At 50.3% G+C, this 142,764-nt stretch overlaps 1 protein-coding gene and 1 pseudogene across 4 annotated transcripts; both read left to right on the forward strand.

Moving 5' to 3' along the window:
* The first annotated feature begins 10,595 nt into the window (after positions 1-10,595).
* On the forward strand, positions 10,596-90,160 carry PAX2 (paired box 2). 4 transcript variants are annotated; one of them, XM_020870635.2, is made up of 11 exons: positions 10,596-11,410; positions 12,465-12,575; positions 16,028-16,196; positions 16,922-17,119; positions 43,425-43,510; positions 45,022-45,141; positions 69,590-69,765; positions 71,998-72,124; positions 86,288-86,389; positions 88,647-88,733; positions 89,229-90,160. In XM_020870635.2, the coding sequence occupies exons 1-11, from the start codon at positions 11,212-11,214 to the stop codon at positions 89,348-89,350; spliced, it is 1,497 nt and encodes a 498-aa protein (XP_020726294.2). In that variant the 5' UTR covers positions 10,596-11,211; the 3' UTR covers positions 89,351-90,160. The 4 variants fall into 4 exon arrangements, with proteins under 4 accessions (XP_020726294.2, XP_070326135.1, XP_070326136.1 ...); XM_070470034.1 differs by having other exon boundaries at positions 89,210-89,368; XM_070470035.1 differs by having other exon boundaries at positions 16,031-16,196; positions 89,210-89,368.
* Positions 90,161-107,816: 17,656 nt separating this feature from the next.
* On the forward strand, positions 107,817-107,936 carry LOC139036114 (small nucleolar RNA SNORA70; annotated as a pseudogene).
* The last annotated feature ends 34,828 nt before the right edge of the window (positions 107,937-142,764 follow it).

Consider the following 142,764-nt stretch of genomic DNA (forward strand, 5'->3'; position numbering starts at 1 on the left):
AGAATGTACTGTGTGTGGGGTGGGGGAGAGACACTAGGGTTTCATTTATACACATTGCTCTCCCATCCTTCTCCTTGGGAATAGTGTTCTGTGTATAACAAAAAGCAAAAACTTTTTTTTTTCACTTCTAAGTTTCCATATGCTTATATTGGAAAATCATTGTTTGATTAAAAAAAAAAAGAAGAAGAAAAGAAACCCCAGCAAAGTCTGGTGTTTTAAATCACATATTGGTGGTAAGATGGTACCTCGGCCATGATTTGCCTGTAAGAGTAGAGATACATGGTCCTGGAGAATGGTTTTTTAAAATTTAATTTGGGGAGGGGAATTTCCTGGTGGTGCAGTAGTTAGGACTCCAAGCTTTCACTGTCAAGGTCCCTGGTTCAACCCCTGGTCAGGGAACTAAGATCCCACAGCCTGTGCCTGGCCGGAAAAAAAAAAAATAAGTTGGGGAGCCATTATATGGGTTTTGCCTTTGAGTGCCTGTGCCTCTTCAGTCCTGAGTTGCACAATCTTTTTGAAGGAACTTCAGCTGGAAGTATCTGGGACTTTCGCTAAAGAGCATCCATTGCTAAGCGGTCTCAGTAGGCCTTTTGGACCTGGGCCTTGGTCTTTGCTTTGGTGCCTTCTGCCTGGAGCCTGGAGGTGTTTGTGCAGGAGATGGGACCAGCTACAGACCTCTGCCTGCACACTGGGGCTCACCCAGCACTTACCTTGCCTGCTTCTCAGTGTTACTCAGCCTGTGTGAGCAAAGGCCGCATGAGAGTGGGAGGCCCAGAGCAAGTGAGTGGGAGTGTGAAATGGGGCAGATGAGAAAAGGGAACCTGGGGCAGATGAGAAAAGGGAACCTGGGGGGTAGAAGTGGGAGTAGTGGTGCTTGAGAAGTGTGTGAGTGTGTAAGCAGCAGGAGTATAAGAGGGTGTGTGTGGGCAAAGTGGTGTAGAAGTTTGAGGGAGAACTTGTGACCAAGATGTGAGAGGTGTAAATTCCAGGTTGGGAGAGCCTGAGAGGGGACAAAGCTCAAGTGAACCTTTGATCAGGGATGGAAAGCATGAGTGTGCTTGGAGAGGTGTGAATCTGAGGGTCCAAGAAACTTGGAGTGAGAAGACCAGAATAATGCTGAAGGGGGTGGTTCAGACGGGTGGGCCTCTGAGCACAGTCAGAGCCGTGGAGGGTTCCGGGCTTTCTCCCTTTCCTCTCCTGCTTCATCTCCTGAAGGCACGGAAGCCAGAACTTTTTCCTTTTATTCTGATTTTTTTTTTTTTAAGGAAAGAAATTTTGGAGCAGGAGAGGCTTGTAAGGGATTTATCGAGCAGTTCCACAATGTATTGGCGACAGGGAGTGATTATGTCGCCCAAGAAAGTTGGGGTGCATCTGTAGGAATCTTGGAAACATGTACTGAGACTACGGCGTGCGTGGCAGGCGGCGGAGCAAGTGCTGGTGGAGAAAGTGGCAGGGGGCGAGCACTGAGCGTCGTGGAGAAGGGGAACACACAAAGTTGGGGAGCGCATGAGAGTGAAGACGCCCCTGCGTGTAAGGCTGGAGACTGACGGGAGCGAGTGACAGCGAAGAAGAGGGGGGTGGGGTGAGAGGGTGTGCCGGCGTCTAGGCTGGGGATTCGGTCTCTGGGTGCCTGCGGCAGCGCGGCGGCGGCTTGCCTGCGGCGGGCTCGGGGCCGGGGTGCGTGTGCGCGCGTGTGCGCGGGGCGGAGAGCCTGGGGCTCCTGGGCGCGTGGCTGTGCCTCGGCTCGGCCGGCTGGGTGAACGTGGGCGCGAGCGGAACGCACAGCCGAGGCAGCGGGCAGCCCAGGTTATCTGAGCCGCTCGGTCTTGGGTGACTGCGCCCAGATCTCAAGGCGGCGGCGGCAAAGGCGAGACGCGCTGTCGGGCCGCAGAGAAGCCGAGAAGCGAGACCCAGGCCCAGACGGCTGCGGCGGGGAGCAGAGCATGGAACAGCGCGCGGGCCGGGCAGGTAAGAGCGAGGAGGACCCTGGGGCGCCACAGGCAAGGGGGTGACTGAAACGCATGGGGGTGGCCAACTGAGGGACTCCACTTCTCTTTATTTCTGGCTCTTGCCGGGCGGCATGGCTGGGGACCGGGGCCCCCGGGGCCTCTTCCCCACCGCTGAGGCCTCCCGCCTTCTGTCCCAATGTCCTCTAAACCGACGAAAAACTTTCCACCCGGAAAACGTGAGTTTTACAACTTCTCTTGGTCTCTTTGCAGAATCTGGCCTTTGCTCTCTTGCTGTGCGTTTAGGACTTGGTCTTTCCGCTTTGCTTTCCTTCGGTGTAGAAATATTTTACCCAACTTCCCCCGAGTTGGGAGCACTGGGAAGGCCTTAGTTTCTAGTGGGGATGGAGTGTGGGTGCATGTGCATGTGTGCTAGTGGTGGGGACAGGCTGTGTGCACATGTGTGAGGGTCTTGTGTATTTGAGTATGAACCAGAGTGTAAGCACTGGTGTAGATAACGTGTATGGAGAGAAGGTTGCTCCCAAAATAAACTCCAGGGAGGCCTGGGACAAGAAGAGGGATGGCAGGCCCCAGGGGACACGAGTAGGGAAGAGAATCTGAAGCTGCTTACCCAATGGGCTAAGGCAGTGGAAGGCTGTTCTCTCTCTCTCTTTTCCCTCCCCGAGGTGGGCCAACTCCGCTCTGTCTGCCCACTAGGTGTCCTGATGTAGCACAGGGGTGGGAAGCCAGGGACCCAAGTTTAGTTTCAGATTGTCGGGGAGGGAGAGGGTTGGATCAGATTTCCAAGAGTTTTTCAAATAATATCACAGAGGTCAAGGACTAACTCCAGACCTTTTTGCCTCACTCCTCTCCTCCAAATCACCTTCTTCGTCTCCCTCCTCCCCACATCTACCAGCTCAGGCTCTAGTTCTTTCAATTGATTATCCACCCTCAGCACTGCCCTTCCTGTAGCTTCTTGGCCTAGTCCCTCGCCCACCTCCATTCCCTCTTGGGGGCCTTGTCCTCATTGGGGGGAATCTGGGCCCCCAGAAGTGTCAACTGTGGCCTCTTGGGCTTTTAGGGATCTGGGCCACCCCTCCGCACCAGAGGTTTAAGTAGGGAGATCAATAGCAAACAGTTGTAATGATCTAATTAATTATGGCAAAATTAAAAGCGAGTACAAAATCAATCTCTGATGGTGTTGAAGATGGAATTCAATTGAGAGCCCATCTGTGCACCCCCTCGACCGTATAAATATGCAGCCCAAGGACAGACCTAATGGCTGGGCCTTCCTGGGAACCTCTCTCCCCCTTTCTTCCCCTCCTGCACAGAGCTTCTCTCTCCCTCTGTCTGAATCTATTTATTTTGCCTCCTACTGCCTCCTGCCCCCACCCCTCCTTCCTTCCCGGTCCTGTCTACTCAGGCTCACGACACTCCCACTTTGCCATTTTCCCTCTTGGAAGGCGGCTCTCACTGCCTCGCAGGCCTGGGGTGTGTGGACCTGGCTCCCAGTCCTTGCAAGTCTCCCGGAAGACACAGCCCGACCCACTCCCCAGCGCCTCGGGAAGGAGAAGGCAGAGCGGTGGGGGTATCCTTGGGCACCTCTCTGGGCCCTCATCTCAAGTTTCCTGGCGCTGGGGATACTCCACAAGAGGCGAGGGCGCTTACCCGAGGGCGCTTACCAAGGGCCGCCTGCGCCTACCTGCATCTGCCCGACGATCCGCTCTCCCGGCGCGGTCGGCCCGGCGGCCGGGGAAGACCAGCTGCGCACAGCACTCCAATTTTCCCTTCCCTCCTTTCCCCGCTTTGGCCGACGCGGGGATCACATTCCCGCCAGCCCAGCCGGGCCTCGGGGAAGGGTAGGAAGGAGCTGCGGAGCAGGGCAGGAGGCAGGGCTGGGTCTGAGCAAGGAAATGTTTCCCTTCCAAGGCGCCTTCACTCTTTTTTCACTGCCCCCCTGCAGTCCCTCCACCCTCCCCTCTTTTTTGAACACTTCTGGCCGGGACACAGCACAAACCAGGACTCTGCGTGCCCTAGAGGGCCCCCGGTCCCCTCTCAGACCCATACGGCTGGTTCAAAACGACGCGCAGGAGCGAGCGTGCCTGGCGGACGCCCTGGCTCAACCGCCGCAGACGGGTTTGCGAAGGATGCGGGTTTTATTTACTATCGCTGAGCCTGTCCGGAAACAGCGAAGACCACCAGAAAATAAGCGAGAGAAGGGGTAACTGGAAAGGATCGGCTACCAGGTCAATTGTGGTCTTTGGCCATCGACGCCTCTACTCTCAGAACCATAAAAATAAGTCCTTTATTTAATGACCTTCCTTTTACTCCACTGGCCTGACCCAGCAGGTTCTCTGCCTCCCTGTCGCTGGTCCCCTGCCTCTCCCTCCCGCGGCTCTGGGCTCATGCTGAGTTCTCAGGGGTCTTTACGCCCTCCGAGACCCCTCCTACTCCCGCCGCCGGGCCCTCGGGGCCTGGGGGAGACACAGCCTGATGCCTCCCGCCCTCTTTTGCCAGGCCTCCTCACCCCGTTATTAATTGCTGTGTTGACCTGCAGGATTGATTGGCGGCCCCGCTGGAAGAGGCTGAGGAGGCCTTGGCCTCGGTGCAGCCTCGGCTGAGGGCAGAGAGGGGAGGAGGAGGTGCTGGGTATGGGTCCTGAGCGCCTATCTCAGCCCCGCCTGGGACACAGCTGTTTGCCTAGACGCTCACTCCACCTGCCTCACACATCTTTCACACCCTCACAACACACACTCACAGGATCCCTTCACCAAGAGGCGTTCAGCCCTCAAGGAGACACATCAGAAATTCTCCATAGATTTAGAAATTGAAAGGGGCTTCCTCCCTGCATCAGTTTCTTCTCTATCTTCGTTATCCGCAGGTCTTAGACTTCCCGACCAGCCTATTCAGAGATAGCCGCAGTGAACTACTGGGACCTGAGCTTTTTTTCTGTCCGAGATTTATTTGCATCTCCCCCCCCTCCCCGCCCCTCCTCCCAGGAACAGTTGCAGAAAGTTAAGAAACAATCCTGGAGGCGGGTAACCCTTCAAGTCTCAGACCAAAGTACTTCCTCTAGGAAGAGTCCGTGCCCCGACTCCAGAGGGATTCGGTTGAACCTTTTTGCTTCAAGTTCGGTGGACGGACCTCTCTGGACCGCGCAGGATAGAGGGCGGAGGCTTGTGGCAGCCATGGGTAGGGGTCTGACCCAAAGGCGAAGGCCCTCCCCCTCTCCACCCCTCCCCCCTTCCCTAAGCCTTGTCGCGCGCGTGCACACGCGCGCGCACACACACAAACACACGACCCCACAGACACAGTAACACCCCGCTGCCCGATTCCAGGCCACAGGCCCTCCGGCTTGAAACCCAAGCGATAGTGAGCCCCCGGGACGTCCCACCTCCAGGGTGGGGTCGGCAGAGGCGACAGGGGCAGACGACCCTCGGCCAGTCCCCAGAGAGACCCCTTTTCCTTGGTACTCTCCCTGTCTCATCAGCCCTTCTCGCCCCACCGTGGTACCCTCTCCTCGCTCCAGTCCTTTGTCTCCGGCCACTTAGCGGCGCCGAGCAGCCGGGCCCCTGCCTGGGCGGCCCTGCCCCTGGCTTCCCTGTTTGGCTGGCGGGGCTCCCCCTGCCTTCCTTACCCGCTCTCGGCTCTGGCGCGTTCTCCGCCTGCTCCTCACGTCCGCACAGCTGCTGGAAGAGGAGGCAGGGAGGGCGGGCGCGCCGCGGACGGATCCGAGAGAGTAGATTTGGTGCTTGCTGCAACTCGGGGAAAACTCACCCGCCCCTCTTCAACTATTCCTCAGCGCCTCGGAGCCGCGCGCCCTCGCCCGCATTTGGCCCCTTTCTTTCCTTGTACGTTGGGGGTGGGCTATTTCACTGCCCTGGTCTGCCCAGCATCTGAAGTTGCATTCCCCCTGCCTGCACTCCGTTGCCTTTTGGCTTCCGCATGCTGCCTTCTGTTCCTTTCCTCCGCAGACCCCTTCTTGGCGGTGGCGGTGGAGGGTGTCGCTGGGGACGTCCGAGGTCCGCCGGCACAATCGCCCTTCACCAGCCAGGTCAGGCTCAGGGCTCAGGGCCTGGCTGAGAAGAGGGTTAATCATTACTCGCCACAGACCCTCAGCCTCACTGGGACTCTCTCACCCTGAGGGAGGAAGTGAAGAGGGCAGATGGCCAGGTGGGCACCTCGGCTTGGCCCCAACCAGCCTCCTCGGCCCTTCCAGAGACACGCGCCTTCTCTGGTCCCTCAGCACCTTTCACATCCCTTTCTTTTCCTCCTGTCTCCCTTCTTCCACTCCTCCCCTTGGCCAGGCCTCTCCCCACCAGCTTATCTCCGCTCTGGGTTTTGGCAGGTTGGCTGCAGGTCCTGGGAGGAACAACTTTCTTTGGAACCGAACTGGATGGAATTTCCTTACCCAAGTCTCCACCAGCGGGCCACTTCCTCCCAATCATTTTGGCCCAAAGGGGACCACGCCCGAGGCCACACTTAACCTGGGCTGTTGGAAGGAGGATGGTATTTAACTGATCCTCTGGCAGTTGCAGTGGGGAGAGGGGTGCAGGAAGAAGTGGGAATGGAAGAAAGGCAGAGGGGAAAAAGTAGAGTGATGAACATGGCCAAGGGTGCATTGTAACAACAAAAAGAAAAAGTCTGAAAGGGAGGAACACAGAAAGGAAAGCAATGAGGAATCCTCTTTACCTTTATAGGGTAAGAGTTGGATGAGAAACATCATGCCCTGCCTTACCTGAGTGCCTAAATCCCTCTCTTCCCTCTTTGTTCCGAAAGTTAGGCACTTATTCCTCAATCTACTGTAGACATGTTTGGTTTTTAAAATGCTTTCCTATTGGTTAGCTTCATGGAGAAGCAAGACAGGTGGAATTATCCCTATTTTACAGGCAAGAAAACTGAGGCTCAGAGAGGCAAAGGGACTGTGCACTGGAAGCTATTGCTCCTTCCCTGGGTGAGTGGCCCTTCAGCTGTGCAGAGGTCTAGAAGCAGGGGGCAGGGCAGGCTGTGTCCTGGAGTACTAGAGCCTCACTGGGCCTCCTGTGCCCCTCCTCACCGCCTTCTAGCTTGTTCTCTGTTGGACAGAGAATTCATTCTTACCTTCTACCCTATAGCCTTGCTGGCCCAGTTTCTCCTGGCTTGACAGTTTTTGTGTTTTTTTTTTTCCAGCTCCCTAGTCTGGTGGCCCACTGGCGGCAGCCACCTGGCAGGCCCGTGCCGCTAAGAGGCCGCTTTGGTGGCCAAGTGACTTGCATTGTCGTTTCTCGTCAAAGGGACTGTGAAGGGCCGGCAGGTCGCTAGGACCTCTTGTGAGGAGAAGCCGGGTTAAAGGAGGAGGAGCCGGGGAGGATAAAGGCGCAGCACGTGCGCGCCCGGCCTCCTCAGGACCAACAGACAGAGCGGGCGGGGCCAGCCGGGAGTCAGGCCCCCCGGGCTTCACGCAGGGAGCCCAAATATTGGGAACAAAAGCGGGGAAAGAAGAGTGAGAGCAGGAGGGAGGGAGAGAGCAAGGGAGGGAGCGAGGAAGCAGAAATTAGGGGGTCTTAGATGAAAAAAAAGAAAGTAGCTTTAGGGGGAATGTGCCGTGGAGTGTGAAATTGCAGCCCATGGTGCTCCATATTGTACCAGAAGCTCTTCCAAAAAAAAAAAAAAAAACCATCCTCCAACGTGACCAGAGGGCTAGGAAGGGGGAGGGGCGGGGAAAGAAGCGGGTGGAGGAGGAGAAAGGGTCGGGCCGGAGCCGGTCAGGGCGAGCTGGAGTGGGGCTCGAGTGCGTGAGCCGCGGCTTGGGACCTGGTCCCAGAGAGGATGAGCCCCAGGGGCACCCCGGGACCCTGGGGGCCAGTGGGCCTTGGCTGTCCAAGACTTAGATTGTCAGTCGAACTTTTTTTTTCTTTTCTTGTAATTTTTTTTCTGGTGGTGGTGACTTCCAAAACTAGGAATTATTCTGAAAAGGAGCTTGGCTGTGGAGCTGATGCTCTGCTCCACCCTTCTCTCTTCCCTCCTCTGCTTTCGCTTTTCTTCCCTTTGGACTCGTTTCCCCCCCCCCCCCCCTTGGTTCTAAACAGCTTTCCCCACCTTGAACTTTAATGCATTAATTTGGTCCACACTGTGGGGAGCATTTCCTAGGGAGATACATTTAATTTCGGAATTTCTAATCCCCTCACTCAGAGCCCCAGCCCTGGCTCCCCTTGCTGATCCCCGGGAGGTGGAAGGAGTGGAAGGAGGAAGGCTGGCCGAGGTGTCCAGGAGGGCCATGACTGAGACGCTGCCTGGGCCCCCACCAACCCCTCCCCTCAGAGGCCCAGCCACCTTCCCCAACTGCTCCAGGTCAGGCATCCCGGCCCTGGGTCAGGGCCCTGCCTGCAGAGGGTAGGCAGCCAAGCTTCAGCCTTTCTTCACCAGGGCAGAAAGCACTGGGCCAGACTAGGGAATTCAGTCCAAGAAATTACATGCGAAACGTGAAAAGGAGCCGAAGGATCGTGTAGGGAGAGGGTGCAACTAGGGGTAGTGGACAGGGTTTTGAGCACTTCAGCTCAAGCACAGTCTGCCCAGAAATGCATCTGGGAGCTCTGGGTGTTAGTTGCCCTTGGCTTGGGGTGACTTTGCGTGTGTATACAGTGAGGGAGGAGAGAGAAGCTCAATGGACACCGTAGCCTCGCGGACACCTACACCCAGCAGAGCAGGCAGGAGACAGCCGGAGAGCCAGGCGGCCAGTGCTTCTCAGCGAGGAAGGAGGCAAGGGCGGGGGCGCCAGGCACCAGGCGAGCCTGGCAGGGAAGGGAGCAGAGAAGGTGAAGGAGCGGAGATCCACAAGGAAGATTTATTGGGCAGATCAGATGCACAGAGGCGGCTAATGAAGCAAATCCCGAGATGGGTATCAGAGCAACTCCCCAAAAGTTTATTTGCCTTTAAATTTCCGCAGGGAGGCGGGTGCCTTGTTTGAAGTGTAAATGCCCCTAGGTTGGGGGTGGAAGGGCCGCTTTGAAAACACCAGAGAGAAAAGGTTCATTTAGAGGCAGACGGGAAAAGCAACCAACCCTGACAGGTCGGAGCCCGGGTTGTGTTTGGGGTTGGGTTGTTTTCTTTCTTTTTCTTTCTTTTCCTCTTCTTTCTTCTTTCCTTTTTTTCCTTTCTGACTCCCCCCCCCCCCCCAAGACTATAGAAGAAGAAAGGGAAGAACAGGAAAGAGAACATCAGAGAGAAAGAGACCAGCGCCTCTGGAGAGAAATCTGTGCCAGCCCCTCAGCCTGGAGCCCTGGGAGAAGTCCAGGGCTTGACTAAAAGGGTTTCTATAATCATCATGGAATATTGCTGTTTGGTTTTCTAGGCCCTTGAATGGGCTGGAGCCAAAAAGGAAGCTCCAGGGGCTGGCTTGGTAGGAGGGTGGATGTCCAGCTGGTGCAGTGCAGGGAAAAGTGTCTCAGGAGCAGGGCGAGTGGGGTTCTGGAGTCTCAGGGACTACCTGGGAACTGGACTGTCACGGAAGGGTCTTCACTTCTCAGGGGGTACGTGTCAAGTATAGGTGTGTGGGTGCAACTTCCAGCACACTTTGTGCACTGTCTCCGTCTTTACAAGAGAAGAAAATCCCTCTTCCTTGGTATGTAAAAAAAGCCTGTTGTCTGCACCCAGACTTCTTCATAGTCTGTGTAACCTAAGGATATGTCTGGCTGATTCTAGAAAAATCTGAGTCTCTGTGCAGACAGGGGTGCTGTCCACTGTCCAGTTTTTCCAAGAGTTCAGACTCCCTACAACAACTTCCTAGACCAACATAATGAGCAAAGGGGCAAAGGGCTCCTTTAGTATTAAGCTCCTTCTCAGTAAAGAAGACCCTTCCTCCATGCGGGGGCCCCCTCATCTCAATTGTGACTTAATTACCTCCCTGAAAGAAGCTCGAGGCTGTACCAGCTAACATCATCCGAGAGCCCCTTGCTCCCAGGCCCGAGAGCCATTCCCTTTAGGCTGCCCGGAACGGTTTTCCTTTCTCGCTCCCCACACCAAGTTAGTGCGTGTTCGTGGGGCTGTGAGGCCAAAGGAAACCCAGGAGCGCCATCTGCAGGTCTCGAGAGGAAGAGACTGACCTTCGGGACTGGACCCTGCGTCTTTCATCTCCCGCCCGAGGGAACCAGCTGGGCCGCCCAAGGGAAGTGGGGCTGAGGGCTGGGAAGGAGGGTGCAGGCGGGGAGGGGACTTTTCCTTCCAGGAGTTACTCCGCAAGTGTATTAAACGAACTGGGCTCCGGAGGATCCAGGAAGGAGAGGAAATGCCAGGATCCCAGCAGATCGACCTCCTAAAGAGTGGGGAGCTTGAAAGCCTGTCGGTCTGGACCTGGCCCGAACCGGCCCGAGGATGAAGGGAGCTCTGAAAACCCCCGTGCAAGAGGCCCTATAGGAGTTTCCTCCTACCTGAGTCGGAGCCAGGGGTGGGGGTGGGGGGGCGCCGCGTTCGGCCCGCGACCTAGCTGCAGCCTAGGTTTCCGGACAGAGGGACAGCGGCGCGAGTCCGCGGCTCTTCTGCAGGCACCAGGGTCAGCAGGCAGGGCCATAGTTGCCTCGAGTACCGGCTGCAAGATCGCATCGCGGCTTTCCTGAGCCGCCCTTTCGCAGACCCAGGAAGGTGGGGGGTGCGGAGGGAGAGAAGGAGGGAGAGAGTTAAAACATCAGCTGAAGTGCCAAGATGATTTATGAGAGGAGGGAAAATATTTCATAAAGATCTCCCGGATATTCTGTACTTAACCAGTTAGGAGACAAAGGGCTTCTCCTGCCTGGTGCGTGCGAGAGCTAACCTGAGCGAGCGAGCGAGGGAGCGAGTGCGGACGAGGGCTGCGGCGGCTGGGCCGGCGGCGCCGGCAGGAGCGGGGCTGGGTCGAGCGCGCAGCGCCTCCTGCGCTGGCTCTGGATCCGCCGAGCTGGCAGCGGGCGGCGCTCAGCCTCGTTCACAGCCACTTCTCCCCAGCCGGGGAGAGCGAGGCGAGCCTCGATCTCCCGCCTCCGCTGCCGCCAGCAACCGGTCGTTCTGCACTGCCTCCCCAAGTCCCCTCCCCGGTCACCCGAGGGTCCAGAAGCCAAGTCCCCGGGTTCTCGCACCGTCCGTTGGGTCCCACTGAGGCAGGTGCAGTTCCCCCCGCCCCCGGGAGGTCTTCAGCTCGATTCTACACCGAGCGTTCTGGACTGTCCAGACCCCTTTAGGCAAGGGAACGAGGGAAGCCTTGCACGCAGCCGCGTGTGGACGGGAGAGGACAAATTGCCGGACACTTTGCCCCGGAATGAGAATTGGGGGTGTGTGGGTGGGGAGGTACCTCAGGAGGGACAGGCGAAAGGGAAGGACCAGAGAGAGGAAGGAAGAACCAGGAGGAACGGAAGGGAACTCAGCTGAGAGTAGCGGGGGGAACAGGACTAGGGATGCGGACCGAGCTGGGGTCTCCGTGGTTCATGCAGGCACTGGCCGGTGGATGGCAGGGCTGGGTGAGTTGGGACTTCGAGCCGGATTCGGAGCGTGGCACGCTCTGCGGTCCTCTGTCGTTGCCTGAATATTCATTAGACTGGCCGCCCTTTATCCTTATCTAACGCTTATCTTATCGGCGAGTTTCGTTTCTCAGTGTAGTTTTAATCCCAGGCTCCCCTTCCCCCTCCCCCTGGCCCACTCCCCTCCCTCCCTCTTCCTTCGCCCGCTGCTCCCTCCCTCCCTCCTGTTTCCCCCTCCCCTGCCCTCCCCTCGCCGGCACCGGAGTGACAGGCGCGGGGCCCTCCTCGCCGAAGCTCCGGGCTCCGGCGCTGGCGAATCACAGAGTGGTGGAATCTATTGCCTTTGTCTGACAAGTCATCCATCTCCCAGCGCGGGGAGGGGGAGGGGGTCTGGAGGGGGCTTTGCAGCTTTTAGAGAGAGACACACCGGGAGCCCAGGCTCCAGTCTGCGGCCGAGTCTTCACGCAAACACAACCCACCTGGGGCCAGTCCAGTGCTGCCGGCGTCGTTCGGCTCCCTCCCTCCCTCCCGGCCCTTCGGCCGCGGCGGCGCGCGCCAGCCTTTTCCGGGGGCGGGGGCCCGGCTCGCGCTCTCCCCTCCCGAAGGCGCCGGCTCGGACATCCCGAGGATTGCTACTTCTTTGCCAACTTCTTCAACTCACCGGCACTTGGAGCGGCCCAGCTCCCCGCCCGGCGCCCTCGGGCCGCCCCTGCTCCTCGCCCACTCCCGACTGCCGCCTCTGGATGACCGGGTTCCAGGGGAGCTGAGCGAGCCATCTCCCCGCCCAGTCTCAGCCCCGGCCGCGGCTGCCGCGCGCGCCATGCGCCCCCAGGTCCCCCCGGCCCGGCCTGCAGCCCCGGGGCCGTTCTGCTGACCGCCCAGCCCCGCGCCCCGACGGTGGGAAGTTGCGGCCGCTGCGGTTGCGAGCTCCGATCGGCCCGGGAGGAGTCCCCGCGGGGAGCGCAGCGCAGCGCCCCCCGCTCTCGAGCGCCGGGTCGCAGCCGGGCGCCCACTCACCCTCCCTCCCCCACCGTCCCTCCCTTTTCTCCTCAAGTCCTGAAGTTGAGTTTGAGAGGCGACACGGCGGCGGCGGCCGCGCTGCTCCCGCTCCTCTGCCTCCCCATGGATATGCACTGCAAAGCAGACCCCTTCTCCGCGATGCACCGTGAGTACCGGCGCCCGGCTCCTGTCCCAGCTCGGGGCTCCCCGTCCCACCCTACTCCTTCCAGTCCTGTCCTGAGGCGGCTCTGGCCCCTTATGCTCAGATCCCATCTTGGAGGGCACCCTGGCTTCTCCTGGTCCCCCCTTTTCGTTCTTCCTCTTTCTCCCATTTCTCGGTATATCTGAAGACCCTTCTCTTCCTTCTGCCTTATGTCACTCATATTTCTCCTACTACCTGCCTTCCTACCTCCCTGGTGCCCATCCTTTCTTCTTTCCTTCCACCTGCTTCTTCTTAAATAGTGGGTCCACAGCCCATGACCCTGGCTCCAGCCACCGTTCCCCTGGCCACCCTCTTGCCTGGGGCTGGGAGACTAATGGGCAGGCAGTTTTTAGGGTTTTGTGTTATGTTTTTCTGTTTGCCTCCGCATCCTTCCTTCTCTCATCTGTATCTTTCTCGAACTTGGAGTGTGGTTGTCCAGGAGAAGACTCCCCACACAGGCAGCCTCAGTGTCAGGACAATCAGGCAGAAGAGCCTGGGGGTGGGGTGCCCCCTTCTGACCCTCAGCTCCCAGCTTCTCCTGGCCCTACCAGCCCAGGCAAGGCTTCATGTGGGCTGGTTTGAAATACTTCCTTCCTCTTTTCTTTCTTGCCTTCCATCCTACTTCCCCTCTGGTGTCCTGGAGTTGGGAGTCTGAGATTGGCTGAACGTGGTGGTCATCTTTCTCTGCCTTTCCTGGGGAGATGCTCTAAAAACAAAGAGGGGTTCCGAAGAGAAATCGAAGTCAGCGATATATCACACAGAAAAGCCTTCCAGGTGGTCCCAAAGCTTTGCTCTGCGTCTAGTTCTAGAGGCTCCTTGCCAGTCTCCCAATCACTAGTAAGGATGATCCAGCCAGTAACCTGGCCAAGGGATCAGAAAAGAGGGAGAAAAGGAGGTGGGAAGAACAAAAGGAAGGCAAATGCCAAAGCTGAGGAGAAAGGAGAGAGAAACCCAAACCAGGGCTAAGAAAGAAGAGCAAGAAAACAGAAAAAGAAATGTTACAGGGAAAAAAGAGAAGGGGAGAAAATAAATTTAAAATAGGAAAGGAGGACTATTTAAATTAAATTTGAATTTATCTAATTCTTGTCCTATGTCTTTAGCTTGGAAAACAATTCAGAGATTTTTTTTCTTGCAGGCTTTTTTTCCCCCCAAAGGTAGATTCTAAATAGAAAACTTTTCTGTAGATTAATAATCAAGGATGATTTGTAACTTTTCACACGGAAACTTTTTAGAGCTGGCTTGGATCTGTGCTTTGGACAAGAGAGCCCAGGAGGGAGGAAGAACTGCATTTTTCTCTAAACATTTATTTAGCATATATATGTATATATATGCTTTTAAAAAAAAAGTACTCCTGGGATAAAATATACTTCCCTAAATAATTTCCAAGCATACACAGGAAATCCGAGCCAGAGACCTCCGGCTGCCGCCGATTTGTGGGAGCCGAGCCTGAAACCCTGTCTCCTTTTTGGAGGGAGTGGAACCGGGTACCACACCGTCTTCGCCCAGCCAGCCGGCCTCCTGGCCCCGCAGCCTCTGCTCTTTCTCTCCTCTCTCGCTGATTCCGCGGGGGATCTGCCGAGTCCTGGCCGTCCACTGGGTACCACTTTGAAGCCCAAAGGAGAGCAAGGCGAGTCGAAGGTGGTCGAAGGAAGGGCGAGACCGCGGTGCGGGCTAGCCGGCCAGCTGCGGCAGCCAGAGTCGGCGCCGGCGGCGGCGATGGCGCAGTCTAGGCCCGACTCAGCACCGGCCCTCGGCCCCAGCCCTGGACTCCTGCCGTACCCCCTTTCTTTCCCGACCCCTTAGATTGGGGTCGAGGGGCTGGGCCCGGAGCCCGGGGAGGCTGAATTATTCATCTTTAATCTGCCAGCAGCTGCCGCCTTTTCATACCGGTAACGCGAGTTCTCCCGGGGCCTAAATTATTGATGGTCGGGTTTGGAGGGAGGGGAGGGTGAGGAGTGGGGCTAGAGGTAGGGAGCCTAGCATGGGTGAGGGGTAGGATAGGAGGCTTCGGCTTCCCCCAGCCTGGAGATCGGAGGCCTCTCCCCAGAGGTTTAGCCGGCCCCTATTCTCGGTCCCCCAAGAAGGGGACGAGAGAGCAGCGAACCGGGTGCAGGTGTCCCCGCTTTCTCCGAAAGTCACCCGAGGCTAGCAGGACAGGGCTGCAGGCTGTTGGTCCGGTCAGGTCGGACTCTGCCGCTACCACTCTCTGTGCTTGGATTTCTCAGTAACTGCGACTGCGTGTTGATGGCTCTGGGTGCAGGATTTCTAGACTGCTGTGAGTCAGGGAGAATGGGGCGCCAGGCAGCGCCTTCAGGCCTGGCATCCGGCGACCACTATGGCTCTGAGGTTGGGCGCCTGCAGCAGGAGTCAGGTTGGAGACCCAGCACCCTCCTCTTGCCCAGGAGAGCAAACGCCCTTGCTGTCCCCTTTCTTGAGTGGCCGCGGAGGTCTAAAAGGTCAGAGGGACGCGAGCTGGCTGAGGCTGGCTGCACAGGGTGCCCTATGAACCTTGAGCCCACCTAAGAGACCTGTACCATGCGTCCTGGGTGAAGCGGTGGGTCCCCAGCCTGGCGCAGCGCGGCAGGCGGGTGAACCCAAGCAGTTTGCATTCTGTGGTTGATAGCGGGCACCTCGCCGCTTTCCACTGCCTCCCTGTCTCGGAGCGCAGCAGACTCTGGGCCCTTGCCTCTTCAGCCTAACCCCTTACCTCCTTCAGTTGGCTTTCTTTGAACTTTAAACCCTAGGTGGGGGCGGGGGAATATGGCTCCCCAAATACCTAAAGATAGAAAACATAAAGGAAAGAAAAACTCCCCGTCCAAAAAAAAAAAAAAATCACAACAAAAACACGGGGAAAGATGTAAGAAGACTCCAATTCCAAATAAATACAAGGAAAGAGGTAGGGAGCAGAGGGGAGAATGTCAGGGACTTAGCTCCTCTCCTAACCAACACCCCAGAAACATCCACTTTCAAGCACGCTCGGACAACTCCCTCTTGCCTGCGGCTCAGGCGGGATTCCGCACCATCCTCCGCCCGGCCCTCCCTTGCCTACATTCTTTCCTGCCGGCGTTATTTCCCACTTGGCTGTTTTTCTCCCCTTCTTCCCCTTTTCCCCCCGCTCTCGCCCCGCTGCCCATCCCATCTTCACTTTCTCCCTGGTGTCGTACCGGTTTTCGAGTCGCGCGTCCTTTCCCAGCCCTCTGCCCAGCCTCTGCACTTCCTCTTCTCTCCAGCCCCGCGGCTCCCGGTCCCTAATCCTCTGCGTTGTGGTCGGCGGCCGCCGTTCGCCCGCGAGCCCAGGAACATGCCCTTCCGCCCTTCCTGCTCCCTTCACACATCCTGGGCCGCGCGCGGGCCCTGACTAATGGCCGGTCCCTGCTGTGTGTGGGGTGTTGTGTCTTTTTCTTGTCTCTCCCCAGCAGGGCACGGGGGTGTGAACCAGCTCGGGGGGGTGTTTGTGAACGGCAGGCCCCTGCCCGACGTGGTGAGGCAGCGCATCGTGGAGCTGGCCCACCAGGGCGTGCGGCCCTGCGACATCTCCCGGCAGCTGCGGGTCAGCCACGGCTGTGTCAGCAAAATCCTGGGCAGGTGAGGGTCGCGGAGCCGCCCCTGGGAGATGCCCCCGTCTGCTTCATGGGCTGGACAGCCCTGGGTCTCCAGCCGAGGGCTTGGCTAAAAGTGCAAGTCGCTAGCGGGCGTGGGAGATCCCTGACTGGGGCTATCTGGAGAGCGGCTCCTTTTGGCAAGGGCACGCAGGTGGTGACTGCGGACCCAGAAGCGCAGTCCAGCGGGCTTGCCAGGCTCCAGCGTCCTCTCTGGGAGAGAGCTGGATTTCTGTCTTCAGAAACGGAAGGACAGCTCTTCTCTTTGGAAGGGAGGGTTGGAGGAATAGGGTGAAGGTAAAGATGGGTGCCCGGAGAAGAGAAGAATCAGCTTGAGAGGTGCAAGGTTAGTCCTGGTTCCCATAGGGGCCCTGTGCTCAGTGGGAATGGGCAGGAGGCCTCCAAGTGCTCTTCCTCCCGCTCTTCTCAAATGAAAGGCCAGGCTTCCACACCCCGGTCGCCTATTGCAGCTGCTGTGTGCACAGCCTTTGGTACGACCACCTTCCGGGAGAGAGCGTCCCTGTTGTCCCTGCGCTCACCCTCTGATGTATCCCTGCCTTAGCCGAGTGGCTCTGGATGCCCGCTCAGACACGCTGGGTCTTTTCCCTCTCCGCCTCCGGCGGCAGAGTGGCTCAGCGGCTCCAGAGCCTACAGTCCCTGCTCTCGGCCACCGCCTGCTTCTCTCTGACCCTTCTGGCTTTCCCCGCGCAGGTACTATGAGACCGGCAGCATCAAACCTGGAGTGATCGGCGGCTCCAAGCCAAAAGTGGCAACACCCAAAGTTGTGGACAAGATTGCTGAATACAAGCGACAGAACCCAACTATGTTTGCCTGGGAGATCCGGGACCGGCTTCTGGCGGAGGGCATCTGTGACAACGACACAGTGCCCAGCGTCTCTTCCATCAACAGGTGAGTAAGCCATGCTGGGCTGCAGGGTGGGGCTCCAGCTCCCAGCTCCCGAGCACCAGAGTTTCTCCCAGCTCCAGCTCCGTTCTTCCTCCAGCCTCTGCCTGCCCTTGCTCCTAGGCCTCCAGGTCCTTTGGGCAGGGAGAGGGGACCTCGGAGGCAGAGAGACAGACAGACAGACAGGGCTGTCTCCAGCTCAGGACTGGGTATTCCCTGCCAGGCTTCTCCCTCTGGCGTCCTGGAAATGAATCCAAGTGTTTGTGGTAATTAAGACTCCAAGATTACGCGCCTCAGTCGGTATCTAGAGACAATCACAGCCCACAGCCGAAGCCTTTAAAATGACCAGTGTTCTATTCATCGCCTCTAAACAGACTTCCCTTTCTAAAGGCATGCTCCCTTCCCCAGGGGCAGCCACCTGTCCTGGCTCCCCGCCTCCCCACCCCCCACCCCATCATCTCTGCTGACTCCTATAAAGGTGGCCTTCCTGGGAGCCCAGGCCTTGCTAGCCAGCTCCACACAAATTTCTGGCCTACTAGCACCAGTATCCAGGCCTGTAGGGCAAACACCAACGACCAGCACCCACTGGCAGGGAGCAGAGAAGCTAGACAAGGAATGGGATGCCAAGTCAGGATGGAGAACTCTGGACCTGAGGCTGAACCTCAGGAGGTGCCTCCAACCACCTAGACTCCCTGTGTCCAGGCCTGAGGCTACACTGATGACAGGCTCAGGCACAGGGTGACAACTCAGGCTGGAGTCAGGTCAACATTCAGTAGCACAAGTTAGTCTCCCAATCTTCGAGCCACTCCAGGGTGCTCTCCAGGATACGTGCACACTCCACATATGTACCACCCCACCCAGGCCAGTGTATACATGTGGCAGGTATAGCACATAACAGGAGCGCTTGGAGATGGGGACCCAGGATGGCTTTCCCATCACAGAACTGCGCAACCTGACATCAGCAGAGACCCTGTGCAAATTCCAGACAGCCTTGGCGAGCTTTTCAACCCCTGCCCCTTGCATTTTAAGGCAAATCCCCAAATGAGAAGGCTGAGGGTTTCATACCTGTGTTTTTCTTTACACTCTTCATAGGCTCATTATCAGAGCAACTAATAATTCAGCTGGTGCCTTTTTCTGAAACTGGCATCACGTATCAAGGTTCTTTTTTTTTTAATATTTTGCAAATGATATGGAATTATCCCAAATCATCCTGAAAACAGCAGGTAAAATTAGCTGGTAGAATGTACCTTGGCTAAAGAAGATTCCCTCTGCCACACTCGTGCTGTAACGTACTGCGAGGCGACCCCAGAAATTATCCCACTGTGTGCCATCTGTATTAAAATGGTTATTCAGTTATGAACAGGGTAACATAATACTGATCAGCTAATTATACACCCTCCGAAAACTCTCCAGCTCCCTGGGCCTGGCTCAGCTAGGTATTGAGAGCATAGCGGTTTGACATTCAGACACCTTCCAAAGGAGCTGGAGAAAGAGTGGGCCCTCCCCCCTCCACCACCACCTGCATTGGGAGAGGAATGAGTCTTTTGCATTTAAAAGCCAGTGGAGGAGGCTGGGGAAGCTCTGGGGCTCTGGCAGGAGTGGGAAGGGGACAAAGCAATGTCTGCTCTCAACCTCTAGGCTGGTTGCTGGTCTGGGGAGTGGGTTTGAACTGGGGTCTTGGGAGGAGAGAAGCCCTGCTGAGGAGCAGCGTTGCTGGGACTGGGTGCTGGTGTTCTGGAACAATCTTGTGATAGGATTTGCAAGCCTTTGGAGGAGCTCAAGATATGTTTGATCAAAGCAATGCGCTTCGCTTTGGGGGCTTGGAAGATTGGGACAGTCAGTGCAGGTGTGGTGGCAGCACCCCTTGCCTAGCACCCCTTCTTCCCCCTGTCCCCACTATATACCCCTCACTGGCTGAGATGTTTTGGGAAGCTGGCTTATGCAAAAGTTTGGGAGTGCTCTCATCCTGAAAAGCCACGGAGAACAGGGGACGGGTGACCCCAGGACCAAGCTCCAGAGGCCTTGAGGTGCACTCACCAGAACTGGGAGAAAGTAGAAGAGTGAGCTGCTAGTGGGATGAGAGTGGGAGAATGACCTCGGTTTAACAGCTCTGACAGCAGCAGAATTTGCTCAAAACAGAGAGTGATCACCTGAGGGACACAGAGGCTACCTTTGGGTGTGGAACAATAGCCATCTGTGGGCAGGTGTTACTGGAATGGCAAGGGTGTGGGAGGAGAACGGGGAAGCCGCTGGCAGTATGGGCAGCCAGCCCTGGGTTTGCAGCGAGGCTTCCTGGCTATCAACAAGGCTTGGTTAGAGTTTTCTTGATTTTTGCATTGTGATTCATATGTGGGAAAGAATTCTGGGGGCTTCCTGGTATGCTGCTGAATCAGGGCTGGGGGGATGCATCTGGGCCCGACGCCCTTAGCATTATGCCTCCAGATGCTTTGCTCTGAAGGGGAAGGTTTATCTGAGATACATTGCTTCACCCTAAAGGCTGCTAAAAGTGGGATTTCTGCTGGTACTGCTGATGCCAGGAACTTTGCGAATTCTCACTCCCTGTAGGAAGAACATGGAGATGTTCTGTGTAGAAAGTATGGTGTGTTGGGAACTGGGTGGCTCTTGAGTTTAGACCTTTACTGTGGGTGAGGTGCCACTTGTGTTGGGCACTTTATAATACTCACAATCAAGGATGTGTCTGTACTGGCTGTTGGCAAGAAAGGAAGTCCACACGTGCTTATCCACGTGAGCCAAATCGCAAGGGTTTTCATCTTCTCCTCCCCCAAACAGATGCTGTCGCCGCACTTGAAATATGCTATTATGGTTATAAACTAAATTGGTTTTCCTGCTTTAAAAATGGTTTTGGCTTTTTCTGATCCTGTTGTGATAAAGACTTGGACATCCAACCTTCCTTCTCCATTGGCAGATCCTCATAGCAGTACCTCTCTGAGCCAATAGAGTAGATGAGGTAGGCCTCCCAATCTCACCCTCACTCCCTGAAACCACCATCAAAAATCCGGAGGCTGGACTGGATTGTTTAGCATGCGGAATTTATCTGAATGGCTCTCAATTTTGGGTTACTGATTGTTGGGTGTGGAGTTGCCAGCTCTTCAGCTTGTGCTTAAACACTGCTGCTGTCTGTGTGTGGGGGGGGGTTGTGTTTATAAACAGGTGACTTGAGACTGAAAGCTCATGTGTGAAATGGCCCAGAGGGGGAGGAGATGGAGGGGGACCCACCCTGCTAACAGTCATTTACCTAGTTACATTGCTGAGCAATTGGCTAGGCAGGAAGGATTTTCCTGATTATATGCCAACGTCTTCAGGTTTGGCCGTTGCTCTGGGAAGGGAATATAGCTCCTTTGAAGGCACAGGCGCAGACTCCAGCGGGAGTCAAGTGTTCCTGAAGATCCCCCTGAGGGTACTGTCTTGGACTGAGCTGACAAGGAGGCCATCGATCTTTTAGCTTTCTCAGCTGGTGCTATACTATGTGGGACCAGGGCACTCCCAGCTCCTAGATCTTTCAAGTGGACCTTCCCAGAGTCAATTTCCCACCAATCACCTGCTACCCACACCCTTCCTTAACCTGTTTGGCTTATAAGTGAGCATATGTACTCTCCTAGTGGTGGCAACACTGGCTTCAAGAAGGCACCAGCCCCAGGGCTGTTTAACAGTTCCATCTCATGTCATCTGCAGGTCTTCGTCAGAATCTGGCACTGGGGTGACAGGTGGTCTAGCTGTTCATTCAGAGGTCTTTCCAAGGAAGCTGGGAGCCACTTATCCCAGCCAAGGGAATGCTGAAGACACGTTCAGGGCTGGGGTCTGTGTCTCTCTTTCTGAGACTCAGGTTCTAGAATATCGCATATTTGACTCTTGGACAGACCTGGTTTGGCACAAAGCTGGACCAGAGAGGCTGCATTGCCCACTACATTTCCATACCCTTGCACTTGTTTGGTGGTCAGGGCTGTTGGTCTCATGGCCAAGAGCCAAGGCAAGATGGTAGGTTAAGAAGAAGGCCTCTCCCCACAGAGGAATGGGAAAAATAAGAATAAAGGACTTGCTTTGTGTGCCCCTTGGTCTTCTGGATCAGGCCACCTCTGGTGGACAGATGTGCCAGCTTCTGTCGGAAGACCCTTGCCCACCTGTCCTTCCCCAGAGAATGTCTCTTGCTTCTAACGAGACTTCCCCTCATTAGAATAACACGTGAAATAGTCACGACTGCTGGCACTCTTATTTCTTTAAATGAGCTGGAGTTGTCCCCCTGAAAAGCCATCTTTGTTCACTCAGTTATTTTAGATGTCTTGGCCAGCAGTTGTATTGGTCTAACTGTTTCCCTGTGGGCAGGCTTCGAGTGGGAGGTCAGGCCACAAGATGGCTTTCAGGTGAGACTGATGGCTGGTTGCCCTGAGTTCTTACTTCCACTGGCAACTCTAGGGAAGAGGGAGATAGGAGGGGTTGTCCGTAACAAAAGCTCCAGGTGCATATTGGAGGGTGATTCAAAGAGGAAACTAGAGGGGGGAACCCTAAATAAATAAAGTGTGTCCCAACTATTCTGAGAACTCAATAAAACAATCACATCAAATATGAAGAGGCATAAATCTTGTGTCTGCACAGGTAACCTACTCAATTGCTTTTATTATCGCTCAGGCTGCCTCCATTTATTACCGTCCACAGTCTGGGCAAAGGAGCTTGCGTGGAGGGTGGTCTCCAGTGCAATCCTACACCCTGAGAGGCAACAATCAGCCCATACAGCCAGGGATTTCGATGGGAGCTTGGAAGGGCCCATCTGTCTGCATGAAAACCAATCAATAACTCTGTAACCAGAGCCCTTGTCACAGGGAAATGGACAACACAACAGTTCAATACAGGGGCCACGGGGGGAATTAGCCAAGTGGAGATGGACCAGACAGGAGGAGCCCCTGGAGAAGGGAGACAGGGTGCCTAGTAAAGGGAATATTTGGGAGGGAGGGAGATGGAGCAATGGCTTTGTGTGCATATTGGAGGGAATTATTGTGCAAAAATAGACCCAGGGTACTGGAGGCACCATTGGAAGCTGGGGTGCTAGGGAACAGTTGGGAAGTGGGCTTGTTCCAGTATGTGGGACAGTGTGGTTGTATATGTGATGGTGTGTTTGTGGACAAGAACGCTATGCTTGCATAGAAAGAATAGCGATAGTAGTAACTGGTGTGGAAGATGAACCAACCTTCCCACTTCCCACCCTCCCTAGCCTGCACTCTCTCCCTCTGAGTCCACAGAGCAGTGCCTTAAACCAGGGGCTTCGTTTTCTGTCACCAGCTCCCTAGATCTCCAACTCCAGCTGCTCTGAAACTTCACCTCTTAAAGTTCAGGTCCGATCTTAGCCCTTCCTTGTTGCTACCTGGAGTTGGCGTTCTTATTTTAAGAGGAAACTATACTGGAAAGAATTCCTTTCTCACTTCCTGTTCTTTAAAAGAATGCAGTATAGGGTGTGAACCTGGCCTGCCACTTCCCTGAATCCCTGCTGTTTCACCTCACCCCCACTCCCTCCACCGGCCCTCCCCTAGGTCAGATTCTCCAAGGGGGAGTTTCTTGCATTCATGCTGGGGAAACAGGTACAGGTGCAGCCATGTCTAGTGCCACTCATCCAGCCACGTGGGTGAGCCTAGAGAAGAGAGAAGGGCCTCTGATAGATCTGAGGGGTGTGGGACAGTGTCTCACAACAGTGCCCAGTAACAGGTAAAGTATTGAATGGTTTTAAAATTAAATCACTGTGGGTTTATCTGTCTACCACTGAACTACTGGGTTGAAATGTTTTTCTCCCGTTGAGCAGGTTGTTGAAATGTTTTTCTTCCCGTTGTTTCGGTGCTCTGAAGGTGCAGCTTGAATACATTCATGATGGTTTATGGGCAACAGAGGTTGATATCTTCAGGGTGTGTGGATTTGTGTGTGTTTGTGCCTACTTGTGTCTCTTCCTTGGTAAATGGGCTCTGAGGTCAAGATCAGGAAACAGAGGAAGGCCCACACAGTGTGGCCTGCAGTCACAGACAGACTGGACACCCTGTCCCTGGGACCATCAGGCCAATCGTTGATGTGGTCATTGGGCCACTGGGCAACAGTTATAGGGCTGAGTTGAGGATTCCTCATTCCATAATTTGGAAAAACTGGGGCCAAGTTTTTCTTCAATTTTTATTTGTACTGTAGCACTGTATTTAGCCCTCAGTATGAGGGGCTTTGCTACAGTAATGCTCCTTTATGATAGAGAGCTGTATGATCCACTGTCCATCTCCACTTTGACACTTGAGTCCCAGCCCTGTTGGCAGAACTAGTTAAGGACCAATTGCATAAGCAGCTAAGAAGATGCCCTTCCTGTTGCACCCTCTTCCTGCAGAGTTATGGTGCAGTGGCCCATCAAGGCCCACCATGCCCCCAGCAGGAAGCACGGCAGCAACACTGGGACATGGTCATGGGCATAGCTTCCCAGTGCCAGGCCTCAGTTCCAGCCTCCAAATCCTGCCCCAGGAATCCAGGTGCCAGGGAAATAAGGAAGAAGCTGGGGCGGGGCGGGGCAGGGGAGGGGAGGGCAGAAACATAGAACTGGGAACCAGAGAGGGCTTGGACACCAAACCCTGCAGGGGCATGATGGCAGAGGCAGATTCTTGGGGTCTGGGCGCAGGGGAGCTGTGGAGAGGGTGGGAAACCAGAGGAGAATGACCTGGGACAGGCGAAGAAGAAGGAACATCCTGTGTAGGCCTGGGAGCTGTCTGCTAGGAGGGAGATGGGCGAGACTGCGGGGGTCATGAGGAGAAGTGCCTCCAGGACCCCGCGGGGAAGGTCGGCAGGAGAGTCGAGGAGGCTGGACAGAGGTGGTAAGAGCCACAGAATCAGGAGTTGGATTGCACAGGCCCAGCCTAGAGGTGCTGAGATTTCGCTTTTAAAAACTCTGTGTTGGTCAAATAAAATACATCTCCAGGCCTGATTCAGTTCATGGGCCACCGGTCTGCAGCCCCTGGTCTGTGTAACTGGACATAACTTACCTCTCAGCTTCAGACCAGAGCTGTCATCTCAGGGCGGTTATCGGGGATGTGACATTTCCGGAGCCCCTGAGTCCTGGAGCCCCTGAGGAAGGGAATGAGTTCTAAGTCTCCATAGCTAGAGGGGCGGAGGGGGTGATGCACATGGAAAAGGAAGGACAAAAGTAAGAATGAGGAGGAAGAGTGAGGAAGGAGGTGATGAGGTTGAGAGGTGAAAGGCAGAGGCCTGGGACCTGGCTTTGCTGGGAACAGAACGTGTGAGAAAGTTGCAGGGAGCCAGAGTTCTGGGCGGCTGGTAGAGCAGGCTGCTGGGGTGGCCTCCAGGAGAGGCTCGAAAAGTTGTTAAGGAGAAAAGGAGAGGCCAGCCTGGAGGAGAAAGGTGGCGGAGCAAAGGATGTGGTGTGGGAGCTAAAGTCTTAAGACCTGGAGCGCACGGTTGCCTGTACCAGGGAGCACACCTTAAGGCAGGCAGCGGCTGCAGCGGCTGCTGCAGTGCGGTCACTCCAGCCTGGTCCCTGGCAGAAGGAGAGTGGGAGGGAGGCCAGGAGGAAGGACGGGAGGGCCGGCTTCCTGGGTGTTCCAGGTTAGAGCCCCTCCACCTGGGAGCCCTGGCTACTTGGCTCTGGACTCCTCCTCTGCCTGCTTTCAGCCTGGCATGAACTCCCCTGCAGTGAACCCCTCCCAAAGCCATCCAGGAACAGAGGAAGCCAAAGCACGAGCTGGGCGGCTCCTGGCAGCAGGAGGAGAAAGGGCTATGAGACAGGCAGCAGGCTGCAAGGGGAGCTGTGCCCGCTGTAGGCACAGTCAGCTGGGGAAATGGAGAGGACTCAGGAGACTGGAGGAGGGCAGGAGGGAGAGCAGCAGGGGCCTCCGAGCGTGAACACATGGAAGCGAGCACTGGGGCAGCTGCCCCCGAGCCTCATGCTCCCTCGTGGCCCCAGGGTCTCTGCTGGGTCAGTGAAGGAAGCCCAGGGTGACCAGGAGCCTGTGGGCAGCCCCCAGCCTGACAGGCCCCAGAGATGGTTAGGGAGGAGGCCCTCATTCTGCCCTGTATCCTGTGACCTTTCATCCTAGTTCTAGAGGACAAGATGGTGCCCGCCTAGCGTGTGGTACTGAGAGGGGTTGGTGAGTTTGTGCTGGGGGTCTCCACGTGGCTCTGTTTTGGAAAGAGTGGGTGGGCTCGTGGCATCTGGCCAAGTCTTGCATTCATGCCCTGGGAAGCTGTGTCAAAGGGCCTGGCATCACCAGGAGCTCTTAAAAGGCTTTAGCTGCCCATCTTGTCCAATAAGCAACGGCAAACTCATTTACCTTTCAGAGGGTTTCCAGCTGAAGGTATTTTTGGGTTCCAGGACAAAAGTCTCCGCCTTCACCGGGATGGCCCACCTGTTTGGGATGTTACCTGAAAATCATGGGGTTGATGAGATGGTCAGCGTCACAGTGGGTGGATGAGGGGGACCCTGTTGGGTGCACAGAGGGTCCCAACACAGTTTAGTCTGTGTGCAGGCACCTGTGCTCTCGCTCTGCTGGAGCTGAGGGTGTGGAGTTGTGTGCAGTGTGGGGCTGGTGTGTGTCTGTGTGACACGCTACTGGGAATACTGGCAGCAGCAGCTTGGTTGGGGTCTGCTGAGGTCCTCAGAGGGAGTGTACCTTTAGATAGGGACAAAGGTCAAGCTATTTATCTCCTTTTATCATCTGTGGAGTGGGTACCTCCCCTCCCTCCCCACATCCCTCATCCCCTCCTTTCTTTCTCTCTTCCTCAACATTACTCAGGTTAGCTGGTTTGAGTTAGGCGGCGAATCTCAGAAGACTCTAAGTGAAGAGTAAAGAGAATTTGATAAGATCAGGAAGGCCATCCTTCCTCTAGGGACCAAAAGAGGTTTCGTGTTCCCCACACTCTGCTCTGCCTCCCTTGAGGAGCTGACACACAAGGACAGTCGCCTTCCTGTGGACTGTGACTGGGTGAGCTGGAGAAAAGGAGGTATCCCTGGGCTTGAGACTAGGGCTGCCTTTCCTACTCACCATGGGCCTGGGTAGGAAAGTCTAAGAGAGCCCAGGATGAGGGGAAAAAGGGGTGGAAGAGAGATGGCTGAGATGGAGAGAAGCGAGAGCCAAAGCCTGGTTTTTGACTGAGTATATGTGTTGGAAAGGGAGTGGGGGAAGTGTCTTTTTTGGGGGGGTGGGGGTGGGGGTAGAGACTTTGAGATCTTTTAGCCAGTCTGCTGGGCTGGCCACTCAGCTCACTGCAGAGGGTACAGCCCTCCTAGAAACCGTGTTCACGCTCACTCCCTGACCCTCTGCCCTCCCAATCCAGCACACGTATGCCTCTTTCCCGACCCTCTTCTCCCTTTAACTTGGCTTTGAAGACACAGTAATTCCTGACCCCAGGGAGACAGCTTGAAAGGCAGTACAGACTCCTCAAGAGATGGCTTCCCAGGTTGGATGCAAAAAAAAGTTGAGAGAAATTCATTTCATGGCCAGTGGCTGCTTAAAAAAGGCGATTCCAGCATGCGAATGTGATAAATGTTAACTGAGCATTAATCGCATTAAAGAGGGCCCTATAAACTTTTCATTTCTAATTAAATTCGTCCAGTGATGCTGCCCAAGCGAGTACTCTGGGCCTTTGTTTATGTGGAAAATTAAAATGCAAATACAATGGAATTTATTTCCAGGAGTGGAGTGACGGGCTGGCCCCTCTGGCTACTGGTCTCCCGGCCTGTCAGGCCAGGTGACTGCTCCTTTGGAGGTTCTGTCACCCTTGGGACACATTCTGGTGTGAAGGGAGAGGCCAGAGTTCAAGGTCAAATAGAGTTTTAGAAATAGAGGGGAAGGTGTGGAAAGAATTGAAAAGGAGAAAAAGACAATAAATAGCCCAGAAATAGAGAAAAAGGCATTGTCCCAATTTCCCACATTCCCCCTCCAACACCCACCTCTAGGAGAAGGGACCCCAGACATTGCTTGTGAGTAATGTCCTGACAAGCCTCCCCTGCAGTTCAGGGAAGAAGGGCGGACGTGGGAGGGAGAGTTTGGAGCAGCCTTGCCAGCAGATGTGGGCTTGCTCCTCAAAGAACCAAGTGGTCATCAGCAGACAAGGGTCCAGGGCTTGGATTTATCTCCAGCAGTGTGAGGGCCGGCTGCTGTCCACATAATGGTTGCACTGGGCTCTTCCTGCCAGTGCCAAGCGGCATTGACACAGGGCAGTGAAGCATAGAGGCTCTAACCGAGGACGCTGTGCATGCACGCCCGCACGCACGCAGCCTTCTCGAATGTAGGGAGAGCTGATCACTCATGAGAATAAACAAATGTCCCTTGCAGGGAGTCCTTTAGTGCCCTGATCCCTCTGATAAAAGTGGTAACTCTGAATGCTATTGAATGGAATGACCTAAAGTTCCTATTTACCAAAACATAAATTAAGTCAAATAGAAAACCTGGGCAAGAAACATCATTTGGGTTTATCAGTAGAGACACTGAAAGATTGCTGTGCTGCACTATGGCTAAGGAAGTTGTAAATAGCATTAAAAAGTAGAGAGGGAAAGAAAATGGAGGTAGGAGAGATGATAAAAGGCAGAGCACTAAATCACAAATGGGGACATGGACAAAGGCACAAACCAGATTTACGACAAGCTTTGTGTAAGTCTGTGGCTTGGACTGACAGTGCATAGACATACTACGTACACAGGCATGAGGTGTCCAGAGAGTGGCTGAGGCTGGGTTGGTATGAAGGTGGATTGACCACAACGTGAGCTCTCTGTGCCGATGCTGGGGCTGGTCCATCAGCCCTGCCACATGGCAATCTGGTGGGGTAGGGTTCGGTAGACAGTCAAGGATACAGTCTTATGAGGTTTTTGAAGGTCTTTGAGCACATAAGTCTCTGGTGAGCTGGATCCACATTCTAATGGATCTCCAGGGCAGCGACCCATTCCAGGAACGGAGTCTGCTTGACTAGTTTTGTCGAATGGCTGCTATTCCAGTCCTCTTTAGTCTGTTTTATTCTGGGTTATTCTTTCCCTCTTTAGTGTTCACTTATGTCTCTTAGAAATGCATGAGCACTGGCTGACAAACAGGTTAATGACTGTGGCAACTCCCAAACATCTGGAGGAAAACTCAAACCTTCAGTCAATCATCTATAAATGTTGTCAATATGATGCTAAATATCTGGGGATTTAGAGATGTTGGCATGATTGATTGAATTTCTTAGTTTTTATCCAGACACAGCACTAACACCCATTTTCATTTCACTGGTGTTTCATTGCATTGGGAAATACCCACTTTTGGAGGGAAATATTCTAGGAAACAATGTTAGGGTTAAAAAGCATCTTTGATGTATTTGGGTCTCATGTCTTGTTTGAAGGGAGTCTGGATTTGGCTTGAAAGTCAAGTGGAGAGCTGATGATCAGGAACATTTAATATCAGAGCAAGCATGGCTGCTGGACACTTTCCCCGGAAAATTGCTTGGGAGGGCAAATTACTTTGCCCAAATAAAGCTTAAGCTATCCATAGGCCTGTCTTCATAAGGGAACCCACTGCACCATCTTAGGGACATATCAAGGTTCTTAAGATATGATCGATCCTTCATTTGTTCTTTCATTCATCCATTCCGAAAGTCTTTGCTAAGCAAAGACTTAGATGCCAGACATAGACATGCGCGGTACAGAAAACACAAGAAAGTGGGTTCTGGGAAGTAATTGCCAGAGTTTGAATCTAGCTTCCCTTGTTGTTATGTTGTTCAGTTGCTAAGTCTTATCCAACTCTTTGCAACCCCATGGACTCTAGTGTGCCAGGCTTCCTGTCCTTCACTGTCTCCCAGAGTTTGCTCAAACTCGTGTCCATTGTGTTGATGATCTAGCTTCCCTACTCCTTGGCTCTGTGATTGTGGGAATGTCCTCTCTGGACCTCAGTTTCCTTACTCTGATCTAATATGGAAGGTAATCATGTAGTTATAGCGCTGTCATAGGTTCTTCTGAAGGTTGAATGCGTTATTCCACATAAACCTGCTTAGAATTGCACCTGGCAGATACCAAGTACTCAATAAATGTTAGTTATTATTACAGCAATAGTAATCATCAAGTTATGTGTCTGTCAGTGTACATGAGTTCTGGCTTGTGCATGCATAAACACTGAAATCTTTGAAATAAAAAAGCTTGAGGAGCCAAAAGGATATTCTGTGAACAGAATTGTGTATCATGAATGCCAGTAAGAATTATGGTTCACTGCAAGCCCAGCTGGATTTAAGAAGGGGACCTGCTCTGTGTACTTCCAGAAAAATAGAAACCCTTATGACTGTTATCTGACCATTGAACAGAGTTAGTCAGATAACTGCCCCCTTCATCCACTTAGTTTGAGAGCCCAGCCTGTGTGTGTGTGTGTGCGCATGTGTACTTAATGACTGCACACTCCTTCTCTGGGAGTTGAAGGTTGGCATTTTCTGGACTTCATGGCATTTTCATGGGTTGTGGTGCTTTGCATTTTGTAGTTTTTTTAAAAGACAAAATGAAATGGTTATGGGGGGGGTCCTTATTTGATGGGTTTGACAGGTTTCTCTGATTCTTAAATGTCATAGAGAGGAGAGGACAGGGAGATAAACAGAAGGAGGAGGGGCAAAGAGGAGAGAAAATGGAGATAAGGTAAAGGATGAAGAAAGGAGAGGAAGAACTGAGCAAACATCTGACAAATTCAAACCAAATCTATCTCCTGCGGCCCTGCGTACCTAGATATTCCAGGGAAGCATGGGAGGTTGATAATTATTGCAGTTATTCCACCACTAAGGGGTAAAAGAATTTTTAAAAATCAGGAGAGAAAATTCACTTTGGGCTTAAAATCCTCAGTGTAATGGCTCAAAATAACTGGACTCTGAATTCTCCTACTTAATCTGTGCCCATGAGCAAAGATGAAAACTGACATTTCCTAAACTCATGATATAGTCTGGCTTGCTATTTTTATGGGAAAGCCTGTGGAATAAGGTTGAGACCCCAAGTTCTCCCTGCCCCTTGGGCCTAGTTAGGTAAACAAGTCCAGCTCAATGGACTTCTGTAAAATCCATACCAAGTGCATTAATATTCACTCCTCTGATTCTTTTCTTATCTCTTAGTTCCCAATTTAATGCCAAATTCCGTTATTCCTCACTGACACCTATTAGCTGTTAGTCCTGATTTTTAAAATTAGAAAGTAAATATTTTAATGAGTTAATAATATTTTAACATGTAAATATCTTTAATCTTGAAAGAGCTCAATCATCCTGAATTTTTTTTTTATAATTGCAAATGTATAACGGCTGCCATCTGTCTTTCTGCCTATTCATCACCTGGGTACAGCCAGCCTTCAGTATGAGATGGGGAGTGGTGAACTCTTATCAATCCCCAACCCCTGCCACTGTCCACAAGGACAGAAAGCCAAATGCCTTCACACTGCAATTTTTGCACTTCTCTGCTTAAATCACACACACACACACACACCTTGACTTATCTTGGATTTTATTCACATTAACATATGTGGTTATACACATGATTAAGACAATCTTATGGCCACTTTACTTGGTAAGTCCTATGTTCTCAATAATAGTAGCTAACAAGTGCTTACTACAGTAGGAACTGTTATAACCATGTTGCATATATTAATTGATTTAAACCTCATAAACAACCCCATAGGGGCTTTCCTGGTGGCTCAGACTGTAAAGAATCTGCCTGCAATGCAGGAGACATGGGTTCAATCCCTGAGTCGGGAAGATCCCCTGGAGAAGGGAAGGGCAACCCACTGCAATATTGTTACCTGGAGAATCCCATGGACAGAGGAGCCTGGTGGGCTACAGTCCATGAAGTTGCAAAGAGTTGGACACAGCTGAGCAACTAACACTTTCACTTTCAAACAACCCCATAGGGCTTTATAGGATTGTCTATAGATGATGTAACTGGAGTCCAGAGAAGCTGAGTAACTAATTCAGGTCACATGCTAAGTACACAACTAGGATTTGAACTCCTATAATACTGGCTCTAAAACCTATGTGCTTTTCCACTACCCCATACTTCATATCAGCTTTGGATCAAAGGAAGTACAGGTGTTCCTTGGGCAGCTCTATATATTTTGCAGTCTCATGCCCAGGGATGTATTTATACTTCTACTTACAAGCTCAGAACAAAGACTCTGCACCTAATAGAAAGTCATACCTAGTATGAGTTTCTGTACTCTCCCCTGGTGTGTGTGTGTGTGTGTGTGTGTGTGTGTGTGTGTGTGTGTCCATGTAAATGTAAGCCATAGCTGAGCCACATCATCTGGGGATGCTGGGAAGGAAGAAGATGCTGATGGCCAGAGTCACAGAGTGGAGTGGACCGGGGATTCTCTGAACTAGAGTTTGTGTTGTTATTCCCATCAGGATTGGGATCCCATTCATCCTCCTCTAGTTCCACCGAGGATCTAGATTTTAGACAGGCATAGGGTTTGGCCCTGGGGTTTAACTCTCCAAATTAGACAGATATAGGGAGGTTGGCACCAGAACCTGTGTCACCGTGGTAAGATCAGATCTACTCCATAGAGCAGAGGCAGCGTGCTTCCAAGAATAATAGAACTGTGGAAATGGTCATCAAGAAGAGACTTGTCCTGCATCTCTAGAATCCTCCTTCTGGAAAGGAGCAGGGCAAATGACCAAGCCAGAGTGAACTAAAAAAGCTAAAGGATAGGTGTTCTCACCCACAGCCCCACCAAGAAAGTAATTACCAAATCATACACCACAACCCAGATCCAACATTGTTACTCTACCCACATCACTAAGGAGACACCCATTAACCTAAGCTCTGAGATATACATTATGAAAGAGAAAGATGCTGATATGATCAATGAATGCAATAATTCAAAGCAGAAATACAGACATTGCCACCAAACAATAATCAAATTCCTCCAACTCAGTGTTACACAAAGTGCAGTCACCTTAATACAATACCACAAAACATCAAGTAACAAACCTTAAGCCAACTGCCAGAATGTGTCAGCAATACACAGTAACACACACAATTCAAGCACTCCATCCCACCGGCACGCCCGTGCACAAAGGCTGCAATTATGTGGCCACCTGAGCGATAATAAACACTGGTCGGGCACACACGGAGATGGAGCCAGCAGTGCAACACCCAGCCCTCCTGCACACCCAGCAGAGAAGATCATCACCACCACTTCCCCAGACCCAGTGCTCTCTGGTCCCCAGCACAGTGCAGCCTGCCAGACAGCAGCTGCGCCCTCCCATCTCTCCAGCAGGTGGATGTGTCCAGACCATCACCTCCAATAAAGCCTCTGGGCTCTCGTTGCTAGTAAGAGAGTAAACTGTCCCCTGAGCCTGCTTCCCGAGACAGGACAAATCAGCGGTCTCCTGGTTGGGGTTTAATAAGACTTGGCCGTTACTGAAAATGACAGGGCTCCAGGGATGGAGGACAAGTGGGGGTGGCCCAGGAGGGGGCTCGCCAGGCTGGGTGCGGAAATTCCCCTTCCTCCACCAAGCCCTGCCTCCTGTGGCCATTCCAGAGCCGAAGCCCTCTTGCTGGGTGTTCACTGAGTATCGATTCAGTCTGCAAGCAATTTTAATATTTCTTCAGGGACTTTCCAGCAACAGCACAAGTCATTAATTCACCCTCCCAAATTGCTTATTCAATAGCAGGAACATGGCTCCTGAATAAAGTCCCAGAATTTATGTGACTTGCACGAGTCAGGAGGTCAAACAACTGTTATGGAGTGAAGTTAAAAATCCAAATAAAATATTGACACTTTTTTGGGGAGGGGGAGGGGGGAGTAAAGGTATTTAAAATAGGTTTTTGTTGTAATGCCCCCAGGATAAAGAATGGAAGGAGACTGAAGACAAGTAGGAGTTTATAAAATCAATGAAATTTATTGCACATCTACTTGGCATTTAATAATTCTCTCATTTCCACAGTCCCCCACCCCCACCCCATCCTGGCCATAGACAGAAAGATACACAGGTATACAAATGCACATTTATGCACATCAATATTGGTGCACAGACCAATATAAAAACGCAGTTGTGACGTGAGCATCTGAAACACCTTGGGAAGAGAACAGTGATGTGTGTGGAGTCATGTATGACTGTGGCTTACAGACTTGACAGAAAGGCATAACTGGGCAGAATTCATGAGGGGAGTTTTGATAAATATATCCAGTATTATAAATCTTGGATCAATGCATTAGAGCAGACATGAATATAAAGATACAGTAATCATAGAAATAGTTTCTAGAAACTGACAAACACATTTGTATTCAGCATCGCCACAGAATTGTGTACATGATTGGGAAAGTAGACAGATAAGATAGATAGATACAAAGAATTTAGAAAATCTATCCCTCCAACCTACCAATGTATTCATGTATAAAATACAGTGAAACCATAACCACTTAACCTGAAATTGAAGCTAACACAGACAGGATGCTTATCAAATATAACCGTGGCGCGTGCACAGGAGAGGGTAGGTATATTTAGAGTTACGGCTACCTTCAGTCTCTGTTTATTGTCTACACATGCATTTGCACAATTGTCCACATCATGGATTTGAAAAGACTGAAGGAAAAAAATTTGCTCATGTCCAAACAGCTAATAAAAAGAAGTATAATAATAGAAATTTCCAGAAGAGGTGATATGGTTCAGTCTATAGACATTGGAGTCACAGACCCAAAGTCTGGCTCCAGTGCTATTAAGCACATGACCTTGGGCGAGGTGCTTAGCCTCTCTGTTGTCTCCTTAGGAAGATAGAAAACATCCCCGTCTGATAGAGTTATAGTTAGGATTTGGATAAGAAAATGCATTTGTTATAATGCTTGTCACAGAATGAGTATTAAATAAATGATACTTATTGCTTTTACTATTTTTATATGCAACTCTTCTATCCAGGCCCAGTTTCTCATAGATTATACCATCTATTCTTGATCTGACTGACTTATTCTATCTAGTGTTTAACAACATGGGTTTTGGAGTCAGGCTCCCAAGTTCAAATATCCTGGCTCTGGTACTTAACAGCTGTGTGACCTTTGGCAAGTTATGCAACCTCTCAGAGCCTCCGCTTCCATTTCTGCAGAACAGGATAATAGTCTTCATAAGGAGTTGCGAAAAACAAAGAATCCATTTACTTAGCAGAGTGCGTTGGCACACAGCAAACATATATTAGTTCACTATGTCCCTTAAGATTATGTTATTGTTATTTTTAATAGTAATAACATTCACTTGCTATTCAACAAGTAGTTTTTAAGTACTTACACCATGCCAAGCACTGTTGCTAAGTGCGGGAAATACAATGGTGAGAAAAATAGGCGTCACATGTGACCTTACAGAGCTCAAAGTCCAGAGGGAGGACTCACTGTGGATTGAGTAAGCAAAAAAAATAGGTTTCAGCTCTGTGCTGGACCCTATGTGGAAGAGGGGATCAGAGAGAAATAGGTTGGAAAACCAGAGCGGAGCCAGATCGGGAAACATTCTGAAGGCCAGGCTGAGGAATTTTAAATTTATCCTATAGGTAATAGGAAGCAATAGTTGGGTTTAGCCACATCACATTCTTTCAGGAGCAGGCACAGAGAGACCAATGGATTGTTATTGAATATGGAGTAAGAAGGTGAGCGGTGGGAGGGGCCAGAGGCAGGCCAAGCAGCAGCTAGCAGGTCCCACGTTGGCTGCTGCTGCTGAAGACCTCTCCTCTCCAGGCTCCCTTCTGCTTGCCCGTGGAAAGCTGGGAAGGATGGATAGGGATGTCTTGTCCCTGCAACGAGTCTACAGGGACCCCTTTCACCATCACATTAGGCAGTCTTGTAGCCGCTGGACTGTGCGGTGGACAGCTGGTAGACCCGAACTCTAGCCCAGGGCAACCCTGACAGATGAGGGCATGGCCGGTGGTGAGAGGAGTTAGTCTGGTCACGCTCTGAGCTTGGCATGCACCGCAGACTGGTTTCCAAATGGTTAGTTAATCACATTGCCCCTTAATTTTTAAACCTATGCATATCTTGAAGTTAAATCAATCCATATGCTTACCATTCATCATATAAACCGTCACTATTGCCCCCTTGGGCCAGCCCCATGGCCCATCTAGCCTGGTAAATTGTATCTTGCCTGGGCTCCCGGGGACACGTGGTAGAAGGATTATCATCCTCAGTGCCAGTCTGAGGAAGCTAAACTGATGCAGAAAGTATGCCTTGCATCTAAGCAATCCACTGGGAACCCATCAGCCTGGGAAGGTACCAAAAACTATTTTGGAATTATATTTATTTGTGGCTTATTGTTTGTTTCCACAGAGGAACTGATAGCCTCTTGAGTTTTGTTTACTGTCAGATGGAGTCCGGATTAGCTGATGAGGGAGATGTGCATTGATAGAATATGAGTAAGAAACCTTCAGATCACTAAGATAGTCTCTCAGCTCTCAAGAATGGTTTCCTTACCCCTTGGCTTAAGCTGCTACTGCTAAGTCACTTCAGTCGTGTCCGACTCTGTGCGACCCCATCCCTGGGATTCTCCAGGCAAGAACACTGGAGTGGGTTGCCATTTCCTTCTCCGAGGCATAAAAGTAAAAAGTGAAAGTGAAGTCACTCAGTCATGTCTGACTCTTCGAGACCCCGTGGACTGCAGCCTACCAGGCTCCTCCGTCCGTGGGATTTTCCAGGCAAGAGTACTGGAGTGGGGTGCCATGACCCTCTCCGTGGCTTAAGCTAGGTTTCTCAAATATCAGAGAGTTTAAGAGTAATCTGGAGAATTTGCTCAAATACAGATTCCTGAGCCCACTCCCATCAGAAATTCTAGATGCTTAAGGCCTGAAGGAGGTTCCAGGGATGTGCATGTTAACATGCACCCCAGGGGATTCTAATGCCAGTGGCTCAAGGACAGTAGTTTGGGGACAACTTTCTGTAAGCATTTAGGTAGGATTGTCATCTCTTGGAGCTGAATTACGACCTCTGAGAAGTAGCAAAAGAGGCAGAAACTCTTGACACATTTAGGGGAAACCTGTGTATTCTAATTATATCCTGCTGCAGCCAGAATCGAAGGGCCTGCCCTTAGGTTCCACTCATCAGGGGCCATACTCATGCACAGAACCCTGCCTGCCATGTGGTCAGTTGTCCAAAATGAAACCTGAGGGGCATGCATGAAACCCACCCATGAGTGGGTGTGGGCAAACAACTCTAAACTCTGCACCAAATGTAGAGCCTGAGCCTAGGAAAAGAGAGTTCATGTGAAGGACTTCCCGGCTACCCATGGGGAGGGCTGGGTGGCTACTGTCTGCTTTCGGTGCCTGTGGGGAGGAGGGGATGAATTTCAGTTCTTCAGTTCCTGGGATGTACAGAGCGGAGAATGTCAGTTCCTTAGAGTTCTCAGGAGTAGGAAAAGGTAGGAACTGTTCTGGAGAAGGGCAAAATTTTCCTGAATAATCTATGAGATCTCAGTTGAGGTTCTGCCATGAAAAGTCTCCAGCTGTTTTTGTAGCTCTGATTTGCCTCAGGGCAGAGCCAGGGACTCCTGACTGCTGAAGGCAGCTCTCAAAGGCCTGAGTTAAAGCAATTACCTCCATTCGTTGGGCAAAATACCCTTTGCTGAAGCAAATATTTTGTCCTCTTGAATGATCCAGCCTGTAATACCCAGGCAGCTCAAAGTCACTGGTAGAGGCCCCTCCCACCATCATTTTCTTAATAATCAGTGGGGCCAGCTAGTCTGAAACATTCTCTACCTTGGAGTTCCTTTGATTTACTCAATCAGGAAAGACTTTCCCCATACCAGAGATGAAACATTTTCTGCAAACCTCTAGAAGTAGGCAACTGAAACTCATTTGTATATGTACACAACACATGCATGTTAATACTTGACTTCTTGCCCCAAAGACTCTTTCAGCAAATCAGCTATATGACCAGGCCATGGGCCAACCTGTGGTTCTACTAAGAAGTACTTTCAAAGTGGAGAAAGCAGTCTGTTCTAAGGTAGCCGGGCAGGATTTTGTGGGGACATGCTTGGAGGTCCCATGTGTGTATCATGCTGTCAGCAGCTGGTTCTAGCAGGTGTTGTACTCCCATTTTATAGAAAGGAATGCTGAATCCCAGGGAGTCCCTTATCCTTTGTTTCTCAAAACACAATAGAACAAGAGAATAGAACCATAGAATCCTGGAGTTTGGATTCTGGGCTTTGGGGTATCTCTTTTCTGGAGGCAGTATGGTTTCACGGTTAAGGGTAGGGGCCTTGGGGTTAGTCGGCCTGAATTAAAACCCCAGATTTTCCATTTCTTAAATAGGTAACTTTAGGCGAGTTATAATATGCCTTATATGCAAAATGTGTTGTTGTGAGGATTAAATGAACTGTTTGTTTTAAGCCCTTAGAACATTGTTTTTTGGTGTTTAGTCGCTCATTCGTGTCCAACTCTTTGTGACCACGTGGACTGTAGTCCTCTAGCTTTCTCTGTCCATGGGATTTTCCAGGGAAGAATACTGGAGTGGGTCACCATTTCCTTATCCAGGAGAACTTCCCGACCCAGGGATTGAACCCACGTCTCCTGCATTGGCAGACGGGTTCTTTACCACTGAGCCACCTGGATTTAGCTCGTAGTAAATACTCAGTAAACAGTAGGTTTTTATTACTGGAGTCTCTGCTAAGGAAGCACTGCTCCCAGAAATCCTGAGCAGCCCAGCCCTGTAAATGCTGCCACCTGACTCCCTCCAAGGTGAGCTGTCTGAGGTCACCTCAATGCTAATAGGGCCTCTTCTTGTCTCCACCTCAGGGGGAGTTTTTGCACACCATTTATTATCATATAATATAATGCAATATAATATCATACATAACATAACATAATATGATGGGTAGGTTAACTTGGAAACCCTGAGGCTGACCGTGGATGGATGGATAGATGAATAGATACATTTGTACTAAGTATACATACATTATATCATTCTATTGATTTGTAAAAAGTTCCCAGTCTGCCTGGCTGTAATGAGATTTTTGAACTTTGCGTGGCGATCAATGAGAGGAATATTATTGGCCTGGAGAATTGATATACCTGCTCTCAGTGGCTTGTTCTGCTCCCAGGCTGCCCCGGCCCCCCAGGTGTACGATTCCAGCAGACACTTAACCTTTTTTACAGTGTCATCAGGCTAAAAGGAATCTAATAGTGACACAGGACTTGTGCTCAGCACTCTGCCACTATTGCTTTCCTGTCACAAATAATTTATAGCCTTCCATTTCCATCCCCGAGCCTGCACCCCAGCCCTGCCTCCCACTTTCCCCCAGCTCCCAGGAATCAATAAGCTCACACAGCCACAGTGGGACTTCAGGGTGCGAAGAGACAGACGGACAGACATAGAGAAGGGGAGAGAGAGAATGAAATGCAGAGGAAGGAGGAGGAAGAAAATCAGGAGTGAAGAATCCCCCCTAGCGCTTTCTTAGAGTTGAGAGTGTCTTTCTTTCTTCATGAGTTTAACAAACTGTTAATGGGAGCCTCATTACCTGATTTCATGCTAACTCACAGAGCAGTTGAGATTGGAGTTTTTTTTATTTGGTTTGGTTTGGTTTTAAATTTGTTTGTTTATTTAGGCCGTAACTGCAGGGTATGCAGGATCTTAGTTCCCCAACCAGGGATTGAACCCATGCTCCCAACAGTGGAAGCACAGAGTCCTAATCATTGGACCACCAGGGAAGTTCCCCCTCATGAGACTCTGGATCTCCAGCATGGCCGGGAGTGGAGAACTCCTGGGAATTTAACCAAAGAGGGAGTGACTTCACCTGCCTTGTCCTCCTTTACTCCAAAGCTCTACCACAACCCCCTGGCATCTGTGGGTCCTGAGGGAACTGCTGCTCCTACTGGCGATGGCCCCTTCCCAGTGCTGCCAGGCAGGGCCCCCAGTCTGTCTTCCCAAGAGTCTCTGATGCATCTCTTGTTGGGTCAGGCTTGACACCTGCTGCTCCTGTTTCCTGTCTTCTCAGAGCACCTCCTGGGGTCCTGGAAGCAGCTGCGTTGACCAGGCTGGGGCAGATGGGCCTGAGTGGCCTCCTCGCCTACACCTGGTTTAGCCCCTCCATAGAGAGCAGCCTGGCTTGGGGGTCACCCACAGAAATAATAGTAGTAGTAGTTACAGTTATAGTTAGCATTTATTGAGCCTAGCATCACACTAATCATTTTACATGAATTATCCTATTTAACCCCCACAGCAGTCCTATGAGGTAGATAGTATTATCTTGTTTTACAGATGAGAGAATAAGAAACACCAGGGATTCATTCCACGGACAATAAGTAACAGAACTGGGACTCAGGCTCAGGCAGACTGAGCCCGGAGCCCACCCTCTACTCCCCTTTGCTTTGCTCACAGCCTCATGAGTGTGAGATGCTGGGTACTTGCAGGCCCTGAGTTAAGCCAAGGCAAAGTCCAGGAGGTTCCCTGGAAGGTGGGGGAGAAAGAACACACCTGTCAAGGAAAGTGTGCCTGGAGGAGAAGTGGAGAGCAGGTACCCTGGCAGGCAGGCTTTCTGTGGAAACAGGAAATGGCACCTCCGGGCCCCCAGTAAATGTGCTCAGGGCTCCTGACTGTATCCTCTAAGGATGCATGTGTGGGAACTTGACTTTTCAGGCCAACTCTGCCTGGAGCTGTGGGCGCTACAGATGTGTTTGGCTGTCTTATGGGGCCAAAAATGAAAAAGAATTGAAGGAACAGGAGGAGAAACAGAGGGAAATAGTGTCAGACAGTCACACAAAGCAACCTCTTTATCCATTTAACCCTTAGAGATATTCCCATGAGTCATTGGGTTGTGTATGGAATGCAGGAGGGCGATGGATGGCCATTGGGTTTCCACAGTCCTGGTTCTTAAATTCTGAGATTCAGCTTTGGGGACTGGTGAGTGTCCACTGCCTGGGGGGCATGGATAGACACCAAGAGCATTAGTAAGTCACAGCAGGCATCCTGCCCAGCACCTCTCCTGTGCCGCACCAAGCTGCTGTCAGGAAGTAGTGATTTTCCATCACTTGCTGCCTCAGCTAAATCTGTACCAGTGCCCCAGGGGTCAGAGGCTCTGGGTAACAAAGACAGCAGCTGCATGAGGCCACCCAGTTGTCTGTCTCACCCAGCCTCAGTCTGGGGGCTCCCTCTGTCCAGAGCTCATCAGCCCTCAAATCAGAGCCACTCACCGGCCCCCTGAGACCCCAGAAACTTTTTGCTGCAGTGAATTAGGAGCAGCTGCTCTGAGTTGCTCAGCCTTTAGACTTCTCCTGTAGACCAGACTACAGTGCCCTTAGCGATTGTCGGTCTTTCCCATCGTGATCATGCTCCAAACCCAGAAACTCTGGGCCACATCACCACATGCCTTTTCTTGCTGCCTCCTCCCTGTGCCCTCCATTCTGTTCTCTCCTTCTTCTACCTTGTCTGTGGTCATCCACATTCTCTCCAGCAACTTCAACCTCTCCCTCTTCATCAGTTCTTTCTCCTTGGCCTACAAACATGTCCAGGTCCTTCCTGCCCTGAACAGGCTTCCCTCCACTCACCTGCCTTCTTCAGCTTCCACACATCTCTCTCCTTTTCTACAAACTTCTGAATCTATGATCTGTTTCACTGCCTCCCTCTTCTCCTGTTCCACTCCCTAACCTCTTTCTGTCTGGCTTCTGCCTCCGTTGCTTTGTTGAGACCACTCTCACAAGGTCATTAGTGGTCATCCAAAATTCCCAAATCTGTGCCTCTTCTTATTTCCAGTTCCCTTCAAACTTTATGTCACCATGGATGGTGTCATCATGGATGCTGTGGGTTATGTTCTCCTTCTGGAAATGTTCTTCTCTGTTGACTTGGCTAACACTACCTGATCCTGGTTCTGCCATTTCCTATACGACCAATTCTGAGCACTGAGCAAGGTCAGGTTCTTTTTCTTAGCCTTTGTTAGATGTCCTCCAGGGTCTCCTCCTTAGGCCTCTCATCCCAACCAACACGCCCTTCTTTGACAGTCTCCTGAATCTGTATCTGCTGTGCTGGCTAGTGAACAATCTTCCACCTGGGCACTCATCTGCTTCCTCAAATGATGCGTGTCAAGGACCAGCCAGTCACCATGCTGTGTTCCTCTTCCTGAGAGCTGGACAAACCATCAGCCTTCCAGCTACACACCACTGTGGTTTTAGAGCCACAGACTAGTGGAGTCAAGGTTGACTCCAGTTAGTTGCCAAATCCTGGCCATTTTGCCTTCATTATGTCTTGAAAATTCTTCCTTCTCTCTGTCTCATTTTTTGGGGAGAGGGGCACCCTGAGTGGCTTGTGGGATCTTAGTTTCTTGACCAGGGATTGAACCCGAGCCCTCAGCAGTGGAAGCACTGAGTCCTAACCCCTGGACCACCAGCGAATTCCCTTCCCCACCCCCTTCCTTCTCTTGTCTGAGACCAGCCCCTTACGGCCTTGTGCCTGTCTGTTGCTTTACCTGCATTGGTTTGTACCTGTCTCCTTTAGTTTAGAAATCACTCATGGCTTAAGACTCTGTAAACCTGGTTCCTATATACTGGGGGAAGTCTGACAACGTAATGAAAAATACACATTTTAGAGACTGAATTCTACCTCTGCCCTAGCTGACAGTGTAATCTTCAGTAAGCTCCTTAACCTCTTTGAGTTTTGACTTTAAGTCTGCAAAATGAGGATAATAGTATTGCTTTAAAGATTGCTATGAGAATTAAAAATTTTATATGTACAGTAATAAGGGCACATAGTAGACACTCAGTAAATAGAAAAATCACTAGTATCATCATTACTTCCAGCTTTTCAGCCTTATTGCCTCTTAGTCCCTTACATCCCTCCAGCATTCCTGGATAGGCGTTACCCCCTCACCCCGTGCTCCCTCCTTTGCTTTTCTTTCACCCTCCTCCAGCTTATAACCTCCTCTCTCCTGCTTCTTTGTTCATGTTAAGAGCATGCTACTTTTTACTGGGGAAAGAGACTTAAAGAGCCTGTCATCTATCCTCTTTATTTATAACTGAAGAAACTGAGGCCTGGAAGGAGAATGATGAGGCCAAGGCTATGTGGCCAATTAATGGCAGAATCAAGACTTTAGACATGCGACCCAGGGACTTTTCTGCTATCCTCCGTGCCTTTGGCTCGTGTGTGTGTGTGTGTGTGTGTGTGTGTGTGTGTGTGTGTGTGTGTGTATTCAGCCTTACACTGCTTGGAGGCTCTACATCAAATTCCAAATTCCACCTCCTCAATGACTTTTTTCCCATTCCCCTTCCTCTGCCCCACACAAGGCAGGTGACTCCTCTCCTGCATCTTCCTGGTACTTACTGCCTGCTCCCTCCCTCGGGGTGACTTAGGTTTCTCAAGGTGTGACCTCCCTACCCAATTTCATTACCAGTCCTAGGAGGCAGAGACCTTATCTCGGCCACCTGCGAGTGTCCCAGTCCATGCACAGCTGTGACTCACCTGGCTGGTTGAGATGAACTTGGCTCACACACCTCTCTGCGGGGAGGGGGCCTTGCCTTCAGGAAAGTGGCTTCCATGGGCACCTGATGGACCAGTGGGTAGAGGGAAATGTTCCTCGATGCTGGCCCTAGGGTTGGTCTTTTGCATCCCTGAGCCCTGGGCCCTTGGATCACTGACAGTCCTCAGCCCTGCAATGTTTGATTTGGAGCCCTCTCCCCCACCCTCACCTAGAGTGCATGGGGAAGGCACCAGTCTCTTCACCCAGTCTGGTAAAGAAGCTGAGATTCAAGTAAGGCCTCTGGGAAGGAAGCCAGCGTGCCAGCGAGCTGGGCAGCAACAGGGCTTTGCAGGGTGTGAAAGCACTAAGTGGTTCAAGGAGTCGCTCAGGGCCTGACAGAGGGACTGTGTGCTGTACTGGAATCCTGGAGACGAAAGGGTTACTGTGACCCAGCACTTCCTTGACTCTGTCTTTAGCTCAGGAAATGGGGAGATCTCACCCCTCCCCGACTCTGGAGGACTGTGATACAGTCCCAATAGGAAAGCCAGCTCCAAAATGATCTCCAGAAGGGAAGGGTGGGCAGCGAGTCACCAGGCCAGCCCCTGCTCCCGGAAAAGGGAAGGATGCTGTGGTCTGCTCGCTCCTCTACCCTGATCTTTGCTACCAGAAGTCAAACGGCAATCTGGTCGATACACAGCAGGACAGAATGCAGACTGCCTCCGCCCAGGGATGCGCTGAACTTGGATCTGCAGAGCCAACGGGAGGGCAAGCTCCTGCCTTGCAGCAGTCAGGGAGGGCAGGGGTGCAGAGAGCAGCTGAGGGAGGAGGGAGCTAGGGAGCTTGGGGGAGCCGTCTCTGTAGGGCTTGGCTGGAGGTGGCCAGGGCATCAAAGGGCATGTGACATGTGATGCTGTTGGTGATGCTGTTGCAGGATCATCCGGACCAAAGTTCAGCAGCCTTTCCACCCAACGCCGGATGGAGCCGGGACTGGAGTGACTGCCCCTGGCCACACCATTGGTAAGAGGACTTAGGGAATGGGGGATGCTGGACCCCCTGAGAGCTGGGCAGTGCAGCTCTAGCCCTGGGGAATGCACACTGTCTGAGGTCGAAGGCCTGCGCTCTCTCTGGGTTCCTAGAGGTGCAGGATCTGCCTGAGAGACCAGCTCACAAGGACTGTGCTCTGCCTCCTGCCCACATCTTCTTGCCTTTATCAGTCTGTGCATCTGTCTCTCTCCCTCCTTTTCCTCTAACTTTCCTTCTCCTTCCCATTCTCCTCCTGCTCCTTCTCTCTTTCATATCTACTTACTTACTCCATTTTTGCTTTGTTAATTTTTAAGATTCTTCTCCTCTCCTCTCTCCTCCTCTGCCTTCTCTCCTCTTCCTTCCCCTTCTGCCTTTCCCTTTCCTCTCCTCTCTGTCCAGGTGGCCCTTACCTCTTCCTCTGTCTGTCTCCCTCCCTCCTCATGGCTTCTCTCCTCTCAGTTCATCTCTCTTGATGTCTTTATCTCTTTCTCTCATCTGCCATAACTCTCTGCCCCTCTCCAGCCCCCTCATTTATTGACCCTTGCTCACAGCCTTGCACAGACATGACCAGTCCCACCAGAGCACCTGCCAACACCCGCCTCCCTCCCTCCCACACACTGTCTTCCCTTTGACCCAAGGGCGCTCAGTGCTGCTGAAGCCATAGGTGAGATCTCGAGGGACTGGGTTGTGGCTAAACTTCTCCTGCTGTCCCTCTTGGCAGCTGTGCCCTATCTCTGGACCAGCAGAAAGTAGAAAGGGCTGGTCCCAGCCCTCCGGGAGTTGGCAGGAACCCTGTTTGCTAGACCTGGGTTACAGCGTGTGCTGGGGGGAGGGTTGGATCGACCTGTACCTGAGTTGATCACTGCAGAGTGAAAGTGTTCACTACTCTGTGCCCTGAAGGGGAAATTAGGAACTTCTCAGGTGATTTCAAAACCAGAAGCAACAGGTGGGAGTGAAGAGCTTCATACCTCTGGGGAATATCAGGCCCATTCATGTGTCTCTAAGAGAAGCAGAGAGATCTTAGAAAGCCACAGACTCTAAATCAGGACTGGGAAAGACTTTGCCTAGAAGACTAGAAACAATGGGCTGGGACTTGTTTAAACGAATTTGCCCAGCCCCAGGGATCTGGGGAAGAGCTGTGCAAGAAGGAGCTATGCAAGAAGGAGTTGTGCTCTCTCAGGACCCCTGAACCACTTTCTAGGTTGAGTCTGCTTTGCTGTTTCCATTCATCCTCAAGAGTTGGTTCAACCTACAGTGAGTGAGTGAAATCTTCAGGTCTGCAGAGAAGGCCTGGGTTGACTGGTCCCCACTAAGCCCAGGGTGGACAGCAGTGAAGAGCCTGAATTGTATGCAGCAACTTGTTCCCCCTTAAATCTCAGAGAAAGGAGACTATGGGCTCCCCATCCCCACTCATTCCCTCCCCCTCTCTCTGCCCCCAGCCTTGGGGCTTTGGCCTTCGATCACAACCACTATCCTGATGGTATTTCTTCCTTCTTCCCGTCCAGTTCCCAGCACGGCCTCCCCTCCTGTTTCCAGCGCCTCCAATGATCCAGTGGGATCCTACTCCATCAATGGGATCCTGGGGATCCCTCGCTCCAACGGCGAGAAGAGGAAACGTGATGAAGGTAGGGAGGAGGGAAGAGGCTTGGCTTCCGCTGTTATGCTTTGTCCTTGGACTCAGAGCTCCGGTTTCGGCCCGGCTTCACAGCTGCTCTGCTGTGAGATCACTTTTAGTAGCAAAGCCCAGGTCCCTCCACTACCCTGCTGGCTCCTGGAGAGAGGGAGGCAGGCTGTTGGTGGGGCCGTCAGCCTCACCATCTGCTCAGCAGCCCCGACTGCTTCACCTTCCACTGGGATTCACCCTAAACATCCCTGTGGGATGCCAGGAGGAAAAGCAGGGACCATGGACCATGGGAAGGTTTTGGAGGTTAGGGGACAGCTGGTTTCTGACCTGGGGATGAAAAGCTAAGCTGACTTGTTCTCCCCTGATCTCAACCCATCAGGAAATGGGGGAGTGATGTCACGTGCAGCTGACCCTACTGCCCTTTCTCTGTAACATGTTGACCCTGTGCCGATTCAAACCACTAGGGGAGCTGGGCATGGGCCCTCTCTGCTCTTTGCTGTGGGAGAAGACACCCCCAAGGCTCCTCTCTGGCCCTTCCCCTCATTCCCTGTAATTCCTTGGGGGTAGCTAGCTGTTGGGCAGGGAGTTATGGAGTGAGAGGGATGAAGAGGAGGAGAAACAGGGAAAGAAAATCAGAGGAGAGAGTGGTGGTGATGAGCTTGGGAGAAAGTGTTTTTCAAATGTGACATTAAGGGTCCCTTGGTGACCATCTGGTTCTCTTTTGATGCATGAGGCCAGGGCACAGGGCTGGCAGGCCCAGACAAAGGGAGACACCAGTGTCTGGAGCCTGCTTCCTGCCCTGATCTTACCATCCCTGCTGGGGAGGCAGTAACTTCCTGGTCTAGAGAGGGTGTACTTTTAAGGGTATCTCCCATGAAATAGAACCCTCTAAATGTGAATATAGGTGGGGGACCATATATCCCATTCGTCCAGACAGTCCCAATTTATGCCTTTGTCTCTGCATCTTGGCCAGTCAGCATCTCCTTTTTCTCTCAAAAATGTCCTATTTGGACAATAAATCTTGTGGTCATCCCAAGCATAGACAAGCCCTTGATTGGGACAGCTCTAGAGGGTGAGGAACAGAGAAAGGAGACAAAGCTGAGATCCCCTAGGCCCAGGCTAGGGGAAAAGAGAGTGTGAGAGCCCAGGACTCCAGCAGAAAGGGACAGCGTGTAGGAGAGGCCTGGGTCTGGCAAGACAGTGATGACCTGGGTCTGGCCTCCTTCCAGAAGCCCTAATGGCCTCGTTTCACAGGAAAACAGCTTGTCTGGCTCTATTTCTCCTTCTTCCAAAATATCCAAACACATTTGGCTGCCACGGCCTTTGCCACTCACTAAATTTCATTGTGGTTGTTTTGGCAATAGCCACTGATGGGCAGGGGGCGGCTGTGTGAAAGGGCCTGCATCTCAGTTCTCCCTGGGGGTTCCCCATACTCGGGTCTTTGCCAAGCTCCCCAGCACCCTGAGTAATCTGGAAGATTCTGCCTCAGACCCTGAGGATTTCTCCTTTAAACCCCTAGCACTTGTGAAACAACCAGGGGGCTGGGGGAGGCCACAGGACCCCCTTTGGACTCCTCCCCACTGGTCTGAAGTTGGGGTCAAGCATGTCCACTGCTTCCTGGACTCCTGTAGGTCAAGGAAGGAGGCTAGAGATAGAGAAACACTGGCCTGAGGCTGTGGCCACTGCAGGTCGGCAGAACAGAGTGCCCTCCTCTCTGAGCAATTGATCAGATTCATTGTTTCAAGTCAATTCAATTCAGTGAACCTTTTCTGGGCATCACTCATAAGAAAGGCTTGGTGCTCTAGGTTCCCAGAGCAGAACAAAATATGATTCTTGTCCTTAGGGAGCTTATAGTCTAGTGGGGCGTATAAAACACATGAGCCCAGAGAGCAGAAAGGCCCATCTGTGTTGTGATGGAGGTCTGGGCTGCAGGCCGTGGGAACTCAGAGAGAGGAAGGAGTGAACCCCCAGAAAGGGCTGCTCTCTGAGGAGGGGCCTGAGGGATGGACGAGGGGCATGGTTCAAAGACAATAGTAGTTGAAGTTCTATGGGACAGACTGGGCCTTGTGGCCAGAAGGTACTGTGTGGAAAAAACAGGGGTGCTTTGGCTGGGATGAAAGGGCCTGAGGGGAAGTCATGGAGGTAGGGCTAAGTGGAGGGGTTATGAGTCTAGGAGAGCCGGCCAAGACAGGACTTTTGCCTGCAGACATGAGAAGCCACCAAAAGTGTCTGATCAGAAAGGGCACAAGAGCAGGGCTGGGTTTGGGGAGGCCCTCCTCCAGCATGGTGGTAGCGATGGCAGTGGGGAGATACCTCAGGAAGCAGTTGAATTCTAGGTGAGAGGTAATGTCAATCTCTAAATTTACTCTTACTGCATAAATACTTACCCCGAGGCCTAGCTCAGTGGCAAGAAGGATCAGAGACCCTGCTTCTCTTTTGGGGAGGGGGGAGGTTCTTTTGCCTTGACTCACCCCTCCTTCTGACCAACCCCAGGCCAGATGGAGCTGACCATTCCCTTGTGGAGGCCAGAGCCTATGAGGAAAGCCAGTTCTCCCTGACCACCCTGTGCCAACACACACACACACACACACACACACACACACACACACCCCACACATGATCCATGCACTTGATCCATCGGACCAGGTGGGAAGGGAGAGGACAGGAAAGACAGACCCTCCACAGCCCGCCCCCTCCCCCAACTCAGGGCACCTCCAAGCAGCCAGGCCCAGTTTGCATTAGGGAGCAGCTCAGATGATTAAGAACAGGGGAGATAATTAAGTGTCAAGATGATGTAGCCCAACTCTGCAGTCAGGCCAAGGTAGCACAGCGGCTGGCAGGCCGGGCGCAGGAGGCAGCCTCGGGCATGGGCTGCATAGACACCCAGGTGTGTCCTTCAGCTCCCGGGCCGACGGCACTGCAGGCGAAAGAGAGAGCTGTCCCAGGGACCTGAGGGGGGCTGGGATGGGAACAAGGGTGCACATCAAGGCACTAGACCTTGAGGGAGTGGAGGGGCAGGTCTCCTACTGGAGGGCCCTGTGCCCCCTGCCAGGCCAGCTTGATTTTGGCCCCACACATGGGGGGCATCTCCCTGGCAGTGTCATAGCCCAGGGGCCAGCTGTGAGTGTCTCTGTCCTCAAGGAAGCCACTCCTGCTCCTGCCTATGGGTACAGTGTGGCTTATTCTTTAGCTCTAACAATGTCACAGTGGTGGGCATTAGCGAGGACAATGGCTGCAGCGTGTGCTGGCATTATTGGAGACAATCTCAGCAGTAGTTATTGGTGTTCACAGTGATAATACCCAGAACATTATTGGCATTGGCACTCCGAATATGGACAGTGTTATTAGTATCTGCAGCAATCAGATCTGTGGGGACATTAGTAAAGGACCGATCAGCTGTGACTCTGGGGAGAAAGGAAACCAACAGTGACTGTGAGCCTGCCTGAGACGCCCTCTCATGCCCTGGCCTTTGGAAGAACGGAAAAATCTCCAGACTTTTCCTTTGAAAAAGGTGCTAGTCAAGAAACTTTGACCCTCCCCCCTCCCCCCAAGAGTCCAGAAGATCCTGGAATGAGACAGGTAGACAGACCAGCGATAGATGGGGAAGTTATGTCATAAAGCACCTGGCAGACAGGCCGTCCATCCGTCTGAGAAGGTAGATCCCCATTCAGTATCTTCCTGAAATCTTCTTGGCTCTCATTATGGGTGGGTATGTTAGAGTCCTTTTTCGGGACACAGCGTCACCAAACGTTGCATGAGCTGGCCGATGTGACTGCAGGATAGGGACTCTTGTATTTTTTCAGGACTAAAGTCCTTTGCCTTCACCCAGTTGCTTTTGGCCATGGTTTAAAGCATTGCCATCCATCAGTGGTGTTGAAGCCCAGAACAATTACATAACTTGTCCAAAAATCCAAATGAAGTCATATGGTGTGAGTCTTTAGATCTGTGCGAGGGGAAGTGTGTTGGTATCATCCTTTGATGCATGGGATTGCAGGGGGCTGTGATTCTGCCTTCCATTAATTAGGTGCACAATGAATTGTGCAGTTGATGAGTGCCAAGGCAGTGCAGTTGTACGTTTGCAGGCAAGGCAGGTTGCATGGCTGCAAACAGCCAAACCCTGTCACTGCCTTTAATAGCTCCCTTCCACTTTGGCTGAAGCCATAGCTGTGAGAAGCGATTTCCTTAGTTTCCCTCCTTGAAGTCCCTCATGTGTTGCTGGGGTTTGACTTGGAGCAGATGAGGGGATTACGCTGTAGGAAGGAGCAGCTCCTGCCCCATCTAGGATCCCAGGCTTCAAGCAAGAGAAGGCTACAAAGGCCTCCATGCAGAAGGAGGATTCGGTGGAGAGGCCAGCAGGCAGTCCCGGGCTGGGCTGGGCTGGGCAATGTGACTCAGTAGGGAAGGGCTCTGGAGGGAAGCGCAGCTGGGTTTGCCATCATAGTGCCTTGGACAAGCCTCTTAACCTTCATCAGCTCAGTCTTCTCCTCTGTAAAATGGAGATAGTGACAACACTGACTTCACAGAGACCGTGGAGAGGACTACACAAGATCACGGACATGGAGCTGAGCCAACTCCATCTTCGAAGATGGCTCACTGTGTGTCTGGGGAGGAAGGCATCATTGGCAGGTTTATGTTTCAAGGGGAAATGAAGTTGTGTCAGAAGGAAACTTTGTGGGTACCAGCACCCTCATTTTGGTGTGGTTCCTTTTAAACAGAGCAGCCTAGGAAAGCTGATACTGGATAAGCCGACCTGGATGGGACCAGGGCAGCCAAGGAAAGATGTCAGCCTCCTTGTGTAACCGGGAGGACCTCTGTCCATCTCTGTTTTCACATTTGCTCTGTGGCCATCCACTTGGGCCACATGTCATCTCTTATTAACCTCCAAAGGCATTTCAGATGTGTGTAAATAAACCCAGGACCTCCTCTTCTCCAACATGGAGTCTTCCATCCCTCCATCCATTGCTGTGTATTTCTGCCCCCACATACACATTTATTTATTTACCTTGGGAAATGTGTGTTTGATTTGTGGACATATAGGTGCTTTCTCACATGGTTTATGCAAATGTGGGTATTGTGTGTTTTCTACCTTTCTGATACCTTTGGGTGAAAGGGGACATGGAATGCCATGCATTGGGCAGGCACACAGTTTTATGGGTAGTGCATACCGGCAGAGAGATGATCAGATGTGAGCAGGCGCACAACCGTGTCCGTGTCACCAGCGCCGGGGGTAGGGAGAGTCCTGAACCAGGCCTGGGTGTGCTCGGCTGCCTGGTCTTGAGATACAGATGTGCATGTAGAGTTTTGCCCAAAGGCCCATGTCAGCATTAACCTGTTGGCAAAAGGATAGTCTGTCCTGGTCCTGCCTCCAGGGGGGCCTGGGCCCCACCACAAGGGAGACTGAGGCTGGAGACCCTCACAGAAGAGCCTGGTCTCCCAGTCTCTGGATTTACCTCTGGTCTTCGACCTGCCTGCCTTTCGCGATCTCTCAGTGTCTGTCTGTCTCTTATTTGCTCTAGTCGAGGTATACACTGATCCTGCCCACATTAGAGGAGGTGGAGGTTTGCATCTGGTCTGGACTTTAAGAGGTATGGGGGCCAGAGGGAACCTGGTGCGGGGGCCAGGGGAGAGAGCTGGGGAGGCGGTTAGAGACTCTTCAGTGAGTGGGTTCCTAAGGGTCAGAAAGCTGACTAGGAGGAGGTGGCCCAGGCTTCCACTGGAAACCGCAAGGCTAATGGAGTCTCAGGGCCTGGCTCACTTCCGCCTTGGGCCCTGCTGGATTTGGGGGCTGAGGACCTGGTGGCCTGGAGGGTCAGGCCCTCAGTGGATGGGGGCACTTTTTCCAGCCCTTGGAAAAACAAAGAGCAGATCGGGTAGTAAAACAAAAGCAAAGGAGACCTGGAAGCACCTGACAGCCCTAATTCATCACGGCCCAAGTTTTTTCCTGTGTTCCCATTATATTTGTTTGTAAAAGTGGAAATCAATTTTGAAGGTAATTTTCTGGAAAGAATGGAAGGGAGGTGGGAGGGCCGGATAAGGCAGAGATGGTAAAAGGAAAAATTTAGGCCAGGCACAGCCCAGGGGCAGCTCTTGGCAAGGTGAAAGAAAATTGCATATTCAATCTCCATCCATGAATCTCCCTCACTGCTGCCCGCCTCCTGCTTGAAAACAATGAAGGCTTTTTCCCAACGCTGGGCAGGGCCTCGGTATCAGCCTCACTTTAACTTCAGGGTCATTAATTCCCTGATTATTGAAGGAGAAGAGAGGGTTGCAGCATCGTCAATTCCAAAGGCACACCCCCCCATGTGATCAGGGCCTGGGTGGGGTGGGGTGGGGTCGGGGGGGTGAGCCAGGGTGAGGTGAGGTGTTGTTTCAGAAGAGCACAGGGGTGGGAGGGAGGAAGTGGGGAGCCAACTGGACTGGGGGGGGCAGGAAGCCAGGAGGAGGGGAGAAGAAGGCAGTCATTACTGCATACCTCTGTTGTGTTGTTATTGCAAATTAAAAGTAGCATGTTCCACTCCGCAGCTATCTTTAGGGAGGGAGGGGCACCGAGGGAGGTGGGGGATCTTATCATTGCTTCTTCAGCAGACCAGCCGTGGTGTCACCGTGTGAGGTGACATTTGAATTTACAATTCCGCTGAGAAAAGCCATTAATTCACAAATTAACATTTCTCCCTCTCCCTCTCTCTTTAACACTCTCTCCCTCTCTCACATGGATGTGCAAGCAATTGAAAAGACAAAGGAAATAGCCTTAAGGAAGAGACTTTACTGCTAGTCTGTCTGTGCTGAGATTGCTCCCCCTGCTTCCAGATAGATAAACCAATTACCTGAGCCGCTCTGCTCCTGGCCGCCCGCGATCACCTCCTTTTGTAGGCTGCCTCCATGGCTGGATTACCCTCAGTGTATCTCATTAATGTAAACCAGGCATGCCCTGGTCACCCGGCTCCCTTCCCCGCTGTCTTTCTGGAGGGGCAGTGGGAGGAGTGCTGGTGTCAGAAAAGGCAGGCGAGGAGGACCCCAGGAGAGAGGAGAGACTGCCCCTGGCCAGCTACCAGGCTCTGGTTCTTTGGGTGTCCATGGCCTGGACCTGCAGTCCTGTTGAGGGGCTCAGCAGGTGAGTTCTCCGTGGCAGGTTTGCATGGGTGGATGTTTAGAGTCAGAAGCAGGAGCCAATTCTCTGGGGCCCACAGGGCCAGTTCTCTCTGACCTTTTGGTCCAGAGTCCGGGGACTGGCGAAAGCAGAGAGGGATCTGAGCGCTCCCTTCGTGAAAAGATCTTAGGGATATTTTGCTGAGTCTGCAGAGCTGGGAGGGCCCAGCAGGCAAGGTGAGGTTGCACTATGTTGGGTAAACAAAAGGAGGTTGCACTGATTCCTTAACCTAAACTCAGTACTTGGGCGCAGTTATGTCTTTTTGCCACAAAACCCTTAAAATCACAGCCAAACCCAGCCATCCAGCTCCTTCTTAGAGAAGACCCACCCGGGAGCATGGACCCAGGGGTTCTGGGCTCTCAGACCTCTGAAGTGAGCTTACATCATGGGATGTGCATGGCAGAGCCCTTTTTGCTTTTCCTCTCCTCCAGGCCCCGACCAGGCACTGCAGGAAGACAGTAGATTGGCAGAGGGAAGTCAAGCAGAGCCTGAGTTTCTGTAAGGAAAATGCTTCTGCGGATCATTGCTAGAATGATAGGATTTCACACACACTGCTTACTACCTAGCACAGTTCACAAACTCTGACCCCCCAGGAGCCAGGTCCTCTGAAAGTTCAGAAACCAGATCTCCATAGAGGGAATCATCCGTCCAGACAGGTACCTGACCTTACCTTGCGTGAACAAAGCTCAGCCTATGTTCATTTTCCAACAAATATTCAAAACCTGGCTGCTGTTCATCCAGCCCAAGAACGAACTAAGGTTCAAAGGTCAGCATTCACTGAGACACACACACCCCCCAAAAATCCACTTCTGAACACACATTCATTGTTATATCTTCCTAGTAACCTGGGAAATTAGACCGTTCATACCTGAGGGGGGAATTTTTCTATCTTAGTTGGATCGCATATTTTAGCTAAACTCTCAGGGTAATGTTGGCTATGAGCCTGTTGAACGCCAACCATGTCATTATACAGAGGTAGGTTTAAAGGTTTTATTAAGACCTTTGCCTTGGGCCCTGTGTACACCTGAACGTACCTTTTTCAGTAGGGAGGAACCAGAGTTTAGCCATGACTGTGTGTAGCTGACGTAGGTGCGTGAATTTGTACATAAATACCTGCGATTATACCAGCGAATGCATCTGAGTCATTAACCACCTTAGTTTCCCAGCCAGTTCATGCTGCTGTGGATGAAGAGTTATATTTGGTTGTTTGAGGAACTATGTTAATGTTTAGCATAAAAGCATGTATTTTTTTTTTTTTTTGGTAAAGTGCCAAAAATGTCAGAATGGATGTGTCGACCCCATTCCCCAGGAGAGAATGCACAGACTCACATTGGGGGGGCTGTGTGCCACCCTCCACCACTGGAAACTGGGGTGGCGGCAGGAGCGCAGTACGGGCGCTGGGCAGAGGCCTCGGGTCCTCCCACCCCCACATCTATGTGTGCACACCCACCTTGTCAGAATGTCTTCACCCCCTTGTCTTCACTTGGCAACTCCCTTCAAGCCCTGCAGGTGGGCATTGTCCTCTTTCCCCCATGGGCAAGGGCACCAAGCAAGAATTCCACTGCCTCAGCTCTGCGCTTCTCCCTCAGGCGGGGCCATGGGGGGAGGAGCTGGGCTCTGAGGCTGCTCCTCAGGCCCTTCTGCAGGAAGGCTCACCTCCTCCAGGCACCATCTCCTCTGCAGGCCCACGGGCAGGGGAGAAGGGCAGGGTCCTAGAGGATCCCTCAGCAAAAGGGTCAGGGAGAAGGCAGCCTGGGAGACCCAGCCCTGCTGCCTGCAAGAGGAATGGGTCCCAGTAAACTCCCGACCATGGGTGTCTGCACCAGAGGGGCGCTGGGGCCCAGGGAAGCCTCCCCCCCTCCACCTCCACCCTGCCATCACTTGCCTTCCTCAGGGCCCTGGTGGCCAGTGGGGGTCTCTGGGACCCTCCCCATTCTGCCAGGAGGGTTGGGGGAGGGCTGAGAGACCGATCACAAGCCTCAGAGCAGAGTTGCTGCAGAGCCAGTAATTCAAACCATTCTGACCCTTCGGTGAACCCAAACCTGCTGACCTTGACAGCCCCAGACAAGGGAGGCCTCACAGACCTCAACCTGCATGGAGGCCTCGCCTTCTCTCCCTCCCTTCCTGGGAGCCCTTTGCCCAGCCTTCAGGTGGCTCCTCATTTGGCTGTCCCAGCGAAATATCAGCATCCCTCCCTCCCTTGAGGTGCCTGCCTGCCTGCCTCAAAACACCCTTTGTGCTCATCTCCACTGGAGACAGGCATGTGGGCATCTCACGGGGTCTCTCTGGGGCTAGACTGAGGCTTTCTCCAGACAGAGCTTTTACACCGTGTGTGCCTGTCCTCCTCCTGCCCAGACTTCAGCTTTCTCAGGAGCACTAGCCATATTGTGTGTGTGTGTGTGTGTGTGTGTGTGTGTGTGTGTGTGTGTGGTCCTGGTGCACACAGGGGCAGAGATAAAATGTGATCGAGACAGAGCAGACAAGGGGAGGAAAGAAAAGCTGGAGGAAAGCAGCCCCAGGAACCTGCATTAAAGTAAATGCAGTTTATGAAGTTTATGCTCTCCTCCTGGGGAGAGCTGGAGTCTGTCCAACAGCCTCTCCAAGCCTGCCAGACAGCTCCCAAAGCAGAAAGTACAGGCAGGCGTGCGAGCAAGCCAGTGACAGAGGGCAAGATGCACAGACTCTCTCTCTCCCTCTCTCTCTCTGACTCTCACAGATCCCCCTCAGCCCCAGCAGACGGCAGAGCCTGCAATGAGGGATGCAGATAAGTGTGTGGTAGGAGGGTCCGCGGGAGCTTCCCTGCCCTCTTACCTCCCCACCTCCATCTCCATCACTTGTGCAGTGTGGACCACCGGGGCAACCAGCTTGTGGAAGCAGCTCTGGGACAAGGGCAGTGTGGGTGATCTTGAGGTCCTGGGAAGAAAAGGGACCAGAAAGTGGCCTCCCAGGAACCTGCCTGTATTTCTGATACTGGCGATCCATTTTTCTTTGGCAACTTGGTCTAGACCAATGCATTACCTTGCGGCTACTGCAGACAGCTCTGAAGGAGAAACTTAAGAAGAATCTCTTAAGGAGAAACAATCAGAGACAGTATTTTTTTCTGGGAATTCAAAGGAAATAAATGGTTGACCAGGTAGGCTATGGGAGTGCTCAGAGGGACTTACAAGCAAGGTGGAGTCACTTTCTAGACTCTCATCATGTGAACAAGCACATGGATTCATGTGTCTGTTCACTAATAATATGTAAGTAGGCCAGAACCCTTAACTTTAGAGGAAAGGGGAGTGTGAAGAAAAATTACTGGAAAGGGAAATATATAGCAAAGGCCTTAGCTCTGGCTGGGAAGAGGTGGAGGGGACAGAGGGCAACCTCCAGTCTCTTGTCCCTGTGCTTCCTTGACATGCATGGGCTGAGAATGGGCAAGGGGAGAAGCCTAACCCCCACACACCTCTTCCTGGGAGCTCCCTGCCCCTTCTCAGGTTCTTCCAGGAGCTGGGACAGAGAAAGATAACAGAGATGAAGTCATCTGAAGACAGGAAGTCAAGGGGGGGGGGGCGGGGGGGGGTACAAGGGAAGGGGAAGGGTGGCTAGAAATTGCTGATTGAGAAGGATGCTCTGGGAAGCCAGGAGACATGAGGCATGGAGCGAGGCAGAAACTGCCTAGGGATGGCTTTTGCCCTTTCTGTCCTCTTTTCTCCCCTTCTCCCTCCCTTCCCATCCTCATCCCTCCCCTCTTGCCTCCACACATCTCTATTGGTTCCGGTAAGAGCGTTGATTTGCATGTCAGGCAAAGCCTTGCTACACACAACGAAAGAAAACCCCAGCCGTGGCGATGTGGCAGTGTCAGCTCTCGTTGTTGTTCGACAGTGTAAAATTAAATTAATAAAGCCCCCAACACAGGAAAACATAACAGGAAATTAATGGCCTTTACTGTCGCTCTGATGCAGTCATTTGCAACCCTGCTTTCCGCACCAAAGACTTCATAAATGCAAGCAGTTTCTCTAAACAAGCATACTTAGAGCGGCCTGGTATGTAATTTTTCGCCTTGCTTGTGTCCTTTGAGCTAACAAAGCCCCCTTCCCTTCTGGCTCCAGAGAGGTTTCTAACTGATTCTGGCCCCAGCTGGAGCCCAGCCCCAGGCAGGAGGCCCCAGCCCTCCCGAGAGCCCAAACAGGACTGAAGGAAGCCTCAGGTCCCACCCAGACAGAACCCCAGCCAGCCCTCCTTCCCAGCCAGTGGCCAGTGAGCCCAGAGCCGCAGCCTCTGCCCGCAGGCTAGCAGGAAGGCACAGTGCATACTCTTGGCCAGGAAAGTTGATCACTCTGGGGAATTCACCCAAATCCACCCAATACTCACCCCTCCTCTTCCTCTCTGCAGCTGTTCTCTCTCCCACTACCTGTTTGCTCCCCTTCCCCCACCTGTCCCTGCTCACCCTCCTGCTTCTTCACTGGAGGTCACACACACCATGCTGGCAGTTGTGTTGGCAGTGGGAGCCTGTGCACTTCTTTTCTGCAAACTGGGGGCTAACTTATTCAAAACAGGGAAAGTAACTGTACGGGTATCATTCTCTAGGGTTCTAGGTCTCCTCCATATATCCCCCTTCTCCCTAAATGATCATTCAGTCCATCCCTTCGTCCTCAGGCATATTTCCCATAAACAGTTTCAGAGAACTGAGAGTCTGTGGAATACTGAGAAAGCTTTCACTGACCTCTTTGGGGATCTCTATGGGCAGAAGTTCCCACTGTGTTTAGGATGTGTAAGAGAAGCAAATAACCAAGATGTGTACCTCGCAGCACTCACAGTCTTTGGAGAGGCAAGGCTTGCCTAGATCAGACGATAAGCTGTTAATTCATTGCTGAGCCACATGGCTGAGCATTCAGTAGAAATCCTGCTAGAAGAGCAGGCAGGAAATGGAACTTGAAGCTGGAAATGGCTGAAATATGGAGTGGCTGTCCCTAGGGCTATCTCCCCCATGGAGGGAGACCAGTGGCTGGGCTGAGAGTGGTGACAAGGAGGAGTCAGATCCCTAAAGGTCATCTGGTCTTATCTGCCATGCACATAAAACTCTGCAGCAGTGGATCTTCCTGACAGGTCACGGCCCCTGCCTGGACACAGGACCCAGATGGACAGTTGTCCCTGGTAGCGACACAGCCTTTGTACTGAGTCAGTGTGGTGGTAAGGAGAGAGCACAGGACTTGGGATCTCGATGTCTGGATGTGGGCTTCATCTCCACTCCTTACTTGCTCTGGGACCTTTGGCTGATTACATAATCTCTCTGCATCTGTTTCCTCATCTTCAAAACAGATAAGAACACTTACCACACTGAATGGAGGCCAAGATCTTCATGCAACAGTCCTTCTCTCTCCCCCTCCTCCCTCCTTTCCATTCATTCCATCTGGTTTAATGAGCTCCTGAAAAGACACTGGGCTGAGCCCTGGGTGGATTTCAGTTTCTCACATGGTGTGGTCCCTGCACTTAAGGGAGGTCCTTCACCATCCTGATTACCCATCTCTGAATTCATTCTTGACCATTAAAGTCCCTCTTAAATGAACACTGACCTCTAGAGACAGTCTAGCCAAAGCCAAGTACAGTAGAACCCTTGCCATTGTCCATCTGGAGAGTCTACATCCATAATGTAGCCTAAGATTACATTCGATTTTTTAGCAGCCGTGTCAGACTGAAGCTCATATTGAGTTTGTGGTCAACTAAAACCTCGAGATCTTTTTCACATCAATTGCTATCAAGCCAGGTCTACCCCATTCTGCACTTGTGTAATTGATTTTTTAAAAGCCTAAACATAGGGCATTCCATTTATCCCTGTTGAATTTCATCTTGTTGGTTTGGGCTCTTAATTTCACCCGAATGAGATCTTAAGGATGTCTTCAATGTCATCATCCAAGTAACTTTTTTTTAAAGAGTTATTTTCCTTTAAAATAAAGGAAAGCCACGAGGCACAGCAGTAGAACTGTCCCCCCTGGCTGCTTTAGGAACTATTGGGCCCAAGAACCATCAGCCATTTCGCTGTTCTTCATCTTGTTCATAATGTTAGAAAGACTCTCTGTGAAATGTTAACATTTGCTATATCTGCAGTGTTTGCTCAATCAGTTTAAAAAATCCAGTATAAGTTGATGAGCAGATTGAATGTCTGCTATGGATAAAGCATAACAGGCCTGACTTACAAAGGTAAACAGGAAGGACGCTGTCGTTGACCTCAAGAACCTTCTAGTCTAGTAGGGAGGTAGATAGATAGATAGATAGATAGTACACACCATTATACAAGCAGATTGTGACAGATCTATGATCAAAGTATAAAGTGCTAATGATAAATGTCAAGAAAGAGGGGGTCAGTTGCTCCCCACCAGGGCAATGTAGGAAGTCTTGGTGGGGCTGGCATTTGACCTAAACAACGATAACTAGTTAGGGTGCTACAACCTACTCTTGGTGAAGGTATGCAGTCTCCATGGTATCACTCTTTTCTAATGCCCACAAATTAACTGCATGATATGCTCTGTGTGCTGTGCTAAGTCACTTCAGTCATGTCTGACTTCTTGACACCCTATGGACCATAGCCCACCAGGCTCCTCTGTCCATGGGATTCTCCAGGCAAGAATACTGGGAGTGGGTTGCCGTGCCCTCCTCCAGGGGATCTTCCCAACCCAGGGATTGAACCCGTGACTCTTATGTCTCCTGCATTGGTAGGCAGGTTCTTTACCACTAGGCCACCTGGGAAGCCCCTGCATGATAATTTCTTCTAAAGATTTCCAGACCCTAATAGTAAATGTATTAGAGTGCTGTTTGCATAAGCTTACCTTTCCCCCTTTTTCACTATGGCATTGATCTTGTCACTACCTTGCCCTTTCATTGTGACTGCTCAAGGATTATCAACTAAAAATTTAGGATCCTGTCCACCTCACCCCACCACCCTGCCCCACCTGAGGTCCTGATATTTGAGTTATTTGAGCCTGGGAGAGGTAACTCAGTTGAAATGGTTAAGAGTTTCCCACCTGGTTCCCGCCTGACTGGGCATCTCCTGCTGGTCTCATTTTGAGGATTCTTTTCTTTGATGGAGAAGACAAAGTCAAGCCAGGGGTTGAGAAGTTCTGCCTTCTGTTTCATTTCTCTCAGTATTACCCTCTTTCCTGAGCATTGAGCCTAAGCCTGCCTTCCTTTTTGTTCTTTCTCCAAACATGGTTGCCAAGGCCCTTTTTGTTGTTTCAGCTTGTTCTGAGCTTTTGTCTTCCTGACAGGCTCCTGCTACTCTCATATCTATCCCTGGTTATGGTCCCCTCCTCCCTCCTGTCCTTTATAAGAAGAAAAAAATAACTTGTCTGATACTAAGTGTAATATACGCTCATTGTAAAAATATTCAGAAGATACAGTAATTTTTAAAAAAAATTACCCATAATCGTATCACCAAGAGATAACAACTGTTAGAATTTTGGCATATTCTTTACAGTCTTTTTGTCTCCTGTGTGTATATAATTCTTTATATTATGTATAATTATATATATATTACATATATATGTATAATTTTTATCAAAATTGGAATGATACTGTATATACAGCTTGCATCTCACTTTTTTCACTTAACATTATATAGGGCCATTTTCACATATCATTAAATATTCTTTGAAAACATGATTTTTTAATGGTTGCATAATCTTCCACTGTTCTGTGTACATGTCCTTTTAAAATCTAGGCTCATCATATTTTAAAGCTTATTCGTGTGCAGCAACAATGATTTCCCTTAAATGCCCTCTCTTTCCACCCCTCCCCCACTCCTACTCTCTTTACTTTGTCAGGTGGATTATTTGAGCTTGTAGCAGTGGAATTTCATTTTTAGAGCATCCTGTCCTCATGGAATTATATTCCCCTCTAGAATCTCTTGCTGTGGGCTCACACAACCATTCTTTCCCTCAAGGCATAGCAGTTTGCTTTTCTCAAGTCAGATTCTGCCCAAGTCCTCTTCTTTTGCTACTGCTAACTCTAGACATGGTTGCTTTCTTCCCAGATCCCCAGTGCTTCCGTTGTATCAGTTTCCTCTTTCTTGATCAGAATTAAGCAGCCTGGAATACTGGAAAAGGGCATAAGGCTAAGAGTTTTAGTTCCTATCTTAAGGACAACTAGTTGTGAGACATGGGAAAATTACTCAACCTTTCTGAGCCTCTTTTTTTTTTTTTTCAATCTATAAGAAGCCATCAGATTAAATTATCTCCATGATACTTTCTAGCTATAAAATGTGATAACACTGAATTTAGAGTAGCAAAGTCCTGTGCTGCTGCTTTTTTCTTTAGGTAAACTGTAAGGCAAGTAAAGAATGAATGAATCTTTGCTTTTGGAATTCTATAGCAGCCAACATTCTTTTATCAGCTGCTATGTGAGGCTCTGGGTTAGATTTACAAAAATGATAAAGATGGGTCCCTGGCTTTAAAATAGTTACAGTTTAGTGAAGAAAAAAACATAAAAAAAAAAAAAACCACTTCAGTACATATGGATTCTAAATTTGACTCTGTCACTTACTGTCTGGAACGAGTGCTTTAGAGCGAGTTACCCAACCTCGCTAGCTCTCAGTTTCTCCAGGTTATGAGCTCAACTGCTAGAAGCATGTCGTCTGGGTTGCTTCTACCTCCTCCTTCACTAGCTGTGTAACTTTAGGAAAGTTCCTGAACTTCTGCACTTCCATTTCCTCACCTACAAAATGGAGATAATAATAGAAGCTTCCTGCTTAAGTTCTGGTGAAAATGAAATGAGTTAATATATGTAAACTTCTTAGATGAGTGCCCAATATATAGTAAGCACTTAATGTTAGCTGCTGTTATTGTAAGGATTAAATCATTGGATTATGTTAGGCTTAGTGTCTGGTACCATAATAGGAATTGGATCGATTTTAGTTATTATTATTTCTACAACAGAGGTTTGGATAGATGTTTGTTGGAACACAGAGAACAGAGAAGTGAATCCTGCTGAGGTAGGAGTTAGCAACCCTCTGGTGTTCATCTGAGGAAACTCAGTCTAGAAAAACTCGAGGGACTTGGCCAAGGACATATAGCAGGCGAGGGACAAAACTAGAATTTCAGCCCAGATGTTACTCCTAGGCCAGTATTATGTTAGGACCACAAATGTAGTTCACGTCCCCAGAGACACACGGGTGTAAATTAGCACAGTAAGACTGAGGTCAGGCAGGCAGGTAGCCACCCCCTGCCTTCCACCCTGTCCTGAGCACATGGAGTGTTGAGAAGCAGAGCTTGGTCTCACAATTAGCAGGTTTGCCAGGGCTGGAAGGCTGGGCAGAAACTGGTGTTGCTCAGAGCCAAAGCTTTGGGCCAGGTTTCCAAGGGTTTCTTCATGCTCTCCTCTTGAACTTGGCTTGGGGTGCCTGGCCAGGGCAGTCCCACGGATTGTCTAGTATTAATATAAGGATGAGAGGCCATGGTTCCGGAATGTCATCCCACCTCCCTGGACAGTGTTTATTTACATCAGCGCCTTCTCCCGCCCTGCCCTTGCAGCCCCTTCCCAGCATGTGCGCCCCGCTCTCCTGCTTTCTCCTTCCTTTCTGGTCTCCTGCCTGTCTCTCCTTACTCCCTCATCCCCTTCGTTTTCCTTCCTCCTTCCCACTCGCCTCTCCATTCTCTGAATCCTCGCTCTTCTCCCAGTCTGGAGAGCAGCCTGGTTCCTCAGCATCTCTGACTTCTCTCCCGGCCCTCCATCAGAGGGGAGGCCAGGGTGGCAGCCCAGACCTCTGGTCCTGGCCGCCGTGGGGGTGGGGCTGGGGCTGCACAGGCGGGCTGCCCTGAATGACAAGCGGGGATATTGATCGCGTTCTGAACTCAGCCCAGCCGATAGAAGGTAATTAATGACTCCATTTGCCTCAGTACCGAGGAGAACAATTGAGTTTGAAACTGCAACAACTGGCAGCTGGGGAGACTGGGGGTGGCCTGGGGGTGAACCCCGCAGAGGAAGAAGGTGGTGTGAGAGGAGCTAAGACAGAGGGAGGGGGTTAGAGGCCACCAATCAGAATGGGATGCAGCAAAGAGCCCCCACCTGGACCCAGTACCCCGATCACTCCTGCTCCCCAAAGCCCCTAGAGGCCGAGGTCCCTCAGTTAGTGTCCCCACTTCCTCCACTTTCCTCTTTTCTTCCTGTATCACTTTTCCGGGTCGTTTTTAGTCTACAGGTGAAGTAAGGCTTACTTTCCCTGAGCTTGCTTCTTGTTAGCTGTGTGATCACACACATGTTTTTTACTCAGCTTCAGCTTATTTCTCCGTCTGTAACATTGGACTAATGGTATCTCTTCTGCAAGTGTTCTGTGGGGGATTAGGGGCAATGTGTGGAAAGCACCCAGAGCCTGCCTCATACACAGTTAGTGCTCAGTAAATGGCTGCAGTGATGATCTTTGACAAGGAAAGCAAATCTGATAGAGTGGAAAGAGCCTTAGAGTCAGACATTGCTGAGTTCAAATCCAGCCTTTGGCTACTTTCTAGTTGGGAGATGTTGAACAAATAATTTTTGCCTCTCATCTGAAAAAATGAGAATAGTGATAGTAAATGCCTCATAAAATTGAATGGATTAATGAGTGTATGTGGAAGCCCTGATGTTGTCAGTTTCCCTATAGATGGGTAGACATGTTTATTTGGGTTAATTTGAAATTATTATAGTTCTTTGCTGTACTTTAAAAGAATTCCTCTCAAATGCCTGATTCCTACTTCCTGGGATTCAGTGGACAGCCCCTGTTCATTCCACATTAACTTTGATGAACCTTGGTGCTCTCTGACCAAGGAAATGGCATAATTTTTATTCTGTCTATTACCATTACCCCCACCTACATTGGGGATTCAGGTACAGTGTCAACACAAAAGGAAGACAGAACTCCTATGTTTTGTCCCTTGTCTCGAGCCCTCATCCCTAATATGTGGTGATCAGTGCCTGCCCTCCTCCCTAAGATTCTGAGACCTCACTGGCCAGCCCTATTCATGGTTGGACAGCCAGAGGGATCTGGTCTGGGATCAGAGAGGCGGGAGGCAGGGCTGTGCTCCCAGGCAGTCCAGGAATGGATGGGTAGTGACAAGGCTAAGTGAATGAGGAGATAACACCTTTTTTGTTGAGGAGTAGAAGTCATTTTTATTAATGATTCTCAAAGTGGTATGTGCTTCTTGTAAAAAGCCTGGATCATATGGAAAAACTTAGATGAGAAGAAAAGCATTTGCTCATGATCAGGGAGTAATCACTGTTACCCTGTGGGTGGCTCTCCTGGTCGAGGTGATCTTTGGTTTTACAATTCTCTTCTTTTGCATGGAGTTCAGGGCCCCCCTGCTGGAGCCCTGCTTGTGGGCTGGACTGGCAAATACTGCTACTCATTGCTGCTCAGGCCACAACTGTCCACAGGGACTTTCCGTGTGCCAGGCTCCCTGGTAGAGCCTTGTAGATATGCCCTTGATCTAGCCATTTACCCTCGTTTAACCTGCATTTCAGTTATTCTGAACCTTAGTTTCCTCATCAGTAAAAAGTGAAAGTTGCTCAGCTGTGTCTGACTCTTTTCGACCCCATGGACCCCATGGAGGAGCCCACCAGGCTCCTCCTTCCGTGGAATTCTCCAGGCAAGAATGCTGGAGTGGATAGACATTCCCTTCTCCAGTGGATCTTCCAAACCCATGTCTCCCACATTGCAGGCGGATTCTCTACCATCTGAGCCACCAGTAAAAAGGGGATTATAATCCCTAGCTATCTTGGAGAGTAGTTAGGAAGCCCAAATAACATAAGGTCTACGAAAGCTTTCTGTTAACTGCTAGGCAAATACGAAGCGGTCAGAGAAGACAATACAAGCCTTTGTTCCCTTTGAAAGAATAATCTACGTCAAAGTTTTAACTCAGCAGTTTGTTTAATTAATTTATTTATATGCTGCCTCATTCTGGAAAGGACTTACAGGAGCTCACTCTCCTTCAGATATGCTATGGCTCATGCCAGACTAGACAAGGCACCTGGAATGGGCTCCAGTTCTGAGAGTCCTGCTGCCTAGTAGTGTGACCTTGGACTGGTCACCTCCCCTCCCCCACCTCACCACCCACCCTGCTGGTTTTTATTACCTTAAAATGAGGAGTTTGGACCAAGTGTCCCCTCATCATTCTTCGTACAGTCTGGGCTCAGCAGCTCATAGGCTGTAGCTTCAGTGTAGGGAAGGTGCAAATCAGGAAAGGGGGGATGCTGGGAGGGATACAGCGTCCTAGATGGGGTCAGGGGCCCCTCAGCTGGGTCCCCTGGGTTTGGAACCCGGGCAGCAGAATGAAATGATGTGGAGGGCAGGCTCTGGGTTCAAACAGACCCGAATTCAAATCCGAACTCATTTACCAGCTGCATGGCCTTGGATAAGCCACTTAACCTCTCTGCCTCTGTTTCCTTTTTTAAAAAATGTTTTTATTTTTGGCTGTGCTGGGTCTTTGTTGCTGCTGCTTACAGGCTTTCTCTGATTGTGGTGTGCAGACTTCTCATTGACGTGGCTTCTCTTGTTGCTGAGCACCAATGCTAGAGTGCAGGCTCAGTAGTTGTGGCTCACAGGCTTAGTCTCCCTGCGGCAAGAGGCATCTTCCTGGACCGGGGCTCGAACTCGTGTCCTCTGCATTGGCAGATGGATTCTTAACCACTGGACTGCCAGAGAAGTCCCATTCTTATCTTTAAAAGAGGTATCACATCATCTACCTCGCAGGTTATTGGGAGAATTAGATGGAGGGTTAAATGGAACAAGCTCTCAGTGCTGTGAGCTGCTCATGGATGGTGACTGAGCAGGGACAGCAGAACAGGACTGAACCCTCCACATACTGAGACCAACAAGTACAGGGTGTCCCCTCGGGGGATGGGGCAAGGTTACTAAACCTTCAGCAACCACATTTTCCAACCTCAATCTGAAAGTGGGGCCTGAGAGTAGGAAAAGATATTGGAAATCAGAATTGCTCCAGAAAGCTCAGGACATGTGGCATCATATTCCTGCCCTCCTCTTGGAGCCCTGACAAGGCTTGGGCTGGTTTTCCCATCAAGGTGAAGGCTGAGGGCCCACTGTGTCATTTAGGGAAAGACTTCCCTGGAACCAGAAATAAGCAGGTAGACCCACTTTATCCCACACCTTGTGACCAGAGCTGTGGTGTGGGGAGTCCAACGTAAGGGCCGTCTCTGGGCCCTGTTCTCAAGCAGCCTCTGCCAGCTGCCTTAGATGGCATCTGCAGCTCTGAGATCAAGTTTCACTCTTAACTGGGGACACAGTGTGCTCTGTCTCTTGGGCAGAAGTACTGTAGGCAGGAAGGTGTTGCTGTGAGTGGGAAGGGCCTCCATGGACCAGAGTTGATGCTATTGGAAGTTAACAAGCAGTGGAGCGGACGCAGAATGTGTGTGAGTCTATACAAGGGCCTGTTGTGAGTTTCCCACATCCTCTGACACCTGGAGCTGCATGGGACTTGTCTGACAAGTGACTGGATGTCCTGGGATGCCAAGTCAGCCAGGTGGCTGGTTCAGAGACCTTCTGCCAGGGGTCTGGCTTTGACTGTTACCCAGGAGAGCCTCATTCATTCATTCATTGAGTACCAACTCTGTACCCAGCGCCGTGCCTGGCACTGGAGCTATAGAGATGCACTAGTCATGGTTCCTGCCCATGGGGAGCTCCCAGCCTGGCTCCTTGGCATGGTGGATGCTATCTAATTACTTTCCTTCTTGCTCGCTCTTCAGCCCAGATCAAGACTTGCTTCTGCCTCTTCCTCCACGTTCGCCCCAGAGAGCTCTCCAGTGCCTGGGCCTGGCAGTGTCTCCTAGCCCAGCCCCATCCCTCCCCCGATGCCACCTCTGAGACTCCACCTTTGGGAAGACCCACCCGGGCCCTCTTGCTCCATGTCCTGAGGATGCACCCCGACCAGTGGGAGGCACTGGCAACGGCTTCATGTTCTCTTCCTTTTCAGCTCTCTTCTTCCATGGTTTCTGCTCTTCCTCTACTCTCTTCTTCTTCCCTCCTCTGCTCTCTACCCTCCAGCCCCACCCCCACCCAGGTCCTGCACTCTGCTCCTCCTCTGGATCCCCAGGCTTCCAGGAAAGCAGAGCCAGCTGGGCTCATTCCTACGGCAAGTGGGCAAATGCCCTCAGCACGGCCTGTGCTTCTCTAGGCATCTGGTGTGGGAAGCTTCTTCCCTTTCTTCCTCTCTTTCTTTCTGCCCTGTCTCTGCCTCTGGCTTTCCTCCTTCCCTGAGCTTCCTCCTCCTTGGACCTCTGAGTCCAGGCCTCCTTGCCTGCCTCCCTTCTCCACCCTTCCTCCTGCCTTCGCTCCTCCTGCCTTCTCTAGCCGAGGGAAGGGTGCCACCCTGGCCTCTGGGGAGAGCCTGTGAGAGCCTGTGGGCCCACTGGCTGGTCTGGGGGGCACTGCTGCCCTGTCCCCGACCAGTAATGCCACTGTCTTCTCCCTGGCCCTGCGACTCTCCACCCTGTTCCCTACAACTTTATTTGTGCTCCTTCGCCATTCATCACAACTGCTGCCTTCCCCATTCCCTATCACCTTCCTTCTCCTTTGGGGGGGCCTCCTCAAGCCTTTGGTAGCCTCATGCCTCCACCACCCTGGTTTGCTTTTCTGCCCTTCTGGCACCTTCTGTCTCTTCCCCACCCCACCCCCCTTCCCTCTCCCCTTCTCCCCATTCCCCATCTCCCCGCCACCTCTTCCAGGAGCAGCCTTCCTTTCACCTTTCCCTCCCTCCCCTTTCCATGGCTGCCTCTGTAACCTGTCTTATCACCAGGGCCTGAGTATACAAAAAAAAATAAATAAATAAAAAGGTCAGTGAGTGGAGGGAGCAGCAATAACCCCTAAAACAGTACTATCAGTGGAACATGATTGATCAATTGAATTCCATAGCGGCTGAAAAATGTGGGATTAAGTAGTGTATTATACGCACAATGAGTTGAGGCATGATGTTCATTTCAAGTTCATTTCGCCGGCCTCTGCCACCAGATCAGGCAATCAATAGGGGCAGCAGATATCATATATCACCTCTCTGCGGGCTGGGGAGAGAGCACCATAATCTCTCGCAAATTTAGAGTGACAGATTTGTCAAGATCTGAAGGGCCCCTGAATAAATGAAGGAAAAGAGACTCCTCCAGCCAGTGACCTAAGGACAAAGCTTCAGTTCAGCCCCTACACACACACACACACACACACACACACACACACACACCACACACACGGGCTGAGCCAAGCCACACACAGGCATATACACAAATCTACACAGAGGCAAAGTATGAGTCTCACTGCACATAGCGCACACCCATGCACATAGCGTGTGAGGCTGTGTTCACAGACAAATGCACTTGACTCCCCAGGACCCACTGGTGACACTGGGGTAACCACACACAAAGACACTCATTGTTTCTCTCTGCCCGGACAGAAAGGCTTCCCAAAAAGGTAGGACTCCAGCAACAGAAGATTAGACACAGTGACACATGCAAATATTAATAGCTCCAAGGGATGGCCTTAGGATGATGGCACGTCCTTGAAAGAGAAGCAGGTGCAGGAGAAACATAGGGATGTGGGTTCACGCTTCCTGTGCAGTCACACCAGCACACACACACCTTTTCCAGAAGGTTCTTGTGCTGTCACTTATACATACCCAGACATTTATCTGGATGTGTATATGTGTATAAATGCATGCATATACACAGAAGATACACAAAAGGGGAAAATAAATATGTCACCACCTAATGCATATAGAGAAAAGCACACACTCCCTCTAAGACAGAAAATCATTCCAGAGGCTTACACAGAAAAAACGCAAGTTTTGTGGCCTTAGGAACATAGGGAACATAAAAATATCATTCATGCTGTCCCTGTGTCTGTCTCTCCACCTCAGACATCATCCTGGTCTCCATTTCTGTCTCTTTCACACACACACACACACACACACACACACACACACACACTTTCTTTGCTTTCCCACCCCCTCCAGGATGGAGTGAAGACAGGAAGTCCCACTAGGAAAGCAGACCCCCTTGCTCCATCTGGGAGACCAGCAAGAGACGATGGCTGCAGGTTGAGGTTAATCAATATGTAATATTTTCTATGGTCTCCTGAATGATACTGTATGGTGTTACTGTATATAATGCAATATTGATTATATCATATCATATAATCACCTATAAACTGATATATATAACAGTCCCAGAGGAACACCCTGGGGCCTCCAGCATGGCTGGCCCCAGGTCCAAGACTCCCCAGCTGGTTTCAGACTGAAGGAAGCCAAGGAGTGGCCAAGCGGTGACTGCGAGGACCCAGCTTTGGGCCCAGGGAGTGGCGGGGCAGCAGTTCAGGGAATGTGGGCAGAGCGGGTGCTTGGCCCACTGTGCACTCTGAAAACCCCTGCGGGCCAGATGGAAAGGGCAGGGCCAGGGAGGCAGGGGGAGCCGAGTGGTGGGAGGCCCAGGGAAAGCAGCACACAGATGGGACTGGCCCGCAGCCCCAGGGAGTGGGCGCTCTGGTACTGTCCTGGTATTCCAGACCCGGGGTGAGTCTCAGCTCCCTGTGGAGATGGCGAGAGGAACCAAGTGGCCAAGGAGCAGGCCTCTGGCAGAGTTTAGCCAGAGTTCAGGTCAAGGACAGAGGCTGAGGGGGGTTGCCTCAGAGTACACACAGCATCTGCAAGGACCCGGGCTTCAATCTCTGCCCGAGTCGCATTTTCTGGCTCCTGGGTCACCTGCCTTCCTCCTGCTCCAACCTCAGGCCGGGCCGACCTAGAAAGAGAGCCTCCGCTGGGCCCCGAGCCCCTCCTCCCTCGGTGGTGAAGTTAATTACTTCACCCAGTCTCTGTGTTACACTCAGCCTCGGAGATTTGATGATTTTCCACCCTTGGAGTCTGTGGAACTGAAATTCATCTCAGAGCCAAGTTCAATTCTCCACAGGCTCAGTAATGCTGGCCTTAGATATCCAGCTCCTCCCCCCAGGCTGACCCAGGGCTGAGGAACAGGAGGGGTCCAGGGGAGACATCCTGAGGAGACGGTGCCCAAGAGCCCCTCTGGCTCCCCCACCTCTGCCTAGTCCTCCCCACCCCCACCCCCAGCTGTGACAACATCCCTTTGTCTTCCCAGGTTGTTCAGGGGTGCTGGCTCTCTCAGTCAGGACTCTGAGGCATGGCCAGCCTCTGGGTCAGCCCCTCAAGCCTCAAAACTGGGTGTAGGGGTACTAGAAGGGGTGCAGAGCCCAGGGCGCCCAGCCAAGTGCCCATCCCCTTTGCCCACTGCTTCGCTCCGGGCCTCTGCTCACCTGTGCTCATGCCCCGAGTATCCCTGTGTCCTCCAGATGTGTCCGAGGGCTCAGTCCCCAATGGAGACTCCCAGAGTGGCGTGGACAGTTTGCGGAAGCACTTGCGGGCTGACACCTTCACCCAGCAGCAGCTGGAAGCTTTGGATCGGGTCTTTGAGCGTCCTTCCTACCCTGACGTCTTCCAGGCATCAGAGCACATCAAATCAGAGCAGGTGAGGAAGGAGCTGCCTGCTTGGAGAAGGGAGAGGGACTGGGCAGAGCAAGGCTTCTGGAGATCGTGCACACAGGTCAGCCAGGTGCACACCCAGCATCACGTGTGCTGCCTGTAGGTATGCCATGCGTGTGCGCCCTGTAAGCACCCTCACATAAGGACATTATGACAAAGCTGAGAAAATCATCATGGTATGTGGCAGTTAGAAATGGTGAGTTCCGGGTGCAAGTATGGCCATAGGTGAGTCTTACCCCCTTTCAGTTTCAGCCCCATCCTCAGTTTCCCTGTCTGTATAATGAAGGGCTGGGACAGAAGACCTGACAGGTCACTTCCAGCCCTGACATCATGTGCTCCTGGCATAGGATACTCAGGAACACCCCTTGCCTAAATGCCCCCAGGGTCCTACAGAAAGTCTGAGGAAGCCTGGATGCTCTTCTTGCTCCAGGAGATGTCAGGAGGAGAGCCCAGTGCCTGCCTCCTGCTCCCTCACCCGGCTGTCCATCATGACCCCAGGCAGGCTGACAGCCCACCCCTCAGACCCAGTACTTCCCACAGATGCAGAACAACCCAGAACACCCCAACACAATATACAGAACACACCTCCTGACTCCTGACATTTACCCGGTTGCATGTGTTCACAGACATCCAGCACCCACCTGCTTCCTCCCCACCCCTTCCCCCGCGTAGCCCATCAGCCTGTTGGTGTGCCCTCCCCCAGACCACCAACTCAGCACCCCTCCATGCCCGCCTCCACCCAGAAGACAGGATAGCCCCCCACCCCCGCTGCATGTGCATGCTCTGACACAGGAGCGCACACACATTCTCCCCACACTACGGCCCGGGCCAGGCCCACAGCCAGCACAACACAGCCTGCCATGTTTGCACACTCAGCTCACACCTGCTCACAATGCACCAGCACAGCCGCACAGACTCTGCACAGCACAGTTCTACTCGGGACTCCAACAGCTCCCAGCCATTCGCCTTTCTCCCCGCCCGTCCTTTTATCCCATAAGCTGTTTGTCTTCATAAAACAAAAATCAAAAGTCTTTTTAAGGTGCCCTGAGCCATAAACCAACAAAGGAGGAGCCGGCCGAGGCGGGCGGCTTGGTGCACCCTCCCCGAGTCCCCGGCTGTATTACAATGAATAACCTTTATTTACTTTCATTAGACTATTAAACACCAGCACAGTCATTTTTCCCCCTGAAACTCGGAGCAGGGCCCATAAAGCAAATCCGAAGCCTAATTGAGTTCATTTTAATTTCTCTCCGATCACAGCGAATTACTCTGGTGATAAATCAGGGGGCAGCTTCACCCCCAGTAGAAGGCCTAATTTGCAGCTAATTACAAAACTGATTTCTACAGGAAGATCAATACGAGAAGGAATTGGAAATGACGAGGCAATCCTGTCCAGCCAAGGAGTGGGGGGGTCCTCTGGGGGGGGCCAGGAAGCGGAAGAGAAAAAAACGGACCCGAAAGCGCAGAAAATCAGTTTTAATTTAACGTAATATTAATCAGAGCAACTTTTCCTGCTTTGTGCGGGCTCCTGGTCGGCCCAGCTCTGGGGTCTGGCTTGGCGGTGGCTGCAATAAAAAGGCAATTACCGGAGTGTTTCAGGCAGGACACCCTTTCAGAGTCAATGACTGGCCCCCTCCCACCCTTCTGTTAGCCATGTGGACTCTCCCCCTCCCCAATTTCATACCCCAGTGCACAGGCAGAGAGTGAGGGGCCCGTGAGGCTGTCTTTGTTTGTTTTAAAAAGGGGCGCCAGCACCCGATCAGCGGCCCAGCAGTACCAGGCTGGAGGCCCCACTAGGCCCTTCCCCCAGTTCCTGCCTCTGCCATCGCTTCAGTGTTCATCTCTCCTCCCTGAGACTCCCTACCCCCGGGCATCTGAAAACACCCCTGGCCTCTTACCAGGGGGATTCCCACTGCTACACCTTGCCCTTGGGGGCTTCTTAAGCAGGAGATGCTACAGAGAGGTCAAGGGTGCTTGGATACCCACTGAGAATGGACGGGCTGCCCCTCAACTTCCCAGAGTCAGGTCTGCCTCCCCCCACACACAACTCTGCATCATCCCTTGAGCCCACCCCTCCCACCCTCCCCGCCCTCTGCCTGGCCAGCTCCTTCCACCCCATCTGGGAGGGCTCCCTGTCCCTCCTCCCCATCTGCACACCGAGGCCTCTCTCCGCATGTGTGCGTCAATAGCGAGCTGTCTCTTTTCTCTCTTCTCCCAGGGGAATGAGTACTCCCTCCCAGCCCTGACCCCTGGGCTTGATGAAGTCAAGTCGAGTCTATCTGCATCCACCAACCCTGAGCTGGGCAGCAACGTGTCAGGCACGCAGACATACCCTGTTGTGACCGGTAAGGGGGTTTTCAGGAGGGTGGGGAAACTGCTTTCAGTGGGGGCGCCTCAGCCTATGCCATCTGGGGCCCAGTGTGACAAGTGGGCTCCCTGCCATGATCTCTGTAGAAAGAGCGAGTCTCCAAAAGCCAGGGCGCTTCCTCAACAGATGTGTACAGATGTGGGAGAAAACATCATGGGCAGAGTCTCTGTGTGCCACAGCCTGGAAAAGTCAAAACCAGGAGGCGTTATAGCTGGTTCTTTCTGCCCATCCTGTAGCCTCTTTCTTTGCCTTTTTTTCTTGCCTCTACCAAGGTGGTGAGAATTATGAGCCTCTCGCTAGGATGTGAATGGGAGAAGGAGAGTAAATAAGCCAGGCCAGCAAGAATGGAGCCTGAGTGCCCAATGTTGAGCCTCCACACTCCCAAGTCTCCTGGAGGACCTGTGTCCCTCTCCTCTGGGCAGCCCGGGAGTGCCAAAGCTGTGGCTTTGGACTTCAGGGCATGGCATCCGGTTCTGTGGTAATAGATAAGCTCAATTAGTTCAGCCCTTCTCCAGCTTCTCAGAGACATCACTGAGACCAAGCCTTGATTTCAAGGCCAGATAGGGTCCTGTCCCTCGATGCAGGGGGCAGGGCACCTAATCCAGGTGGATGAAGAGCAGCAGAGGCAGCTAGAGGGGAAGAAGGCTGAGGTGCGGCGCAGTGGAGGGCCCAGCTGATGACACTCCTGGCCTCCAAGCTGCAGGCTGGCACTGTAGAAAAGCGTTTCCGGGCCAGGAAAGTGCCCAGGTGGGAGGGACACACATCGAGGTGTTATTAAAATTCACCTAATTATTCTGGAGACAATAAAGCCAATGTGCCGTTTGTTCCTTGGAAGAGAGAATGACTGAGAAGGGTCTCAGTGGGGATTGAGAGATGCTGAGGCATTACCTGCCGAGCAAGGCGCGTGGAGGTGGCCTGGGGACCTAGAAGCCCAGCTGTAAGCAGCCAGCAGCAGAGACAGGGAGCGGCCTTGGCCTCACTGGAGGACAGGTTTCAACTTGGAGCTGTTCTGAACACGGCTCAGGTCTGAGATGGGCTGCAAGCAGCCACCGTCTTTCACCTGGGGAGCTTGGGAGAGCCCTGTTGTTCGCTTTTGCAGATTCTCCCTAAGGGGTGTCCTAGTCTCACTGTTTCCGTCCTGGACAGAGTTGAACTCTTAGCCTAGGCAGTCAGAGTTTGAGTTCTGGACAGGCTTTTGGGAGTGACAACCAAAAGCTGGGTCAGGACACAGCACAGGACCCATTGGCCCTCAGCAGGAGACACTCCATCACCCAGTACAGAAGCTCTCTGAGCTGTAGGCGTTCCAACCCAAGGAAGAGCAATGGCCTAGGCTGGGTCACGTTTCTTCTGATCTGCTGAGAGTTACAGTGGTCACTTCCCAAAGGTGGCCCACCCCAAGGCAGCAGCAAATCAGAGGCCAGAAGACTTCTCCAACCCCGGCTATGCTTCCCGGGGCCCAGGGCCACCATCCAGAAGGTAGAGGCTTCCTGGAGTGGAGAGAAGGATCTCTGGGGCAGGGTTCCTACAGCAGGAGAACTCAGGCTAGTACAGAAAAGTGCCTCCACCTTGAGCATCCCCCACCCGCCTCCCCCCCATGGCCCTGGAACGGTCCCAGCTCAGCCTGGGAACATCTCCGGCTGATCCATCTGGATCCAAGTGTGAGAAAAGTTCATTTCAGACCCAGCTTGACATTCCCAGGTGGCAAGTTAGCACTAACATCTCAATCTGTATGCGACATTTCAATCAAGCGAGGAGTAACAAAAGCAGAACCATTAACATTCGGAGCTGTTCACCAGTGGTAATGACGGGTAAACTCGCTCAGAAACTGGAAATTACCAAAAAGAGAGAAGTGTGCGGAGAAGTGGGGGAGGGGCGATGGGAGGGGGTAAGGGGGCAGGGAATGATTTTTCTACACTTAGGCCAAGATCCAAGGTTTGGATTAATGGTGCCATTACCCAAGAAAGGGCTACAGATTATGCTCATTCTTAAAATGTTTTTGCTGGCAATTAAACGGCTGCAGTTATTGATCTTTGTTGATTTTATGTCCTCCTAATTTGCATAATCTATTAAAGATGAATGATTCATGATGTGTTTATTATGAGGATGAACAGAATTTGCTGGAGGTACTGTCAAGGTGAGGAACAGTGCAGTGCCCAGAGGTTTCCTGGACCATCTCAGGAGTTGGGTCCAGCAAGTTGGCCTTTAGGCCAGGAGTTTGTGGGTAGCAGTGAGTAGTGATATAAAGAGAGCAGACATCAGAGAGGTGGATTTTGGGTGAGTTTTTCTAGAAGGATGTTGGTATCTTGAACTGGGTTCCAAGAACAGCTCGGATACAGGATTGGCTTTTAGTGTATTTGAAAAAATTCCCCCCTAAGATTCTTTATGGTTTTATTTGGTTGGAGAGTATGAAGGGCTTTGGTGGGGGAGGAAAGGGCTGGAGCTTTCCAGCAGGTGATTCTGGCCAGGTGTGTGCTCCAGGTGAGAGGGCATCCTGTGGCCACAGTCCAGTTTGAATATGTTCAGGTGTTTGAGGAGCCCTCTTCACCTCCCATATCCTAAACTAAACCCCCAGCTCACCTTCCTCCCAGGAGACAGGCAGCTGAGGCTGTAAACCTCTTCGAGTCCTAAAGAAACAGCTCAGGAAGTCCTAGCCCAACCCAACAAGCCGACCTTATTGATATTCCTGCCACCTTCTGGCACCAGAGGCTGATTTCAAACTTCACCAGCCACTTGATGCAGCTGTTCCACAAGGTCAGGACTGAGAAGAGAGAGGAACCTGGACTATTGTTTGGAGGGGAGAGTGGAGCCCAGTGGGCCAGGACACAGCTAATCACATTGCAAGCAAGGGTGGCTGCTGGAGGCTGGGGCTTGGCCCGAATGCCTCCCCTCCCCACCTTCCATCATGGAACCAGAGAGAGAGACGGATTTTTCTGGGTAGTGTTTGCAAGTTCTGCCGAGATTTTAATTTCACTGCATCACAACTCAGCAAGCTGCCAAGTCAAGCTGGTTATTTAAATTTATCACCCACTTTCCCTTCCGCCGCTGGGCTGCTCCAGCTCAGCAGCACCTCTTCTCTCCAGCCCACTGCTCTAGGCTGCTGGTCTGGAACAGAGCCGAGTCTCTCCTAAGTGATAAGGCAAAGGGGGCCAACTGGATGAGAGAGTGGGTGGGGGGCACTCTAGCCCCAAGCTTCCTCAGGTTTCCTGGCTGTGGCAACCTTCTACGACCTTCTTACCCTTTCAAAGAACCTCAGAGCGAGGCTGCCATCAACCCCTCAGTGGTCCCAGGGGCCTTTGAGTCAGGGCCTTTTCAGTGAGGACTCGTTCTGACTGTGCTGATGCCTCCACGTCTCCCATCACTGGTAGAAAAGAGCCTCTGTTTCCCATGACCTCCTCACTGTGACTCCTCTTGTCGCGTGCCTGGCCAGGTCTGCAGCTGCAGAAGAGGGTGAAGGGACCTTGGCAGTGATGTTGATCTGCGAGAGTAAGATGAATACTAGTTTCAGGATTCCCAAAGTCACTTGGAGATGCTTCTGAGCATTTAGATCTTCACTTTGCCTGGTGAAGATCCACCCTGATAATGAGAGCAGGTTCCCTGCCCGGGAGCCCCAGTGGAGCAAGATGGTGTGGGAGGAAGTCAGGGCTTGTACGGAGATTCTCCATGTTCTCTCTAGAACTCAAGGGATACACTGGGCCCCAGAGCTGCTGCACGGAGTGAGTGGGCTTCACAGCCTCTGGTGAGCCTCACTGCTGCGCACTAGGGAGCTTTATGCCAGTGAAGTTCTCCCCACCCTCTTTTAAGTCCCAGGGGGTAACAGATGAATGCGATCGATGTCCAGAAACAAGGCAGGTTAAACTCACCAAAACACAGCTGGATAAATAACAATGAGAATTGCTAATACACAACCAAACCTCACCCTCTGCTATCAGAAACAGAGGGAGATTCAAACCCAGAGCAATGTGTGAGAGGCCACATTGGAGGCAGACCCTAACTGGGGGAGGCTGGGGTTGTAACACACCAGACAGAAAACATGATCTTGGGCCCCAGAGAAGCAGCAACTAGAACTGAGTATTCCCCTGAATAAAGTCAGGAACAAAGCAGGACAACACTGTCTATGAAAGGGAAACCACAAAGTCATCCCCAGGGCCCATGGAAGCAAATGAGGGCAATATAATGTCTCTACGAGAAGTGGAAGCCCCAAGCCTCACCCTGAGTCCAAATGTACACCATGTGGCAGGAACTCCCAGCGAAGAACTTACATACAAGTTTGTCCAGGATAGTAGCCAACTCAGAGACCCCAGCAGGACAAGGGCAAATCTTCATGTGACTCCCACAGAAACAAGTCCACCACTAAAGATGAGCTCACTACATCAAATGACAGACCTCATATAAATACAGACTATTATGAGGGAGAGTTAGTAGAAGTTATAAGCAGAATAATTAATATTCCCCAAGAATTAGAGATAACAATAATCCAAAACAATCCAGAACAATCCAAAAGCAGCTATATAGTAAGCGTGCTTAAAATTCTAAAAATTATTTCTAAAAGTATGTGTGGGTGTGCTTAGTCACTCAGTTGTGTCCAACTCTTGTGACCCAATGGACTGCAGCCCGCCAGGCTCCTCTGTCCATGGGTATTCTCCAGACAAGAATACTGGAGTGGGTTGCCATTTATTCCTCCATCTAAAAGCATGTTTTGTGTTAATCACATATCTTGAACCCACATCCCCTTCCTCACCACTGCTCAGTAACTAGTCAGGTAATAGTGACCTTAAAAGGGCAAAGAAGACACCTAAATCATGTTGTCTGGGGACTTGGAGGCATGGAAAGAGAGGACCCCCAGGCAGCCCTGAAAGTAGAGCCTGTTGCCTTCTTATCTAAGCTCCCACACTGCTAAGTCTCAGCAGAGAATCTTCCCTTTTGGAAAAATGTCTGAACATTGGACAACTGTAGCAGGGACGGTCCATCCCTCCCTTATGGGGAAATTTCTAAAAAGCCTTGTTAGTTTCCCCACCCTGGTGGGGATAAGCTGGTTTTATTCGAGAGCTCAGGGAAATTTCTCTTGATGCCTAGAGACTGCAGCTCTGCAGGAACCTGTAGTTGAGATCTGGGAGGAGATGTGGATGCTGCCTAAGCAGGAAATACCACCCATGGCAGGGGAGGGAGCAGAAGATGGGGTTCTTCTGGAAGCTGGTAAAATTGAGCAGAGGTGGAGGAAACCAGTAAGGCAAAGTTCAAAGAAAGTCAGGGGCTGGCCCCTGGGGCCTAGAGAGAGTTGTGTGGGCTCAGCATCTGAGAAAAGGTTGCAGACTATTAGAAGTTCAGCCTCCTTACCCACAGCTGGGATGGTGAGCGAAAGTGGCCTTTTAGCAGATAGAGGTGTGGACCCTGGGAAACCCTCCTCTTGCTCCAGGAGTCCTGAGGACCTCTAGGAAATACTCTTTCCTGTAGTTAACAACCCCCTTCCAATGCAACTGCATTTCCCTCCATAAAACAAACAGCTTAGCCCTTGGCCAGCCCCTTGGGGGAGGAGAGGGCAATAAAGGCTGAGAAATGTTTCTGAAGGAGGCTGGGAGTCTCCTAGCCTTGTCTGTCAGCTCAAAGTCCGTGATTAGCTAGAGGAATTTAGGGCACAGACATCAGAGTTTCCTCTCCAACCTTGAAAGGAGAGGGCTAGGGCAACTTCAGACACATGGCAAGTCAGAGCCCGTTGCTATGGTGGCTGGATGAAGCCAAGAGGGCTTCTCCTCAGCTGAGAAGGCCCACTGATAAGAGGCTAGCCTTCTCCAAACATCCCTGAGGCCTCCAGACACATCCCCAAGGACCACCAGCCCCCAGACATCAACTCTGATTTAATTATGGGGGCATTTCCATAGCAATGAGACATTGACAGATAATGTGGGTGCTGTGGGTCTGCAGCCTAGGGAATCATTGGATCAGGGCTCCTTCCCTTCCTCCTTCATCCAGTCTACCTCTAGAGGGAAAGATATTGCAAAGAAAAGTCATTAATTTACTCTAGGACTGGGAGAGTCAGGTCAAATTTGAATGCAATAAAAGCTGTACCACCCTAATCTCCAGCCCCAATTCTACACCCATGACTGTGCTCACCAGCTGTCCCAAGCAGTGATGGGCTGCCCTCCCCAGCAGGGTTCCTTGGACAGAAGCACCGGGGCTGCTAATGGAGCAACTGAGGGAAGGAGAGGCATGGGGAAGAGGAAGATGTTATAAGCGGCTCTCTGGCATCTTAGCAAAGATGTAATTCTATGGGCTTCTAAGTTGAGCTCAAATTTGGCCCATTACCTTGGGCTTCTCCTCTTAACTCCTGCCTTCATCTCCTCCTTCCATGCATGAGACCCAAGGGCTGAGCATGCCAAATGGGCTGTATTTGGCCCTCCACAGCACAGCCTCACTGATTTATTTAGAGATCAAGGAGAGAGGACAGTTTGAATTTAAATCAAAATATTTTTGAGGGATCAATGATCTTTATTTCAAATGCACGTAGTAGCCAACTACAAAAAAAAAAAAAAAGTGTTGCCTAGTAGAAAACTTCCCCGGGGACTTCCCTGGTGGTCCAATGGTTTAATACCCCATGCTTCTAGTGCAGGGGGCAAGGGTTTGATCTCTGGTCAGGAAACCAGGATCCTCCTGTATGCTGCGTGACCTAGGCAAAAAAGAGAGAGAGGAACACTGGGCACTGTTTTCATGGTTAGCTGGGTTATAGGGAAACTTTCAGCTGCTGTAGATATTTAGAGATGCTTGAAGTGTCCCAAAGGAGAGTTCTCCCAAGGTGGGGGGAGGGATTCCTCAGCACTAAACCTATTTATTCCATTATTCGGTACTAAAAACAAAAGGTTGGCTAAGTAAAAGTGAAGTCAGCCAACCCAACCTTTCCTGAAGGACCAGAAACCCTAAATAGTGGCGTCCCCGTGAATGTTATAGGTGTGTATTGGGACCAAGGACTCAGAAATGTCCCTGGTGGTCTAGGAGTCACCTAAGTAAAAGGCCGTTTCCCCTATAGAGCCAGTCACCCCAACAAGGTGACAGGAAGACCCCCACCCCAGGGTAATCAGAATCCTTTCTTCCCAGGTTCTGAGCTGTAGCCTCGGGACAAACAAACCATCACTTTTTCAGCCCTGAGCTTTGGGAGGCAAGCCCTGCCACTGTTGTTACTTCGGAGAGGGCTTTGCACGCCTTCAGCCTGAAATCCTCCCCTCTCCTCCTCAGGTTGGCGGAGTAGGGAGGGGGAGCAGCTGGGGAGGGAGGAAATCCCGCAGTAGGCTTGGAGAGCGGCCTGATGCTCTGGCAGCTTAAGTGGCCGTTTTCCTTGGGATTAGGGTCTCACTTACACAGAGTGCCTGAAAAACGCTGCGCTTTCAGAAGGATTAGAGTTGACAATTCAGCGCTCTCAGAGAACAAAATAAAGCCAGAGAGGAACTGGGAGACCTGGAGCATCGAGAGACTGTGCAAACAGGCTTAACCTCTGCCCACCCAGCACGAGGGGCTGGGAGCCCATCAGCGAGCCCAGGCCCAGCCTCCAGAGTGCCAGCACCTAAAGACTCCATTTGCAACTTGCTAGTGAAGCCAGAGAAGGTGGTAGCCTGGGGAAGTGAAAGAGGAGAGGGAAGTTGTCCCCTCTCTCTGAGCCTTACTTTCCTCCTCTGTAAAATGAGGCGCTTAGACTAGAGGATAGTCAAGTTCCCTTTCAGTCCTTTGAGAAGACGATTCTTGCCAGCACTCCTGTCCTTCTGCCAGGATCCTAAGGCTGCAGCTCCATCCATGGTCCAGCTGAGTTATAGGAGCACCTCTTATGGGGCTCTGGGCCAGCAGGCTAGCGCGGCCCAGTCAGGGGCTGTGTGCTGGGAGAAGGGCAGGAACAGCACGACTGATGTCCAGCAGGTTAGCTGTCGAGGTGCAAGGCCTCACTCTGCCCCCATAGCTGTGAGTGGCATCCCTGCCAAGGACACCCCAAGGAACAGAGGTCCAGCTGTGGGTGGGAAGCCAGATTGGCTGGGAGAGCAGCCGCCCTGAGCTGCAGAAACAGCCCCCTCTGCTGGAGCCCAGAGCAGGCCAACCTCCGGATAAGGAGCTATGGGGCCAAGACAGAGCCTGGGGCTGAGGACCCTCACACAGGCACATCTGACCCCCCAGGAGAAACCTTCCGGAGAATCTGGAAACCTGGGAAATCAAGAACAAAATGAAATAGGTAGAAATCTCTTCCCTTCTCCTATTAAAACATCTTTTACAGATTTAAAGTTGTTACTTTGGTGCTTTCTTTATAACTTGGATTGGTCCTAAAGTGATCATAATTGATGTAGTAAATGTAAATGTACAGTATATTTAGACAGTAATTAAAAATTTAATAACTCTGTATTCTTGAAAGTATTATAAATGCTTGTGTCAAATGCAGGCACAGACTGCCAACCTTGAAGCAATCTAATGTCTTCATTTTCACTACCGTATGAGAAGCAGACAAAACTTAAAGTTAGGATAGTAAAACAAGAGTTATGTTTTCTCCCCTTAGGGGCCTCCATAGTGTCAAGTGGATAGCAAAAGTGCTCATTTTCAGAGAAAGATGCTGAGGGAAGGCATCTCTAAGCTCATTGAATATAACTTTTACTGTATAAATCTGTGTCTAATAAGTCTTATTGTCTTGCCATTACTGAGTGAAAGCATCTATGCTGCTTTGGTGCCTTCTTTTTTATTATTTCCTTGGTCTTCTGGATGCTGACATTTGTCTTACTTGAGATAAGCCTTCCTGTTTCTTCATATGTTATTCTACTGTTCTTTTTATGATCTGTTTTATTGGTACAATTCAAATAGTTTCAAACAAACCAGTGCCTTTCTTACTAATCAGTATCTTTGGTCTTTTTTTTTAATAAACACTGCTTACTAATCTTTGAGTCATGAATACTTTTGAGAACATGATAAAAAGCCATCTAAGTATGGCATAAGTATAACTGTGACATTTATATATAGCTTTATGTGGACTCCCTAACGTGCATCAGTGATACCCTATAGGATCAGTGATCCCTAGTTTAAAACACTTCCTGTAGAAAATGGAAAAACTTGATATATGCAAAAAACAAGAAGTGACACAGTGTTCTATTATAGGAAGGATTTGCTTAGCATAATCCCAGGTTACTTTCCTGAACCAAATACTTGTTTTCTGGGTCTACAGTAGTTGAGAGTGTCATTCTAGAACCCATTTCCGAGTATACTGCTTGTTCTATAGTCCAGGTTCTGTCATCTATGAGCTGTGAAACCTTGAACATAATACTTATCCCCTCTGAGGTTCAGTTTCTCATCTATAAAATGTGGATTTTAAAAAAACAGATCAACATCATAGGTTGATATTGGGATTAAATGAGATAATATATAGAAAATATTTAGGACAACACCTAGCATAATTACTAGGTGCTCAGTGAATGCTAGCTAAGTCTAGGTGCAAGTAGAAACACAGCTCTGCCCTTGAACCTCAGAGCTGACAAAGTAGGATAAACTAACCAGGGACTGAAATTTTCTTAATAAAGTCTCACTTTGCTTTTCTCTGTACTTGTAAGAGGAACTGCATTTAGTTTCTCCAAAACAGTTGATTTGATCTGGCCCATTTGGTAAGGAATGTCTGACAAAAGTGCACTGTCTGATTCAGATGTAGTGATTGCTGCTGTAGAAATTGGCTTTAGAATCTTCAGGGACTTCTGCAGTTGAACTGAGAAGACATCCTCATCAAGTACAGTGCTTCTAACACTTCTGGGTACTTTAGATTCTCAGCTACTCCTGTTTCTTGAAGAGCTTCTTTGTTTTTCAGAAAACTCTCAAAGGAGATTAATACCCCACCCCATGGAGTTTTACTGCAGACTTTCAGTGTCAATATTTTGTTCCTTGTGTCCTGTTTTTCTTGCCTCATCCTAATAACAGTGGTGACAATGTGAGATTCTGCTTGTCAGAGGACTTCTTTTTCCTTTTCTTTGGTGCATGTGGGAAGGATCTGGCCTCATGTTATCACTGAAAGGCAGTGTAGTACAGACAGAGCTTCACACTTTGTCATTTACCAGCTCTGCAGCAATAGGAAAGTCACAATGCTTCTCTGTGTCCCCACTTTCTTAACTTTAAAACAAGGAAGTGAGACCCAACATCTCAAAGGCTCTTCCATCTTTAAAACTTTGTCATCTTAGGAAACAATTATCCAAAGTGAAATGCCCATCCTCTTATCATATGTGGGGTTTTATTCATGTGCGATGCTTGGCGCTGCTTTCATGTTCCTGGCATCATCAGTGAGCAAAGCAAATGCTTGACTGCTTCCTATGTCTGTCAAATAGTACATATTTTATAGCCATGTATTCTGCTTTGAAGCTGTTTTCTCCTCTTTCTGCACTTTTGCCTGTTTGAAGAAGGTGGTTATGCTGTCATACAGTTTTAGAGTCCGTCTCCATTCCCGCTTGTCCATTCATTTGTAGTAATGCAAGGCCCAGGCCTCTGTTGATTCTTCCTTGCACGGATTCCATTACCCATTCATATTCACTCACTGAAAGAGGCTTGCTCACAGAATGCTGCTGGGCAAATAGTATGACGGTCTTAGTAATTTGAAAACTTCCGGCAGTATGTGTTTTCCATTATTGACAATGGTGTTTCAGAAGGATATATGGCTCTGGCAAGAGTTTGGTCAATTTGTTCCTGCTCTTCAGGTGTCACCTGTGTGCTAATGAAGCCATTGAGAGTGTTTTGTATGCAGTAGCTTATACCTTTGTTGGCTCAGGGGTCCTGAACAGGCACTTCTTGGTGGTGATACTAATGTTACAGAATCCAGGAGAGTAGAATCACAGCTCTGTGCAGAACATCAGGAAGCTTTCTATGCTTTTTCCTCATTGTGGATCTCTTACCTCACACTTAGAAAATATTTGAATAGCACTTCCCAGATTCGGTTGTTTTTTTAAATAGAATTTAGAAATGTGTCTCTCTATCAACAGTTCTGTGGCTGGAAGCTGGATCATTTGCAAGAGGAAAATCCAGTGGAAATAAACATTGCATAGAGGTGCTTCCAGGTAGCTGGAAACACCTTTCTGGTTATCCCATATTTCCTCTTCTCTCCTGAAGCTAGGTAAGGTATTGTGTGACACAACCTTAGAGTACAAGGAATTTGTGTGTAACAAGCTGTGAGAACCATGCAGCTGAAAATCAAAATTCAGATGCATTTAAATTCCATTTAATAAATTTAATAAATTCCATTTAATTCAGATGCATTTAATAAATTAAATTTATTGAGAAGAAGCGTCCTTCTTTTCCTGCCTGTTTTGTGGCCATTAGGATCACAAGATCAAGAATTGGTCTTCTATATTCTTGTAATTCAAAACCTCTGAAAGTGAAGTTGCTCAGTCCTCTCTGACTCTTTGCGACCCCTTGGACTGTAGCCTACCAGGCTCCTCCGTCCATGGGATTTTCCAGGCAAGAGTTCTGGAGTGGGTTGCCATTTCCTTCTCTAGGGGTATCTTCCTGACTCAAGGATTGAACCCGGGTCTCCTGCATTGTAGGCAGATGCTTTTACCGTCTGAGCCACCAAAGCCTCCACATCCTCCCTAACTCTCCTCTGTCTTGGGACTTTTTTGACCACAAAATGCCATATCACTCATCTCCCTAGGAATTGATAGATGTTGCTGACTTGTCCACTTCCGGTCCTCTCCACTGAGAGATAATCAAGAGGGCCATACATTTAGTTGACAATAGAAGTCAATGAAAGAAAACCCACAACAAAGCAAACATAGATTCTTCTATCTCTCTGGGAGTCCAAAGTGATCTGTTTGACAGTTCTACTCTTCAGTTTTGAAATGTTAGAGATTAGCTATGTTAGATAGGTAGAAAGACTGTCATTCCATGGCATGATAAAGCTGACTCACAGCATATGAGTCCCTCACTTTCATCATCCTATATAAATTTTTCATCATCTTATAAAAATTCATAATCCATTATTCAAACTATTTGTACAGAAAAAGCAGATTTAAAATTTACATTTTGCTCAGCTTTTCCTCTCCAAAGGACAGCAACGTATATGAAACAGACAACAATATAATCCACCTGGAATTAAGGCCATTAATTAAGTCTATTAAATCCAATAGACTGATAGAGAATTAATCAGTAAATTTTTATTGAGCATCTACCATATTTTCAAGCAAGATAGAGCAGAAACAGGGCCTGCCCTTGGTTTCATTATGATCTGTTTGAGGAAGCAAATAGGGCCGATGCTTCGTCAGCTATAGTGACTGGTAAACCATGGAGGACAGAAACTATAGAAAAGTTTAGAAGAGAGAAACTTCTCTGATAGGTAGAACAGTAGGGGTTTTAAGGCTTGAGCTGGAAGGAGAGGGAAATGATAGTAAGAAGAAAATAACATGGCAAAAGCAGAGATTTCACAGCACCCAAGCCAGTGACAGCAGTCAAATTAAACCAGGAGGAGTGAGAATAAGAGCTGAGAAAGCTGAGTGGGAAGAGTACCAGAGAGGCTTTGAAAGTCTGGTAGACTTTAGACTGCCAGAGAGTCAAACTATAGACTACAGAGAATCTGCAGTGGTTTTGCCAGGGGAGTGATGTGATGAAAGCAATGTTTCATGAGGGCTAACCAAGCAGCCACACGTGGGATGGACTGAAGAAGAATGTGGAGGCAGGGAACACAAGTGGAGGAAATGGAAACAGGATGGATGTAATAGACATTGCTAAGGAAAACTGACGGCGCTTAGTGACGGACTTCAGATGGTGAGGGGGGTGGGAGCTACGTCAAGAACAACTCCAGAGGTTTTGGTCTGATGGTCTTCAAGTGCGTCAGTTGAACTGACTATGGGGAAAATGATCACTTTTGAGGTGACAGTGGGACAGCTAATGAAAAGGTTCACAGGTAGCTGGGAATGCAAAGGCCTGAGCTGTGTCTCTGTCTACTTAGGGAAGGATGAATCACTCAGATGTGTTAAGGTAGCAGTAAGGAAACACACATTTCAGGGAAGTTGGGGGTGAGGTCAACTTTAAGGGGAGAGTGTCAAGGAGAGAGAGAGAAGCGCTTTGGAATAGCCATCAGGAGGATGAGGTCTAGCGCCATGGATGAGAAGAAAGTGGGCCAGAGATGCATAGTTCTGTGACTTCTTCCAGTCACACCTCTTCCCACGGTTGGACAGAGGCAGTGGAATGGAAGAGAGGCACTGGTTGAAGAGGAGACTAAGGGGGATACAGAGAGGAGAGATGGGACCTGGGACCCAGGAGAGGATGAATGAGTCTCTAGGGCATGAAAGTATGGGAGAGGGCAAATTATTGTTAGAGACTGGAGCATGCTAAATTGCAAAGGAGGCAGTAACCGCTTCGTGGCAATGGAGGGGGTCTGCAAGGAAGGAAAGCCATTTAGGGACAGCTGTGTTCCAGAGATATCTGTGGACTCTGGGTATCTCCCTCAGACTGGCATGCTTCGCCTTCACTCCAGGACAATAGGAAAGTCCTTCCTCCCACTCTCCAGACTCTTAACAACAGACACCTCAGGGACAGAAGTCCAGCAGCTAGTGGGCCGAGCAGACTTTGCTCACTGAAACTTGGTCTAATCCACTTGTACTGCTGGCTCAAAGCTCCTGATTTCCTTCGGAGATGGTTTTCTATCATTTAAATGTCATAAACAGTAACAGGAAAATAGCCCACTGGCCAGCCCCTGCTCTTCACACCCGCCAGGCCCAGCACCTGCAGCTTCACTTGGAGAGGACAAGGAATAACCATGTGCACCAGAGAGGGAAGAGCTGAGCAAGATGATAGAGGTCCTTTTTTCTACTGGAGAGATACAACTGAGTATCTCACTGGGAAGGAGGAGTAAAGCCAGGTCATCTCCCTCCCTTCTCCATCTGGGTTTGGGCTAGAAAGAGACACAAGCAAAGGCAAACACGCACACATGCACAGAGATACACAAAGGGCTACATGAGCCGAGGTGCATACACATAACCGATCATGGGACATTTAGGTGACAAGCTCGATACACATAAGGGCCCACCTGGACCTTCTCATTCAGCTCCACTCCCACGTGTCTGCACGCAATAGTTTCTTTTCCACAGAGTACCCTGGTGTGAGCAGAGGCAGGCCCCTCTCTTCCAGGCCTCACCCCTTCCCCTTTGTGTTTTTCCAGGTCGTGACATGGCGAGCACCACTCTGCCTGGTTACCCCCCTCACGTGCCCCCCACTGGCCAGGGAAGCTACCCCACCTCTACCCTGGCAGGAATGGTGCCTGGTATGTGACGCAGCTGCAGCTGCCTAATTTAGGTGGGGGTAGCTAAACTGTGGGTGAGCTGCTGCATGGTCTGTAGCCTGAGACTGGGGGTGGGGGGAGACCCAATATCTCCTCCCCCTCAAACTACTGCTATTCTATCCCTCTGTCTCCCTAGAGGCTGCAGCGGGGATCCCTCACCCTCCCTCTTGAGCACCCCACGGAGGGAGCCTGCAGAAGTACCCGCTGTGTGCACTCTCCTGTATGTCCTGGCCCCTCTGCAGTGCCCACCCATCCCAGCCTGTGCCCGGGGAGCACCCGGTCTCAGCTCCACCCTCAGTGCCCTAGCCCACCCCCAGCCAGCTGACACTGCTCGGAAGAGCCTGCCCTGGTTTCCATGGAAACTTGGAGCCAAGAACCATTTCCAGGGGCATGTCAGTCACTCAGACAAAGCCACCCTGGTCCACACCAACCCACTGGGAAGACCAGGAGTCGACCCCACCCCAGGGAGAGAAGGGAGTCAGTCCCTAAGGAAAGAGGAACAGAAGACAGACTGTGGCAGGAACCAGAGAGGCTGGCTTCAGAGAGACAACCTAGAGCACCCCCATGTCTCAGAGGAGCCCTGGGCCTTCACTGCTTCTGGGGGCTCTGACCTGTCCCCCTCTGAGAGGAGCTGGGTTTGGGCTGTGTGGATCAGAGAGAAAGGGGCCATATACAGGATCTGGTAACTACACCTGGAGGCTGTGCTTTCCCCAACTCCTCACCCCAGATTGGGAGCTGGGCTTGAAGCCAGAGAGAGAGTTGAAGCTCCTATTCACATCAACACCAAAAAACTCTTGTCTTAAAGAGGATGAGAGTCACTGGGCCTGCATCCTGTCCTGCTGGGTGTCCTCTGTGTGCCCGTTCCCTGAAGCTCAGCTCTCATGGAAGGCGGGGGGAATAGAATAGGGTGACTGGCCCCATTCCTGGATGGGCCATTCAGGGACAATCCTTGGTCAGCAGAGCTAGGGGAGGGGGATTGCAGAGGGGGAGATTGCTGCCTGGTGTTGCAGAACAGGGGGCTGGAGGAACTGAGTAAAGAGAGTTGAGGGTATGAGTAGGGCTATTCCTGCCCAGATTTAGACTAGAGGGAACTGGAGTGTTGGGTGCAAGGAGATTCTTCTGGGAAGGTCCCACACGAGAGCAGGTGGAGGCTGGAGAAGGTCTCAGAGAGATGGGGGTGCAGGAGGGGGGAGTCTGCAAGGAGATGGGGGTGAGGGGAACCGCAGAGAGCTCACGGTGGCAAGGGGGGAGTCGTTAAACAGAATCTAGTGCTGATGAGGAAATTACACTTGTTTCATTAGCGATGGGGAAGGAGATAGCTCAGTTCCTCTTGGTCACAGTTGAGCTCAGAAGCTCATTATCCTGCTGCACGCATGCTTTCCCTCCTCGTCAATAAACAGGCTTTCCAGTGGCTGCATCCCCCACCCCCACCCCAGCTCCCTCTCCGAGAGGGGCCCCTTCTCCTCTACTTAACCCGCGGTTAGGGATCACTGTAAACAGTCTGGGGTCATCACACAGGAGAAAGGGCGAGGGGGAAACCCGGGGGTCTGGCCTTTCTCGCGCGGAGGGAGGGAAGCAGCTTCCGACGGCTTCCAGCCCACGGGGCCCTCCGTTCACCGCTTGCGAACCCGCAGGCAGTCCACCTGCCTCCTCCCGCCGCCTCCTTCCCCTGCTGCGTGGCCCACGTATCAAATCTCTAGAGGGAAAGGAGGGAGAGGAGTGTTTCCCAGCAGAGCCCCCACCCCTCGCATTGGCACCGTGCTGAGATGCCATTCCCAGGACTTTCTGGGACAAAGTGTCCCGAGGGCCTGTTTTCGCCATCCTCCCCCGCTTCCATCCTGTGGGGCTGTGGCTGCTAGAACCAGAGTCTCCACTAAAAAGGCTTTGGTCCCCAACACAGGGCGTAGGTGCCCCTGGACTCAGAACAAACCCTTCCTGGCGACTCGGAGCGCTTCCGAGGGAGCGCCCCAAAACTACCTCCGCGCCTCTGTGCGAGGCGCGTCGGTGCTTCTGCACACACACACACACACACACACACACACACACACACACCCCACCACCACCACCACCACCACCACCACGGGCTCTCCCCCTGTGGACCAGGTGGATTGTTCTGTCTCCGCCCGGCCGCCTGACCGAAGCATCTGCACCTCGGACCCGGGGGAGGCCTCTGGCCGGGCACGTCGGGTCCGCCCTGGCCTTGCGCGTGTCTGATCCCCACTCCCCCGCCCTCCCGCAGGGAGCGAGTTCTCCGGCAACCCGTACAGCCACCCCCAGTACACGGCCTACAACGAGGCTTGGAGATTCAGCAACCCGGCCTTACTAAGTGAGTACCGCCACCTGGCTGGCCGGCGGCTCAGCGCGTACGTCCGCACGCCCGCCAGCTCGGCCGTGCGGCTTCCGGACGCGGGTTCGACAGCCCGCCACCGGACCTTTGGGTGCCCAGCGGGGCAGGCTTGTTAGCGCAGCTTTGAGGCCCCGGGATCCCTAGAGGACGCCCGCGCCTCCCGCCCCTCCCTCGGCTCCGCTCTGTTCGCGGCGGCTGCAAGACTCTGCGCCGCCCCACCCTGGGCCCCCTTCGAAGTGCGCTGTCGGGCAGCGGCGGTCACCGATCGGGTCCCTCTCCCACCCGGTGAATGCAGTTCTCCTGGGGGCAACCGGCCCCGCAGATCAGCCAAGGTCTCCCTGCACGGATCCTGCTAGACCCCAGCACGAGGAGGTCTCTGCTTTGCTTTTCTTTCCTTTTTTGTTCTCCTGTTTGTCCTCTCACCCAGCCCATTCTTCTCCTGTGTTAACTTCCAGGTTCCCCTTATTATTATAGTGCCGCCCCCCGGGGCTCCGCCCCTGCCGCTGCTGCCGCTGCCTATGACCGCCACTAGTTACCGCGGGGACCACATCAAGCTTCAGGCCGACAGCTTCGGCCTCCACATCGTCCCTGTCTGACCGCCCGCCCCGAAGGGAGGGAGGATCGACGCGACCCGAAGCCTCCCGGTCACCGCCCCAGACCCAACCCCCCTTCCAGGACCCCTCCAGCCCTTCACTTCACCCCGTCCAAGGCGGGACAGGACGAGTGAAGCCGCGGGCGGGACCCTCAGGCCCGGGCCCGCCGCCCCCAACCCCGCCCGCCGCCCCCTGGACTGCTGGACTGCGCCGCGTCGCGAGGAGGGCCCGACCCAGTTCGTCCCTGCCTCGCCCGAGCTGGCCCCGGAGCCCACCAGCCGCACCGCCGGACTCTGGCCGGGCCCGCAGCTGCGCGCGGGGGACACGCTTCTGTGACACACAATCAGCGCGGACTGCAGCCTGGCCCAGCCCCGGAGCAGCCCGCCTTGGACTCTCCGGTGAGCGCCAGGAGGCTTCGCTGGAGGGACTGGGCAAAGGAAATGAAGAACAAAACGATTTTCTGCAGAAGGAGGAAGAGCCTCCTGCGGAGACTTCGGGAAAATGTCCGAATCCCGGCTTCAGCCAGATAGCCCCCACCTTCTGAGTGTGCCCTGCCCAGAAGGTGGAATGGAATGGGGGCGTGGGGGCCGGGCTTCAGGGATGCGCTTTGGGGATCGTCAGGCGTTTCCAAGGTTGGGACCCAAGGCACACAGGCCCCAGCAGCCCGCACCCACCGAGTCCGACCCTTGGCTCTTCCCAACTCCACCTGAACTGCCCAGTTCCCAAGGGCCCAGGCAGCTCCTACTAGTGACCAGACTCTCAGCCCCCGCCTTGCCCCTACCTCGGCGTCTCTTCCATCTACCCACCTCGCAGCTCCCCCTCCTACCCGTCCTTTTCCGATCCCACGTCGCTCTTCATCTCTCCTCCCTAACTCGCCGCCCTCCCCTGAGGCTGCCCCCCGTGCCTGCCTCAGGACCAGTTTCTGCAGGCCGCGGCACTGGTCACCCCAAGCAGTTATCCGATGACCCCTGGCCCCCGCCCCGACACAGACTCAATCTGCCGGTGGTAGGAGCAGGATGTGAGCTGGCGTCTGAGCTGCGCGGATTGGAAGGTGGGGGGCTGCCCACTCCACCCACCTCCATCCTCTTCCTCTGGCAGGAAGTGAACAGAACCGCAAAAAGTCAAGTCTACATTTATTTAATATGATGGTCTTTGCAAAAAGGAAAACAAAAACACCCAACAGGCTGCTGCTTTGGAGAAAGACGGTGTGTGTCTTGTGAAGGCGAACCCACGTGTATATAACCCCGCCCCTCCCGCCCCGCCCCTCCCGGTAGAGTCCCAGGTGCCCGCCCGCCTTGCCTGTAGATAACGCCCCGCTGTCTGTGCTCTGAGAGTCGCCGCTCGCTGGGGGGGAGGGGGGAACACAGCTACACGCCCACTAAAGCACAGCACGTCCTGGGGGAGGGGGGGCTTTTTTTTATGTTACAAAAAATGACGAAAGAAAAGAAATCTCTATGCAAAATGACGAACATGGTCCTGTGGACTCCTCTCGCCTCTGTTTTGTTGGCTATTTCTCTGTAATTCCGTGTTTTCGCTCTCTCCTCCTCATCTCTCTTCTGCATCGCTCCCCTTTCCCGCTCTCGTTTCTGCTTCTCTCCGCCTCTGTCTCGGTCTCTCTGAGTCTTCGTCTCTCTCGTCTCTCTGTCTCTGTCCTTCCGTCGGCCTCTCTCCCCAGCCCTGCCCCGGCTGCCTTGCCCCTTGAGGCTAGATCAGAGGTGGCGGCTCCAGCCCCTAGGTTCGCCCCTCGCGCCCGTGTCCCGTGGGCTGTGGGCCGCCGGCGGCCGGGCCGCCCCGCCCCGTAGTTGCTCTCTCGGTAGCGGCGATGCGCCCTGCATGTCTCCTCACCCGTGGATCGTGACGACTCGAAATAACAGAAACAAAGTCAATAAAAGTGAAAAATAAATAAAAATCCTTGAACAAATCCGTAAAGGCTTGGAGTCCTCGCCCAGATCTCTCTCTCCTTCGAGCCTTTTTATTTGAAAAGGAAAACGTGAAAATAGTTAAGGGAACTGCCGATGCCCAGCCAGGCTCCAGTGGCCCAAGCGGGGCGGCGAGGGAGCCGAGGTTCAAACGCCGAGGCCCGGCCCATTCCAGTCCCTGCAGGGCTGGCGCGACAGGGGCCCAAACCCAGGACCCAGCCGAACCCTCGGAAGATCCCCGGATGGCTCCGGTCTCCTTGGCCACCTTCAGCGCGTTGGTTCGTTTTGATTCTTTTTCTTTTCTTTTCTGTGCACATGACAAATAAATAATAATAATAAATAATAATTAATAAATAATAATAAAATTTTGTATGTCACTCCCCATGGCTCCAAGTTTGTCTCTACCTGGTCTCTGGAACAGGCCTTCCCTCACACTAGTCGATCTCAAATAAACCCACAGTAATCCTCTCAGCTGCATTCCCTTTGCGACCCCTCTCCCATCGCTTTGCCCAGACCTACCGGCGCATCAGAAACCACCCTCCCCTGCCCACATCCCCACTCCCACCCGACCCCCACCCCACCCTTGGAGCAAGGAGTTTTCTCTTTGCAAAACTTCAGAATAACTTCGAGTGATTTGGTCGCTTTACCTCTCCACTCGCACCCAAACTTAGAGTGCAGTCTCTGAGAACTCGCCGTCGGAGACCGTCTCTGCGTGGCAGGGAGATTGTTTGCTGTCCTGTCTCGTTCCACCGCTCCTCCGCGCAGCCGCAGTTTTTATCCCCAATCCGCCTAGAGACCACAAACACTTGCCACCGGTTTTCTCGCTGCGCATTTATTTCTTGGCCAGGACAGCATCCATTCCCACGGAGACCCGGGGGAACCTGCGGGCTCAAGCGACCTCGCGCGCCCCTTGGGTCTTGCGGAGTCCGCGCCTGGGCGAGCAGCCGCTAGGATCGGTGCGGTCTGGGTGTATCTTGAGGGCGCATGTTATGCAGTCGTTCGCCGGCTCCCATTTCTGTTGTTCTGCGTGGGTCTGTATGTTCCTGTGTCAGTCTAGGGGTAGGGAAGTGGGAGAACTGTTAGTTTTTTCAGACACCCTGACTGTTCTTGTGCCCAGGTGTCCAGTGAAGGCTGACTGTGTCTGTCCCTATGTCTCTCTATCCTGTTCAGGGGAGGGATGGAGTGATTGTCCAGCCTACTTCTGTTGTACTTGGAAGGGGTCTGCCCTCCATCCCTTCAGCAACCTCCCACGCCAGTCCTCCCACAAAGGCCACAGTCTCCACCTGGTCTCTGCCCTAGGATAGTTTCCTTCTCTACCCCTGGGAACCTTCCCAGCTCAACTTCCATCTCTGCCTCCTCCCGCTTGAAATACTCTGGAAGTTCTGAGCTGCCAGGGGTGGCTGGGCAGCAGCAAGTGAGACCTGGAGGCAGACTAAGGAGTGAACTTTCCCATTGGCTGGGGACACTGTCTCCTACACCCCTACCTCCGATCAGGATTCCAACAGGCCTGTCTTTCCCCAGGCCTGTTTCCCCAGCCTGCTCACATCGTGATGCTGCAGGGCCCCCAACAAGTTATCCAGCCCCTAAGCAGTCAAGTCCATCCGCTTCCTTCTGCCTCACCACCTGTGTTTCCTCCCTAATCCCATATTAATAAATGACAGCCCCACCTTCCACTTGCCCCTACTGCTCCTTTTAATCACTGGTCTCTTAGAAGAATGGTCTTTAAACTCCTTTGATCATACATCCTAGCAGTAAAAAGAATTCTGAATTTGTACTCCTAATATATTTGTGCCTACGTGCTCAGTTGCTTCAGCAGTGTCTGACTGTTTGTGAACCTGTGGACTGCAGGCAAGGCTCCTCTGTCCATGGGATTCTCCAGGCAAGAATACTAGAGTGGGTTGCCATGCCCTCCTCCAGGGGATCTTCCTGACCCAGGGATCAAACCAGTTTCTCTTATGTCTTCTGCATTGGCAGGTGGGTTCTTTACCACTAGCGCCACCTGGGAAGCCCATAAGTATACTCACAAATTCCATACAAAACTCAACTAACATATTAAGAATCTTATAAAACATAAAATAGAAAAAGGATGAGACTGGAATACATAGAAATTCCAATGTTCTCTTCTCATGCCTAAGTGGATTATTTTGCACCCCATGGAAAATGTTTACCCCACTTCAGAGAGCCTGCTCAGAACCCAAATCCAGTGTGGCAGAACTCCTGATTATTGTCTGAAGTCCAGCAAGTGGATTCTGGACGTTGAACAGGGCAGTGGGTTGGCCCAGGCAATACCACATGCATCACATGGAGTGGTTCTCTGGCCCCCAATGCCTGGCTTTGCCTTCAGGTGCCCCAGAATGGGAGCCCTGTCCTGCTCTGGCCATCAGATTGGGAGCCAGCACCTCTCACCTGGGTCCTACCAGAACTTCTTACTTTCTGTTCTCTTTCTGGTCTCCTTCATACCAAATTGATTTTGAGGGTCTGCTGTCAACAGTGACCAACTATACCCAAAAAACTTTTATTCTGTGTCCCTCCAGTGGAATATTCCCTCCTAGAATCAGCCTGAGGGGCCCAAAACATGCTGTACAATCCTTGAGCAGTCGCCTGTTCTAAATGCTGTCCTAAACACAAACAGGACCTGTTCCCCAGCTCTGCTGTTCATCAGAACTCACCTAATTCTGACTCTGCTAGCCCTGTTCCCACCCTACTCCCACAGAGTTCCTAGCTGAGGTTCACCAAATACGACAGAAACTGTCCTGGGTTGAGGAAACAATAGTAGCGAAGACATGGAGGCATGCAAATATACCAGATGAAATGGGCCGGGGTATCAGCTGCCTGGGGAAAGACAGAAGGGGTTGGGAGAGGAGGCAAAAGATGAAACTTAAAAGTGATTGAAAGTCAGGACACTAGAAATGTCCAAATGGTATCCATCACTCGTGGCTTCTTTAAGGAAGCTGTCCCGCTCACAGCCCACCCTGACCATGTATCCACCAATGATTGTACTAGAATTGGACCCATACACAAAACTGAGCTGGGCCGATCAATCCACTCTCTCAGGACACAAAATTAGGAGGAACAGAGAGAATAAGTCCATTTGACCATGATAGTCAAGGTCCAGTGGAGACTGGGGGATTCCACAGTCCTTTATTTTATTTATTTATTTTATTTTTGGCTGTGCTGGGTCTTCAGTGCTGCACGGGCTCTTCTCTAGTTGCAAAGAGCACGGACTACTTTCCAGTTGTGGTGCTCAAGCTTCTCATTAAAGTGGCTTCTCCAGTTGCGGAGCATGGGCTCCAGGGCTCATGGGCTTCAGCAGTTGTGTCACGTGGGCTCAGAAGTTGCAGCTCCGGAGCTCTAGAGCCCAGGGTCAATAGTTATGGCCCACAGGTTTAGCTGCTCCTCGGCACGTGGGATCTTCCCGAACCGGGGATTGAACTCATGCCTCCCACATTGACAGGCAGATTCTTTTACCACTGGCCATCAGGGAAGCCCTCTCTAGTCCTCTCATCTCAGTCAAGGACAACTCCATTCTACCAGTCACTCAAGCCAAAACCTCAAATCTTCCCCGACTGCTCCTGTCTCTCCCATCCCCTATCTGATCCACCAGCAAAACCAGACAGCTTTTCCTTTAAAATAGATCCAGGGACTTCCCTGGAAGTCCAGTGGTTAAAACTACTCACTTCCACTGCAGGGAGCTCAGGTTTGATCCCTGGTCAGAGAACTAAGATCACATGCAGCACAGTGCAGCCAAAGGGGAGAAAAAAACAACAACAGATAACAGAATTTGACCATTTCTGATGATCTGCACTGTACCATTCCGGTCTAAGCCAGTATGACCCTTCACCTTGAATTGCAAAAAAAAAAATTGGCTTTCTTGTTTCCATCTTTACCTCACCCACTCCCACTCCAGTCTACTCTCCCATCAGCAGAGTGATCCCCCAAAGTGGAGAGCAGAGCATGCTCTTTCTCTGCTCAGAGCGCCCCCCCCCCCCCAATGATTCCCCTTCTCCCTCTGAGCCAAAGTCAGAATCTTAAATCTGATCTATAAGGCCCTACATGTTCTGGCTGTCCACTCTGTCCCCACGACCACCACCCCCAGCTCACTGTGCTCTGAGCCTGCTGGCCTCTGTGCTGTGCTTCACTTACATCAAGCATGAGCCTTCTCAAGACATCAAGACATTTGCTCTCAATGTGCCCCAAGCAGTCCCATGACTAGCTCCCCACTTCTTTAAAGTCTCTACACCCCCATCCCATTTGAAACTGTCCCTCCCCCATCCTGTGTAGTTCTTATGAGACTGTCAGTCAAAATACCCCGTGAGCTCCTGGCCGTAGATGTGGGCCTGAGACCTATGTCTGTCCAATGGGGCCCCCCCATCCCTGTTCAAAACACCTCAAGGTAGGAAGAGTCCTCTCAGAAGTCTTGTTATTGGAGCTGGAAGAGAGAGAGTCCCTTCTTTCTTTGGGCAGTGAGCTGCAATGATGAGGGCTTTGGATCTCTAGGGACAGTTCCCCACCACGTGGAGAGTCCCTGCCTGAGAGTGCAGTGCAGACACACTCAAGAGTCAGGCTGGGACACTCAGAGCTGAGAGGCAGACCGAAGGAGAGCTGTGCTGGTATCATTCGAGCCTCTGGAGCCAGTTAGGCCTGAAGCAGGGCCACTTTGGCACTTCCAGGGTCCTAAACCAGCACCTTCTCCTTTTTATCACTTAAGCAAATATGTTGAGTGTCTGCCAATTGTAACCCAAAAGTTCTGAGTTAAATAGTTCTGGGGGGCACTAATGTCCTGTTAAGAACTTCGGACTTTTTTGCTGTAGGCATTGAGAGTCATGGAAAGTTTTTGAGCAAGAGACAGTGGTATAATAGACCTGCATTTTTGGAGACGCTCTCTGTCCATAACATAAGGAATGGGATACAAAGAGAGACAGCGGGCACGGGGAGGCCTGTACAAACCCACCACAGTGGTCCAGGCAGGAGATGATGGAGGCCACACTAAGGATTAGCCCCACGAGGACACCAACATGGAGATGTACAAGATTAGAGTTTTAAGTAAAAGAAGAAAAGTGCTAAATAATGGACACCCTGTTTAAGAAAGAAGGAAAATAAAGACTTTATCACATTTGCTTATATATATGAAAACACTGGAAAGATAATTAGTAATCTAATAAAAATGGTTGTCTCTGAGCAGGGAGCAGGGTGGATGGGTGACTAGGTAAGGGTGAGATTTCTGTGAGTGTGCTTTTCTAAATGTAATTTTGAGTTTCAAAAAATTAAAACAAAAGTAGAGAGACTACCATATCCTTGATACATATAAGCATAATTGCTCAATGAATAAACTAGATTTTGCTTTTTGTTGTTGTTGTATGATTGAGGGAAAGGCCATTGGATTTGGTGAACAGGGGCCACCTGGTGACCAGCAGCTGGTGCTTTCTGAAGGTGGGGGGGTAGCTAAGACCTGGGGGAGGGGTAGCTAAGAACTGGGGAAGCAGATGGAGGCAGAGTGTAAACAATTCTTTTGAAAAGTTTGGAAGGGAAGGGGGCACAAGAAGGGCCAGGAGATGCTGCGGTCAGTGAGCTCAAGGGAAAGTCCTTTCAAGCTAAGGACTATGTGAACTGGCCTGGGGGCTGAGGCAGAGGGTGGAGACTGGGTGGGAAAGGAGGGGCTATTGAGAGATGGACCGAGGGGCTTATGGAAACAGGCCTGAAAGAATGGGGTGGAGAGTGAAGAGGGGATGAATCAGAGAATTCTGCTGGGAAAAAGCTGATCATGAGAGGATAGGGCTGAGAAGCTGCTCAGAGAGCTTGCAAGAGACAAGTTGCTATCTGCTGAGAGTGAGGGGAGCAGGACTGGGTCCTGCCTTGTGGAGGGTAGGGAGCTTTGGAAGAATCATTCTGGGAGATTTAGAAGGTGGTCTGTGGGAGCATGAGCTTGTCGCCTGCCTGCAGCAGGAGAACACACGTGGGTGGTAGATCATTGCCTTGATCCAGGGCTCCTCTTGCCCTAGTTGGCTCCATCTCTAAGAACCCAGGGTTCAGGACCCCCGGATTACACTGTTCTCCCCTCCCCCATCTGACCCGCATCCTCCTCGGTGTGGCCTCCCTACTTGATTGAACCCCAGCACCCAGCAGTACCTCAGTATGTTCCCATGGCCTGATCTTTGTGACTGTCCAGCCCCAAGTGCCCAGGCTCAGCCTCAATTTCCTGGTTGAAGAGACCTGTAGAAGAGCCACCTCTTCCCTAAGGAATCCTCAGACTGGAAATGCATCCTCTAGGCAGAACGAAAAGCATGTGTGTACAGAGGCATCTCCAAGCTGAGAGCAGCAGGAACCCAGAAATTGGCTCCCGTGATCACCGTGTGACCTTCAACAAGCCCCTTGGGTCTCTGTCCTTGCCTCCTGTGTAAAACCAGATGGCCTCTAGGACTCCTTCCCACTTTGACATTCTAAGCTTCTGCAGTTATATGTGGTAGGTAGCCTTCAATCTCTACGGTCAGGAGGAGTTCAGGAAAGCTCTGTGAAAGAAGATTGGATACATTCAGATGGGGAAGGGGATGGGGGACTTTTTAAGATAGGAAGGGAGGCATGGATTTATTTGTTTGTTGACATCTCTCCCATCTGAGAGTCATTACTGCCTTTCCCTCTATCTCTTCCCAGTGTCTGCCCAGAGATCTCTAGGAGAATGGTGGAGACCACTGAGGGTGCAGGATAAGCTACATGGGAGGGAGACAAAGAAAAAAGCTATTGGGGGCCAACTACATGTCCTGCTTCCCCACAACACTCCCTCCAGCCCAGATCATCCCAATACTCTAATTAGCCAGTCCCTTAGGCCCCCGTTAGCCAGGCCGGCTGAGCGCCCAACTCCCTGGGGACCAGCCCCCTTACCCCCCCCGACTAATCAGTCCTTTTGCTCCTTGAGTGCATGAGCATGCACACACACACACACGCTCCCTTATTCTATCCCAGAGCCCCAGCACCATTCTAGCCTTCAGAGGTTTAACGTAGCATGGTACTGAATTCCCCCAATGAAGACACCCCATTTGAGATGATTGAAGGGTAGGGGAGAAGTCAGATTAAGTTTGGAGGCCCTCTCCAATTTAGGGTTTTCTCTCAAACTTGTGGGACCAAGGATGTGTAGCAAAGCATGCAGCCATGACTGGGGTGCTCTATGGCACCCCGAACCCTGGGGCTGACACCTCTCAGGTCACTATCTACGGTCAATACTCACCCCAACCCAGACCCCCTCCTCCCCTTCATCTCAGCCCCCCCATTCATCTCCCCACCCCCCTACCCCCCGACACCCGCACTGTCAGCCCAAACACATGATAAATTGCCCTGTCAACAGAATTCATTCAGGGACCAATTAATTCCACAGAAATGAACCAGGAGCCATCAGTTGCTGAAAAACTCAGAGTGCAGGGAGCGGAGGGAGGGGGTGTGGGCGGGGGGTGGGCGGCAGAGGAGGGGACGGGGAGGCTGGGGAAGTTAGTCTGACAGAAATTGGTCATTTAATGCTTAAGTGCACGCTAGACAGCCCTGTCATCGCCCGCGGCCCCCGTGCGGGATTAATTATCGGTGGAGGAGAGGGCAGCCCGGCCCAGCCCAGCCGTCTGTCACCAACCAAGGCTAGAGTCACCCAGGACTTGGCCACCCTAAGTCCACTTCCAAGTCTCCAGGCCGCCTGCCTGGTGCCTCAACTTCCAGGTGTCCCCAGATCCCAACCCTAGGCCTAACCTCATATCGTGAACCCTCAGCAACATTTAGTCAAGGCCTTGCCATCAGTTGTCTAAACCAGGAAGGCTTCTCTGGCCCCTTGACTGGGTTAGGCCCCATATGTGCCCCCATCATTACCCTCAACCATCTTGAGTGACTCTCTGTGCAGAGTCCAAGGCATGACTGTCCCAACCATTGATCCTAATCTGAGGGAATAGCACCATCTTCCACTCAACTGCTTATGTCAGATCCCTACCAGTTGTCCTTGACTCCTCCCTCTCCCTCATCCACTCAGCCAGTCAGAATCCAAGTCCTGTCAGTTCAGCCTCCTGGAAACAGCATATCTGGGCCACCTGCTTCTAGCTCCCCATCACCATGATCAGCAACTCTGCCTGCTCGCTCTTGCTTATAGCTAATATTATCTTTAAAAATGCAAATAATATTCTGGTGTACTCCCCCGCCATCACACACATACACACTAACTTTCAGTTTAACACACTTTGGTGGACCACCATGGGCCTGCAGGGGGTGAAGTCCAAACTCTTGACTCACAAGCCACAAAACCCCAACCTCTGCCACCAACCCAGCCTCACCTCCAGCACACTTCCCGCTGCTTTCTCTACTCCAGTCCTAATGACCTTCCCTTCCTGCCTTTGCAGACACTGTTCTTCTTGCAGCCTGAAAAGTTCTTTTTACCCTGCAGCCCCCACCACTTGACTGACTCCTATTCATCCTTGAGATATCAGATTAAATGTCACTCCCTCCAGGAAGCCTTCCCTGAACCCATGATTAGATTTCACAGCTCCCAAACTCACCCATCCATCAACATGTCACCCTACTTGTGCACTCTCTCTCTTTCCACCAAATGTTAAGTTTCATGAGAATGGGCTCCATGTTTTTATCCTTTGAGCTTGGCACTTAATGGAAACCAGAAAATACTTGTTGAATAAAAGCCTAATCTTGTCTTGGCCCTAAGCCTGGCCTGACTTTGGGGCCATGTTCCCCAGAGCCAGACCTCTCTTAGGAGCCTAAGATATGTTGGGGTGGCTGGAAAGATGAGAAACCCTCAGAGAACACTCAATCTGTGAGCCCATCAGACTGACTTAAGTCACTTGTGCTGGGTGGGTTCTAAGGAGGCTGCAGATAGTTGGAGGTTAGAATGGTAGAGAAAATGGCCAGGACTTGCTAAAAGAGCAAAACCCAGGATCTGAAGAAGCATGCTCTGTGCAGCAATGTGGGTACATGTGAAACACAAGGCTGATCTGAGGATGAGAAGGAAAAACTGTTGGCAAAGTGATGTCTCTGCTTTTTAATATGCTGCCTAGGTTTGTCACAGTTTTCCTTCCAAGGAGCAAGCATCTTTTAATTTCATGACTATAGTCACCATTCACAGTGATTTTGGAGCCCAAGATATTTTCTGTTCCAAGATAAATCTGTCACTGTTTTCAACTTTTCCCCATCTATTTACCATGAAGTGATGGGACCAGTTGCCATGATCTTAGTTTTTTGAATGTTGAGTTTTAAGCCAGCTTTTTCACTCTCCTCTTTCACCCTCATCAAGAGGCTCTTTAATTCCTCTACACTTTCTGCCATTAGCATGGTATTATCTGCATGCCTGAGTTTCTTGGTATTTCTCCTGGCAATCTTGATTCCAGCTTGTGATTTATCCAGCCCAACATTTCATATGATGTACTCTGCATAGAAGTTAAGTAAGCAGGGTGACAATATACAGCCTTAACATACTTCTTTCCCAATTTTAAACCAGTCCATTGTTCCATGTCTGTTTCTAACTGTTGCTTCTTGTCCTGCATATAGATTTCTCAGGAGACAGGTAAGGTGATCTGGTATTCCCATCTCTTGAAGAATTTTCCACAGTTTATTGTGATCCACACTGTCAAAGGCTTTAGCATAGGCAGTGAATCAGGAAAAGCATTTTGCTTTTTCTATGATCCAACAGATGTTGGCAATTTGACCTCTGGTTTGGGGAAGCACACTGATTGAAACCGCCCACCCTGGCCAGGCACCATAGTAAACTATTTGTATGAGTTATTTTATGACAGGAGGTCCTGGTAAGGAACACAGAACTAATAAGCCTCCACCAACTGGAAGAGTTCAGCAAAGGTCAAAAGGAGACACCACATGTCCGACCACCTCCCAGAATCCTTCTCTCTGGCATCCATCTTGGCTGAACAAGGCGTGCACCACCAGGAAGGACTCTAAGTCAGAATGATTGGCTAAAGACAACTTGTTAACTAATCCCACCACCGTAAAACCGGAGACTGCAAGCCATGTGACAGAGCTGTTCTCCTGGGTTCCCCTACCCTACTCCTCTCCACCTGAGCGCCCTTTCCCAATAAAATCTCTTGCTTTGTCAACACATGTGTCTCCTCAGACAATTCATTTCCGAGTGTTAGACAAGAGCCCAGTTTCGGGCCCTGGAAAGTGTTCCCCTTACTGCAATAGTTCCTCTGCCTTTTCTGAATCCAACTTGTATATCTGGAAGTTCTCATTTCACACACTGCTGAAGCCTAACTTGAAGGATTTTGAGGATTACCTTGTTAGCATGTGAAATGAGCACAATGGTACAGTAGTTTGAACATTCTTTGGCATTGCTTTTCTTTGGAATTGGGATGGAAACTGACCCTTTCCAGTCCTGTGGCCGCTGCTGAGTTTCCAAATATGCTGACATATTAAGTGCAGCACTTTAACAGCATCATCTTTTAGGATTTGAAATAGCTCAGTTGGAATTCCATCACTTCCACTAGCTTTGCTTATAGTAATGCTTCCTAAGGTCCACTCGACTTCACACTCCAGGATGTCTGGTTCTAGGTGAGTGATCTCACCATCATGGTTATCTGGGTCATTAAGACCTGTTTGTATAGTTCTTCTATGTGTTCTTGTGGTCCTAATATAATATAATGTGGTAAAGATGTGTCACCAGGTGTAAGTGATTCAGTAGGGCTGTAATGGCATAATCCAAAAACAGGATAATCATACAACAATTTACTAATATCAACCAGAAAATGATGGGCAAACTTACTGATGAACAATCTGAAGTTATATTGTGGTAATATGGCAAGAAAGGGATAGAGCTGGAATTCAAACCCAGGTCCATCTCCCTTTTAAGGTACATCCATGCCCTTGGCATTGCATTATCTGCTTTAAGAAGTTCAGCCCTCTAGGTAAGAAGTAAAACAGGGAACAAGTTGAATTACAACATAAATATGTAACATATTCCTAGACATAAATTTTATTAAAAGGTCAATATTAAGGTGGATAAATGTGTATAATAGGCAAATATTTATATAAGAAAGGAGGAATATGAATGTATCATTTTACAAAATGGAAAGATAAAAAGGTTTTTTTAAATATTCATCTATAGAAGAAAGGAGGAAACAAAATGGAGAAGACAGGGTAGAAGGTTGTCATCACTGATATCTTATATTGTAGACATGACTTTGCTACTGCTAAGTCACTTCAGTCGTGTCTGACTCTGTGCGACCCCATAGACGGCAGCCCACCAGGCTCCCCCGTCCCTGGGATTCTCCAGGCAAGAACACTGGAGTGGGTTGCCATTGCCTTCTCCAATGCATGAAAGTGAAAAGTGAAAGTGAAGTTGCTCAGTCATGTGCGACTCTTAGCGACCTCATGGACTGCAGCCTACCAGGCTCCTCCATCCATGGGATTTTCCAGGCAAGAGTACTGGAGTGGGTTGCCATTGCCTTCTCCATGTAAATATTTTACATAATGTCACAACAAAATTAAATCAATAAGTAATGCCCCCAAAAGCAAAAGCCAAATAAAACAAATGAATCTAACTCTCTATTGAGTTGGTATCATAACCACATAGAGAGAAATTATTCCAAGTAATTTAAAACCTAGCAGTTGACCAAATATACATTCTCTAGTGGGGCATACACTGATTAAGCAAATAAATGATGATATTTGTATGCTTGGAGGTTTTTTTGGTGTGGGAGAAACAAACAAACCAAATGGAAGATCAATTAAGATAAGTAAAATCCCTATAGTCTTGGATTTAATTGGATGTATTAATAGTAACTCTTGATGCATTTCATCTTTTAAAAATGCATGTCCTGGCTCTGTGCACTGAAAAGGACCAAGAAATGAACCAACTCAATAGCTGTAAGCACCTCTAGTTCCTAGACTCTGGTCTTTAAATACCACTTTGCACTAAAAGCAACCAGGATTCTTTGGGGAAATGGAAGATGTCAGATTTGAAACATTAATATACAAGATGATCGAGGAAATCTTGTCATAACAGGAAGCGAGAAAGCTATCAAAGATTACTAGGATCATGTCAAAAGGACTTAGGTTCCCATTAGAGGCTCCCATTGACCAATAATGAGATAATTGAGCATCAGTGAGAATAATAGCTGCAACTGACTGAAATTCATCAAACATATTTAAATTCATGAGTTTGTAATTATACTTAAAAGAATAACCCCTATGATCTTCTTTAGAGGAGGGAGGGAACTAACTCATTATTTGGGAAATTGATAAATAAGAGGAATCAAGCATTTCTACTACTTTTCTTATAAGACCTGTACTTAAGGAAATCAAATAGTAGAAGAAGGGAAGTTTCTCTTTATAGAAGTCTTCCAACTAATAAATGAAGAAGGAATGGATAGAATTAGAGTATCACCATTTTGCGACCCCAGTGGAGTAACAGCTTTAAGCAATGATTATCAATGGCTGTTAATTTCACCAAAAGAGAAACAACAGAACACTATGTGCCTCTTAATGAAAATACAAAGAAACAAAAAAATCTTTAAAAGTAGTATTAAAAAAATATCAAACCTGAATCTGATCAAGCCTTTAGCTGTAACTACCATTTTACAGAAAACACTATAAATAAAAAAACCACAAGGGACTTCCCTGGTGGTCCAGTGGTTAAAAATCTACCTGCCAATTCAGCAGGCATGAGTTTGAAACCTGTCACGAAGGATTCCACATGCTGTGTGGCAACTAAGCCCATGCACCACAACCACTGAGGCTGCATGCTCTAGAATTCATGCTGCACAATAACAGAAGCCGCCACAAATGAGAAACCCATATACCACAGCTAGACCGTAGCCCCTACTCATTGCAACTAGAGAAAGCCCGTGCACAGCAACAAAGACACAGTACAGCCAAAAATAAGCAAATAAACAAAGAAACTGCAAGGATGCAATCTGATCCAAGCTCTTCTTCTCTTTTTTTCTTTTTAATATTTATTTATTTGGTTGTTCTGGTCTTAATAGCAGCTCATGGGATCTTTAGTTGCAGCCTTCAAACTCTTAGTTGTGGTATGTGAGATCTAGTTCCCTGACCAGGGATCGAACCCAAGGACCCTTCATTCAAAGCATGGTGTCAGCCACGGGACCACTAGGGAAGTCCCATGATCTAGGCTCTTTTTTGCGTAGTTTCCACAGACTGTGAGAAACTTTCGTGCAAATAATGTCTTCTTCAATGAAGAAATTGCAAGGGGGGAAAAGGGTAGACAAAAAGAGACTTAAGAAACATATTCACTAATTGCAATATACTTGAATCCTTCAAGTAGTTAAAAAGAGGAGGAGAATTAGGAAGAGGAGAAGTTAAGAGGTAATCAGGAAAAAGTAAATACAACACAAATCACACATTCAGATGTGCTAGTGATATAATGGTCATTTTAAGAAGTCATTTTATTTTAGAAATATAAACTTTTATACAGATTATATGATATGGTATTTGGGATTTGCTATGAAACAAGTGTGGGGGTTGGAGTGGTGGGGAGCTATATCAAACAAGACTGGCTATAAATTGATAAGTGTTGGTTGCACTTGTTATACTAGTCTCTCTATTTTTGTATACGTTTGAAATAATAACAAAATTTTAAACCACTTTTATATTAAAATAAACTAGTTAAATTTGGGGATCACTGTCTCTCCACTTTTGACTTTTCAGAAATTCAGTTGCTTAGCTGTCCAAGATAGAGATTCTGAAGAAAATGACCAGTCCAAAATAAAATACCTCTAGATTCTGGCAATCGGGGTCTTCCACAAAACATCTGGGTCCCCACCTTATCACTTTTAAGTGGTATCTACTAATCAACAGATCTCAAACATGCACACAGAATTTTCAGTCTTTTATTGCCTCACTTTTGTGTTGATGGACAGGAAAGGATACTAATGATTTAAAATAAGCTTCTAACTTGAAATAAAGGCCAGAATTAACTACCACCAAAAAATGTGAAAGAATGAAAGTCAATTCAGGGAAAAGAATAAAACTAAAAACAATCCCCCCCCCAAAAAAACTATCTATAATTAATAGTCTGAGATGTAAAGAAACTGACCTCTGTGAAACAAAAACTGTGCATTTTTAAGGTACATTCAGAGAATAATAATAATTTGCAAACTTCTAGATATTAATACATATGTATATATACATATATGAATAGGTGTATATTCATAAACATAACATCAAAAGTAAAAATATTTAATAGAAGATTTTCAAGGTAAAGTTAAGAAAATACCCAGAAGGTAGAATGAATAGCCTCAGAGATAAAATTATAAAAGAAAAAAATAAGAAAAAGAAAGGATAAGTACAGAAAGTATAAATATTTAATGAGAGTCTCAGAAAAAAAATAGGACAAAGAAAATGAAAGTTAAAAAGTTCATTAAGGTTAAAAGGTTAAAATTATTTTTAAAATAATTCCAAAAATTTTACCAAGCTGAAGGGCATGAAATTTCTAGATTGAAAAGGACAGTCAAATACCCAGCACAAAGGATTTACAAAGTCCTACATCAAAGCACATAATAATACAGTTTTAGAACACTGAAAGATAAAAAGAAGCTTCCAGAATGAAAGAAAGAGGGGAAATACAGCAGTTTGAAAGTAGTAATGGCAGCAAACTTCCCAACAGCAACAATGGAACTATTAGATAAAGGAACAATATCCTCAAAATTCTTAGGAAAAAAGGATTTCGAATTTATAATTCTATATTCAAACAAAATATCACTCAAGTGTGAGAATAAAATATTTTTCACAATTCCAAAGCTTCCCAAAATACCCATGCTTTCTTTCCTTAAAAATTACTGGATGACTAGGGAATTCCCTGGCAGTCCAGTGGTTAGGACTCTGTGCTTTCACTGCCATGGGCCTGGATTCCATTCCTGGTCAGGGAACGAAGATGCTACAAGCCACGCAGTGCAGCCAAAAGAAAAAAAAAAAAAAAAGACCAAACTAAGAAAGAGGAATACTTGCAACTCAGTAAGCAAAAGATCTAACACAGGAGAAAAATGAGGGGAATCACCAAAATAATGGAGAAGGAAAAATCCAGAATGACAGGTGTGCCGGGTATCCATGGAATAACCAGTACAAACAGGAGCTAGAACAGGTATACCACACACAGCTGTATAAATTGACCAAAGATGTCTCGTGTGAAGACCATAAGTGAGAACCAAAATTCATTTAGTGCTCTGCTTCCCAAGTCACATTTCTAATGAAGGGGTGCATTAAACCTTGAGAAAGAAGATACCCTTACTAATCAGTCTTGCCAAAGAGAGCACTATTCTGTAATTTGTCAACTCAGGAAGCTCTTTTTTACAATCCTTATGGCCAGAGGGGGTTCCTTATAAAAAAATTTGCTCAAGGGAATTCCCTGGTGGTTCAGTGGTCTCTGAACCACTGGTGGTTAGGACTCTGAACCACTGGTGGTTAGGACTCTGGTCTTTCACCATCAAGGTTGTGGGTTCAATCTCTGGTCAGGGAATTAAGATCCCATAAGCTGCATGGCATGGGCAAAAATTAATTAATTAATTAATTAATTAATAATTTACTCAGAAGGGACATCTGTGTTAGTGATGGCCTTGAATAGGAAAATCATAGGTCCAAAAAGGATGCCACCAATAAAAATATGGTAACAATAGATTACAAAATATGCTTGACAATAGTAAAATACTTCATATTTCTGTTGAGAATTTGGAAATGATTAGAAATAAGTAACTAGAAAATTTAGCAAACCACTGGTGGCAGGGGAGGACCTGAAGCAATTATTAACTCCAAGAAAAACAAAAAGATATGCAAGAAATAAAATGTGATGAAAGTCACAACATGACTCAGCTGTTAAAAAGAAATATTTACACTTTTATATACATAAACACAAAATGTTGATTTTACTCTGAATTGTGATAAAGGTATATTGAAAGAATGAACATAGATGATGGTATAAGAAAGCCCAATTCTCATCTTCCGTAAAAGTATCTAAAAAATGAAAAGTCAAAAAAGCAAGATAAACATGATATTTCAATAGAAATAGGGAAGCAAATATCAGAAGATGTCACTCAACAATTTTAAAATGGTAGTCTATGAGGACCTAATAGGGAATAGCTATCACCTTGTATTAGTTTAATTTTTGAGTTACATAATTATCTTTAATGAAAATTTTGGAGATATATGAAAATAGAACAGTCAGTGAATTCCCATATTCTAATCAGAGTTAGCCAGTATCAAGAAGTTGCCACACCTGTATCATGTAAGCATAAAGTTTAATTTTTTTTTAACTAAAAAATGTTAACAAATTAATAATATGGCTACCTCTGAGGCACATGACGGATATAGGGGATGAACGGCAGTGAGGAAAGGGAGAATTTTTTTCTGTTAAACAGAAAAAGCAAATGTAAACAGTTACATTTTAAATTTTATCTTACAAATTCATACATTCACTGTTCATTTATCCTCAGAACAGTTTGAGGTGGATACTATTATCACCCCAATTTGACAGAAAAGAGTTGGCTATCATTTGAAGTTTTTTTTCAATGAGAAAGTATTCTTTTTTAAACAATAATTTTTAAAAATAGTCCATAGATTTGCAGCCAGTTAAGCCAATTGTGCGCTTTTCCCCATCAGGGTCTAGTGTGCAACGCCTGCAAACAGTACATGCAGCCTGTTGTCTGTGTGGGATGCTCAAAGGGACCCTGAAGACAGCCCTTTCCAGGATCTTCATGCTGGCATGCTGTCCCCAGTCTAGGTTCCAGACAGGTAGGCACGTGCCTTTGGAAGGCACCAAGGCACAGTGGCCAGGGTCCATGTTGGCCAAATCATAATGTCTGTCTGCACCAAGCAGCAGAACAAGAAGCATGTGACTGAAGTCCTCCTGGGGGCCAGTTTCAAGCTCCCTGGCCCTCAGAAGATCCACATCTCCAAGAAGCAGGGATTTACCAAGTTTGTGTGTGTGTGTTCTTAGTTGTTCAGTCATGTCCGACTCTTTGCGATTCCATGGACTGTAGCCCACCAGGCCTCTTAGTCCATGGGGATTGCCATGCCCTCCTCCAGTGGATCTTCCCAACCCAGGTATCGAACCCAGGTCTTCAGCATTACAGGTGGATTCTTCACCATCTGAGCCACCAGGGAAGCCCAAGAATACTGGAATGGGTAGCCTATCCCTTCTCCAGGGAAAAGGTTGTACCTTTTTAGAATAACTTTTAAAAATACAGTATGATTTATTTGAATTTTCATTATTTTATCTTTCTGACCCAAGAATTGAACTAGGGTCTCCTGCATTGCAGGAGGATTCTTTACCAGCTGAGTTACTAAGTTTAATGCAGATGACTTTGAAAGGATATGGCAGAAGAGCGGCTCACCCCAGATGGCTGTGGGGTCAAATATATCCCTAATTGTGGCCCCCTAGACAAATGGTGCGGAGAAGGCAATGGTACCCCACTACAGTACTCTTGCCTGGAAAATCCCATGGATGGAGGAGCCTGGTAGGCTGCGGTCCATGGGGTCACTAAGAGTTGGACACAACTGAGCAACTTCACTTTCACTTTTCACTTTCATGCATTGGAGAAGGAAATGGCAACTCACTCCAGTGTTCTTGCCTGGAGAATCCCAGGGACGGGGGAGCCTGGTGGGCTGATGTCTATGGGGTCACACAGAGTCGGCACGACTGAAGTGACTTAGCAGCAGCAGCAGACAAATGGTGGGTCCCACACTCATGAGAGCCATGGTACTGTCCCCTCTTTACTCATATGCACCAGTAAATCCTACTTTCCTGTCAAAAAAAAAAAAAAAGGCCATAGAAATCTATTCCCCTTCTCATATGATAGCCATTTGGCTACTAGCACTTTTTTTTTTCTTTTCTTTTTTAGTATAAAAAGTCCCAGTTCTTCCAATGATGCTTCAAAAGTAGAATTATTATACATTGCAATTGTTAATAACACTTTCTTTTACTGTCAAATATACCATAGTTTAGGTAATATTTTATGGCTACTCTTCTAATAGGATTTGGTATTTAGGTCCTTTCCGATGTGGGTTGCCCTACCCTGGACATCACTCTGAAGAAGTGTCTTCAGCCTTGAACCTAGCAAAATATGGAACCTTAGTGGGACCATTAATCTTTCCTGTACCAAGCTTTCTGCATCTACTAAGGCAGGTAGGGAGCCTGGGAGTCATCATACTTCTGGATCATACAATTGATCCACAATGAATTAGCTGTCACATAAATTCAGTCTTTTTCAAGTGATTCATCCCTAAACCAGGACTCCCAGGCCTATGTTTGCATCTCTGATCTTTTTAACCTGCCTGCAGGACTCCACATCAACTCTCCTCCAAGTGTCATTTGTTCATGTAGGATCATTGTTCCAGCCTGTCATGATCATTCTAATTGCAATTCTGTCATCCAGCCTATTAGTGATCCTGGTCCTTTTTGTGTCATCTGGAAGTGTGATGAGCTGGACACCTACATCTTCATTTGAGCCACTGATAGAAACATCACATGACCAGGTTCAAAAACCTCCGATTGGAAAGACATAACCCCTACCGTCATCACACTTCTTTGGGTACAGTGAGTCACCATTTATGAATCTCCAAGCAGGGTCATCATCAGCCCACATTTCTTCATTGCATCCACAAAGATAATAGGACAAACTGCTTCATCCCCTGTTGAAATCAAAGAACAGTATCTTCAGGATTCCCCTAACCTCCTTGTTCAGTGTCCTTATCAACAAAAAAGGACGGTGTTCTACTCTTTGGCATGTATTCCTAAAGAACTCATGTTGGCTTCTGCCAAAAGGTAGACATGTTTTCCTTGTTAAGCATTGCCAGACCCCATATATAATAATCGTTTCTAGAATTTTGCCAGGAATCAATCTCAATCTTGACAGTCTTTAATTTCCAAATCGATTGTCTACTCCTTGCTGAGTATTATGGTAGTCCTTGTCCATTTACATACTATAGCACCCCTCTGACCCGCCAGGATTCCACGAAGGTCACCAAAAGCAGATTCCTAATTACATGTGATTTTGACACTTGTCTGGACCTAGATCTTTTTAATCATAATTCTTCCTGCTCTTTCCAATTTAAAGTCATTCTCCTCAACACTCCAGAAAGAAGGAAAAAGGATAGATAGCAGCTCTTTTCTCTGTCTTTGGATAACATCAACAACCCAAAGGTTGTTCTGGGTATTAAACCCATTTTAAAATTTTATTTACTTATTTATTCATTTGTTAATTCATTCACCTATCCATTCATTACATACTTATTAAAACGCAAAAAATAAAGATAAAGCCAAACCTGTCATTGATCAGTCCTTCTAATAATAGTCTTTCCTTTTTTATATTCATTTTGTTTATTTCTCATTTTTATTTTATCTTTGGAAAGACATTTTATTTTAAATATAGAAGTGTGTACATGTCAATCCCAAACCCCCATTCTATCCCTCCCTTCCCCTTACCCCGTCCCCCAGTAACCACAAGTTCATTCTTTAAGTCTTTGAGTCTGTTACTATTTTAAAAATAAGTTCATTGGCGTCATTTTTTTTTAGATTCTGCCCATTCTTTATCGCAATATCGCATGATGTTTGTCTTTCTCTGACTAACTTACTTCAATTAGTATGATAAACTCTAGGCCCATCCATGCTACTGCAAATGGCATTATTTCATACTTTTTAATGGCTGAGTAATATTCCATTGTATATAGGTACCAAATCTTCTTTATCCATTCATCTACTGGTGGACATTTAGGTTGCTTTCACGTCTTGGCTATTGTAAACAGTGCTGCAGTGAACATTGGGGTGCATATATCTTTTCAAACTGTGTTTTTCTCTGAATATATGGCAAAAAGTGGGCTTACTTGATAATAGGGTAGCTCTATTTTTAGTTTTTTAAGGAATCTCCACACTGTTCTCTATAGTGGCTATATCAATTTCATTCCTACCAACAGTGTAGGAGGGTTCCTTTCTCTCCACACCCTCTCTGGCATTCATTGTTTGCAGATTTTTTGATGATGGCCATTCTGACTTGTGTAAGGTGGTATCTCATTGTAGTTTTGATTTGCATTTCTCTAATAATTAGTGATGTTGATCATCTTTCCATGTGCCTCTTGGCCATCTGTATGTCTTCTTTGGAGAAACATCTCTATAGATCTCTGCCCATTCTTTATTGTTGCTAGATTGGTGTATGTTCTTCCATGCACTTACACACACACATGTACGTATAGAACATATACTTGGGATTTTTTGTTTAACTATATTGGCATATCCTATAGAAAATGTTCCCCTATTAATATTTCCCTGGCAAAACATCTTTAGGCTTTTAGTACCCCAACCTTAGAGAACCCATGTATATCAATTATAGTAATATTTGTCAGTTTTTGTTTACAGAGGGAAAATATGTACGTATTTGCATCCCCAAAGCTCAATATGGCATTCTAAACATAATGATGGATGGGAAAAATCCCAAGTTACATTTCAAATAGAATTGATAGGGTATCAGAATCATGTGTAAACGTTTTGAAAAGTGTCAACAAATGGGATGTGAGTCTGGAGTGTGGCTGAGGCTAAGAAGACTTATTGCTAACAAAGCAACCATTCATTACAGCTATATTCTTGTTTGGTAATCATGAAGCAATATACTGAGCTTTTTACATAATAATGTAATAATTTGTTAATTCTGTATGGGCATTTACTGGGATCTAGTTACATTTTTTAGGAAATTTGTTGAAAGATTCAAGTTGACACACAACCTGTTTCCATTTTTCCCATTTAAAATAATGGAAAACAGGCTCAAGTTAGTATTTTCACACAGAATGTTTCATTTGAATGATGGACTTCTGACTTAAGAGGGAAAATGCCCGTTCGTTAACAAAAGGATAAACAAAATGTGGTATATAGTGTGGTTTATCCGTACAACGGAATATATCACTTGGTCATAGAAAGGAGTGAAGTTCTGATATAGGCTAAACATGGATGAATCTCAAAAGCATCACACTGTCACCTGTCTTCCACCCCCCACTCAGTTCAGTTCAGTTGCTCAGTCGTGTCCGACTCTTTGCGACCCCATGAATCACAGCACGCCAGGCCTCCCTGTCCATCACCAGCTCTCAGAGTTTACTCAAACTCATGTCCATCGAGTCGGTGATGCCATCCAGCCATCTCATCCTTTGTCATCCCCTTCTCCTCCTGCCCCCAATCCCTCCCAGCATCAGGGTCTTTTCCAATGAGTCAACTCTTCACATAAGGTGGCCAAAGTACTGGAGTTTCAGCTTCAGCATCAGTCCTTCCAATGAACACCCAGGACTGATCTCCTTTAGGATGGACTGGTCGGATCTCCTTGCAGTCCAAGGGACTCTCAAGAGTCTTCTCCAACACCACAGTTCAAAAGCATCAATTTTTCGGCACTCAGCTTCCTTCACAGTCCAACTCTCACATCCATACATGATTACTGGAAAAACCAAAGCCTTGACCAGATGTATCTTTGTTGGCAAAGTAATGTCTCTGCTTTTTAATATGCTGTCTAGGTTGGTCATAACTTTCCTTCCAAGGAGTAAGCATCTTTTAATTTCATGGGTGTAGTCACCATCTGCAGTGATTTTGGAGCCCCAAAAAATAAAGTCTGACACTGTTTCCACTGTCTCCCCATCTATTTCCCATGAGGTGATGGGACCAGATGCCATGATCTTAGTTTTCTGAATGTTAAGCTTTAAGCCAACTTTTTCACTCTCCTCTTTCACTTTCATCAAGAGGCTTTTTAGTTCCTCTTCACTCTCTGCCATAAGGGTGGTGTCATCTGCATATCTGAGGTTATTGACATTTCTCCCCACAATCTTGATTCCAGCTTGTGCTTCTTCCAGCCCAGCGTTTCTCATGATGTACTCTGCGTTTAAGTTAAATAAGCAGGGTGACAATATACAGCCTTGACATACTCCTTTTCCGGTTTGGAACCAGTCTGTTGTTCCATATCCAGTTCTAACTGTTGCTTCCTGACCTGCATACAGATTTCTCAAGAGGCAGGTCAGGTGGTCTGGTATTCCCATCTCTTTCAGAATTTTCCACAGTTTATTGTGATCCACACAGTCGAAGGCTTTGGTGTAGTCAATAAAGCAGAAATAGATGTTTTTCTGGAACTCTCTTGCTTTTTCAATAATCCAGCGGATATTGGCAATTTGAACTCTGGTTCCTCTGCCTTTTCTAAAACCACTATCCTAGGCTAACTGTTTCAGCCAAGGTCTTTTTCTTAATTTTCATTTTATATTGGAGTATAGTTGATTTACAAAGCCACGGTCTTTATGTGCTCCCATTGCAAACCCCATTGGTCTCTCTGACATCCCTGCAGCAGGTCATACTGCTGCCCACTCCCATCTGCTTGGACCACTCTTCTCCCTCAGCTTCCTGATGACACACTCCTGATTTTTTTCCAGCCTTTCTGATGGGGATTCTCAGCCTTAACCACTGGCTGCTCAAACTCTACCTGCCCCTCACAGGCTGGTGCTCCAGGTCCCACCGTTAGCCTTCAACCTGACCCGTCCTCAGTCACCGTGACCTTTTCCACAGTTGCAAAGGTCACACAGACACACTGACAACTCCTAACCTGTTATCTTCAGCTCTGCTCACTGTCTCCCAGTTTCATATGTCCATCAGCCTAACGGACACCTCCACCTGGCTGTTCCTCTGCAATGTGTTTAAAATAGTGCAACATGTTCCCCATAAGCACACACACATTTGTGGGTGATAGGATTAAATGTTATATTTTGGACATCTGAATTTTCTAGTTTTTCTTCAATTAACAGCCATAGCCCATATAATGGGTTATGAATATTAAAGCAAGAGAATTGGGAAAGGAGTACGCCAAGGCTGTCTATTGTCACCCTGCTTATTTAACTTATATGCAGAGTAAATCATGTGAAATGCCAGGTTGGATGAAGCACAAGCTGGAATCAAGATTGCTGGGAGAAATATCAAAAACCTCAGAAATGCAGATGACACCACTGTTATGGCAGAAAACAAAGAAGAACTAAAGAGTCTCTTGATGAAAATGAAAGAGGAGAGTGAAAAAGTTGGCTTAAAGCTCAACATTCAAAAAACTAAGATCATGGCATCCCGTCCTATCACTTCATGGCAAATAGATGGGGAAACAATGGAAATAGTGACAGACTTTATTTTCTTGAGATTCAAAATCACTGCAGATAGTGACTGCGGCCAAGAAATTAAAAGACTATTGCTCCTTGGAAAAAAAGTTACGACAAACCTAGACAGCATATTAAAAAACAGAGACATGACTTTGCCGACAAAGGTCTGTATAGTCAAAGCTATGGTTTTTCCAGTAGTCATGTATGGATGTGAGAGTTGGACCATAAAAAAAGCTGAGCACCAAAGAATTGATGCTTTTGAACTGTGGCATTGGAGAAGACTCTTGAGAGTCCCTTGGACAGCAAGAAGATCAAACCAGACAATTCTAAAGGAAATCAATCCTGAATATTCATTGGTAGGACTGATGCTGAAGCTGAAACTACAATACTTTGGCCACCTGATGCGAAGAACTGACTCATTGGAAAATATCCTGATGCTGGGAAACATTGAAGGCAGGAGGAGGAGAGGACGACAGAGGATGAGATGGTTGGATGGCATCACTGACTCAATGGACATGAGTTTGAGCAAGCTCTAGGAGTTGGTGATGGACAGGGAAGCCTGGCGTGCTGCAGTCCATGGAGTCACAGAGTCAGACACAACTGAGTGACTGAACTGAACTGAACCCATATAATGAGGGGAAACAGCTTTTTAAAAAAAGTTTCAAAGTTGACTTCCCAGACTAAAGTTGAATTCCCATGTAACTGTGCAGAAAATACTAATTTTGGAGCACAAATAACATTCCTCACACTCTTCTCTCTTTCTCCCTGAGAGTTTCAGTCTCCATTACAATGAAGAAGGAGGGGAGGGGAGAGGAGGTGGGGCTCCTGTTCACTGGCGCAGGGCTGAGCCTCAGCTGGGGACTAGGGGACGTTGTCGTTGTGTTTACTCCTCACAATAACTGAGGGGGATAGATATTATTAGGCTCATTTTACAGATGAAAAATGGAGGCCCTAAAATGATAAGCAATCACCTTCTATTATGCAGCTAATGAACAAAGCAAAATTCAAAGCCAAATCTACCCAACCTCAAAGCATGCTCACTTGCACTCTTTCCTCACCTTCCACACACACCCTCTCTCTCTTTAGAAGTACCCCAGAGTTCTTGCTTAAAATTTTCCACCAAATATCCCTCTCCTCTCTACCTTTTCACTTCAAAGGCTTAGTGGCAGCGGCTGGAAGGTGGGTGTCTGAGTATACACTGTATGTGTGTGTGCTCAGTGGCTCAATTGTGTCTGACTCTTTGCCACCCCATGGACTGTAGCCTGCCAGGCTCTCCTGTACATGGGATTTCTTAGGCAAGAATACCGGAGTGGTTTGCTATTTCCTCCTCCAGGGGAGCTTTCTGACCTAGGGAACCCACCACGTCTCCTGCATTGGCAGGTTGATTCTTTACCGCTGAGTCACCTGGGAAGCCCTATACACACATTATGTTCCTAACATTTTGCACAACTGCACCATAATTGTCCCACCCTAATACCAGTACCACCCTCATTTCTGTCAGAGGAGTCATTTATGTTGTTTAGTCTCTCAATAACTCTGTAGTAAGCACCCTCTAAGTCTCAGAAAGAGAGCCAGACACTGGAGATTCCATAACGAACAGGGAAATTGTGGTTCTTGTCTTTGTGGGGTTTGCACTCTGGCTGGAAAATGCATCACTCACAGTGCATGGGCACTAAGCAGAGAACATCTGTGCACAGAAAAACCAGGGTAGGTTCACCAAGAACTAGTAGTCAAAATGGAGAAATGAAAGGAAAAAGTAGATGGGTATAACGTTGAAAATAACTTGCCAGAGCTTGCTCCCATGACTCCATTATTGGCCCTCCTATTCTCTGTTTTTGTCAATGACCTCCAAGCTCATCAGATTATCAGAAGATACAGAATTTGTTAAATGGTAGAGGAAAAAATTAGGGCCTCAAAGACAGCTTGGAATAATGGATCAAACTTAACACAATGTAATTTAAGGGATAAATACAAAGTCTGGATTTGTGTCACAAATCGATCACCCCAGTGCACCGAGACAGTTGGAGTTTGTCAGAGGCTCATGTGAGAACAGGGCTTCCCAGGTGGCACAGTGGTAAAGAATCTGCCTGCCAAGCAGGAGATTCAGATTTGATCTCTGGGTCAGGAAGATCCCCTGGAAAAGGAAATGGCAACTTACTCCGGTATTCTTGCCTGGGAAATCGCACAGACAGAGGAGCCTGGTGGGCTAGAAGTCCACAGGGTCGCAAAAGGGTCAGATACGACTTAGCGAATAAACATGTGAGAGTAACCAGGGAGTTGCTATTGATGAGCTTAATGTGGGTTCTCAAAGCCACTACTAAATTCAAAGCAACTACTGAAAAGCTAGGACATAGGTGTAGGAGCCCCAACAGGGTCCAGCAGAGGCAGGGAAGACTCCCACTGTCTCAGGGCTCCTCTGAGGGCCCTCCACCCACTAGGAGTCCCAGGCAGACTACAGGTGTCAGTAGAGAGAGGCTGTACCCCTGCATCACCACACATCAGGGCTAACCCCCTGCTCCAGCCCCTCATTTACAGAGTTGCCAACTGAGGCCAGAGGAGGGAAAGGGCCCACTGGGGTCAGCAAGTTTGCAGCAGAACCAGGACAACACTTGAACTTTCTTGAATGAATGAATGAAGTACATGGATGAATAAGGATAAAGTACGTGGAAATGCAGCATATAAGATCAGGAACATCCGTTTCATCTTCTTTGAGGCATCAAGGAGGGATGCCAATGCAGGGAATATGGGTTCAATCCCTGGTCCAGGGGAGGATCCCATAGGCTGCAGAGCAACTAAGCCCGTGCATGGCAACTACTGAGCCCATGCTCTGAGCACCCAAGCTGCAACTACTGAGCCCAAGTGCTGCAACTACTGAAGTCTGTGTGCCCTAGAGCCTGGCTCCACAAGAGAGGCCACTGCAGTGAGAAGCCCATGAACTGCAACTACAGAGTAGCCCCCTCTCTGTCACAACTAGAGAAAGCCCACTTGCAGCAACAAAGACCCAGCGCAGCCAAAAATAAAAGGAGTTAATCAAGGTGATAAGGCTTCCCACTGACTCACCCACAGATTCTTCGTGCTGAATACATGAGTGCACATATATGTGCCCACACTATGCCCCCCAGACTCTGCTTGATCTCCCACAATGCTTTCCTCCCTGCCCTAGGCCAGCGCTGGAGGCAAGGGGAAAAGCATTGCTAGCCCTTGCCCAGCTCCCTGGGCTTTCTTTCCTCTTCCCAAGGCCTCTCCTTCAGGAAGTCCTCCTGAGTTGGGGAGGCAGTAGTGTTGGCCTCCCGCCCAGGCAGAGAGCCCTGCCAGCTGTAGCAGCCCCTGCTCCAGGCAGTTCTCTTAAACTATGCTAAGGAGGCAGGCGCCTAGAGAAAGCCCCCAACTTATACCTTTGCGCCCTCTGTCTCCCCATACACTTCTGTGCCTCAGGTCCCTCATCTCTCACCCTCTCCAGGAAGCCATCCTCAGACCTGTGTCATCCTGAGACCCCAGACCCCCAGTTCCCTCTGCTTCCTACTGTCCCCTCCCTCGAGATCCTCTGTCATTATCTCTGGAAAGTGAGGCTTGTGCATCATCATTAATGGGCTAAACAGCAGGGTCAGCGAGGCAGGTAGCAGTAAACGCAGCAATTACAGCCTCGCCTCCATCCAAGCGCCTTCGCTCCCAATCCATCTCCCCTCATCACCAGGCGGTGCTGAGCCGGCCCTGCCTTCATTACATTAATCAGGTTAATTCCAAGTTAGAGCCCACATTCTAATCAAAAGGCAGTCAACAGGGGTGGGGTGCCAGGGGAAGAGGGAAGAGCCGTCCTCCCAAGGAATGGGGGTTGACAGGAGGCCCAGACCTGAGCACCTGACAGCCTGCCTCCAGGGCCCCATCCCTTCCAGAGGCTGCTCCCATTCTCAGTCTGGGCCTAACTCCTGAGACCTCTTTTGCATCTTGGATTCAAGCCAGGGCCGAGACTCTGGATATATAGTCAGAGGCTAGGAAGAGTCTCTTTCCTTATCTCTTTAAATAGGCCAATGAAGCCTTCTTGGACCATTGGCAAGTTTGTACACTGACAACTCTAGGAGGGCACCATACTCATACCGAAGTCTAGGTGGATGACGTCCTTAGAGTTGTGCAACGTACAACCTGTACAACAGTACAGAGCAGCCCAGCAGGCCACCTCCTGAGAAAGGGACTAGGGAAGGTGGAGGATGGCGAAGGACTGAGAGTAGAGGCCATGGAGCTAACACTGGAAATCAAACAGTTCATTAAGAGGAAATGATCAGGCTTCCCTGGTGACTCAGTGGTAAAGAATCCACCTGCCAGTGCAGAAGATACGGGGTTCAGCCCCTGATCCGGGAAGATCCCACATGCCCAGGAGCAAGTAAGCCTGTGCGCCACAACTGCTGAGCCTGTGCTCTAGAGCCCGTGCTCAGCAATAAGAGAAGCCACCGCAAAGAGAAACCCATGCATCGCAACTAGAGAGTTGCCCCCGCTTGCGGTAACAAACAGAAAAGCCCAAGTAACAATGAAGACCCATCACAGCCAAAATATAAATAAATAAAAATTATTAAAATAAAAGAAGAGGAAACGAAGATCAACAGACCTCTGTCATCAGCAACAACACCATCAACTCCAACTCACTGGTGTTTTCCCAAGGTTCTGTCCTCATCCTCTGCTAGGTAACTTCATCTGCTTCCACATCTTCAAATGGCACTGCGTTGATGGAGAGTCCTTACCCTCACTCTTTCCTGCCCTGGCTTCGTACTCCATAGATGTAGCTCCATGTGGAAGTTCCTCCAGCTACACAAAGCATGGTTAAAATAGCTCAGAAGCTTCTCGCCCAGATTTACTTCTCTTCCCTTTCTCAGTGAATTCCTCCCTATCTGGCCCAAGCTAGAAATCTTGGAATCATTTGAGAGTCCTTCTTCTTGGACCCTTTGTTAGTTTTCTATTGTGGCTATAACAAATTACTACAAGCTCAGCTTCAAACAATAATATCTTTCAGGTATGGAGGTCAGAAGTCTAAAAGGGGTCTCACTGCATTTAAATCAAGGTGTTGGCAAGGCTGCTTTCCTTCTTGGAGGTTGTAGGGGAGACTCTGTTTCCTTGCCTTTTCCAACTTCTGGAGGCTGTGTACATGAGGTACATTCCTTGGCTAATATCCCCTTTCTCCATCTTCAAAACCAGTAGCATCGCTACTCTCTGACTTTCCGGCTTTCCTTTTCACTTTCAAAGGCCTTTGTGAGTACACTGGGACACTTAGATAATCTAAAATAATCTCTTGGACCTGATTATCAATTTTAATTCCTTCTGCAACCTTACTTCTCCTTGCCATGTAACACAACATATTCACCGGTTCTTGGGATTAATATGGATATTGAGGAGCCCTTATTCTACCTACCACAAACCCCAAAAGCACTATCTTCAAATCCCATTAATTTTATGCTTCTAAGATGATCCCTCCATCAGTTCCTACCTACATTCTTCATCTTGAATTGTCTGAACATTTCGGTCATCTCACTGGTATCTCTATCTCTCACCTCCCTCTCTTTACTCCATCTCCCAAGTAACTGTCAGAATATAGCAGATGCTTTTATTGCTTTGAGCAACTCCTCTCCTCAGCCCACTTCTGATTTCAGTGCAGCTTGTCTAAGAAAGGGAACGTAATGGCCCAGAGGGCAATCTTCAACCAATCAGTCAGTATGTAAACACTCAGGTTCCTATCCTTTAGAGGGACAATTCTGACATACATTCTACATGATTACCGAGGGGGCCAAGGATTCGGCCCCAGTTGTCCACAATGGCCACCAGCTTTCTTCTCTTTCACCCTTCCCACTCCCCCACTACTACTCCCTGGGATCATCTCCCAAATAAAGTCTTTGTCTCAAGCTCTGATTTGGAGGGGAAATCTCTAGATACAGAATGATATGTATCAAATGAACATTTGATCAAGTCAACTGCCTCTAGGTATAGAATGATATTTATCAAATGAACATTTGATTAAGTCATCTTCTTTACTCAAAACAGTCAAAAACTCCTGCCCTCAGATTAAAATACTAACCCATAAGCTGCTATTCACAACCCTATATACTTCAACTCACTTCTCCAATCTCATTGTCTTCTATATCCATCCATTCATCCTATATGTCAGCCATACCAGGTTCCATCATGAACTTTCACACCCCTAAGCTTTCACTCATGCTGAGAGCTCTGAGTCCTAAATCCTGCCCCCTGGACACCTCCACATGGATGTCTCAAAGCAAAGCTCAAATTCAATGCTTCCAAAACTGAACTCAACTTCTTAATGTTCTCCTCTTTTCTAACTTTCTCTCAATTTTGTCTGATTCTTCATCATCTTTCCCTGATTCTGTTTCTTCCTCCAGTCTCATACACATGAGTGATCTCCAGGATTTTGCCCTTGACCCTCTTTTCTTGATCTCCATACTTTCCCCGGCTAGTCCCATCTATTCCTATGGCATTATTGTCTACCCACACATGCTAATGGTTCTTTTCTTTTTGTCTCCAGGCTAGACGTCTCTGCTGAGGTTCCAGACTCATATCCAGCTGCCTGCTGTATACCTCATCCTGGATATTCAGGTTCATCTCAAACCACAGATATTCAAGACCTTATCTCCCAACTTGCTCTTCCTCTAATATCTCCCATTATGCAATCACCTACTACTAAGATGCCTATAAACTTTCAATACTTTCTGCCCTATCCCTCTCCCCAAATTCTGCCCATTCTATCTAATCTGTTCTTTCTTCCATCTTCCCTCTGACCCTCACAATCTCGCCCCTGGATCTTGCAATGGTTTTTACTAGCTTCCTGACTTCTGGCTCTTGCTTTTGCTAATCCATCCTCTGTCAAAGCCTTTCTAATACACATATCTGGCAGGGTTATTTCCCACTCAGTACCCTATAGGGAAAGTCCATCCCTTAATCTGACCCAAAATCCTTCTTGCTCTGGGCTCTGCCCTCCTGGGAAGCCCACCTTCCCTTACACACCATATACTGTTCCCTCTGGTTAAATGCCCTTCTTATACCACAACTCCATCAATCCCTCCTCCTCTTGGAAACCTCCTTATCTTTTAAGTCACCTCTTCTGGGAGGCCTTCCAGAACAGTGCTCCCAGAGCAAGCCATGCAGCACAATACTACGACATTTATTTACTCATCCATCTCCTCTGTTGGACTATGAATCCTTGAGGGCAGGGACCCTGTCTTCATCATCTTTGCCCCACAGCACTGCATATGGCTCTAAGCAGGGATTCACTGAGTGCTTGCTGAAGAAATGAACTAATAGGTGTGCACTTTACAAACAGCGAAATTCTTACCCACGGGTGCCACACAGGTAGGCACCATTCGTGGCTACACAGCAGACACAATCATCTGCATGCACACTGTTGTTCTTCATGTACGAGGAGTGTTCAACAGTCTGTCACACACCTCTGCTGTCACTTACTACAGCCAAGTACCAACATTCACCCGCATTCCTACCTCCACGTCAACCAAGTTACTCAGAGTCACAAACACTCCCACACGGTCGTGCGCACACAATCACACAGCCACACACACACAGCCACATACACAATTCTAAACACCTCGAGGGCACACTTCATCTCCAATTGTGAGCAAATGCTGTTGGTTTTCATTAATCTGCAGACTCTGTGTTCGCCAGTCTCTCTGGCTCCCCCTCTCCCTCTTCCCTACTCTCTCTCTTTCTGCTCGGAGGCAGGTGAGCGCATCAATTTTCTCCTCGTCTGTGGCAGTTAAATTAAATGGAATCGGCCTGATTGCTGAAAATCAAAGGGAAGGCTGATAAAGCAATTAAATCCCTCTAATTCCTCGTCCTGAAAGGTGCAGCGGCTCTGAAGCTAATTAACTTCATAATGAAAATCCTTCTTCACCCTTTTAGGCTCTTCTCCCCAGGTCTCCTCTCCTCTTCTTCTCCCCTTCTGGGGAGAAGCTGGTTGCCGAGGAAGAGCTGGATCAGCAGCATTAAAAGTCAGAACTCTGAAGAGGTCTCCGGGGGGCTCTTTCCTGTGCTCCAAAATTCATCTCCCTTATGACCCAGCCCCCTTTCTCCCACACCCAGTTGCCTACTCACCACTTAACACTGCTTTACTATCATCCCTCCAGACCCCAAACAACACTACAGCAACACCACTCCACCCTCTAGCGCCTAGCCCCACCTTCAACACAGCCCTACCTCAACAACCACCCTTTCTCTTGCATCCACCCATTCCACCTCTAACACCCAGCCTCTCCTTCATTATTCAGTCCTACCCCCACCAGCCCTACCTCTATACCAAAGCCCATCTCCCCACCAGCCCTACTCAACACCCAGCCCCACCTCCAACCCCAGCCCTATCTCAACATCAGCCCACCTTCAATATGCACAGCCTATAATTTTGAGCACTTGCCCTAGTCACTGGGACTGTAAACATGAACAAAAAACAAGCCTTACCTTAAAGTATCTCCTTATATAGAGTTAGAGACAGACAAGCAAATAGACAAATCACTACAGAGCTAATAAGCTCTTCATAAAGAAGCTCATGACAGGGACCCTCAGAGAGCTCTGAGAGAGAGAAATCTCTCAGTTGGGAGACACGTGAGCTGGGTAACTAAGAGTTAGCTGACCTGGCTGGATGAAAGAGGGAGATGGTGTCAGAGAAAGAGCGTGTTCAAGGCTTGGAGGTGGGGGAGAGCAAGGGCTGACCAGAGGTTGGGAGTTAGTTTGGGAAGATAGCAACTGGAGCTTCTGGAGGTTGGGCTGGAGTTGAGTCGGGGTGACTGGGCAGAGGCCAGATCAGAAGGGGTTTGGAGTCTCACTGTCTTTCAAACAAAGTCAGGAGCTGAAAGAGGATTGACATGTGCGCTAGAACTGGAGTCTCTTGGGCTTATCTTCCATGACCTGACATGTGGAGGCAGGGCAGACACAGGGAGCCTGGCTGCTTCACACACACGTGTGTGTGTCCATGGGCTCACTGGCAGGGAGCAGACCAGGAGAGTTGGGGACCACAGGCGACATCCAAGCAAAGCTTATCTAAGAAGAAAACGGAACAAGCGTACTGGATGACCTTCCAGGATTTGAGGGAGATAGAGACCCTGGTTCCGTGGCCACTGCTCTTCCAACCCTGCGATGCTGGCTCTTTCCTCTCTTCTTCCTCTGGGAAGTTCATCCACGCTCATGGCTACAGTGACCACCTCTCCAATGATGGTTGTGAGCCCCACCAGGGAGGAGCACAGCCGGCCTCATTCACCACCACATCCCCAGCCCAATCTATAATATCACATTCAGTAAATACTTGATTAATAGTAAGAAATGGACAGTGACGTCCAAATTTATACCCCCAAGCTCTAGACCTTTGTATACCACTGTCAGCTGAACATTTCTATCTGGTTATTTCCATCTCGCACTCAGCCCTCCCCCCATCCCCACCCTGATCCTGCTCCTCTTCTGAGTTTCCCTTCCTAATGATTGGCACCACCAGCCACACTAGTGACCAAGCCAAGGGCCTGGGCTTCAGTCTTGGCTCCTCCCTGTCTCTCACCCCTACCGCCACACTGAACCAGTCTCCTGTCCTGTTCATTCTGCCTTCGCCGTGGCTTCCTCTCCGACTGTAATAACCCAGTCATGACTTCTCATTGTCTCTCTTGCACTGATTTCCTAATTGATCTCGCTGCTTCAAGCCTCAACCACCTCAATCCATCCTCCAGAATAACTGTCCTAACATGGAAAATAGGATGGCAGTCAACTGCTCCCTGCTCTCCAGGGGCCCCTCTATCAAACAAGGGCCAGCCCTCTCAGCCAGCCTGCAGAACCCTTCTTCCCATGGCTATCAAACTTCATGAATTTATGCCAGGGTGCCTGGACTCATGCCCCACCCCGGCCTGGAATGCCCTTCTCCAACACCACCCCCAGTTTCCCCATCACCACCCACCGTTCACTTGGTAAAACCCATTTGTTGCATAAGACTCTTCACAATTTTCTTCAGAGGCTCTATTTTGGTTTTGTTTTCCTTTGAACTTTCTTGTGCTCCCTCAGCATTCTGCATTGAGCAAGATTATTTTTGTAAAGAGAAAATGTTTTGAGTACAGCTAAGAGCCCCCTTCTCTATGATTCTCCCCAGCCTTCCACACCCTACCCATAGCATTTTCAGCCTTCTTTGGCCCTCACTGGGCCCTCTTTCCCAGACCCCCTGGAACACCAGAATCTTGATCTGTTTACACACCTGTCTCCCTCAAGGCCTCCCTCCCTCAAGGGTCTGTCCTTCAGGTTGGCTGGCATAATGCTTAGCAGATCATATGTGTCCGCTGATTGTTGAACGAAAGAATGACCAAATGGCCCGAGAAGGAGGTGAGGGTTTGGTCCAACCACAGCATTCTGTGGGAAGTAAGGGTGTTGGAGGCACTTGATCTCAGAGACAGGAAGAACAGTAAGCTTGCCCCCACCAGCCATAGGGCCCTGTCACAGACCTAAGTACCTGCCATTACTACCAGCCAGGACCCCTGTCTCCTTGCTCTGAAGGGTACAGTGGTAGCAGAATTTCCCAAATAGAGAGGACATTCCTGGGGACCTTGACTTCAGATCCAGCCCAGCCTGATCACCACCTTTAGAAACCCCCAAAGGCAGTAGTCAGAGGTGCAAGGAGAGGAAAGCAGTGGGCAGAGAGAAGCAGGATGTGGAAGAACGGCAGAGACAGGGAAAGTGGCAGAGGGAGGGTGGTCCTTATGAAGGCACAAAGAGGGGGAGCGACAAAGAGAGACTGCAGTAGAGACACGGGATGGGCAGAGGGGCAGCAAGACCCCAAGTGCAGCCCAGGAGCCTCTGGGCTCTCATTGATAAGGCTGGAGTTGGGGGACAGGGTCCCAGGGACGGGGGAGAAGACAGCAGGCTCCCAACTCCCTTGCAGATGCCCCCTTATCTTAAGTAGATTCCCCACCCCCATTCCTGAGCCAACAGGCTGGCGGGCCGTACACAGCAGGGGGCAGATGAGGCTGCAACGTGAGTGATGGGCGCGGATTTGGACCCAGATTCGAGGTGCTTGGGGGGCCTGGCACAGTTCCGAGACTAGGAGAGGGTAGACTGGGCGAATATGGGGCTGACCAGCCATCGGTCTGGGGAAGTGCCTAGTTCTCGTCTCTGAGTGCTAACTGGGGTCCAGTGACCAAGGACTCAAGAGGGGCACTCCCGGCAGGTACCTGACTTCTGTGTGCAGAGAGTGCAAGGCGGGTCCCCTGAAGGGGCAGTCACAGTGAAGCAGGGAGTAGGAGTAGCCACACACACACACACACACACACTCACACTCCCACCATTCCCTAGCACAGCATTCACACTCAGAGCCAAGCACTGCAAGGTGTCTGGATGGACAAAGTCATCAACACTGTTTGAGTGCCTATTACATGACACAGCCCCTCTGAACCATTCACACAGTCACACTCCACACAACCCTCAACCCCACAGATCAATGCCACACCCACACTCATCCCCCTACCGTCATCCACCATCCCTCCCATGCACCCTCAAGCACTCACGCATCCACAGGTCACAAGCCCCAGGCTGACCTAAAGTGTCATACCCCCACTCATTGTCACATACCCTATCACAGACGGCCACCAACACTCATTCAACCCCTCCCAGGGGCTCTGGGAGCAAATCAAGCATTCCACACAGACATAATTCATCATACAAGGGATCTCACCACTGCCCAGGCCCCTTACTCATACCCATAAGTGGGTGGGTACATATGCACTCACATATATGCACACATGCAGATTACTCAGTTTGGCAAAAGCAACGGGAATATCCCCAGAGATTGGGAGCTGGATGTCTGGGTCTCAGTTTTGAAAAGAAAAAATAATCACAGGCTCCCAGGCTCATGGAAGCGGATCTGTGGCCATCACCCTAGAGAGTCCAGTGAGGTCATTCATGGGGCCTGGATCCCTTGCGGCCAGTCCCATCCATCCCTGCTGACTCAGGGCTGACCCACCCTGTCTCCAGACAGCCTCCCCTGCCCAGCCAGGGTCCAGCCCTCTCCAGTCCCTACAGTCACCCCCTCCCTGGCCCCCCTCCTGTCAGCTCATTCTCTTTCCATCTGCATCCCTTCTCCTCCCCCCTTCCCACCCCCCCATCTCCGCCCCCCCAGCCTCGGTGATAAAAGAGCCAGATTGGAGCGGGTGCCATGCAGCTTCATTCCCCACCATATGGGCCCAAAAGCCAAATCGTCAGCTAAGCGATTAAATCAAGTATGTCGAACAAAATGTTATGAACTGACATTATGGGTATATAATTTTATGCCATTTGTTGCCATCTGTTTATCTAAACAGCCCCCGTTCCACACAGACATACAGACTCACACCTTCCCTCCTACCCCCTCCACCCGTCAGGATTACCCCCCACCAATCTGAGCCAAGGGTCAGGGACAAGAAGACACGTGCCCGGAAGTTGAAAAGCTGGGGACTCCGGGGTTCTTGCGGAAGGGAGAGTAAGGGTCAGGACCACAAACCCACTGGCCTGGGAAGGGGTAAGCCCCTTGAGAAACAAGAGGTGAGGCAGTCAAGAGTCTTGGGCATAAAGAGTGTGGTTGGGTCCCTGGTACAGAAACCATGGACCAGGGCCAGGGGAGCCTCATTGGCAAGCCTCCAGTCTGGCACGTGGCACGTGTGAGTGAGCGTGTGAGCAGGGGAGGGCATGCGAGCAGCTGTGCACATCAGCGGCCGTGGGAGCTTCCTCTCCCTCTGCCCCCTGTCTTCCCGGGGGCCTGAGGCTCTCAGAGCCTTGTGGAGAGGGCTGCGTCCTCTTGGGACCAAAGTCACAGACCAGGGGTCCAGAGGCTTAGACGAGTTACTCATGTCTCCTCCTTAGCAGGAGGCCACAGGGCAGGTGCCCCATCAAGTCCAGAGGCTGGGGAGCCTCCCTCCCCATACCCCTCCAGCCCCAAACAGCTTCAGAGCCTGGGTGGTGGTTTAATCGCTAAGTCGTGTCCAACTCTTGTGACCCATGAACTGTAGCCTGCCAGGCTGGGATGGCCCCTTAATACCAGGCCTGTGGCCTCTGTGAGGAACCCTCCTACCCTCTTCTGCCTTCCTGTGGCCTGACCCTTGTCTATGGCCCTCCCTTATCCAGCACTTCTGCTCACCTCTGACTCAGTGTTCTGTTTGACTCTCTCAACTTCTGGGTTAGTTTTTGTCTCTCTGATCTCTCAGTCTCTTCCGTCTGCCTCTGGCTCTGTTTGGGCCTCTGACCCTCCTGGAAGTACAGGTTTGAGCCTCAGTGATGTCCAGCCAGATGGGTGGTGGCTCCACAGAGGGGTACAGGCCAGAGGGAGGGTGAGAAGCTGGACACAGACAAAGCAGGTCAAAACATTAGACCCCAGGAACTCCCATGGGGAACAGTTGGGTGATCCTGGGGCATTGAAAGCCTTGTGGCAGTTCAGGGAACTGGAAATGAGAATGGCCTGAAGGTCATAAAGTGTGAGGAAGGTGAGGGAAGCCTCATGTCCCCTTTGAGGCTGAGCTGGTAAAAGAAGGGAGGACCCACTGAAACCTTTGTGGGACAGAGGGTGGGAACCTCTCCCAGGGATTATTCAAACACTATCTTAAACGCGTGCTCACATGCACATGGAGGCAGGTCCCATCCTCGGCTGCTCACAGACGCACGTGGCCACACACACACAAACCAGGTCACGAAGACACTTCCTATACACACATCTCAAGGTCATTCTCACACGGGCCCTGGAAACCAGGATCAGGGTTGCCACTAAAACAGTAACTCCGTGGCCACTGAGTCCCAAGCCAGGCATTCCAAGGCCTGGCCTGTTCTTTCAGCAGGTGTGTACACGAGGGGTACCCCGGGCCTGGGCTCGCCATCCGCTGCATCCACACTGCATCCTGAAGCTTCCTGGAGCTCTCCGGGTCCCTGACCCTCTTGCAGGAGGAGAAGAGCCCAGGTGAGCAATAGAAACCCAAGCCCCAGAGCAAGAAACAGCCAAGAAGACTGAGAAGACTGAGGCTGAGACAGAGACTGGGAGATAAGAAGACGAGGTCACAGAGAGAGAGGCAGAGACTCCGGTCAAAGAACAGAGAGAGACAGACAAAGAGAAGAGCGAACCCTGAAGACCCACCCGGAGAGCGCGGGACAGCCGGGAGAGCGAGGGGACGCTGCGGGCGGGCGGCGGGAGGAGGCGCCCGGGACGCGGAGAGCCGCGGAGGCGCGGGCGGCGGCTGCTGAGGATGGAAAAGCTCATTTTGCTGGTAATTTACTCTCCTGCTTTTGGGCCGCTCCGCCTGCCGCTGCCGCCCGCCCGGGCTGCCTGTTCCAATATTAGATATAAACAAGTAAACTGTGTAATGGATCACATTAAGCAGGCCTTGCGTCTTGAGGCAGGATTTAATTTGCATGGCAGATTAGCTTGTCTTCCCAGCAAGGCACCCCGGGGCACCCCGAGCTGTAATAGGATCCCGCCTCTTAGAGCCCATTAAGGCAATTGAGAGCGCCTCCTAATCCCCCTCCCCGCCCAGCACCAGAATCCCCTCCTGCCAGACCGCAGGGACTTGTGTTGGCCGGACCCCCACCTTCCAATTTCCTGCTCTGGCCCCACCTCGCCCTTAGAGCCGCAACCCCAAATCCCAGGGTGGCCCCTCTTTCCCAAGTCTTGCTTTAGCATCCAACCTCAGACTTGCCCTCTGCACATCCCCAACTCTGCTTCAGAGCCCCCCAACAGCCGTGAACCCACTTTTCCTCATTCCCCCAAAGTCTCCCCAACTCCAGGCCAATGGTCTGACCCCAACTTTCTCTATTCCCCAGCTGACTCCCCCAAACTCTCCACTGACCGGTCCAGCTTCTTGCCTGATATCAGAGATTAGACTATGTTCCATCCCTTTCTTCAATTTTTCATGTAACAGCTATTCATCAAGCTTCCTATGTCCTTAACGATATTGTTGCCAGGATGGGAATCAGTGCAGGACCCAGAATCTGTGAAGATCACTGTCCAAGTCATAATTTGGTTTCCCACTGAGGGTGAGGCAAGTGGTTATAATGACCCCTATTCGTGGGGTGCTTTAAAAATTTTATGTGTTATGCCCATCAGGTCATTAATCCTCATAGGAGCCCTTTTAAATCAGCCTAATTTTAAGATGAGGAAACTGAGGCTCAGGAGGAGAAATGACTTGCCCACACAGCTCATAGGTACCAGTCCCAGGACTCAATACAGGTCTTCTTGACCCCTGGTTCAGCGGCCTTGCTGATCTACCACAGTGCTGGGGTCAGCACTGGGTCAAGAGGGTCAGGGCAGTCTCAGGATTAAGAACCACAGCAGGATATGTATCAGGGTTAGGATAGCGATGAATTTCCATCCTCTATCCTACATCTGGACCAAGGCGGGTGAACCCCATGCCCCAGCTCAATTTTCCCTCTTGTTTAACAGAAGATGTTCCTGCAGCGGCGTCTTCCCAGGTGGCACTGGTGGTAGAGAACCCGCCTGCAGGAGGCATAGGAAACATGAGTTCGGTCCCTGGGTCAGGAAGATCCCCTGGAGGAGGGCATGGCAACCCATTCCAGTATTCTTGCCTGGAGAATGCCAGGGCCAGAGAAGCCTGGCAGGCCACAGTCCATAGGGTCGCACAGAGTTGGACACGACTAAGTGACTTAGAACACATACATGCACGTTCCTGCAGCAGACCTACTGCATGCTTGTTAAGAGGACAGAACAACCAAAGGCTAATGGCATGAGAAAGTAGAGAAATTAGGGTTAGACAGAGAGAAGGATTTTCAGTCTGTGGCACATTGTTTGGGTTCCCTTAGCATTGGAGAGCCCCTGAGCTGAGTCCTGCTGGGCTGGGGAGGGGGGCTATGGAGCCCACTAGCAGGGCGATGGGGCCGAGGTGGGTGGGTATGGGGCCAGGCTGGTGGAGAAGGGTCAGTTCAGCACTGCTCAGCTCACAAAGGGTCCTTGTTGTGGGTAATGGGACTCCCCTGGCAGCTTTATTTGCTGTCAGTGGCTTTTATTAAAGTCTCCAGTTTCAGACCCTCCAACCTCCAGCCATTGTGTGTGCTCCCCCAGGGCCCTGCCCCCAGCCCCTGGCTAGGTTGACTCTGAAAGCCCCCTTGCCCCATCTCCTGTGCCCCAGGGCCCCTAGCCTCCCACCTGCACCTCCCAGCGAGAGGGCAAAGAGGCTATGCGCTCAAGGGGGACTGTCTTGGCCTTGGCCCTGGGCACCCAAACAGTCCCTAACCTCCCAGGTGTTGTGACGGTTGCCAGGGGGTAGGGCTGTGAGTCAGCCTGGGCAGAATCCGTACAGGGTGGCATACACGCGGCACATATATGTGCACTCGTGTGTGTCCTGGAGGGGTGTGCACCCATCTGTTCCTTCAGCCCGTCTCTGTGCGCACTTCACACACACACAGACGCTCTAGGAATGTGTCCTGTTTAGCGACTGAGATGGGAGGAGGCCAAAGTCTGATTTCATAAGCAGTTAGGGACATCCAGTGCCCTGATCAGATACCTTGTCACACTCGGGGTTGGGAGGAAGGGGTAGTATCTCCCAGCCCAGATTGTCACCTGGGGTATTGCTTCCCCACTCCCTTCTCTCCTTCTGTGCAGGGGAGAGTGCTTGCCAGTGGAAGGAAGCAGGCAGACAGAGCCAGGCTGAGCCTTGACCCTGGATGGTGAGGAGACTCTCAGACACACTGACATCAGCACGGAGCTGAACCTCACTTCACCCTGATCCAGACTCTTCCTTTGCTCCCCAGAGCCCCAGCTTTGAACTCACAGCTCAGAACCCAAGCAGCTGAGGCCTGGTCCCCACATATTTCCTTCCCAGAGAACACATCTGGGCTTGGGGCATGAAAGACCCAGGCCAGGCCCTTCAGGATGACCCCCCACAGGCAGAAATCTGGAGTAAAATTGAGCACTGATCTCAGGAAATCCTCTCTGAGCAGGGAGAAGCAGAAGAGTAGAGAAGGAGACCAGAGGGCCAAGAGGAGGGCCAGAGAAGCCTCAAATCACACACCTGGGCTTCCGTCCCATGCCCCACCCCACCTCTTGTGGAGGGAGGGAAGAGGTGATGATTTCTCTCCATTACGCATGAATGCGAGGTTGGCATAGTGCTAAGCCAACTGACCGTGTCCAGGAGCAAAGGGGCATCATGGGCCATGGGAGTCTGTTTGGATGTGGGTGTGCATGAATGGTTGGGTTCAATATTAGGAATCAGGCAGGATACCAATTTGTGTGTGTGTGTGTCTTTCCTGGGGGTGTGTACACAGGGGTGGGGTGGGGGCAATGCAGCTCAGTGGGTTTATGTAAGAAGAAAGCGTCTATGTCTGTAAGTGACAACAAATACAAGTACCTGTACAAGTACTTGTTATGGGATGCTTGTCCCATGTATGTTTGCATGTATACGAGAGAGGGAGATCCAGGGGGTTCACAGCCCTCCCCGGGGTCTTCTGAGCTCCTGGATGGGCCTGTGCCAGGCCATTTGGGGAGCACCCGTGCTTTATGGTGCGCGGGTGAAAAATGGAAATGCTAATAAGTAGTCGTTAAGTTGTCTTGCAAAAATGTTAAATGATAAATTGGGTAATGTTATTGTTGAAATGAAATATGTAAAATAAATGAGTTATTTATTTCTAATAAATATTTTGTTTACGATATATTTGTAGGGGTGTTAATTATTTTCCCCCTCAATCGGGGCAACGTATAAATTCTAATAAAGTGCAGACTGTGGTGAAGGCAGCAGTGGTGGTGGCGGCTCCTCTGGGCCGGCCAGCTGTAGGACCTCGGACGCAGTGATGGATGCTCGAGTCACAAGCGATTGTTCTCGCTGCTATCGCAGGCTCCCCAGTGTGGCCAGTTTTCTTTCTTAAAAAAAAAGGAAAAGAGAGAGTTGAGGAGGAAAACATATAGGCCAGGGTCTCCATGATGAGATGATTAAACACCCCCAGGCCAGGGCTTGCTCCTTCGCTAGCTTCAAGGCCCGGGGCATGCACGTCACTGCTGGAGCCAGCTTTGAGAAGGAGAAATAAATACGTAAGCAAACCAAGGGCGAAGAAATGATATCCCCCAGACTCATCAGCAGCCCTGAGCACTCACCCCAGGCGAGGTGTCCTCAACCATCCCTACTATCCCCATCCCGGATGGGGGTCTCCAGGGAGGAAATTCCCCCCATTTCCTATCGTTTCCACCCCTACCACAACAAAACTTCCTCCTTCCCCCGTCAAGGGAAGGCCCCCGTCCCCCCCACCTCTGCCTCTTCTCTCTCTGGTTCTTCCCCACCCCTTCCTGCAGGGACCTCCTGGACTATTGAGGACCTCTCCAGGGGAGCCTCAGCTGAGCCCCCTGGGGATTCATCAGACCAGAAACTCAGAGAGGCTCTGATCGGCCCCTGAGGCTTGATGGGAGGAGGTGGGTACCTTCCCCTTCAGAACAGGCTGCCTCCCTTTGGGGCTTTATCTCCCTGTGGGCAATAAAACTGCTGAGGCAGGACGGCCTGGTGGGCAGGGACGGGGGCATGGGCACGGGACGCAGGGCGTTCTGTCCCTGCCTCAGGCGCCATCCACCCCTCCCTCTAACCCCCTCCCCCAGCCCCTGAGCCAAGCTGGGCTCCAAGTTCTCACCTCAGGACTCTAGACCAACCTCCAGCCAGGGATCTCAAGCACTTAGCTCGCCCTTTCTCAGGGTGGAGGGTGGGGTTCTGCCTTGTGGGGGGCTGCACCCCACAAGGAAGCTGGGATTGCACAAATTCAGGGAGTCCTGCAAGCCCTTCAAAGTTGAGGAGGGGAGTCATAGCTTGAGGTAAGGCCTTCCAAGCTGGGGTCTCCCAAAGTCTGCCCCAAAGGGGTGCCTGTACCTATTCCAGCTGCTTACCACCGCCCACCACCCCAAGCTAAACTACTGGGAAGTGCCTCACAAGCACAAGTGTAGCGTGTATGTGTGAGTGTGCGTGCGCACACATGCACATATACCAATGTGTGTGCAAGAGCAGCAAGCCAGGCTTGTTGTAGGATGGTAAGGCCTTTAGGATGGGACTAAGAGGAAGGTAATAATAGATGAAACCAGAGGGAAGGATGGGGAGTGTGGGATTAGCAGATGTAAACTATTATATATAGTAGGAATAAACAGCAAGGTCTTACTGTATAGCACAGGGAACTACCTTCAATATCCTCTGGTAAACCATAATGGAAAAGAATATTTTAAAAAGAATGTCTATATATGTAGGGCTTCCCTTGTGGCTCAGCTGGTAAAGAATCCGCCTGCAATGCGGGAGACCTGGGTTTGATCTCTGGGTATAGCACAGGGAACTACCTTCAATATCCTGTGATAAAACATAATGGAAAAGAATTTTTTTTTAATGTCTATGTATGTATAACTGAGTCACTTTGCTGTATGGCAGATATTCATACAACTGTAAATCAACTACACTTCAATAAAAATAAAATAATAGAAGGAACCAACAGACACACGGGGCATATCTACCACTTGCACGCATGCCCACACTGACCCTCATGTAGATCGTGGCCTAGCATTCAAGATTACACACAGCATGTCTAGGTGCAAAGCCCAATCCCACACAATCAGTCACGGAAACACACATGCCTCACAACCACACTTGCAGAAGAGTTTGACACATGGCCCTGAACAGACCAAAAGGGACATGAAATCATCACCCATCTGTGGGGCTTTGATTAGGTGGAGGGAGGGGGTGTATCAACTCTGGAGGGAGGGCGCCCCCTGCTGGACAGAACAGCTGTAACTACCCCCTGGTCAAGCCTTCCAAGCCTGCCCCAACCCTTCCCCTCACCAGGCCCCTAACCAAGACACCCCCAGAGCTTGCACTTGTCCACCACACTCTGTATAAGCCCCCAGCCGAGCTGCATAACTCTGGGTTCTTTTCAAAATGTGTAAAATCTTTGATCATCATTTGTTTAAACTGTATAAATAATCCACACAGTTTTAATAGGATTTTTCTATGAGTCGGCAACAAAGCATGAAATGTGATATTTTCACCATGAGTAGTTGGGAAATTAGTCACCTCTGTCCATGGCTCTCTGCTGGCTGGAGACCCCCATTCTGTCTGCTCCCTCCCTCCCCTCTACTTCACACCATCCTGGATCCTTCAAATGGTACCCCTGCAGCTCCCACCTTCTGAGAGGTAGTGGGGGGATTCTCTGGCATCACTCTGAGGAGCCCAAGCTGGTCATCTCTGGGTCTGAGAGCAAAGACCAGGCTGCCCCGGGTCCCTGTTTCCCAGACTCCTCATCTGTGTCAGGGTCTTTCACTCTCTAAGTCCCACTGAGAGATCCAATGCAGGTTGGGGTAGTGTTTCAGGATGGGCAGTGCATTTAGGGAATTATCTGGGGCAGGTGGCAGTGTAGTGCAGTGAGTCGGGGTCATTTGCCACTTCTTCCAGTCTCCCAAAAAGGTTTCCACACTTTCCAATTCCTTAGGCTGTTACACACTCACAGAGGCATAACCCAGGCACATTCTCCAAGGGCTGGGCCTGTCTCCTGAGGCTGACAAGCTGCCCACCCCATCTGGAAGCAGATGACTCCTCTCTCCGACTCAGAGAGGAGCCACCATCGTGACAAGGAAAGGGCAGAGACGTGTAGAAGCAGGAAATGGGGTGTCAGGAGCTTCAGGGGTGGCGAGACAGGAACCAGAGACAAGGAATCAGAGATCAGACCAGGACGGCAGGGATGCAGATGAGGTGGAGAGGGTACAGGTTGCCCTGAGGGCAAGAGGACCTTTCAGTCCCTCTTCCCTATGACTGCGAAACCCAGGCCCCACTACAAGCAGCCCTCCTCTGCCCCTGAGCCCTGTCGGGAGAAGCCAGCAGCCAACAGAGTGACAGAGGGCCCACAGAGCAGACAGGCCCTGAGCCACCCAGCCAGGCTTTGGGCCTCCCAGGTCTCAGGCCATAGCCTGGTAGGGCTCAGCCTCGGAGTTGGCACAGCGAGGGGCCGGGGGGTGGGGGCGGGGGGTCCCTCCCGTACTGCACCACAGTCCACGTGCTCCAGGCCCCTAGCCCCCTTCCTTTCTGCCCCCTGCCCCTGGCCCGAGATGAATAAAACTCAGGGGGTGGAGGGAGCTATTCATGGAACCAGAGAATGTGTGAGCTGCCCAGCAGCCCCCTCTCATTAGGGGACCCCCGTCAGGTGGCGCTCATTAACTTCAAGTTGTCTCTTGTTTTAAACCTCGGGTGAGGGGGGCAGGGTGGAGGGGCACATTGTCTGGCCGCTGCCCCAGAGAGATTAGGCGCCCAGGGGGAGGGGGCAAGCAAAAGCCCTTTAATTAGTTACTTTCAAAGATTCCCTGTCCCCTTTCTCTCAGGTCCTCCTCCTGCCCCCGGCTGGGCCCAGCTTCGAGGGGGGCGGTCTTTTCTGCTCCGCAGAGCTGCCTGGTCACTCAGCTTAAATCCGCAGTCTTTGTTCCAGCCTGGACAATGGGCCCAGCACATCAGCCACGGAGGCCACGGAAGGAGCTGGCCCTTGTTCTATTAGCCTGGAGCCAGCTGAGAGGGGTGCACCCCGGGCATGGGGTATAGCCAGGGGCCTCCAACAAGGGACTGGGCACCATGGATCTTTTCTAGGCTGAGAGGAAAAGGGGAGACATGCAAACTTACATTCACCCCAACCTCAAGACCTAGCTCCAGCAGAGGCAAAAGGAAGGACAAACCTCGTGTCAAGGTCTCGTTGTCCTAGGAAATTTCTAGGAGGGATACCTGGAACCTAGCTCAGTGATGGCGCTTTCCCTTCCTGATGGCTGAAAGAACATGGTCTTAGAGGCAGACAGATCTGGGTCCCAATCTTGTCCCTGCTACTTGTTAACAAGTGATAACTCTCAACCCTCACTTTTCCTCATCTTTAAAATGGGGGGAATAAAGCCTGCCCCTTAGGTTATGAAGATTAAATGATTTACATGTGTAAAGTGCCCAGCATCATGGCTGGAACACAGTCAGCCCTCAATACGGTTCCTTGTGGGGTTTCCACAACCAGAGCCTGATCACAGCCTCCACCACTAGGTTGAAGGCACATGGGATAAGTGCTAGTATTCACACTTGGGGAAATATTTGGTAACTGGTGAGTACACAGAAATGAGGAGAAAGCAGGAATCCACACTGGGGTTGATGGGTTTGGGGAGGCCCTCATACAGAGCGGGGTAAACCGGAACAGCAGGAGAAGGAAAGCATGGGCCGACCCTGGTGGGGGGTACTTAGCAGATCCTGGGGGGTGGTCGGGCTGAGAGGCTGGGTTACAGGAAGAGGTGGTGATTTGCCTGGGTCAGCAGATTAATGGCACTAACGAAGTTTCCAAGAGCATAGGGAGTTGGGGGGTCGGGGGCGCCCATGTGGAAAGGCACATGACTGGGGATTGATCAGGCTGAAGATGAAACAGAGAAAGCTTCCCGGGGCAGCAGAGGTAGGAAATGCCAAAACCAATTACTCCCCAAGACCTCCGGCCTCCAGATCTCTCCCCCCAGGGAGGAGGGAAGGGGCTGTGACCTCTCTCTGTGGGTGCGTGCACTCCAGGCGCGTGCACGCGCGCACACACACACACACACACACAGGCTGCTCACATGGGTAGGTGTGTGCCCCGGGGAAGGCCCACGGGTGCGAGTGAGTAGATCCAGGATACCATCCTGATTCTCTGTTGGTCTGTGAGCTTGCCTCCCTGGATGTGGGTCTTCTCACAGATGTCCCTACATCTAACCTAAGTGTCCCCACATGGCAAGAGCATGTGTCACCAGGAAGAGTCGGGGCCCATGTATGGCAACAGAATTGAGGGGGCACTGAGGATCCCCTTCATTCCATTTTGGCCTTAAACGCCACCTCCACAAATTTGCTGATTTAGGCTCAACCCTAGTTGCCAATAGAGGCAACCTTAGCTTAACGTTTAGGTGGCTAATTCCCCATGCAGATCATTGACAACTTAGCCCCTAGTTAGTGGGAACGTACCCCACTTAGGACAAACCCACATTTTTGGAAATAATCAATTACACCCCAGGCCCCTTTCAACAGCCCCTGATGTTTGTTGAATGAATAAGTGTGGCAGATCTGGCAGCCCTCACCAGCTTAAAGAATTCACAAAGGATATCAAAGAACTAGATCAAAGGGCAAGCAAACATCTCTTATAGGACCTAGAGAAGCCCTTAGTTAAAAATCAACAGTTAAGAGGTGATTAGATGTAAGATAAGGGCCCTTCAAACTCCTAACACTAACCCAATAGTTGTCCACTTTGGGACCTTTAAGGGAGATGGAGATGGGGGAGGGAGAGCAGGAAGCACAGAGGGGCCTGGATTTAGCTCTTGCAGTAGATGGACAGCTCCCTTCCAAGCAGTGTGTATTGTGTAGTGTTTGCACTTCCAGATTCAGGACAGAGTTTGTGTTTCATGCCATATGTTGAGTATTGTTATTATACTTATTAGCAATTACATTTTATCATAAAATCACTTTGCCTTTGAATATGTGAGTAAAAAATCTGACTGTTCTTAGAGTAAGTTTTATCTAACCTATTCCTCCTGGAAATTACTTCCAATTTTATAATACAAGCCAACAGGCAAACAGGATGAGAACCCCTGACATTTTCACACACCTAACCATTAAGGAAGCTGCCACCAACCCACCCACCGCATTCTGGATCCGGATGGTTGGAGGGATAGGAAGTCATGCCCCAAGGGTACTGTGCAGAAAGTCTATTCCCTCAGCCCAGGCCCCTCCTCTAACTTCGAACCCAGTGACCACTTCACCTAGGCTACCACTGGGGTGCCTCCCCCTTCTGCATGCCCCCCATCCCCACCCTGTGCCCCTGCTGTAATATCTTCGAGGGAGACCGGTTCCTCTTGGGGCCTGCAAGCTTTTGTTAACGTTATGTGAGCCGCTAGTGACAAGGGCCCTGAAATCCAACTCGACCAAACTCATAAAAGGGGTCACTGTCTCTTTAATTAAAGTTCCCTGTTTGGAGGTTAAAGACAAACCCGTTTGATGGTGCAGGTGTGTGGAGGGGGGGCGGGGGAGCTGGGTGGAGGGAAATGGAATTCTATCCTTGGAGGGGAGCAGGGAGGGGCCTCATGAGGGCCAGACTGGCTGACCATGGAAAGTCTGATGGGGGGGGCCTGGAGGTTCCCAGTGCGGTGAGGGTCACAAGGGGAGAAACTAGGCTGGAACGGGAGGCCGGGGGGCCAGTGCAGTCAGCTCTGACTGCCCTGCAAGCACGCCCAGCACATACTGCCTGCCCTCAGCTCCCCACCTCCATTATGCCTGCCGACCACTCCCCTTGTCCACTCTCCAATTCCTCTTTTTCCACCCCAAAAGTTCTCTGTTAAAAGAGGGCCCAGGGCCTAATCCCATCTCCGCACAGAAGCGACTTCATCACAGTTTAACATAAAAAGATCAGCTGGTATCGACCCGTAATTTGGACCCACGCCATGCTATTGGCAGGAAGACAGAATAAGTTAGGGTGGCCATGTTTCAAAAATTCTCTGTGTGCACTCAATCACGGCCCAGGGAAGGCGGGCGGGTGCGTAATAACCCAGCCGCGCTCTCCATTTCCCCTGTAGATCAATGCTAATACCAGGAGGCCCCGGAAGATGGATGGAACCGACAGGAACCTTGAAATCCCGACACGGGGGCTGCTGCCTCAACCGATAAAGGATTTTGCTGCTGCTGGGGCGGGGACACAGAAACCCTAGGGGCCATGGGAGACAGTCGGGTGGGGGGCAAGGAGATGGAGATGGGGAGCAGCCTCTCTTTCACGCACACACTCTTGTCCTCACTGACATGCACAGTCGCTCACACAGCCACTGACGGATGCACACGCCAGAGTCACTGACACACACGCCAGTGGCTGGCACACACCATCACTCACATACTATCCAGCCCACAGCACCAACACCTCCCCAAGAGGCCTTGACTCCCAGAGGCCACTCACACAGGTCCTAGCACACGCACGCACGCACACACACACACGCACACAACTCAAACCTACACACCAGAGTCAGGGGCTGTGACACAGACCCTCATGTTGACATACTGAGATGCAGACACACCCACCCACTGACATCCACACGCTGCCACGGTGAAGTGCAAGGATACCCGCACCCAACACAAGCACACTGCCCTGCCTCGCCTTTCTTCCTTTCCATTCCATTCCTTTTTCACTTCACCTTCTGAGTCTGTTTAGATCCTTGCTGGCTGATAGTCAGTTGGGGGAGCTTCCCAGGTCCTGTTGGAAGTAAATCACTAAGATAGAAGACGACCAAACACACAGCCCTGGAGACACACCCAGGTGGGAACCGCTGCCCCCGACCCTGCACACGCTGGGCTGGAAGGCAGGAGACTTGGGTTCCAGGTACAGCCCAGCCAAACTCACTGCATGGCCTTGGGCAAGGGTTTGTTCTCTTTGGGTCTCTATTTCCTCATCTATAAAATCAGAGGCTGGACTGGGTGATTTCTAAGATCCCTTTCCAGTTCCGAATTTCTGTGGCAGATGCAAATCCTTACAGAGTCACACACATACAAACACCCACACACAGAGGCAGCCCTCAAGCAAGCACACAAAGGCTTTCAAGCGCCCAGTGGCCTGAAGCCACACCAGGTAACACATAGGACCACACGCCCACGGGCTGCTCCCCCCAACAGGAGTGCCTGCAGCAGGGACAGTAGGTCCACATTCTCCCCAGAGCTGGAGATCAGGGGACTGCAGGACCCACTCTCCTGAACGCAAATGACAGGGGGCAGAGCAGAAAGAGATGGAGCATTGCCATGAGTTTGAGGAAGTATGGAGTGGTAGAGCAAGGGTTGGGACCTACAGAGGGGACAGAAAAAGAAGCACAGGGGTGACTAGCAAGGAACACCGCTGCCCTGCCGCGCCCCCAAAACACACACACCCCCTCCAAGCTGTTACCTGTTATCCTTCCTTTTGAGTTCAGCCCCAGGACGGGAGCCATTCCGATGGCCTCACACTGACATCTTGTGGCCATCCCTAGGATTGCAGGCACCTCCTGGCCGCACTTGGTCTCCCATGGAGAGAGCTCTACCTAATGGGGTTCATCCTGAGCAGAAAAAATAGGTCTGAACCCTACAGCAGGGCTGACAGGTACCTCAAGCCAGGGACAGGCAGAAGAACAGGAAACTGCCTTGGGAAAAGGCTTCAGGGTCACCTGGTGACAAAAGGGACTGGAGAAAAATAAATGCTTAAGGGAATGCCAGTTGGTGGCGGAGATGCCATCCTTTTCTTCCACAGCCCCAGTACAAGGTGTGAAAACGTGACCCTGACTCCTGGGGTTGCTGTCCAAGGGGGAGACACAACCTTTTCCCAGGGAACCCCCTCCTGAAGGAAGTGATTCAGTCCTGGTTCATGGAAGCCCAGTCTGACCGGGAGCACCCCGCTCACCAAGAGCCTCCCGGGAGGCAGGGGGTGAGACACAGCTCTGCCCTAAGTTATCCTTTCATTTTGAGGAGGGAGAGAAAACCCAGCCCCACAAGGCACTTCAGTCCTATCTGAGGAGCATGCAGTCCAGGGGTTCAGAAACTCCCAGCTACCCCAGCCTCCGAAAACAAGCCCTCATCTGAAATTCTGAAGCAGACATAATATCTGGGTCTGAATCTGTAGCCTAAGGCTGGGAAGAGAGTTGTGGAAGCAACTTGAAGGAGGTGGACCCTTGTCGGCCAGCCCCATCCATTCTGAAGAGGTCTGGTGAGTGATGGGGGAGGACCACGCCTTCCAGATCTTCCCAGAAGTAGCTGTGACTGAAGCTCCAGGCCTGTCCCAGGATTCTCCTGGACCAATCCTTCCTTCGGGAGCCAGTTCTCAGTCACCCGGGATGACTGATCATATACCCACAAGCCAGAGGCTGTGGGTTCCCAGCCTGGCGTCAGGGAACCCTGGAGGTACAAGGCTGATAAGTTCGTTATAAATTAGAGACTCATTAAGAGAAGGTGAGGAGGGCTCAGTAACAGCTTTCGGGGCCCATCTTTTCGATTTCTTGTTCGGTTTGTTTATTGCGATTGTTCCTGTCTCATAAGCTTATTGCAAAACCAATAAAAATGATCTATTCAGAGAGAAGAGCTGCTCTTTTGACTGGTAAGCTGCCGCTTGGTCCTGGACCCCACCCCACCGGCTCCGGGTAACTGCAGCCCCAGCCTGGTTGACCAGCTGTCTCCCGCCGCGGGGTCAGCAGAGGGTGCCAGATTCCTGCTCACCAGAAACTGTGTGCACCTGCCATGCAGCCACCCTGGGCTGGCCTCAGGCCTCCAACCTGGCCCCATCACCCCAATGACCGCTGTACCCCAGCCCTCCAGCTCACCTCTGATGGACACACCATCAGAGGTGAGCACATGTCAGGGCTCAGTTGTGGGGAGATGGAAGGCTAGGATGGGGACACAGGGACAGTCACTGGAACTTGGAATTTTGGGTGGATTTTGCCTCAGTTTCTTTTTTTGTGCCTCTGTGTGTGAGTGCACTCAATCATGTCCAACTCTTCATGACCCCATGAACTTTAGCCCACCAGGCTCCTCTGTCCATGGGGTTTCCCAGGCAAGAATAGTGGAGTAGGTTGCCATTTCCCTTCTCCAGAGAATCTTCACAAACCAGGGATCAAACCTGTGTTTCCTCCATCTCCTGCATTAGCAAGTGGATTCTTTACCACTGTGCCACCTGGGAAGTCCCATGTCTTAATGAAGCTATGCTTTTAATAGGGTTCCCTACCTTGAGGTAGCCCTAAGGGGTGTGGTTAGAAGAGAGGAGGCCCCAGAATTTCTCTAGAATCAGAAGTCCTAGCTTTGACCTTGATGACGGAAGACAGGCCCCTGGCCTCTTGCACATTCAGGAAACTAGTCACAGCTGGCATCAGGACCCAGGAGCCCCTCTCCTCAGTGAGTTGGCTCTCATCACCATCCCTGTTCTATCAATGACATCCATTTAGTAGTTAAAATATTTCAAAGACATCCTGGACCTTCCCGTGCTGCTGACTCTTGGTTTCAGAAACTTTCAGCTTATTACTATGGGGAGAGTAGGGTTGAAGAAAGTCAAAGAGAAGCCAACAGACACCTTCGCTGACCACACAGCCCTCCAGAGTATCAGAGCCGGGAGTGACTTCCGAGATCACCCTGTCCAACCCCTTCATGTCTCAGGTACAGAATTAGGTTCAGAGACATGAAGTGACTTTGCCTAAGTTCCACAACCAGTGAGTGGCAGGGCTGGGCCTGGAACCCAAGAGGACAGCCCCTTGCACCGTGGCTCTGTGTCTCTGCTTGTTCATCTTGCTCATGTCAGTAAATGCCGCCTCATGTGCCAGGCCCCACAGCCAACAGAGACAACAGGGCTTCCTTTCCCTCCCTGCTGCCTAAAAATAAGCTCATTTTCTCTAAGGCAAAATCAGCCTCTTTCCTCAAGGCCAATGCACTGGCTCTGCCCAAGGGTCCA

This window comes from Odocoileus virginianus, chromosome 7, assembly GCF_023699985.2.
Source record: "Odocoileus virginianus isolate 20LAN1187 ecotype Illinois chromosome 7, Ovbor_1.2, whole genome shotgun sequence".
In the NCBI taxonomy this organism is placed as follows: Eukaryota; Metazoa; Chordata; class Mammalia; order Artiodactyla; family Cervidae; genus Odocoileus; species Odocoileus virginianus.

Coding starts and splice junctions, on each gene's coding strand:
- PAX2 (XM_020870635.2), top strand. CDS start 11,212: ATGAGAATTGGGGGTGTGTGGGTGGGGAGGTACCTCAGGAGGGACAGG. Junction 11,411..12,464: donor CCGGTGGATGGCAGGGCTGG/GTGAGTTGGGAC, acceptor TTTCTCCTCAAG/TCCTGAAGTTGAGTTTGAGA. Junction 88,734..89,228: donor CAGCAACCCGGCCTTACTAA/GTGAGTACCGCC, acceptor TTATTATTATAG/TGCCGCCCCCCGGGGCTCCG.